The sequence below is a fragment of the Siniperca chuatsi genome, linkage group LG24, assembly GCF_020085105.1.
Source record: "Siniperca chuatsi isolate FFG_IHB_CAS linkage group LG24, ASM2008510v1, whole genome shotgun sequence".
Lineage (NCBI taxonomy): Eukaryota > Metazoa > Chordata > Actinopteri > Centrarchiformes > Sinipercidae > Siniperca > Siniperca chuatsi.
The window spans coordinates 14,465,643-14,609,821 of NC_058065.1; the positions used below are offsets into that span (position 1 = coordinate 14,465,643).

At 40.3% G+C, this 144,179-nt stretch overlaps 4 protein-coding genes across 18 annotated transcripts in view; 2 read left to right on the forward strand and 2 right to left on the reverse strand.

Moving 5' to 3' along the window:
• Positions 1 to 1,211: 1,211 nt before the first annotated feature.
• On the reverse strand, positions 1,212 to 60,700 carry xirp2a (xin actin binding repeat containing 2a). 4 transcript variants are annotated; one of them, XM_044188272.1, is made up of 10 exons: positions 60,100 to 60,700; positions 36,234 to 36,345; positions 23,618 to 23,775; positions 15,923 to 16,060; positions 13,717 to 13,803; positions 13,399 to 13,468; positions 12,950 to 13,053; positions 3,054 to 12,384; positions 1,313 to 1,446; positions 1,212 to 1,228 (listed from the first exon to the last, which is right to left on the reverse strand). In XM_044188272.1, exons 1-9 carry the CDS (start codon positions 60,310 to 60,312, stop codon positions 1,352 to 1,354), a joined length of 10,308 nt encoding a protein of 3,435 aa, XP_044044207.1. In that variant the 5' UTR covers positions 60,313 to 60,700; the 3' UTR covers positions 1,212 to 1,228; positions 1,313 to 1,351. The 4 variants fall into 4 exon arrangements, with proteins under 4 accessions (XP_044044207.1, XP_044044208.1, XP_044044209.1 ...); XM_044188273.1 differs by lacking the exon at positions 60,100 to 60,700 and adding an exon at positions 36,577 to 36,668; XM_044188274.1 differs by lacking the exons at positions 36,234 to 36,345; positions 60,100 to 60,700 and adding an exon at positions 28,061 to 28,260.
• A 15,394-nt stretch (positions 60,701 to 76,094) lies between these two features.
• LOC122872281 (cysteine/serine-rich nuclear protein 3-like) lies at positions 76,095 to 88,026 on the forward strand. 2 transcript variants are annotated; one of them, XM_044188287.1, is made up of 5 exons: positions 76,095 to 76,480; positions 78,709 to 78,882; positions 80,601 to 80,857; positions 81,000 to 81,311; positions 82,085 to 88,026. In XM_044188287.1, exons 2-5 carry the CDS (start codon positions 78,735 to 78,737, stop codon positions 83,198 to 83,200), a joined length of 1,833 nt encoding a protein of 610 aa, XP_044044222.1. In that variant the 5' UTR covers positions 76,095 to 76,480; positions 78,709 to 78,734; the 3' UTR covers positions 83,201 to 88,026. The 2 variants fall into 2 exon arrangements, with proteins under 2 accessions (XP_044044222.1, XP_044044223.1); XM_044188288.1 differs by having other exon boundaries at positions 81,000 to 81,296.
• A 1,956-nt stretch (positions 88,027 to 89,982) lies between these two features.
• Positions 89,983 to 130,985, reverse strand: scn1lab (sodium channel, voltage-gated, type I like, alpha b). Of its 8 annotated transcripts, none has more exons than XM_044188282.1 (27): positions 130,743 to 130,985; positions 124,599 to 124,918; positions 122,127 to 122,245; positions 121,744 to 121,833; positions 119,750 to 119,878; positions 118,790 to 118,881; positions 116,272 to 116,562; positions 115,375 to 115,438; positions 113,955 to 114,096; positions 113,246 to 113,452; positions 110,843 to 111,121; positions 109,615 to 109,935; positions 108,385 to 108,517; positions 107,949 to 108,187; positions 107,659 to 107,832; positions 106,548 to 106,904; positions 105,817 to 106,344; positions 102,063 to 102,246; positions 100,957 to 101,111; positions 100,421 to 100,594; positions 98,282 to 98,404; positions 96,494 to 96,769; positions 94,828 to 94,881; positions 94,519 to 94,656; positions 93,044 to 93,148; positions 92,657 to 92,927; positions 89,983 to 92,572 (listed from the first exon to the last, which is right to left on the reverse strand). In XM_044188282.1, the coding sequence occupies exons 2-27, from the start codon at positions 124,863 to 124,865 to the stop codon at positions 91,380 to 91,382; spliced, it is 6,105 nt and encodes a 2,034-aa protein (XP_044044217.1). In that variant the 5' UTR covers positions 124,866 to 124,918; positions 130,743 to 130,985; the 3' UTR covers positions 89,983 to 91,379. The 8 variants fall into 8 exon arrangements, with proteins under 8 accessions (XP_044044217.1, XP_044044218.1, XP_044044213.1 ...); XM_044188283.1 differs by having other exon boundaries at positions 102,063 to 102,198; positions 109,594 to 109,935; XM_044188278.1 differs by having other exon boundaries at positions 109,594 to 109,935.
• A 3,956-nt stretch (positions 130,986 to 134,941) lies between these two features.
• The window catches only part of LOC122872282 (cordon-bleu protein-like 1), a 12,344-nt gene continuing 3,106 nt past the window's right edge, over positions 134,942 to 144,179 (forward strand). For 2 of the 4 annotated variants that reach the window (XR_006377063.1, XM_044188289.1), the window contains exons 1-9: positions 135,915 to 136,328; positions 137,145 to 137,306; positions 137,845 to 138,046; positions 138,319 to 138,592; positions 139,496 to 139,537; positions 139,638 to 139,720; positions 139,851 to 140,045; positions 140,316 to 140,409; positions 142,567 to 143,913. Coding sequence is in view for 3 of the 4 variants with exons in the window: in XM_044188289.1 (XP_044044224.1) it covers positions 137,215 to 137,306; positions 137,845 to 138,046; positions 138,319 to 138,592; positions 139,496 to 139,537; positions 139,638 to 139,720; positions 139,851 to 140,045; positions 140,316 to 140,409; positions 142,567 to 143,913 (2,329 nt within the window). In the remaining variant the exon portion in view is untranslated. Of the gene's footprint in view, positions 135,091 to 135,913; positions 136,329 to 137,144; positions 137,307 to 137,844; positions 138,047 to 138,318; positions 138,593 to 139,495; positions 139,538 to 139,637; positions 139,721 to 139,850; positions 140,046 to 140,315; positions 140,410 to 142,566; positions 143,914 to 144,179 lie in introns of those variants that run through there. The other 2 variants (XM_044188290.1, XM_044188291.1) reach the window with 2 other exon arrangements.

A 144,179-nucleotide genomic window follows, 5' to 3' on the forward strand; every position in this document is an offset into this window, starting at 1 on the left:
TCCCTCGGCTGTCTCTGTAAAGAAATCTGTGTCTGAATAGCAGTCTGTGGCTTCAGTACATTTGGCACCCGCTGGCACAAAAGCATCATCCCTCTGTGCCAATTGCAGCACTTCACTTGGCATCCATTTTGATTCTTCACAGTGATCAGCTTGGAAGAAATCTGTTGCTCTGGTTGTATCTGTCAAAAAGAGTGACTGATTCTTCTTTCCCTCATCCTCATTAAGCCCTTGAAACCGGATTTCATGGTCAAGCAGTGTCTGGCCATTATTATTATTATTGTTGGAGTTAGCATTCAGTGCCTGTCCTGCTGTCGCCTCCTCATCTATTAACATGAACTTTACCGCCTCCCCATTGTTCATGCAGTCATTATTTCCTTTATCTATCTCCTCCTGGCTTTCCTTCTCACCTGCTGCACTTTCTTTCTGCCCGTCATGTCCATTTACTTTCACTTCCTCCACCCTTTCTACACTTTTCCTTTCATTCTTCTCCGGCACTTTCATGCTTTCCACAGCTCCACCATCATTCGCTTCGCTTTGTTCTTTCTCTTCCACCTCAGGGTGCACTTCAGAGTCCATTTCAGAAGCCACTTGTGCCACAGCCTCAGAGCCACTGTTTGACTCTTTAGTTTCTCGAGTGTCAGTAACACTCGCTGGTTCCTCAGCGACTGCTTCGGGGGAGGCCGGAGCCTCTGACTTTGTTGGAGTCTCTTCAGACTTTTTCACATTCTCTGTTAAACAGGTACCCTCTTGCACCTTATAATTTTCCTGGGGTCCATTTTGTACTTTAGCTGCGGGAATATCAGCCTCTTTTAATGGCTTCATAGGCTGATTTAGGTGTTCATTTTCCTTAGGGGGCCATGATGGCTTAACCAACTTCAACTCCTCCTCGACAGTGAAGGGTTTCTTTGGAGAATCTGATTGAGGAGGCCACATTACCGAAATCTTACTTGTGATCTTTTTGTTTTCTTCCACTGATTTGCTTATGTCATTATCCTGAGTAACTAATGTGCTCTGACCAGTGGAATATCTGGAATCCATGACTTTCTTTTCAGGTGATGGTGATTTTACTTTTGTCTTTTCAGCTAAATTCTCCTGGTTCTTATTATTCCATAGTTCTTTGTGTGGTTTCTGTCCAAATCCCTCATCATAATTTCCTTTGGACTTGAACAGTTGCTTGTAGTGTGGCTTGCAGTACATTTGTCCATGGAGAGAGGCATAGTTGCCGAGACTATCAAAAAAGGAAGACAACAAGAGGTTAAAGTAGTGCAAAGAAAAACAACAAAAATGCTTCTGATCTGTGAAATAGCTTCACCTTAGTTTGCCTCTGCAGTGTTCACAGCGAAAGCAGCTTTTATGGAAGTTTTGTTTGTCGGCAATCAGCGATTCCATGGGGTACACTCTCTTCCGACACACCCTGCACAGTTCGGACTCTGGAACTCGAATTTTCTGCAAAACATTTAGGTAACACTTTAATTTACAGGTTCATAATTTCCTTTAATTTCCTAGGAAGTTTCCTGGAAATAACCATGTAATTTGGTACAAATTATAGGCAAAATAACAACCTTTTTGACTTGTGACCACTTCAAATGAAGCAGAATGTGCTTGTGATGCCTCATCAGAAGTTATGGTCTTACAGTGTGGCCATAAGAGTGAGTTTCCCCTCATATATTGTATTATTTGATTTTTATGGGCCTAAAGAGATTGAAGTATCCAGTATTTAACAAGAGAATTATAACAAATAATTGTAGAAAAGAAAAAATAATAATACAGAATTTTGTACAACAGAAATTATATTTTGGCCTTTCTTATCCCTTTAACTATCTTGTGACAACAATGCAGTGTAAGAGTAGCCCAAGTACAAAAGTGACAAAAGTTACATTGCATCTATTGTAAAGTTAACATTAGCTACCATAAGCTACTGGTCATTCCAGACCATGTGAGGCTGTTCTGTAGCCACAAAACGTCTGAGCGTGTGGAACTGAGCAAGGGTGCTCCTTGTTGCTATTGAATTCTTTTTTCATTTTAGTAAGAGGAAGATTGTGATATTTATTCTTTAAAAGATTAGATAGTCTTAAGTCAGTGTACAGCAGGTCAGCTAAATAAGCAAAAGATATATGACTTTTTCTATAGGCATATTAATGTAAATTATTGCAAATGATCCCCAAAATTACAATTCAACATAGATGGATAACAAATGAATTAATATTTACTTTAAATAGAGTAATTCCTATTTTATCTATAATTACATATCAAATTGCATAGCTCTTTCCAGGAAATTGTTAAAACATTATTGGGAGATTCCCAAAAGGGTTACAAAAAGGACAAAACAAACTTTAATTTAACTGTGTTATAAGGGGTGACAAACAAAACAAAACTGCTATAACAGAGTGTATCAACACAGTGTGGATCCTTCTAGTTTCTAGGTGTTAGAAAATGCACTGTAGAAAAAGCTATTCTGTAATTAGTCAGCATTAGATTTGCAATTATTGTCTAAAATGGCTTGTCTTGAAGGATTGAGAGTGATTTTCCTAATTACTGCAAAAGCTTTGAAAATGTAATCACTTCAGTGTTTTCAAAAGTGACTTTTGGAATTCGCTTTATGAATATGGAATAAAAGGTTAAACCATATCTTCAACTGAAGAATAAAAATGAATTAAAAGTATTGTTTTCTTCTCGCTGGAGACATTTTAAGCAGTTCTCTGCTGTCTCACAGTGAAAACAGCATCACACACCCAGAAATATTAGTTCAATATGTTGCCGTCATTGCCAGCTTCACACTTCAGAGGCATGAATAAACACGACAAAGTGTAACCTGTGAATATTAAAATGTGTGAAACTGACAGCAAGCTGCTCCAAGCTTTAGTGTGAACGTTTCAAATAAAAGAAAACGCATCAAAGGAAATCACGTGACATAAATAACAGTGTCAAACCAATGTTAATGCTTCTTTTCTTTCCACACAATGCAGTAGATGCCTTAAACTTCTCACACACAAAGCATGTTAAACACACCGTCACGCCTGTTTAGTATCCTCATGCTGCACAGCTCGGTTTACCCGTCACGACAGTCTCCTGCTGGTGCGTTACAATCTGCGAAGTCCTCTGCTCCGTGACACTGAAACCCAGGTTCTGGAAAACTCCTTGGCTCTCAGCCCACGACTGCTGGAAGTTTCTCAGGAGTTCCTCGGTGGAGGCCTCAGGGGGCACGGCAACCGTTGGAACTGTGCCTCTCACCACGTCAGCGTAGGATGGAGGGTTACCACGGGTCAAGGATTCCCCAGAATGCATCTCACTCCTTGTCTCCCTTGTCATGTTTCCGAAGTCGTCAATGCTGCAGAATTGCTCAGTGACTGCTGTCATTTCAGAGTGACCCACCGCCTCAGAATAGGCTGATTCAGGTTCTCTTCTTTCTATTTGTTCTCTTAGCTCTCGGGCTGCCTGAGAACTATGCTCTCCTGTCTCAAACACATCCTTTATTGCTTTAACGTTGAATGTTGGGATTTCTTCAGTTCTTGGGGTATGTGGGTCAGCCTCTGCATCCTCTGTATCACTCTCCAGCCTCTCCGCGATGACAATAGGCTCTTTTCTGGTGTAGACTTTTGGTTGTGGAGATTCAAATCTGTTTACCAGCTTAGACAGGTCAACTCTTGGGAGATCCTCTTTCAGAAGGTCTATAGCCACAGCCTCTGTGCCTTCCTCAGTATCAGGTCCCAAACGTTCAGGGATATCGATGGGATCTCTCCGAATGTACGCCCTGGTCACCTCAGCCTTCTGCGCCTCCTCAAAGAAAGACTTTTTGTCCTTCACCGTCATCATGGAGTCCACCATTTCTGCGATATCCACCAATCCTTGCTGATTTCTCTCTATGAGGGTCTCCCTGTCGCTAAATGGGGATGATTGCTCTCTTTCAGCAGCAAAAAACTCTGGCACCGGCATGGGAGGCGGAGGGGTAATGCTGTGAGAAAGCTTCGAGGTGGTATCCCTCAGTTTCATCAGCTTCTCGGAGCGGCTCAGGGTGGGAGACGGTGTGGCCCTGCTGAAGGTAGATGTGGGTGTGTATGACTTGCGAGGAGGAGGCGGGGGTGTCCCGACTGATTTGTGAGGCGGAGGAGAAGGGGTCACTCTGAGTGGCGAGTCTATCCTCCTTGACTCAATACTAATAAAAGTGGGTGATGGAGTGCGGATGCTTGTTAACGGGGAGGACGCTTTCGGATTACCCACTTCACTCAGCTCCTGATGCACTTTGCTCTCTTGAAGTGACCTTTTCTCCTCCACCACCTTTTTTTCAGTTTTGGATGAGCCGATACTGATCTTTGATATCTTTGCAGTTGCTCCACTGAAGACTTTCTTGTCTGGTTTTGGAAACACCAGCGGTGGTGCCTGCGGTTCTTTTTCTTTTTCCTGCTTTTCCACGGCTGTCAACTTTTCCTCCAAAAATGTGAGCTTTGCTTGAAAAATATTTTTCACGTAGACCATCATCTCTTTCAACTTTTTCTTACTTTGCTGTTTAGCAATTTCACTTAAATTCTTTTTTTCATCCAAGCCCATCACCCAGTCGGGGAGTTCGCTTATAATCATCCTGACAGCGTTGGAGTCTATTTTACTTGGTGTGCCCTCAAGCTCTTTTATTTGAGCGAGCAGCTTCTGCATTACATTACATTTCTCTAAATCTGTGATTTTTTCTGAATTAGCTTCGTCTTTATGGGCAATTTTGCCTGTCCCTTTCACAGACACATCCTTAGACTCACCTTTTGACTTGGCTGCTTTTATCTGCATTTCATTTGTTTCTGCTGCTTGTAGCTTTATTTGCTGCTGATGCTTTTGCATCTGTGCAGCCTCTTGCCTCTGAAGGCTTTGCTGTACCACACTCTCAGTCACAACCACCTCCTCGTGTCTTTGAATGTGCTCTGCCTTCATGCTCTGCTGACTGTGGGAGACAGATACATGGCCTTGTCCTTGATGAGTTGCTGCAGATGTTATCTTAGCTACCTTAGGCATTAAAACAGTAACTGATGGTGACAGCTTTACTTCAGTGTCATTCTTTTGCACCTGCTTTCCCTTTTTCATATGAACCTCCACTTCAACTTCCTTTATAGGTGGGGTCACCTGACTTTTCTTCTCCTTTACTTTCATTTCGGTTTTCATCTCGGTTCTTGCTAACGTCAGCTGGTTGCTTTCCTGATTCACTTTTGTTTCACTTGTCTGTGACACGTTACATTTCTCTTGCTGTAAATGCATTTTACTTTTCATTGCTTCCTTTTGTCCCAAACTGTCACATTTCTCCTCTTTCTTCTCTGTTGGCATCTTAAAGGTTTTCACCTTGAAACTTGGAGTTGCCTTTGGAATTTTAGTGAGTTGAGAGGGACTCATTTTTCCATCCTGTGTCAGAGGCACATTAATATTCTTTATATCTTCAGCTTTCAATGTGACCGCAGTCTGGCTTTGAAGATTTACATTTTCCTGGACAGCACTCTGTGTGGCAGACCTGGTGCTGGATTTCTTAATAAACTGCTGCTGCTCCGTGACTGAAGAAGTGACCACATTTGAACATGACTGGACTTCAATATTTGAGGCCTCACAATGAGACTGAGAAACAGAAACAGTCTGATTCTTGGGTGCGGTTTGACTCTTTTTAATGACATCAGCTGAGGCAAGTATTTTTTCTGATGAGTGCTCACTGGCAACATGCTTTTTATCTAAGGACACATTTGAAGATCCAGGGGCTGATTTCTTATTTACCACTGAGATCAATGGCTTGCTCAAAGGGATCTGGGAATGGGCTTTCTTGGCAGGTGAATCTTGTGCCGATATTACTTCTTTGGAAACAGTCTTAGTTTCTTTGGTCTTTGCTTTTGTCGTTTCTGTGGCCACTTCTTTCTCAATGTTCTGTGCTGTAGAAAGCTCAGCACTGGCAGTAGAGGAGGATATATCAATTGGTGGCGAAATGGGAGTTGTGACTTTACTCCTCTCTGTTTCCTCTTTTTCCATCCTTTGTTGGCGAAACCTTTCCTCTGCAAGCATGAGAGGAGTTTTAAATTTGCGAACATAAGGTCTGGACTTTGACGCTGGAGTGGGTTCAGGAGGTGGAGGCAGTTTAATCGGAGGGACAGACACTTTTTTAGGTGGCTGTGGACTTTCTTTTTGCATTGGTTTCAGAGCTGGGATGCTTGATATTTTTGTTGTTGACACTGCTGTTAATTCAGACTGAATCTGCTTGCTTGTTTTAATCTGTTGGGTTGTTTCCTTTTTCACCTCCTGAACTTTAGCTTCTTTTTCAGAGTCTGTTGACACTGTTGTTTCTTGATCAGGAAGGAGCTGAGGTGGAGGTGGAGGTGGAGGTGGAGGTGGAGGCGTTGGAGAAGTTGGCTGCTTTTTCTGCCATTTGGGTTTAACATGTATGGGCTGCTTCTGTGTTTCTGGTTGCTTGGGCACTTTGAATAAAGGCTTGCCGATGGGTTTCCCCAGTTTTGCAGGGGGAGGCTGGGGCATTGCATTGAGCTCTTGCTGTGAGGGAGGTGGAGGAAGAAAATCTGGTCCACCCACAGAGGGCGGAGGTGGAGGAGGTGGAGGAGGAGGGAAAAATTCAGGCTCAGACTTTATGCATTCCATGGGAGGCGGAGGTGGTGGAGGTGGGAGGTCGCTGTCCTGCCTCATGATAGAAGGCTGGGATGTGGAGGATGCTGGGCTCTCCAGCACTGGCGATGGCGGTGGAGGGAGGGAGAGCTCAGACTCTGAGGGTGGAGGTGGTGAAGAGGGAGGAGGGGGGAAGTGAATCTCTGGCTTCATCTTTTTGATCACACCTTTCCCTCTCATGTCAAGGTTATGGTAATCACTCTTCATACTTTTGATGTTCTGCTTTTGTGTGAGAGCCTTATTCTCTGTTTGCTTTTGAGATGTTGACATTTGCTCTGATACCATTACATTTTGCTTATGCATGACAGTTTTCTGCATCATTGTAGTCTGCACCTGTTTGATTGTCTTTGTTTCACATATTTGCTTGTTTGAAATATTTGTCTGTGATGTGTTTTGCACCTCTTTCATCACATTCACATCAGTTGCTTTAGTCTCTGTTTGATCATTATTAGTCATTTGTTTATTCTTTATCATAATAGGCGTAGGAGCTTGTATTTTCTGTGGGGGGAGTGCTTTCTGTTTCTGTTCTTTTATGCTCTTCTGTTGAGAGGCCCCAGTAGTGTCTGTTTTGGCTACAGTAACAGAGTGGTCCTCTTGGGTTATTACCTGTGTTTTCACAGATTTGCTTTCGTGGTGCCTCTGTGTGTGCTTCTGTGACTCACCGCTCTGAGAAAGGTTTTTCACAGCGGGGGCTGGATTGACTGCTACACTCTCACTCTTAGCTTGTATGCATTCATGCTCCACTTGCTTTACAGTTAATGGATTTTTCACGGGCACTTTTGCTTTCTTGGGGGGATACATACGTTTTGGATTTGAATACTGTTTTCTTTGCATGAGACACTGAATTGCCCCTTGAACATCCCCTCTTACTACCTCCTCTTTTTCCACCAGTGTTGTCTCCTGTCCTTCATAAAGAGATTTTATGGATGTTTTCACATCTCCTTCAATGCTCCCCCTGCGCTGCATTCTAGGAGACGTTGTTGGCTCTAGCAAGAGCTGGATAGTGGCTTTAACATCCCCTTGTTCGCTCACTTGATGCTGGTATATCTTTTTCTCGCTCGATGCCTCGTGTAAACTTTGCATGGCAGTGTGGATGTCTCCTTTGACAATCTCCTCTTTTTCAACCTCTTTCATAGCTTGCTTTGCTTCCTCCAGGGACTTCAGGGTCCCTTTGATATCACCTGGCACTAAATCTTCAACAGTCGCTTCCGTATTGGTGGTTGCAGATTTCTCCAGTGACTCAAGAGCACCTCTGATGTCTCCCCGGACGATTTCGGGCTTTTCTATTTCTTTGGCTTGATGCTGGGCCTCCTCTAGAGACCTCAAAGTAGTGGTTATGTCTCCCTTTACCACCTCCTCTTTCTCGATTACCACTTTCTGATTGATGGCTTGGGTCAGTGAATCCAGTGCTGCACTAAGGTCACCTTTAACAATGTCCTTTTTCTCTAGGTTTCTGTAGCCAACAGTAGGCTCTGTCATAAAGACTTTAACAGTACTGTGTACGTCACCAGGAACTATATCATCCTCTGCCACTGTGCGACCAATCTGCTGCTGATTCTTCCGCAGCAAGATTTTGGTCTCTTCAATGTCACCACCTATGATACGCTCCTTTTCCACCTCTTCCTGGGCTTCATCAGGTTCGAACTGAAGCTGCTTCAGGTAATCCAAGGCTCCTGACTCAATGCATGTGGAGTAAAAGCTGACATTACCCCTTTCCGTGTCTCCGACCCTTATCTTTTTAGAGTCTTCTCCTCCTGAGTTGGAGAGAAGACGATGAAGGGTTCTGCTTACGTTACCTTGAATGACATCCTCTTTCTCCATGCTAGCCCTCTCCCCTTTATTCAAGAGGGAATAGATAGTCATCCTCACGTCTCCTTTCTCATCTTCTTGAATCAGAATGCCACGCTTGGAGGAGCCCTCGTTCTTGAGCAGATTGCTTATGGCCTCTTGAATGTCACCGCGGATAATTTCCTCTTTCTCAACATTGATTCCCCTTTCCTGGTTGAATAGCTGCTTCACTGTGGTGTTGATGTTGCCCCGCTCCTCCTTGTCAACAGTTATCCCTCTTTCAGTGGTCTCCCTGCGGTTCAGGAGGTTCATCATTATGTTGCTCAGATCCCCTCTGATAATCTCTTCTTTTTGGATTTGTGGAGCCTCCTGGTTCATGAGTTTATACTTTGCCATGCGGACATCACCGATTTCATCTGCCTCAATAAGGACACCTTGTGAGTCCACCATTTTCTGACAGTAAAGCTCCTCAAGTGTCTCTTTGATGCTTTTACCTATTATTTCTTTCTTTTCCATGCTGCTCTCGTTGAATTCATGGAATGGAGTGGTTTCAAATAGCCATGTTGTCGTCTTCACATCGGCCTGTGGGATTTCCTCCTTCGTGACAACAAGCTCTGTGCCATCAGTCTCTTTGATACTGTCAAGGGGCTGCTTCTCAAAGAGCCACACAGACTGTTTGACATCCCCTTTCATTACTTCTTCTTTTATCACTCTCTCCATGCCATCATACTCGGCGCCTTCTCCGCGGATCTCATCAATTGTGCGCGTTTCAAACATCCATGTGGCAGATCTGACATCGCCTTTTTGGATTTCACTCACGCTAACAGTTCTGATGTACTTTTGAGACAACTCGTCAGTCTCAAAACGCTGCATGTTTGTCTTCACATCACCGCCTTGGATATCTGCAACTGTTTTCGATCTTACTTTTATTTCCTCTGTAATTTCATCCAGAGGTTGCGTTTCAAACTTCCACCTTGCAGAGCTAACGTCTCCTTTGTTGATGCCTTCCTCAGTCACAGCTTTAATGACATAGACCTCCTCTGAATCTCTGATTGAATCCAGAGGCTTTGTCTCAAACAGCCATCGGGCCCCCACCACATCTCCTCTCATGATTTCTTCCTTGGTAACTGTAGTTACTTCATGGTAATGGCCCTCTTTGTCACAGATAGCATACAGTGGCTGAGTTTCAAACATCATGGTGTAATTTTTCACATCTCCCCTCTCTATTTCATCTCTAAAGATACTAGTGAGTTTTGAAATATCAGTCTCAGTGGATTCCTCTTTAATTTGATCCAGTGAGTATGTCTCAAAAATGAAGCGGCCTTTGTCAACGTCACCTCCCTGAACATCAGTCACAGTGCGAATTTCCCTCATCTCAGTGGAATCATCACGGATGACATCGATCGGCTGATTCTCAAACATCCAGGTACAGTTGACCACGTTTCCCCTCTGGATGTCCTCAGCCTGCTGCGTTTTCAACCTCTGCATTGTTTCCTCAGAGGTGGAGCTCATAATGTCAGAGGAGCGATTCTCAAAGATGTACTTCATCCTGGAAACATCGCCTGACTGGATGTCAATTTCCGTAACCCTCCTGAAAGAACTGCTGTCCTCACCTGTGATATTTTCGAGGTTCTCGGTTTCAAAGAGGAAGCGGGCCAGTCGCACATCTTTTCCTTGGATGTCCTCTTGCTTTACAGTACAGGTTTTCAGAATGGTCTCAGACTCAGACTCTGTATGATCGCGTATGTTGTCAAGTGTCTGGGTCTCAAAGAGCCAAGTGCATGTTTTGACATCACCTTTTTGCACTTCCTCAACATCAACCTCGCTTTTTTCCGCTTTTTCATACAGAACATCCATTGGTTGAGTCTCAAATAGCCACCTACAAGTCTTAACATCCCCTTTCTCAATTTCAATACCTTCCTTAGTTTTATGCTCTTCATCCTCAAAATTACTGAAAAATTTAATAGCATCAAGCTGTTGAGTTTCAAACAACCACTTGGCTGTTTTGACATCCCCTGACTCGATCTCCTGTTTGGATATACCTTTTATGATCTGAAACTTATTGATGCTTTCATCAAACTCATCAATAGGACGTGTTTCAAACATCCATCTGCAGCTGCGCACGTCTCCCTTCACAATCTCCTCACGTCTCACAGTCCTCACCTCATGATAATGGCCTGAGCTGTCTTGCATAGCATACATAGGGGTAGATTCAAAAAGAACTCTGTTGGATTTGACGGATCCACTTGTGACACCTTCAACTTGAATTTTCTGTGTTCCTTCACACTTACTTAAATCCATACTTTCAAACCTTTCTTTATAGTTTGTCACATCTCCTTTGTCAAGAGCTTCAATGTTCACAGTTCTTGTAATTTCCTTCTTCTCCTCCCTTATATTCTCCAATGGCTGGCTTTCAAAGAGCCACTTCTGATGCCTCACGTCACCCTTTTCTTCTTCAGATGCAACCATTTTCTTAAGTTTTCCCACTTCGAGCAATTCTTTCAGATTTTCCATGGGTACTGTTTCAAACAGATGTTTTGCTGATCGAACATCACCTCCTACAATCTCCTCTGAAGGTAAAGGTCTGGCATTGGCATTGTCTTTCAGAGTATCCATAGGCTGAGTTTCAAAAACCAAACAGTGCTTCCTCACATCAGCACCAATTATTTCTTCCTTTTGCATCCTGGAATTCTCCCATTCCTCATCCTTAATAGTGTCAAGAGTCTTTGTTTCAAAAAGCCATGTACCTTTGTTCACACCACCTTGAATGTTGTCCTCCATGGAAATACCACATATCAGCTTTACCTTTGCAGGGTCTTGATTTATCATATCCAGGGGCTGGGTTTCAAACATCCAGCGTGATGTCTTGACATCTCCTTTCTCAGTCTCCTCCCTGCGTATGGTGGTGATCTCCAGCATCTCTCCCAAATCTCCCCTGATCACACACATGGGCTGGGTCTCAAACATACGAGTGGTTGTCTTCACATCCCCTTTGATCTCTTCCAGTTCAGACTTCAGGTTCAGGAAGTGGCTCTCCGCAATGGTTTCTGTTTTACCCAGGGAATCCAGATGCTGGGTCTCAAAAAGATATCTAGCAGTTTTCACATCTCCGCCGCTGATGTCTTTGCTGACAGCATCTGTCTCCTGCTCATCTTCTTGGTAGATCTTATTCAGACAATCGAGTGGCTGTGTCTCAAAAAGCCATGTAGCAGTGCGGACATCTCCTCGTGCGAGATCGGTTGATTTTTGTGACCGCTCAGTTGAATCAGGAGTCTCTGTCCCCAGAGCATCCATGGGCTGAGTCTCAAACATCCAAGCTGTGTATCTGACATCTTTGCCAGCAATGATTTCCTGCTGGGCAATATTCCTCACCTCATTCTCATCTGGGGTTTCATCTTTGATCGTATCCAGTGGCTTGTTTTCGAACATCCAGCGCATGGACTGCACTTCGCCTTTAAGGATCTCATCCCATTCCAGGTCCTCTCCATCAGGGCTCGAACACTTACTCGGGCTGTTGCCGTCATTTTCAAACATATAGCATGCCTGTTGGACATCTCCCATCATTTCCTCGCTTTCCAATTTCTTCTTTTCTGCTTCAGTAAGCTGACTCAAGAAGTCTGCTTCCAGGTTCTTTCGGACCTCTGGATGAATGTGTTTGTAGAGGCGCTTCAGTTCAGCCATACTCTTGTGTTTAAAGTACTGCTCCTTACTAACAGTGTGCTTATTTTGGGAGGCTGGCTCTTGTTGCTGGGAAGAGATGTACTCAGGGATTTCCTGTAATACCGGCAGGTTCGAGGGCGGGGGAGGGAAATGGTCTGTCATCTCATAAGCCACTGACGAGGCAGACGCTACTGATGAGGCAGTGGCAGTCTTTAAGGTGGAGGAAGTGTCATAGCTTGTCATGGCTGAAGCTTTTGAAGACTGATTTACTGGTGCCCATTGAAAATGGTTGAAATCCACATCAACCTATAAGTGGTTTTGGTTAAGTAGAAAGGGACAGTGAGGGTTGTGTGGAAGTTAGAAAAGTAGTACAGAGTAATTTAGAAAATAAAGTATCAACTTTCAACCTAAAATAATGAATGAAATAACATTTCTACATTTCTTCATGGTATCTTTTATGATTTGTACAGCTAAATCAAATTCCTTTCCAAAGCTAGAAGCAAAAGCTCCAACCTTATTTGGAAATGCACAAATGCAGACACATCCCGAGTCTGTCAAACCTAGATATTTTCAGTTATGCATGTTCCTAATTACTGACTTGATTGAAATATTTATTGAAGATCACTTTAACATCAGACAGTAATGTGAGTTCTTGTTTTAGTCCGGGGTTTCCTTTTAACACTGTGAAAAAGTTTCAGACTTTGGCTGTGTAATGACATGAGTTCTTTTATCCAATCCAATTTATTCTCCATCAACTCATGGCATGCACAATTTCCTGTTGATGATTTCATGATGTGGCCGCATCTTCATACTGATACCTCATAAAAAACACAAACTATCATCTATTTAGATAAACAGACAGCATCATTACCTTAATTTCCTTGGCTGGTGCAGCTTCCTCAATCGTTTTTTCATACTGCTGCTTCAAAGCCTGAGTGGAAACCTTTGGTAGGTCCTCTCCTCCGACGAGCATAACTGAATTAGACACAAGAAGAAGGCTGCCTCATTAAGTCATTCGCAGTGAGGGAGCTCAGGGGGATTGGAAAGAGAAATAAATCATTTCATTAAAAACCTGAGTAGTTTTCATTTTCTGAAACCATGCAGCGGTGATTGCCCAATTTCCACTTTCCAATATTTTACCTTCCTGACTTTGCCCTGATTAGATTTGCTGCTATGCACTGAATAGAAAATCATCTGCAGTCATTTTCATAGCTCATCCCTTATTCAGCAGTAGTGGGAACAATCATTAATATACAGGACACAAGCAGTGCTGTGATAAAAACGTGCAAATTACAATATAAAAGGCATGAGCAGAATAACCTGTTTCATTGTAATGGTTCCCGTAACTGGCGGCCACATTGTTATGGTGGACTCTTTCATCATGGATCACCTGTGAAAAGATGGTGGCAAATCATTAGTATACTGGCAACTCCACTGTAGCCTCCTACTGTTTTCAATCAGTTTGAAGGGAAAGGCTTAGCATAAGGCAAATTTATATATAGGGCACATACAGTAAAGTGCAATTGAAAGAACTCAACTGAAATAACCAAAGAACTGACAGGCCGTTTATTGGCAGCCTGTCAGTGGTAAGATGCTACCATACAGCTGGTGACAAATGGTAAGTGTAACAGCCAGTACCTCTTGTTGACTGTGAGAGAGGGTTGTGGTGGGGACGACCTCTCTGGCACTGCTTCTCACTGTCACCTCTGAGGAACTCGACATCTCCTGTCAAACACAGAGAAATGGGAATGTGGAATCCCTCCCCTTACATTGACAACACATGCACACAACTCACACATATCCCCCCACCCAGGAATGCACGTACAGCGCACAAATGGCCGCACACACAAAGACAGACACAGACATGCCATGGTTTTATCACCTCATGACTGCGAGCTGTAAGAAACAGCGGGAGAGTAAGTAATTCTTATATTGTGAAACTTAATAAAAACCCCTTTGTGGCCAGTAACAAATGTTTCCCATTACAGAGCTGCTTCCTAGGGAACTACTAAGTTTAAATTCCACTAAAGGAGTTCAGTGTTGGAGAGAAAAAGCAATAGATTACAAAAACTGTGCAAAACTGCATCAGCCATTTCCTCCAGTGAGATTCATGCAACTTGAAAGAGGGGAAAGAGAAATATGATATTTGAGCTTGTATCCTCTGCCGTTAACATGAAAGATACATGGAGGGTGGGGGTGCTCTGTACTTCTGAAACCACTTATGTCAGAATAATAATATCTTTTCTGATGTACAACCAGTTTTTAAAAGAGAGCTTGGATATTTCACCTCCGAAGAAAACTTGAGCGGAAAGTGGTTTGCTGTTGCAGCACAGAAGCAATAACTCGATCAAACAGACTCTTCACAGACCCCTCACAAACCCCTATGTAAAATTTAGCATTCAGCAAGGTCCTTGTGTGCTCGATGAATCCACTCTGCTTCCCGCCTGAATGAGCAGATGGGGAGAATGCATGGAGCAGTGGAATTGACCTTACTTCACTGAGATCCGGCCCCGTCCCAGGCTGCTAACGTGTTCTGGCATTTTCCTCACGCATTGGATGACAGTGTCACATAGACAAGCAAAGTTCAGGGTGCGTTCTTTGATTTGACCTACAAGAATGCCTCGGAGACGCAGCCATAGCAGCCAAGTTTTTCCAATAAAGAGCTACAGTAGAATGTAAATCATTCAGTGGCATTCATATGTTTCTCACTTTACACAGAGCTTGTGAAAAGAAAGGACAGCAGTACTCTGTCTTCCAAGGTCAGTTGACTTCATAAAGGAGGAAGAAAAATGGCCCTTTCGTCTGTTATCATCACTATCTAACAATTCATTGTCTATGGAGAAGTTGCATATTCAATACCTGATGATATTCTCACATATATACTCCGACTTCAGTTCTTTCCATACTCTGGCTTTATATGAATGTTGTTAACAGTATGTGCAGATTTCTTTAACTATTGTTAAAGTTTTGATTTTAGCTAAAGGAGTCCTTATTTAACAATGAACTTGTGTTACAAGTGTAACCTTAACCCAAACCTTAAAGGGATAGTTTGACATTTTGGGAAATACACTTATTTGCTTTCTTGCCGAGAGTTAGATGAGAAGAGTGATACCACTCTCATGGCTGTATGCTAAATATGAAGCTACAGCTAGCAGACAATTAGCTTAGCTTAACACAAAGGCTGGAAGTAGGGAGAAACAGCTGACTAACTAGGAAAAAAATTGCCTACCAGCAACTCTAAAGCTCAATAATGAAGTTATATCTTGTGTATTATATCTTCTTTATGCTAAGCTAAGCTACCCGTCTCCTAGCTTTAGCTTCATATTTATTGTAAAGACATGTACTCATTCAGAGCCACATTTACTTTGCTGCGGACAAACAGCTTTTGGTGTTGGTATGTGGAGTCGCACTGACCTTTGGGGTCGAAGCCAATGGCGGGAAAACTACGATTGCACTACGATTAAAGATGGAGGACAAACTAAATACTAAGTACTACTTCTGAATGAAACTGTACAATAACAAATCATGATTAGATTAAGACCAAACTGAAAACATTTGCTGGGTGAAATATCAGCCTTTAGATTTATTTACAAGGTCTGTTACAAGTCTCTGTAGTGATCAAACTACTGTTAACAACGTTCGCATTCGTTCTCAAAATGTCAAGCTATTCCTTTAAAAGTTCTCACCATTTCATGTGACTAACATGTAGAAATACTATGTCCCATTCCAGCTATTGTCACATACATCAATCTACTTTAGGGTATAGAAATATACATCACTTCATGCTCATTGCAGAAGATGTTTAGAAAAACTTGTTTAGCAGTGACCATGATTACATCCTCACCTGGACAGATCTCTGCTCAAAATGGATCTGGGTGACGCTGGACTGAGAGGACGAAGAGGCAAACTCCTGTTTCTCAAACTGTCTCTTCACGCTGGCCAGGCCACCAGGCAGCGAACAAGCCTCCGACTCATCCATTATCTGTCAGCATAAAACAGATAACATAAAATACACCAGAAAACCCATCTGTATGCGTATTATATATTAAACACACTGTAAACCTACAGTTTATATTAGATTGGGATATGATATGGATATATATAGATATGAGATTGGATTTGACCTTGGTGAACCTGTTTCTGCTCTCATTGATTGTGTATACGTTATATATTCACATATGCTAATATGAAAGTGAATGCAAACACTTTAAGGCATTATGCTAATACTTTTAGAAGAATCAACAGTGTTGATGTTCTTTTAAACATGACATGATTGCTGTCATTTTAAAACATTAACAATGGAGACAAGATGGTTCCTATATGATTGTCTAGGTGGTGTAAAAAGCAAAAGGTAATTTGCTGCAGCTAATACCTTTAATAATACTGAGAGACAAGATATAAGTGAAACGCAAACAGGGCAAAGTTACATCTGTGTGATACAACTAGCTGAAAAGAAATAAAACCTAAATTAAAGTAACTGAGTTGTTTTTTGTGTTTATTTCTGGCAGAAATTTCAGAAATAACAAAGATGGCAGGCATCCAACTTTAATGGATTTACTTTTCCCATAACTATCCTGCAACAGAGAGTGAAGCATCAATAGAAAACTTAGTTTTTCAGATTAGTCAGTTTAATGGAACAAAAAAGCTTTTTAATACTCTTTACTGAGCTACGGAAGGAATTACTCTTCAAAGCTGGAAAATACAAAAGCCTGGTTTCTTTCCAAAGATGAGGAGGAGGAGAGAGGAAGACTTTCTAAATCTCATCAGTGAGGAGAATGCAATCCTCACCGTATGAGATCTGGGCAAGAATGCACATTGACTATTTGATACAATAAACTCCTTTTGGGGTTGTCAATTACTTTCCTAATAAAACATTTATATGTAGGCTTCTGCATATATAGCTTCTTGGAAACTGCAATATATATGAGAGTTTCCAAGCTTGTGTATGTGTTGATATGTGTGAGAGTTTATGTTGAACGCACACACCCGTCACCTTTCCTTTTTAATGTAAATGAGGGGTACAATGCAATTTGCAAGTTATTGCAGAGGCGTGTAGGTCAGTGACATTTTATGACGGCACCATGATATCAATATTTTACTACTTCAGGATACAATATCACCATTGATGTGGCATGAAATCAACATATCTCATTTAAAATGATTGTCATAGACATAATGTCCACTTGAACGTGCATTCAGGCAGGGAATCTAACCAGAATCCAAAATGACGATCTCTTTTTCATTTGTGTACAATAGAATCTCTTCTTTTGGTCTTACTCACTTGATTGTTTGCAATAATGTGAATAATTACAAGTTAGATGAGTTAGATGATAAAAAAATTAATACCCCTCTTATATCTGTACGGAGACAGTTATCTTAGATTAGCGATTAGATTAACCGAAACGTTAATCTATCTGTGAGGGCCTTAACATAACCATTAATCACCAAAAGTCTAATCATGCTTTAGTTGTGAATATTGTATTGCAAGAGCAGATATCATAGGTAAAACAAATTAAAAATATGTTCTTGCTGAATGTTTTGCTGATACGATCAGTATCAACATTTTGTGACTTTGCAGAAACGTTCATCTAACACATTTGCACAAAACGTTTTTGCTGTTGCAAATTAGTAGTATATACTGTATATGTCCAGTCATTTGTAGGAGACAGGGTTTCTGGATGATAGACTGGACTGAAAGGTGTCCATCAAGAGTTCTGCTATCTTGTCACGTGTGCGTCGACATGCAGATAACAGCTGCAAAGGTATAGAGGAAAAACAAGATTCCTAAGCACATTCCCTCTGGCAACGCGCACACACACACACACACACACACACACACACACACACACACACACACACACATCCACATTCAGCTGTCAGTATCAACTGAAGTTGGGGCGGTTGTAGCGCTGCCACACCGGCAATCACTGAAGTGAAGTGCAAGAGGATCATTCAGTGCTGTTTGAGGCTGCTGTTTGGGAACAGTTATCTCTTATCTATTGGTATTGTTATACTATCAATAAAAGAATATAGAGGATTTATTGAACTTGTCCCATGGTTGTAATTTTAATGAAAATTATGTGTTACAGCTATTTATAAAAAACAACAAGCCACTTGAGGCAGTGGTTTACTGTGGTGTTAGTGCAGCTAGAAAAGCACTCTGTGTTATGTTAACAACGCCTCTCATCTGTTCTGAAATGGCTGCAAAGCTTGGCCTCAAGTGGCTCGTTGCCATGTAGACCTGTGACCAGCTAACAGTTAATGCACTCGCTGAAAATCACCACTCATGCTGGGAAAATGAAGTAATGCATAGTGGAGGGCAACATTCACTTATTACTATTATTACTAGTAATTAGCTTTTGAATATATAAATTCTTCATCTTATGATTTTTTTATTTCTATTTCTATTAGTGTTTGTTTTATCACCACTGTTTTACAATTACTGTAAAACACAGCCTCTTGTGCCTTATTGCATACGGTAACTGTTCTGTCTCGTCATGTACAAAGACTCCAGAAGGTGGCAGATGGTCCTCTGTAAACATATCACAGTGTGGCCTGATGGATGACTTGTCTGGACATTGATTATTTATCACCTAACAGACCAACAGATTCAAGGATTGGACGTGAAGCTTGGATTACTGCAAAAACCAGAGGGTCCACTGATAATAAAAAATTAAGGAGTAAAGTTACTCCAAAAAAGGACACAGAGGTGTTGTTGCAGTTTAAAGCTTTTGGTTTTACTTTAAAAGGAAACAAAAGCTAATGGATAAAAAGTTAGTGTGCCAGCTGACTGCATCAAGTAGGCTGATGATGTCACAGTTGCATTGTGCCCCCCATCTCTCTCTCCCTCCCTCTCTCAAAACCTAACATGGCAGCGGCAGATGGCCGCCCACCATTGAGTCTGGTTCTGTCCAAGGTTTCTGCCTCTTAAAGGAAGTTTTTCCTTGCCACTGTCGCCAAATGCTTGCTCATGGTGGGATTTGTTGGGTCTCTGTAAATAATATTATAAAGAGTACGGTCTAGACCTATAGGAAAAGTGCAATGAGATAACGTCTGTTATGAATTGGCGCTATATAAATAAATAAATAAATAAAATCAAAAATAAAAAAAATTATTGGGTCAAATTGACCCAAACTAAAATATGGTTATTTTGACCCAGTGTTAGACACAAGAAGCTCAAGTTTTACCTTTAAACTGTAACAAATGTATTTTTAGTTGTACAAAGGAATGTGCATATGACATTCAAAACTGCAAAGAAAACATAAGAAACAAATACATGTATGTTTAAAAAGAACAGTTCGCAACCATACTACATATTTTAGTTTGGGTAAATAACCCAGCAGTAATATAAAAGGTAACACTATTGGGTCAAAACAGTGTCTTCGGTGGTTTTCCACCTATGGGTACTGGGTAAAGTTAACCCAGTATTGCGTTGATACTATTATGACCCAAATTGGGTCAATTTTGCCCCAGTAATTTTTTTGTGTGTGCTTCTAAGCATACCAGCACCCAATGCACTGGTCAGTTATTTCAGTGTTTTTGTACATTGTCCATAGATGTGATGAATGTCTTTTTCATTAGTATCTCCAACTTTGCTCCAGGTGTCAAGTCTAATTGAACAGGATGTTTCATAATATTAGTTTAAAATTCATTACATGATGTTAAATGACCATGCACTGCACTTTTAGGCCTTCTTGATACCATGTCATCAGCATTACAGCCAGGACATTTGAAATGATATGCAACAGAACAGCTAAATACTTAAGTTGTAGGATCTTTAGTGGATATGAAATATGAAGTTGCCTTGCAGTCCCATATTGTTATGAGCCTGACCTCTTCAGTTCTGTTAAGTGTCTTTCACTTCAAATGTCTTGTCTGTAATGCTGATTACAGGCAAAACGAGAACTTAAAATACTGGTTGAAGAGAAGACACTTTTGGAACTGCAAGCGTTTATTGCGAGGGAGTAAGAGTCAAGCTGCCTGATGTTGTCATCTCAACAAACAGTGCTGTAGATTCAACACCTGTTTTTCTCAGATGTTACATTTCAGACACAGTTTCCTCTGTCACAGTGGTGAGTCAGCAGTGATAAATTAGGTGCATCAGATATTTGGATAAATTCCCTCCTCCCATATTTGCCTCTCTGAACAGGAACGCCTTAAAATACATATTTCATGAGACCATTGAGATTAAATTTTACCTGCACAAAACCTCTGTGTGGTCCTTTAGTAAATAAGGACAATAAACTGTTATGGGCCTTTAAAAGGGCCAAAATTCTTAAAAAATAAATTAATTAATCTCCCCCTTAGTGGACACACATTACTGTGTGTCAACATTTCACATCACAAAATGAATTCAAACATCAGGCTGATATTATGAAACTTCCTGTTCAATCAGACGTGACACCTGGAACAAAGTTGGAGACAACTCATGAAAAAAGACACACATGAACAATACACAAACACAGAAAATTAATTTATCAAAGTAAATACTGGGACATCTTACTTTTTAGAAAAACAATTTCCATCAGCTGCCTCCAGTTTAGGCCTGTGACATCATCGGCCTCACTGATGCAACTGACCAATCAGCTGACACACCTGGTATCTATTAGCTGTTTCCCGACACCTCGACTTGCTCCTGATGATGGTTTTAAAAGAAAACAGAAAGTCTGAAACGGCAACAATTCATGTGTGCTTGTTTGATCAGTTTGTCAGAGTTTGCCAATTAGCCATAATATTAACTTTTCAAACTTCTCTGTCATTCTAAAACAGATAACAATAACATTGGTATGCTTGTGAGTGATATTTCCATTAAGTTGTTACATACTGCAGATGCAGACCACAGTTTATAAGGAAAGAATAGACATTTTCCAGTAGGTAGGGCTTTATTTTAGATACTGAGCTGACTTGTTGTAATGGCCTTGGCTGACTTACTGCTCACACAGTTGAATTATTGAGTTTATTAAGTGCATGCAGGCTCTTCAAAGCTGCTGAGGCTTTTGGTCCTTGGTAATGACTAATGACTCAGGGCTCAGATATTCAGAAATGGTTTTTTTGTGTTTAATCAAAGGAAGAATATTGCTGATGTGCTGCCTGTGTGTGTTCTTCTGAATTTGCAGTAAAATACACATTTTTGTTTTATACAGATGCAGTTAAAATGGCTCTAACATGGTTATTAAAGGGTTTGTGTGCGACCTCTTTGAAACAAGATGTGTGTGTGTGTGTGTGTTTGTGTGTGTGTGTGTGTGTGTAGCTATCCCTGCATGTGTGTTGCCATTGCATACATATGCCTGAGCACATTTTCACATTATGATTCTGACTTGACACAAAAAATCAGTGTGTACGATATAATCAGCTAATTCAAATATAGTTCATCTGATAAAAAAAAACAATTACATTTTACATTTAACATTGAAATTACATGAATCAAAATGTATGCTGCTGTGGATTTATAGTGGCCTTTTCATGAAATAATGATGAATACCTAGATATTTGTTGCCTTTGTTGGTAGAAGTTCTCATAATGTGTTCGAGATGTGTGTAGCGTGATAGACAATGCGCTTAAATTAACAGATAAACAAGCTAAAAAGTCATTTTAAAGCCCTGCTTAAGTTAAAGTACATAAGAATTCTCAGCTAAATGTACTTAAATTATCAAACGTAAAAGTACTGGTTCTGCAGAAAAATGGCCCCTGTGGGTGATGTATTTATTAAATATGACATTATTAGATTGGTATTACTGATACATCAGTACATATACCATTAGGTAGTTTAATCCAGTGGTTTCCAACCTAGGGGTCGGGCCGCTCCAAAGGGTCACAAGATAAATCTGAGAGGTCGTGAGATGATTAATGGGAGAGGAAAGAAGAAGTTTCGATACACAAATTTATATTCAGTTTTTGGACTTTTCTCCAATCTTTGCTGTTTGTGAAATATTGGATGATTTTACTCCTATGAGACTAGAGCTACAGTTTAGAGAGGAAATGTCTCTTTGGTGGAACTGTTAACAACTCATAGACATCTGAAACGTGACAAAGGGCCTCAACCAGACACACTGTTTGTAAGAGGTCACAAGCCAGAAAGGTTGGAAACCACAGGTTTAATCTTTTAATAAACTTATTATATGTTTTTTATGTAAAATCTTAATCTGAAAGTAACCAGTAACTGCAGCTTTCAGATAAATACAGTGGAGTAAAAAGTACAGTATTTCCCTCAGAAATGTAGTGGAGTGGAATTATAAAGTAAGTAAGTTCTGGGATTACAAGACACCACTATTTTACAAAACATGCATCTTTTAGTAATACATGTACAAAAACAGATAAAAACATAATCTATGTCATTATAAGGACTTCTACTTTCAAATAACATGTTTATGTGGAAAAATTCCAAATTAACTGTGCACTGAAAATAAATGCTACCAAGCCTAAATCTTGGGCTAAAAATGGGCTTTTTTTTAATCATCACCCAGGCTGTTTCCAAGTAACTGGCCAATCTACTGTAAATGTTTCATATGTGAACAGTCTTTGTGCATCATCCGCATTTACAGAATCAATTTCTGTTTTTAGCTTACTAAACAAAGCAGTTTCCAGTGAAAAGGACAATAGAAAATAAAATGGAATTTATTTTCTATATCCTCAGTGCACTGAATTAACGCTTTCTGACTAACATACTGTCAAGTTTAAAAATTAAAGGTCCAGTATGGAGGATTTAGTGGCATCTAGTGTTAAAACTGCAGTTTGCAACCATTTGAATTCTGCTCGCCTTCCAAGCATGCAGGAGAAACTATGGTGGCTGAGAAACTCGCTAAAAACGCGAAAGGCCCTATCTATAGACAGTGTTTGTTTTGTCCAGTCTGGGCTACTGTAGAAACATGGCGACCTCCGTGGAAGGACACCCGCTACCTATGTAGATAGAAACGGCTTATTCTAAGGCAATGAAAACACGATAAACGATTCTTACCTTTTCAGGTGATCATACACTAATGAAAACATACTAAATATTAGATTAAATTTCTGAAATTAATTTTCATTGGTAAAAACTTAAGCATTAAACCTGTCTTAGATCTATTGAACTGGTTCCAATTTCTGAAATTAAAGCTTATGATTTTCTAAAAGTATGTTTAGAAATGAATGATATGTCATGCTGAAACAGCAGCCATATACAGCATGAAATGACTGTTAGATGATTCCTCCTGACTCCCATTCACACTCTAGAGGTTTGGCTGTCCTGTCCAATACTGAGCCTTACGACACTTTGACAAATAAATCCTACCATCCCACCAGAGCCCCGTGGCACCCATCCCCCCTTTCCTGTTCAGCAAAGTAGCCTTTAAGCAGGACAGTGTTCAAGGACAGCAGATCTATACTTTTGGGTGAATTAAATGAGAGAAATTGGGTCATAAACATCAGCAATGTTACATTGTCAATTTAACAATTTAAACAAAACATTTCTCAGTCAATGTCTGTGACTGTCTGGCGTCTCCCTGGCTGCCTACATGTCCTCACTGCCATCTCTTGTTACATCCATGTGGAAGTATTGTCTTACCGCAGCAGAAGAGGAACTGCCGGCTTCTTTCTTGGACACGGCAGCCTGATACATCGCCAACCGCTCTTTCACCGACACCGTCTCTGCCTCCTGGTCCTCGGCGCTCGGGGCCCTGTACTCGGGACGGTCTGACCCGGATCTAGCTGCGCTGCCTGCAGCTACACACACACAAACACAAAGAAATGACCCTGTAAGATGTGAATGCCCTTCACCGATGCATGCAAACCAAACTCAACTTTATGTATTTGTTAAATATCTCTCCTCAAGAGGCAAGCCATGAAGACTGAGACAGAGCTTGCCCTTTTGTAACTGGACTAAGGGACAGTAATAATTGAGGTTTCTGTCATTACACTGGAACAGACTGAGGTGACTGTTTCAACCAGAATCAATGGAATGGATTTTCTTTTTAAGCTGTTCCAGAGAGAACAGCACTGTACAGCACTCTAAAAAATTATAGTCACCCTGTAGTTTCCTAAGTTACATGGGAAGGAAATAAAAGGATATAAACATATGTACACACTAAATGTTGCCAGGTGGTGTCTTTTGATGTCTAAAATATTAAAGCTTTAGTTTATTTTGCCTTTTTCTGATCATAACTGCTTAAAATCCCACCCTGAGTTTGATAAAGTCATCTGCATAGTTCCAGATACTGTAGATATTTCAACCAAGAAATGGCCAGAGGCAAACAACCCATAACAAATGTTGACACGAATCCAAAGTGGAATACTTATCAATCACAAAGCATTATGTTATACTTCATATTGCTCCACACATCCCTGCGGACAGCCAATTAGAGAAGACCACTGACCTAACATTTGACTTTTCTGTGCTACAAAGCATCATTAAGCAACAGAGAAGGCGCCATTAAGGCTCAGCATACACCCACACTGGACCTTTTAGCTCTTGGCATGTTCTCCCTCTCTGAGCAACAGCACCCTCTCTGAGCAACTGGGATTAAAGAAGACCCTAAATAGAAATGATTCCTTCTCATTATATGCACACGCTGTAACCTTTTGACATTTGAAATCATCCTCCTTTTTGTGTTTTCGCACTAGGCGCTTACATATTTTCTCCACATGTATGTGTACTCGTATAACTTTGGCTCAAAGTAAAAGTCAGTATGAGTTCTACTTCAAAACTGATTGATGTTTATTTGAAAAGTCTGATAACAGCTGCTTCTTAAATGCATATGGATCCAGTGAAGGTGCCTTTGGTCCTGTATCAGTATTGAAATTAGTAACAGATTCAGTGCTTAGTGGTATAGTACATTCCGTTCATGCTTGGCTGTGCATAGCAAGCTATCTTAACGCTTCTCTGAGCCCACTTATAGTATATCTATGACTACACTGGCTCGATATAGCCCACTCCTGGTATCCATTAAAATGAAGCGATAAAACACCCACTGGTTTGATCACTGTATAGTCTAGTAGGTAAAACTGCATGGTTTCCCACATAAATCCAGTCTAAATGTCTGGTCACAGCAGCATTAAAAACGGTGAAAGTTGATTCCAATCGAATTCATGCAGACTGGATGAGTGGATTTGGTCGCGGTGAGCAAAGTAAATCCACAAAAATGTAATAGAAAAATGGGACTGCTTTAATTATTTCAACTTTTTTCCGTCAATTTGGCGTGGTGGACAGCTACAATACACTACAATACCCACGAGCCCCAGCTGCCGTTGCTATAGAGGAGAAGCCAGTCAGAGGCGCGAATCAGAGCTATAATATTTCGTCATTAAAGTTGTGAACGAAACGTAGCGTCGTACGTGGCGAATTAGTCCAAAACTGAACCAGAATCCAAAAGTGAATTGATTTTAGATGCAGATTATAAATCAGTTTTCTCAACGCTGTTATCTTTGGTGTCCACCTGCTGCTAACGGCACACGTAACAGAATTTTAGCTTGGTGATCGGCCGCTTCTTGCTGAAATTTTATGTACTTGTTTTTAAAGAGCCAGATGTTTTCTAACACAGTTGTTCATCTTTTGTACTGCTGATTCAACAGAGAGCGTTTCGCGTCCATTCAAGCATTCAAGTCACACAACATTTTCTATGGGAAAAATTAACAGGACTTGACAGTACTAAAATCTGAGGGAACGGAGGGCCAGTGTCCAAAATGGAGGAGCTATCGTAGATTATTAGCTGGTTTGCATCATTTGATTATATTTAACCTGCTCTGTCATAGTATCAACTGCTCCACAAAGAGGAATGGATCACAGACAGTTGTGAGACAGAAGTTGATGATCCAAATACTTTTTCATTATCCCAGTAGCGACCAATCTAACAATCTTGTTAAATGTCAGTTAGCAAGTTCATTAGCTCCTTGTGAGAGCATTTTTTCCTTCTTCAATAGCTCTTTATTGAATGAAATGCTTTACAATCCTGAGAACAAAATGGCAGAGACAATAAAAAGTTCCCAGTTCCTGGGCGGTGTTAACAGTTAGCTCCCCAGCTACAGTTGTTTACCAACTAGCCCAGTGAATAGTTCCTACGTCACCAAGCTTCTATAACCAAATATTTTGTTGTGCACGGATGAATTTCGTTGTGCCGTTTAGTGATGTGAGCGGGCCTTAATACAGACGCCATGTGACAAGAGCATGCTCTCCTCATACCGCCAATTTTATCTTTCTGCTACGTCCTCTAAATATGGGTCAGAAATCCTACACCTGAGGCTGCGGTGTAACGTAACACCGGCTCCATGACAGAAACACAAGGATAATGCCCTCATTTATCATGTTCTCATGGTCTGGAGCTGTCAGAGAGGCAGAGACAAGGGGGTTTTGATGCCTTAGAGCGGTGACAACAGCACTTTGGATTTCTCAGGCTTCTGAAAAGGGTATGTCGTATGTAAAGCTGCCATAGCATGGAGGTGAGGTAACCAGGGCTCCGGGGGAGGGGGGAGGCTGAAAAAAATAAACCCAGCCTTTTTATAAACCGGCTCTGTCTGCAGCGTCATGTTCCCCTGTGACAGGGAGATTTGTGGAGTGGAAGTGCGTGTGAGAGAGAAACAAGAGGAAAGAAAACAAAGTAGAGGCAAAATTGAAGAACTTCTAATGAGATAAAATATTTAAAAAGATCTGAAAGTTGTTTCACCGTCTCCCTATGCTGTCACTAATTAGTACTGGCACCAACGGATGTTTAATTAGCATTAATAATAACTTTCACTGTTCACTTTCACTCTCATTGCTTAAGATGCCCCGATATAATGAGGGCCAAGTCTCTGTTTACAATGTGGTTTCACAGGCTTACACTTATAACCTGTGTCATTTCTGCTTTTGATGGAGAGCATATTGGACTGCTTAGAGGCATTTACCACAACACTGACTATTATTGTCTTCTCGGAGTATTAGCTTCTTATCTCTTCAATGCCACAGCGGCAGCACAAGTGGCGGCACCGGGCGGGGGGTAATGGAAGACAGGCCGGGAAAAGTCAACGGGGGAGACCATGCTGCTGCCGGTATGCACGACTATATCGAGTCGAGCCGAGGGCCATTGACCTCCCTGTCACTGCCTCCTCGCCGCTGCCTGCGCTAAAGCGATCAGAGGTGAGAAGTGAGGAGGTGAAAGGCAGCATGGGGCGTTAGAGCAAGAGACTGAGTCCAGGAAAGAGAGAGAGAGAGAACAAGAGAATAATTTCAGAGTTTAACGGTGCAATAGGAGGCAGCATGGCTTTGTAGCTCAAAGCTAAATCAAGGCCCATAGATCTGTGTCAAGCAGAGGCTGTCCGCTAATCACAGAGGTGTCACCCCCTTCTCTGCCCTCTCCTCACAACAGAAGCCTTAAGCAACCCAATTTTATGTTCATTACTTACTGACCAAAGCTTTTGGCTGGCGAGGTTTGACAGGAGAGCCAAATCGAGCTACACTAATTGAAATGTCAGCCATGGAGGGCGATTTCTTCCTTACAGACGAAAGCAAAACAGGCACAATAATTGAGCTGTCAAATTTATCAAAATAACTTCTTCACATGGAGACAGGATTGCCCTTGGGTGCTTCCTTATGCTAGGCTAAGCACTTTGTCTCCGATTTGCTATGCTTTCAGAATATTCCAGATCTGATTGCTGCTGGTTATGTCTGGTGGAAAGAAACAGGAAGGGCCCATGCATGTTTTATGACAATGCACAAATCCTAGTGGAATCACGGAAACGTACTGCAATATCGCATCTCATTCTTTATGAAGCTCCAGCACCTGATATTCCAACACAATACAGCCCCTCCACTTCCTCTTATTTCTGATTTTACACCAAAGATGACTCATGCCTGCGCAGCGTAGGCACATCAAACCAATTCATTATCGGCTAAAATGTCATGTACCATTTCCAATCTGTCTCCTTCCACTGCACTCCTTCAGTGGAAAATCACTTTAAAAAAGCTGTGCTGATAGTGGGGCTTATGTTGATATAAGAATCAGCCTTGAAATGCTGATAATCCACATACATTGCTTACCTTCTTTAACCGCGTAGATTGCTCTGTACGTCAAACAACAATAGAATCCAACAGAATAGAAAAGGGCCTTGGATCTCCAGTAAATGAAATGGGCTTAGTTGCCCAGCCTTAACCCAACACAGAAAGCAAATCCTGGGCAGAGACAAACAGCGAGGAGACCAGCTCCAGCAGTGCGCTCCACAGCTCAGTGAGGCCCAGGCATCCAGTGACAGCTGATTTTATTTTAGAAGTCCCCCTTTGTAAAAATAGGATGGACTTGGGGGAGAGGGTAGGTGGATGTGGGTTGGCTTTTTTTAGTATTAAGTATCAAGGTACCCAACATGCTCTTAACCTTATGTCACAGTAGTCTTATGGAGACTGACGTCCCGCACTGTGAGCTTGAAAACAGACACTTGGTACATCCTTCATTTACGCAGCAGAGAGGAGCGAGACATTTGGCATTTGAAATCACTGCTTGTTAGCATGGCAAATATCATGGCATTTCATGATTCAGCACACACAGTGGAGATAGATTTCATATTCACATTCCTTCACAGACAACACACGCACAAATACAAAATCACTTTCTTGCAAAGAGTTAGATGAGAAGAACGATACCACTCTCATGTCTGCATGTTAAAAATAGAGATAGAGCCAGGAAGTGATTAGTCTAGCTTAGCATACAGTCTGGAAGCAAAGTCTGGCTTTGTCCAATGTGCAAAAAAATACACCCAAAAACACATCTGAAGCTCACAAAATAAAACGTATCTCATTTGTTTAATCAGTACACAAACGGAAATATAAAAACAAGACACAAACAGAAAGTTGGTTTTACAGGAAGTCACAGCCGCTGTTTGCCAAGAAATAGTTCCAGCACATAACTCCAAAAAACCCCACAACTTTTCTGAGCATCAGAGGTGCTGGTAGGCATATTTTTGAACTTTGAAGATTTTCCATAAAAAACACTTTGATAGCATAGCTGCTAAACTAACTTCAGTGTGTTAAAAACCTGCTGTTGTATCGGCCTGAGATATACGCTCGCGATGCCCCTCGAGTTAAATATCACCTGTAAAAGCTGCTCAACTCTGGATGTTTTCAATATGGTGAATGATTTAAACCATTCTGCCAAGAGGAGTTGAGTGTACCTCTAGGTGAAACCTTTGCTCCCTCTAAAAACCCATCTCGTACACTTTATGCCTGCCATCAGGATGCCTTTGAACCTTTTTCAAAGAGAGCTCCTCAGACGGACAGTGAGGCACTTCAACCAATGGAAAGTGAGGACATTCAGTGCAGTGCCTGCTGTGCAGAGGCCCAAGAGAATTGAGCGAGAAACCTTTAACGTTCAAGACACACTCAAGTAGGTAATTAGTGGAATAGTGGGATAGAAAATCATATTGTTATCCTTTCTTTCTTTTTGCTTTCCTTCTATCTGTCTTTCTTTCTTTTCCTCCTACTTTTCCTTCTTTCTTGGACATACGTTGCCCTAAGGTCCTCTTTTAAACCAGTGACCTTATGTTCGTGTCTGATGAGCCTGAGGCCTTTCGTTCACTCTTTTTCAACCTACATCCTTCTTGACAGATAATCTAGTTTATATAACCCTGCAGTAATAATTTATGTCTATTCTCTCCATATTATTTGCAGTGAATTACCTCATATATGAAACACAAGGTGGGAGCCCACTCCATGAGGTGCCGTTGGCAGCACATCGACTGGAGAAAAGCATGGTTATCAGGCTTGCGGTAAAGCTGCACTCGGCTGATAATCCCACTGAAATTGCACATGGATTTCCTGTTCCTAAAGTGGAAAATAAACATACTCCTGTAGAATACCTAATAAAGGGCCCTGAGAATATCCACAAACTGAAGTCCAGAGCAAGTCTACATTCAAGTGAGTTTTAAACTAAAATAACTTTCAGAAAATAAAGTGCTGAATGCAATTAGTATCTTCAGTTTGTAAAAGTAAGTTGGCAATAAATAGATTTACCGTGAGTTTAGTATACTGTATCTGGGTTGGATAGGGATGTGCTAATCGATGCTAATGACTCAAAGAGTATTTCACCGGCCTTTGTCTGTGAGAACACAATGTCAAGACGTTCCCAATCCCAGCGCTACCACTGAGTAGACAAGGTTATAGGTTATATTTTATTCTCAGGCCCATAAATAAACACATGACTGAAGTAGTGGCCAGACATTATTGTATATAATGATAAATCACCTCTTCAGATGTTTCTCTTGGTCTTTTGATCTTTTGAACAAACCAGATATATTTTCTCTCTTATCAAAGTGAAATGTAATTACAATATTGTCCCGAATATAAGAAAAGATTTGTTTGTAGATATTATATAATACTTGTAATTCATGGACTAGACATTTAGGTAATTGCAACAGCAGATAGTCTCTTTAAATGAGGCAAGTACTGGTTGCTATGTTACATTGCATTATGGGTGTTTGGAGCCATAATGTTGCTAAGCTAGCAAGTTTCTTCATGTCAGTTTATAATGTGCCTTTTAGAGTTCAACAGCCCTTAAAGCGTTAAGGAGGCTCAGCTTAACTGGCTAATGGCTTGTGAAATGTGTTTTGCTTCCTGATGAATGAAAACAAGGTATTAGTTTAATATGAAAATGTACTTGGACAACTAAATGTGAAATTTGCCGTCTTATCCTTGGACTAATAGTATCTTGGGGGAAATCTCTGAACAGGACTGGTTTGATAAACTGCTTCTCATCTTCAAAAGTCAAAAACAGCTGTTGGAAAAGGGGGGTTCATCTATAATATGGGTCATCTTATAGTATATTCGGGCCAATACGGTCAGTTACTGGCTTCTGTCGGTCGGTTTCAAGTCAAGTTCATTTGTTTGGCCTTGTATGGCTACAGTCATTAAAGCATTCACAAAGGGTGATACTGTTAACTTTGAATGGAGAACAAGGAAAGATAAGGGGAAAAACTACAAACAAGGATATGATCTCACAGAAAGGGACTCCCCCTTAGATGGTTGGGTGAGCAATGGGAGTGAACTAAGTTTAGACAAAGAAGTTTTTTGATAGATTAAACAAGGAGACATAATGTGTTAATTATTGAGCTTTAGAGGTGCTGGTATGTGGATTTTTTCTTTTTTTAACTTTTATGCTTAGCTAAGCTTTTTGGCTGCTGGCTCTAACTTCATATTTAACATACAGACATGAGAGTGGTATCAATCTACTTATTTAACTATCAGCAAGAAACCCAGTAAGCATATTTCCCAAAATGTCAAACTATTCCTTTTACGCGAGAATACGTAGCTTCGTCTGATCAGCGGCCACTGTGGTCACAAGTAGCTATTGTAAGATAATGGCAAATTTCCCTTCATTTCCCATGAGTCAGTTGCTTTACAGACAGCAATGGTGCGTCCTGGTGACCTAGGATTTTTGGATAACTGCCATGTAGCTGGTCGGAGCCCGGCTGGGGAACTTTGTTGCATGTCATGCGCTGTCTCTCGCCTTATTCCCTGTCAGCTCTCTACTGTATATTATCTGATAAAGGCAGAGTTTGAAATAAAAAGACACCAGAATTAGAGTGCTATGAATGGGACCACAAGCAGAAAAAAAACAAACATGTCTCCTGTGAGGTATGTTTTGTTTAATTCCTTTTATATTAACGTGATATAACCATTGAAATATTTATTTGTGACTTGCTTACGTTGTAACAGTAACAAAAGTCATAAAGTCAGTGAACTGTAATGGTAATGTCAGTTACACTGCAGAAACATCTATCTAAAGTTTGCTAACTAAAGCTAGCTAACATTAGCTATCATAAGCTACTGGTCATACCAGACCAACTAAAGCTGAAGCAGCAAAACCCCTGAGTGTATCAAGGTGCGTCTTATTGCTCATGAATTCGACTTTTCATTTGTGAAAGGAAGATTATGTTTACTCCTCTTTTAAAAGCAGATTGTCCTCCCCAAAAATACAGCCGTATAGGTCTTGTATGCAAGCTGCTTATTAAGACCCATATTTATGTTTATTGTTAGGCGGCGACCTCTAGTGGTTGTAGTAATTATGACGGAGCAAAGCTGCAAATCATGATGAGGTAATATAAAGAGCGACAAAGTCCGTGGATAGGTCAAACACAGGACTTTCAGCGTGTGAAACCAAAAGTCAACGTTGACTTATTTTAACTTATGTTAAGTTACGTTAGTGACATACATCACATTAGTTTAACCGAAATCACGATCTTTTCCTAAATCTACCTAACCAAGTAGTTTTGGTACCTAAACCTAATCAAACTGTGACCATTTCACAACATTAACCACATGTTTATCATTGTTTACGTGTTTTTATTGTTACCATGACAACAAAGGTCCGGTACGCCTGTCACTGGTACTCTCCAACGGTCATATATGTCGTTTTGGGAGTCGTTGGCAAATTACCTATTCTGTCGTTTAGGTATGAAGACGTGTTGTTTAAAAGGTACATAGTCTCACTTTAAAGATTAAATGTAGGTTATATTAAAAACACAATAAACAGAAAAAAGAGCAATAAAAATTGCTTGGGTAAACAGTGCGTCCACCATTAGTCAAGGTGAAACCAAAGATATTAATATTGTTATCATGATAAAACACACAGATTATACAAACTTGCTCAGCAAGGTTAAGAAACCTTATGCTTAAATGTCAAGGATTTCAGAGAATAACCACTTTTTTCCATGCATACTAAACCTATACGGTTTATAGACATTGAGGAACCACGAACCAGCCTCCCATCAATACACAATATATTCAAAAACCTCTATTTTCAATTTACAAACATCAATCATGTCTTAAGGGCTAATTTGTGTCCCATAATAGCCACTAAGGGGATCAAATCTGAAACTGACAGGAAGAAAATCGTTGTTTTTCATAATTATTATAAAGACATCATCATTTGGCAGGCTAATATGGGAGGAGATTAATTAAAACAAAAACACTGTCTTTTGGCAAATCCAGTTCTAGTTGGCAGCATTTGAAAAAAATTCTCCCCGTCTGACAAGTTTAATCAACCACAGACTAATATAAATATATATACACGCAACTTTTAAATAATATAATAAAACACAATCCTATTACAGTATCCTACTTCCTCCCATTATTGTGTGTGCCACAAAGCCAGCCACAGTTTCATGGTGGTGATTCTGGTGTAATACGAGAGGAAACAAGTAAACAAGGATGCCTGTTTAAAAAGAGCAGCAGCATGGAGATTTAGAGGTGAGCTTTGCATCTGTTTTTAAAGCGCAGTTACTCCGCCGCCGTGCTTTATTTAAACGTTGTGGCTTTCCAGGGAACCGCTCCTGTAGCCCCCCTGCCACCACTGTCAGTCATTTGACCTGGCAAATTATGTGTTTGCGTGACAACTTGTCAGCAAAGACAAAAGCCATCGCTCAGACAGGACAACAGCCTTCTTCGTCAAGAAGCTCCAATTTTAGACACAGCACGGAGAGATTTAGAGACGTGTAGGGCGCCACGAAAGCCTGACTGATCTCAGGTGGAGATGGAGAGGCTCTCAGTCTGCATGTGTGAATATGTTGAGTGTGAGCATGCATGGTTGAGTTTATGAGTGTGTGTGTGAGTGTGTGAATGTGTGTTGAAACCACTTTGAGGCCTGTCAACACTTTCATCACTTCACTCTCTACCATCACCACCTCTCGCTTTGTCTTTTGTTTTCAATTTCCATTTGCAGTGGCATGACATGTAAAGACATGTGTGTTGCCAAAGCATAGAAAAGAAACTGGAGGACAAAAAAAAAGACAATAATGGATTATATAAAAAAAGAATTAGCAACAGTGAACATTAAAGCGGCTATACTTAATACTTATATAAAAACAATGTATCACATGACTACTTGTATGTGAAAGGGTTCGTAGTGACTAACCCACAGATAACTATTACCCAGCTGCAGTTCCCCTCAGCTCTATTCAGCTTTGTAGCGTCTTTCTAGCATCAGGAGTTGGTAGAGACCAAAAAAACGAGCTAAAAGAGAATGAATATTGGACTTAAATTCAGCAGAAACACAACTCCAAATAAATGCTAATGTTGCTCTGTATCTGCTGGTTGTGTAAATTGGTGGAAACTGTTTGCTAACATGTTAGCCATATCAACTAAAATGTGTTAATGTTGTGTTACAGCTCCTTTCCGCTGCACCCAAGTACATATGATGTACATCCAGTCTAATTTTACAAATACAGTCAGGTCAGAAGCTCCATATGTTAATTTCATACATTACACACATTATGTATATGTCATTAAAACAGATGCATGGTGACAGGTTATTTATATATTTATTTATATTTATACAGAGGAAATGTATGTCCAGGTGACAGTGGGGACACGTATGTTCCTCTGCTGGTTTCCATGATTTTATATAGAGACCTTTTTCATTTCAAAGGGCATGCTAGTTGCTTAGGAGTTAAAGCACTGACCATGAACCGCAACATTCCTGGTTTGTGCCCGGCCGGGGACCTTTGTTGCATGTAATTCAACATCTCTCTCTTCTCTCATTTATTGTCATCTCTCCATTGTAACTGTCCAATAAAGGCATAGAAATGCCCCAAAAATAACTACAAAGAGACCTCTTTCAATCTCCAGTTCATGGTCGATCACTCTGTATTTAGCTAAGATTTTGCATTTATTCAGATTCTTTATTTTTAGATGTCAGTTGCGTTTCACTGCTGGGGATTGGTAGCAGCTCAGTTCGCTGTGTGATTTGTTTTCTTCACTCCTTGGTTAACGAAACTCTTCCTTTATTTTTCAGAGGCTTTAATGGATGACACTGGTCTGTGGTTCTAAGGCCGACTGGTTGTACTGGTCAGTGTGGTGAAGGCCAGAGCCAACGGTTCCATATCCATACAGCATTGGTTACTCAGGAGAGCCTTGTATGCAATAGAGTTTGGTTCTGTTTGGTTTAGATGAAGCCAAAATGTAGCCATGCTAGCGGGGTGGCTCTAGGGATGACAATGTTGTTTGGTTGGTTCACCACTTTGTTCCAGACTGAAATATCTACCAACTATTTAATGGATTGGCATGAAATTGGGTACAAACATTCATTGTCACCAAAGGGTGAATCCTAATGATTTTGGTGATCCTCTGACTTTTCCTCTAGCACCACCATGGGGTTGACATTTGTGGTTTTGAGTGAAATGTCTTGATAATCATTGGATGGATTGCCATGAAATTTGGTACGGTCATTCATGTTCCTCCCCAAGATGAATTGTAATAAATTTGGTGATCCTTTGACTAGCGCCCTCATCAGGTGATTTTTTTTTAATTTGTCCAGTAATTTGGTTTATGACCAAATACCTGCAAAACTAATATTTCCATCAGTCTCAGCTGTATTTTGTCTTCAGTGCTAATTAGCAAATGCTAGCATGCTAACAAGCTAAACTAAGATGGTGAACATAGTAAACATTATACCTGCTAAACACTAGCATCTTAGCATTGTCAGCATATTGGGAGCATATTAGAATGCTAAAGCTAGCAGTACAGCCTCACAGAGCTAGCATGGCTCTAGACTCTTAGTTTTGTTTTAATTTGGACATGTAGGGAGAACATACCATGTTCTGCTCTACTATTTGGAGTACTTTGACAAATTTTTAATACAGTTTTACAGAATTCAAGTTTTGCTGGGGGTGTTTTATCCCAATTTTTGAATTATAAAAATCTTTCACTTTTTTTCACTTCCACAAAAGTAACTCATTTCATGATGACTATACTGTGAACTTGCTCTCTTTAGTTTATTTGTGATCTGCAGAGTTAAAAAAAACATGTATTGTACCTCACACTGTAAGCTTCATCTGTGTGTATACCGTTATCAGCATCAGTGGAAAACAAACTGGAGGTAGCCACCACAGCGCTGCTATCACAGTAATGGAAGCACAGTATCTAGCCAGCCCCTAGCTTCCCATTAAAAACCTGCCAGGGAGGCAGCCTTATCTGGCAATGAACAATCTAGTTTTCAAAAGCTGCTTTCTGCCAAATGTTTATCTTACAGAACAAATGGGACACCACATTGCATTAACCACCCCACAGCCTCGGTTGTTTGTTTGAGACTAGTGTAACCATGATGCAATCAGAGAGCTAGGCCTCCTGTCATATGTTATAACACATCTGATGTTGCATCAAAGCTTTCTGAAAAGTAACTTTGTTTTTAAAAATACAATTCCCAAATGAAAAACAAGAAAATACTCACAAAGAGTGGTGTCCTTAGATGTGGCCATGGTCTGATCTGTTGATGGGTCAGCCTGTGTGAGACTACTGGACGTCACTCTTTTGGACGGGGAGGTGTGGACGGTTGTCACTTCCTGGTTGAGAGAAAGAGAGAGAGAGCTATCAGAGAAAACACCTGTGCTTTTTCAACCGGGAGATGGAGAGGTGACGCTACGGGTCATCAAATCCAGCTGGCTGTGCCCAAATCGCCTAAACACACCCTGACATGGACACACATGTACACGCACCCTCTCACACACAGAAAAACCAAGGATACACATTCTACCACACCTATCTTGAGTATGAAAAATGATACAGTCAAGCACCTGGTGACATTTAAGCCCTGGATTCCAGTGAAACTTTGTTGCTGTCGTCTGGTCTGCACACAAAACACTTGTACACAAATACACCCACAACCACACACACACACACACGCTTCTGTGAGTGTAAAGACAGACAACCTTGAACACAATGTGAACAGTAGGCATTGACTGGAAAGTTAGTGCAAACAGCACTTGGTTGAATTTTAATAGAGCCACTCTAGCTGTAACTAAGGTGTTTTCACAGGCTTCTATTGATAAAAGGTACAACATTGGCAAATGGCATGTCCTTGGTGCATACAGGCTTGTTTTTCCCCTGGAAGCATTTTGTCAAAACTTAGAAGTCAGCCGGTGCAACATGCCTATTCAGTTGCAAATCATCCCCGTAGGGAACAAACACACCTGTGTTTGTGTGTGTGTGTGTGTGTGTGTGTGTGTGTGTGTGTGTAGGCGTGTGTCTTTGCAAATGTGAGGGTGTGTTTTTTTTTCATTTGCAAATCAGATGTATTCCCAATAGTGTTTTTTCGACAGCATCTTGCTGGGCGTCAACGCAGAGTGACAGCAAACACGCAACAACTCTGCACACTGCATGACCATGTGGCTCACACACAGACACACACACACACACACACACACACACACACACACACACACACACACACACATAAACCAGTATCTGTCTAGCCTGGCCTCCTCTCTGTTGAAGGTGTCAACCATAATTTCAGAAATGCACCACAGGACAAAACATTGTCCTCAGAAATCCCATTTAGCAAATCCCTGAAAGACATGCACGGCCATTTGCATACTTTCCTACAGTATTACACAAACACACACACACACACACACACACACACACACACACAAACTGTGGCAAAACAGGGATGTAAACATAATCTCTCCCTTTCTGTCTCTGTCATTCTCTCTCTCATGCTGAAGTAGCACTCACATCGAATGTAGCTCAAATCAGTGAGCTGCAAGGAACAAAAGCACACAGTCCAACTCGGCTGCTAACCACAGCTCCCTAGTGCTCTGTGTTTGACTGCTGATATTAAATAGAGTATTTTGTCTACAACAGGGTGTTACTCTGCTCAGGGGATGATTAAGTGCAAGAGCGGTAAGGATGTTTTACAGGCCAGTGTGTGAAAAATGTGCGTGTGTATGAGTTTGTGGTGGTTTGAGTTCATTACAGCTGTTTACAGAAGTGAAAGTCACTGAATGAGAGAATGAGAGATTCAAACGTTTTTCTCCCTTTGGTTGTCTGATAGGCTTGTTTACACTTCCCTTTAAGCCAACATTTGTAGTAAATTATGCATCTAGTACATGTGGTGTGTGGGTGTGAACACAATTGGAAAGATTTCCTCTGTACATTAATAGATATTTTTCAGTTGCATCACAGCAGATGAAACAACATTGAATCTCATTGAAGAATTGGTTGTGTGCACATACAGAACAAAAAGTACTGTATATCGTAACCAGGCTGAGCCGATGTTTCTAAATCTCTGCTTCTAAAATTGGAGCATCAAGGCTACGTCAGTTCAGGACATTGTTGAAATTAATTTACTGACCAGAAAAAAAGACCCAAATAGGTGTGGCAATTGAATAACAATCACTCACCACACTGGGGCTGCAATGTGATTATTTTCATCATTGATTAATCTGACAATTAATGTCTTACTTAATGGATTCATTGTTTGGTCTATAAAATACTAAAAATTCCCATCACAATTTTCTAAAGTCCAAGGTCTTCAAGTGTCTTGTTTTGTCCAACCTACAGTCCAAAAACCAAAAACTGTTGAAAAATAGCTTGAATTATTAACCGATAATCAAAAATGTATTTTCTCTGGATCAACTTATCAATTAATCAACAAAGCGTTTTTGCTTTACACACCATCATGTTTTAAGATCACAATTCACTGATGTCAGAAATGTTATAATCAAGGTTGTCAACAGGGCGAAGCAATAATGTAGAGCGATGTGTCATCTGCATAATAAGTGAACCAGATACCATATTTACTTATAATAGACCCTAAAAAGATCATGCATGCTTTTGTTATTATTATAATTATTTTGTTGTGCTTCAAATGATGTGCTTGTTGGGTCATTGAACAACGCATGAAACGACGTCGGACAGGTGTGGGGTGAGGGGGCTGCACCTGACAACTGATTTAACTTTTTCTGAAACTGACAATCTGACAATCACACCCACTTCACACAGTGATTGGTCAGGTGTGCAGAGATGAACTTCTCTATCAAGTTCTCTGTTTTATTCTTCACACAACAATCACTTTTTGGAAGTACAAACGAGTGAAACACCATAAATTCCTTGCAGGAGAGACTGTCCGAAAATGTACACTGTTTTCTCCATTTGTACAATTCATCAAATCTCAACCTTGTCCATGAAACAGGCTTTTCACTTAATGTGTAGTCGCCCAGAACAGTTATACACACTTTTGTCTTCAGACTTGGTTGGACTCCTCAGCCCTAAAGGCAGCATATACAATAAAAAGGACAGGACCCAGGTATGTCCCCTGGGACACACCACAAAAATATTTACTCTTTATGAACAGAACTCGAGTAGTGGACTGGAGGAGACTAGGAGACTACTCAAGTAGTTTCGACCCATATCTCAAAAACTGTGCTCAAGGGCCCAACCTGAGATTGCCACATCTTAATAAGGAGATTGTAATTGACTATATAAAATGCATAATAATTAACATCTTTGAGCAGAACCATCTCAGTGCTACATTTGGCACTGAAGCAAGACTGAAATTAGAATTGAAACTAGTAAAATTTGAGAGGTGAGAGTAAACAAGTTTCAAAAATACATTAAGTTGGAAATTGGTCCAAAGTTATTCATGTTATTGGCAAGAAAAACAGCCAGTCTGCAAGGAGAGATTAAATAATGTGCTGTAATTCTGCTGACAAAAACCAATGACCTCTTTACAAAGCTGGTCAAGGGCATAGAGAGAGCTTAGGATAACACAGTACTTCATTTAGAAAACATCACCAGGTTTAACACATTTAAACAGAATAGAGTATTAATTTTCAAATGAGTTATGTAGAAAAATACAGGTCACCAGGTATTTTGTGATATGATGCCACCAATCAGAAGTGAGGACTGCAGTTATCCATTTTATGAAATACAATAACCAGATGAACAGCAGCAGTGCCAAAGCTCAATGTCTTATGCAACCAAGTGCTATTTAGCTTTGAGTCCCTGCCATATGCTCTCTTTGGTGTAGGCTGCCACAGAGGAAGGAGGAAGAGGGACGGTGATAGTGGTGGTGGTGGTGGTGGGGGATGTCTCTTCATATCTCCAAAAGACTGACAGAGTTAATAAGGGACAGTGCTTTGTGAAATCTGTCTAAACGTTGCCAGCCTGTCACAAGAGATAATCCCTGTAAAAAAAAAAAAATCACTGGATCCTCAGCTAATGAAATCAATGCTAGCCATCTGGGACCATTTCATGTGTAACAGACGCCTACAAAGAGGCCAGTCGGACATGTGATGGTGAAACCATGGTAACAGGAAACAGTGATACACGTACTGCTAGTTTGGGGAGGTTACACTGTGACACCTTCCACATTTACATTGATGCCTATTAGAGGGGGACATCACCAGAGCATAGACCGATCCAGAAAACCTTGAGGTTGCCATCACACATGCAGGGACTTCGTCATTTTACGTTGATCGCCTTATGTCAGCTGATGACATTTCGTCCTCTAACAAGCGGTGAGCCTACTCGTAGGACTTTAATGACATGCCATGCTACATGGAGGGTCTCTGAGGAGAGCTGTCCGCCTCTCTCTGCTGAAATGTTCTCTATCCGTCCTCCCCCTCATCCACTGTTTAAAAAAGGTCAGTCTTAATAAGTCAATTAGTCAAGAAACCAAGAAAGGTTTTATTTTCTCAACCCATGAGAAAGAATGTGAGAGTTGGGTGAGATAATGTCAGTTGTAAGGATGTAACAGTTTCTTACATGGAGTGATATTTTGTTAACCTGAATCAAGTGAGTTTACCTCAGTCTCTTGCAGAGTCAAACCTGGACTTTTCCTGAACCAAAGATTAAACTAAAGGCCTCAGTATGTTTCAAACAAAGTGAGTGCAACACAATGAATGCTTTTAAGGAAAAACTTTCTGAAGGTTTGCTCCATATCCCGATTTCATGGTGGCAGGCCTTTGAGTGTGGCTATTTGGAACAGGATTAAAACATTTGCCTTTAGATATGGTTGGACAACACATTGTAAGGACTAGTTTGTTTCAAACATACCATTAAGGGAGCATATGAGAAGATCCATACTGCCCTCACATCCTTATATATGAAGCTACAGTCAGCAGCCAGTAAGTTTAGCTTATTTTTGAAAAGACTGGAAATGGGGAAACAGCTGGCCTAGCTCTGTCTAAACTAACAAAATCTGCAAATCAGCGGCTCTAAATCTCTACCAAAAAGTCTTGTTGTTACCGTGAGGTAGCCAGGCAACCAACCGGCCTGGTTAAACAAATGAGATATAATGTGTTAATGAGTAGTGGTAGGTGGAATTTGTTCCTTTGGATAGAGCCAGGATAGCTGTTTCCCTCTGTTTCCAGTCTTTATGCTAAGCTAAGCTAACTGGCTGCTGGCTGTAGCATTACATATAACAGACAGATATGAGAGTGGTATTGATTCGAGTGTATTTCCCAAAATGTCAAACTATTCCTGTAAAGAACTAGGTGATTTGCAATTCAACAAAAAAAGGAAAAAAATGTGCTTGTTTTTTTCCACACCTGTTGGATGAAGTTTAACACTTCTGGACTCCTGAGCTGATCCCAATTTGTAATGTCATATAAAAGGTTTTTGAGGTGCTTTTGCATTGCATACATAAAGTAAAAATCTGTTGTTTACCCCATTTAAAGATAATTGGATCCACCACTGCATAGACTACTGTATACCCCACTTTTTTCCATGTCAGTACTAGTTGGAATAAGCTGTTGAGAAGTGAGAATGCACTAAGGTTTTAGCAGTGTACAGTATTAGGGCACATTTAAACAGTGTCTGCTGATCATATTTAGTCATTTTGATGGCACATAATCCATCTGTAGTGTTTGAATCTAGTCATTCACTCACAGTTATGGCCATGACATGGAGTTTGAAAATGGATTATAATCAATAACATTTAGGGAAATTAATGTGGTTACGATGAATTTGAATAAAAGTTACTACTTTGCCAAAACTAAGAGCTAGCATCCTTCTCTCCTGCACCTGACTACTTTGGACTCAAATAGCTCAGAAATTGCTCCGAGTGCTTTTGCTGGAGTTGGTGAAGCTACAGTAGCAGTTCAAATCGATATGGTCCTCTGGTTCAGTATCAGATGTGACATTTTGGAGGAGAGAGGGCACCCACCTCAACGAGATGTGCTCCTTAAACACATTTAAGATCTTATTTTTGGATTGCTCTCTGTTCCTTTTCCCATCTATCAATTTTTCTTTCTTTTTCCTACCCTGTTTTCCCTATTATTCTCTATGCCTCTGTCTTTCTATCTTCCTTTCTCTTTCTTTTTTTTGTGTTGATACAACTCCCTATCCTGCTTGAGTGTGTCTTCAGCATGCTTGTTATTCTGATTGTCTTATATATATATATATATATATATATATATATATATATATATATGCATTTATAGTGCAGCAGAAGATAGACAGGAAAGGGGGAGAGAGAGGGGATGACATGCAGCAAAGGGCTCAAATCCCGGCTGCTGCGGTAAGGACTGAGCCTTGGTACATGGGGCACGTGTATCCTTATCCTGATGGTCTTGCAGGTGAATGGTGGGTTTGGTGGTGCCCCTGGGACCAATGCTCAGAAATCAATAAAAGCTTCCATTTAAACCAGCATGGGGAGACTCTCTCCATCTACTTTTTTTATGTTTGCTTCTTTGCACCTCTCTTTTTGAACCAACCAACCAAATTGCTCACAAGAGACTTCATCAATTAGCACACTCCGTGTCCTCTCGGCATTTGCAAAGTAGCACTGTAGTTCTGGCTGGTGTATGGCGAGTGACTGAAGGGGCCTGCCAAAAGAAGAAGTCACTCACACATGACTCACTGTTTGGGTACTTCATTTTAAATTACAGGATTCCTTTGTCAGCAAATGGCGCATACATGAGTGTACACATGCGTGGATTATGCAGACATTATATTTACAGCTCTTGGACTGATTACTTCTGGCTGTGAAAGCTGCGTTATGGATTTTCTGGCATAACATACAAGTGGCTGCTCTCAAAAATGACTCATGAGACTGTACAACAGTAAACAAATCACTGGGCTGACCAAGGCAACCAGTTGCTTTGGACTTGTTTCTCTAAACATGGCTGACCTTCTCCAACAATTCAAAGCAGTGAGCCAAAGGTCTTAGCAGTCAAACTGTTTAAACTGTTACTATGTAGGAAGAGCATCACAAAATGTAGTGTTTTGGGTTTGTTCCCCAGTTACTGGCCTGTATCACAAAGCAAGTTCAATTACTCTGGCTGTCTCAGACTTAGTGAAGCAGGGTAACCCAAACAAAATCAACTGGAGTGAAGTATTAGAGGTAAAAAAATATACAATATAATCATACACTCAAATAGCTCTTTTCCACTATATGAATGACCCCTAACAGAGTGCAGGTCAGTTGTGGGACAGACAACAATTGAAAACGTGGCGCTAATATAGATTTTCTTTTACATTTACACGTAATGACTTTTAAATGTCAGTATTGTTAACTTAATAATGTCAACAACAACAAAAAACACATCCTGCTGCTTGTTTCTCTCCACCTCACGTTATGAGTCGTTAAGTTCCTGTAGTGCAAAAGGCCCCAAAGACCTTCAAGGTAGAGTCAGGTTGTTTCTGCTGCCGACACAGAGAGGAAAAAGACAGCAAAGATGGCCTGAAGAAAAGCAATGAATCTACTGATCTAACTAATAGTGAGTGAATTTTTTCCTAATAAAATGTGTGGGTATACTTTTTCTATTTGCAATTTTCTCATCATTGAGTCTAAAGCTTAAATACTCACAAAGTTGCCTATGTTGTAACTGCAGAGATGGAATACAAATGCAAACACATCATTATCAGGAATGAAAGAAGCTGAATATTATTTAACACACAAGGTTCAGTTTACTAGTCATGGCTGATTCCTAATCAGTTTAAAACAGTTGTATAATGTGGGGAACTCTGATAAATGATCCTGATGATGTCATTGGGGTTACTTTGTCTTGGGGGCTACAAATTCATAATTGTTTGGATTCATTGAATATGAGGAATTCTTGTTGTCTAGTTTCCTTAATTAATTTGTGTTATTTTCAATTTTATGAGCTGGACTATCTATTTCAAGCAATACATTTCATGTATAGCTGAATGTACTAGCAAAACATATGTAGATATAACACCTGTAAGCTTTACAAGGTTTTTAGTTAATTGTTTTATCATATTATCTTATCGTATTTGTCCCCCTGGCACATATATTTATATACACAAATTGTATTGTTGCCTACTTGCTATATACTTGCTAGATCTGTTTCAATAAAGTTCATTGGAAAAAAACTAATTCATAACAGAAACCCTTTGTGGGGTTTGAAAGACATGGGCATTACCAAGCAGTGACGGACTAACACAAAAGCCTCACAGGTGTTAACACTTAGTAGCCTTTTTTCAGAGCTTCCAATCACATCTCATAGTCTTCAATCCACCGATGCAGTGCTGTTTTCTTTATTTTAATGTCAGACTATTTTTCCAAGGCTGAACTTTAACGCACATGCTATTGGTTGCATTATGGGAAATGTAGCATGGAAAAAGGACCCATACTAAGGGCTAAAAGTCAGGTTATCATCTTCTGCTGCATCGAGTCAATACAGTCTGAGGTTTTCGCAGCTTTTTAGAGGAACTGCATCTTAAGGCACTTCTACTTTGGCTTCAACATTCAGCTGTGGTGGTTGCAGCAGGCTGTAGACACTGCAGTGCCTCAACCTCTGGGGCTAAACCACTCACGCTGTGTGAATAAATAGACGAGTAAATGAATGCGTGAGTGCCTGAGTGAAAGGCTTTGTTAATTATGTGAGGAAACTGTCATCCTGAAAGAGTACAGAGTTTTCATCTAAATGTAGTTAACATTTACCCAAATAATTTAGATGTTTTCCAATGTAATTAGTTTTTTAAACATTCATTTTTTTCATATTGATGTTTTAATCTAAAGGGTGCTGTGTGAAGCCAAGCTTAAAATCAGCTACTACCTAACAACAACAACAACAAAAGATGGGTATGAAAATAAATTCTTTAAGGCAACATTTTCTTCAGGGATTATTTCCTGCGTGACCTAATTTCTTCTGCTGGGTGTCAAGTGATTGATGGTGATCAGAGGAAAATGAAAACATTCAATATGAGCACAATGAAATAATTTAATTTAAAAGTTTCTCTTTTAATCTCCATGCTTACTGTTTACTAAGTGAGTGGCAGCAAATTAAACCAAAGCCTTGTATCTCCAACTATACTGTGCAGACAAACCAGGAATAATATAAACCTCAGCAGGGCAAAAAAGGGACTGGAGCACTGATTGATTTGCAGCCTTTAATTGTGCAAACAGACTCACATGTTGGCACTGTCTCTTCATCAGAGTCCAAATGAACATACACCTTGTCCACTGAATATTCTCCTCTGGCAGGCAAAGTCAAGAACGTTATCCTCAAACACTGGAATGTCCTCAAAAGTCTTGCATCTTTTAAAAGATATCAGCTCAGTGACAGACAGCTTCATTCAGACTGCAATTGCTAGATCAGTCTGTAGGTTTTTTCTGCTGTGGCCACTGTGACACTCTACAGACACCAAATACTTTACACATCCACATCCTGCTAAGCAAGACTACAGCCATGCTAGCAGCTCTGTGAGGCTGTACTTAGAGTAGGCACAGTAGACCTTTGAGCTAAATGCTAACATCAGCATGCTAACACACTCACAATGACAATGCTAACATGCTGATGTTTAGCAGGTATAGTGTTTATCATATTCACCATCTTAGTTTAGTGTGTTAGCATGCTAACATTTGCTAATTAGCACTAAACACAAAGTTCAGCTGAGGTTGATGGGAATGCCATTAGTTTTGCAGGTATTTGGTCATAAACCAAAGTATTGGAAATTTTGATCTTGAAAACTTTTGACCAATTTTTGGGCCAATGCATCAAGTAGATGTTGAGATATTTCAGATCATTAAAGTCAGTAGGATTCATCCTCTGGGGACCATAGGTATCTTTTTCCTCTGATTGACTATACCAGTGTGCTGCTGTACCTGTACTTTTTGAACTTGATGTATGTAAATTTAAGATGTGCTTGTGTTCTCTTGATTCTGTTGTGATTATATCTTGGACATCTCCGGCAACCCCTGCCCTTGGATCCATTATCCAATCGATTTGAAATCCTGTTCAACCTACCATCCAATCACAAATGCACACCTATTCTATGGTGACTAAATAGCTGAGGTCCTTGTCCATTTGATGACACAGTAGTGTTGAAACAGCAGGCTGTTTCCACTATTAAAGGATGCAAATCAGACTATGTAGAATATTTCAAGATGCAAGATAGATACACGATAGATTTACTGATCATTTTACAACACAGGGTTGTATAACAAGATTTGAATTGTAGTTCCCTTCATGCTACTCAAAAACAAATGTTATGTAAAAAAAATTATATACAGTAGATTAATGAATATAGAATAAGTAATTGAAATAGAAATAAAAGCTATTTTACATGGTGGAGTGTTGAGGATGAGTTGAGGAGTCTCAGCCTGAGGAAAGAAGCTGCTCTGTAGTCTGGTGGTACGACAGCGGATTCTTCTGTATCTCTTGCCAGACGGCAGCAGGATGAACTGGCCGTGACTGGGGTGGGTATTGTCTTTAGTATTCTTTGGGCTCTGCGCAGGCATCTCACCTCACCGATATCACTGATACTCAGTAGGTTGGTACCAATGATCTTCTGAGCGGTTTTAATCACCTGCTGCAGAGCCCTCCTGGCCAGATTGTGTTTCCAGTCAGGATGCTTTCTATTGCTCCTCTGTAAAAGTTAATAAGAACTTGGCACGGGAATTTTGCCTTCTTAAGTTTCCTTAAGAAACATAGCTGTTTCAAATTACACTACTTTTCCACCGTCCCCACCGTCATTTTGCTTTTTTTTATAGAAAAAAAAATCCATTTAGTATATTTTCGCTTATCAGCGCCCACGTTCATCAAATAAAAATACTAAGCATGTTATCAATATTTAGTCGGACTACGCAGCTACAATTATAAACTAAAAGTGTCTGCTCCAGCAGCAACAGTTTAGTGTATGTCATGCAAGAGAGCCAATAAAAACAAATGGAATATGGTAAAAGTTGTCATATTGACATTTAAGGTGTGTTTATTGATTCATGATGTCAACTCATGCATTGAGTAACATGCAAAAAAACATTCCATCTTAACCCTCTGAGACCCACATTAAGACCTTTACGTTTTTGCATATCTTTGTGTTTTCTTTATAAAGTTGTTTTTTTTTTTACAGTATTCCCAGAATCAGCACAACCTCACATATTGTTATATATCACTCAATAAAGACTTCTATTCACTATAATAGGGGATATTAGCCCATAAAGCAAAAAAAAAAAAAAAAACAGAATTGAATTTTTACTTATTTTATTGAAAATAGCATTGCAAACCATAATAATGAAATAAAAACTCAACATAGAAAGTTGCAGACATTTGTTTGGGTTGTGCTAAAAGTGGTTTGAAGATTCTAGCTTCTTATGAGTTTTTCCCATTTTCTAAATAAATATAATATGCATCATGGGAGTTCCTGTCCACAATCACACACAGGGGCATCTGGCATACCTTGCACCAGAAGGGGGTATTCTTCCTGGTTGCCGGTAGCTGTCAGTAGCCTTTGAGCGGCAGTCTGTAGCTAGTTAACGTTAACTAGTAAAGATGAAAAGGCAACAAAACATCCTTTAATTTATCCTTCACTCTTGACAGTTTCTTTATTTGTGATGCATTTGCAAAAAATAAAAAAACCTTACAAAGCCAGCCTGTTAAACCTGGCAGCTTGTCCTGCATCCACAATGCTTGTAGGAAATTAAAGCTTGCTTAGCTACATTTTCATAGCCTAGCCTATTAGATGAGCTTGGCCTCTGCATGCACTGCAACTTTTCCTCAGAACGGATGTTTCGAATGCAGCTTCATTTGCTCGGCACAAGTAAGTAAATAACTTGTGTTCATTCGCCTATAAGTTATTGCTTAATGCCACGCTAATTACAACCTACTACATCAATTGTATCGCCTAATGCTACTTAGCTAGATGACTGCCGCGTAGTATTCTTAACATGAACCTATTTATAAAGTCAGTCTAACATTCGATGGTGTGGTCAGGTAATGTATGTACTTGCCACGTAGGAACAGTGGTTACATAAATGGGCCACAACCTAACCGTGCTTAGGTGCGCTCCGGTACTTAAACAAATAGCACTACACCTATCTGTAAACTTTGTCTGATGAAGGTGGCAGCATCTGGAGGCAACACCTCCTAATCTACACACACCTTCAAGCGCACCACAAGAGTGATGCTGCCAAAATGGGCGCCGCAGCACTACAGATATTGAGCGTCATTGACAAATATCTTTTCTTGCAAAATGTCTGGTGTAATCGGTAACACTGCTGTTGTCACAAGTTTATTAATCTTTGGGAAAACTTCATACATACAAGAAGTAAAAACACCAATAAAGCATTACGGACAAGACTTATAATGCCTGAATTTGGATCTCAAGGCTAATCTGTTGCTTTCTATCACCTCCTCCTTGTGTGTGTTATGCAACTGTGTGCATTGTTCATTTGAAGGTCATCCCAGCTTTCATGCCATCCTCCCTTCCACTTCCTCTCTCTCTGAGTCTACTCTTTGGCAGCTGCTTTCTTTTCGCCAGTGTTTTTGTTTGCGCCGGGTGCCATAAGCGTTCCCTTTTGCAATCCAGTAGAAGTATGAAAACATTTTTTGTTTTCAATCCTCTATCGACTGTCCTCATTATGACTAAACAGAGGCACATCAATATTTCAAGCACTCATGGGCAAACATGGGCACAAAAGAGACACGGTCCAGAAACAGAGAGGGAGTAGAGAAAGAGATGAGCCACAGGCCAAAAAAGAACGGAAAAAAGACAGAACAGAGTCTGGGTGAAAAAGCACATGGGCAGATAGATTGGCAGTCTATAGGGCATAAAAAAGTCAGACAGGAAAACAAACCTGATGAACAACACAAAGAGAGTGATAGAGAAGTAGAGAAGGCGATTGAAGTAGGTGGAGTCTGGTTTGTAATAGTGATTTGAGTTTTTCTACCAAGGCCAGCTGAGACAGAATGGATTAACTAAAGGCCAAACAACAAGACAGAGTCACAGTGAAAAGCAGACAGACATACAGCGAGCCAGAACAAAGCCCACAGAGACATATGATTCACATTTATAGTTACAGACAAATACAGTTGCAACAGATGGGATATTTTCCATTCTGAAGCTCTCCAGTACAAAAACCTGTCGTGATATATGAGCAATGGCCACATAGATTATTGCTCTGGTCACAGCTTGTGTTTCATTTTCCTCTCTGGCAGTTTTCTGAAACATAAAAACTTGGGTGATGTGTTTTCATGTGTTGGTGAAAAAGGCAGTTTGGTGTTTCTTCTTTGGTACATGATGCAACATTTAGTCAGAGTTTTCCCTCAGCGGTATTTGTGGTTCTGTTCTGTCAAAATCCTCCTCCCCTGTGTCTGCTTGACGAATAGTGCAGTGGTTTCTGCTCTTTATTTTTCATTCTTTTAAACCTTTTTGTTTCATGGAGTGTTGTAAAAACCTGGATTACATCAGAGAGTGGTACATAGAAATTAATCCATGCATCTCTGCAAAATATTTGGTTCTAGAAGCTTGGTAACGTAGTGACTATACTCAAGCTGGCAAGCTAACTGCTAACTCACTAGCCGGCAAGGCTAATGCTAGTCAGTCACAATAGCTCCTGGAGATTCTCTCTATATTCTCTCTACTGTTCTGTTTACTCCCCAAGATGATGAGCAAATTCATTAGCTCGTACTGTAAGCTTAGCTCGGTTGCTAACGGGACAATAAGTTCACACAGTTTATTCAAAAGACGTATTTGTGCCATTGACTAATGCCTCATTTCTCTTTTGTGGAAACTCTAACCCTAACTTGATGTGAAAAATTCTTGCAGATTTATTTCGCCCCTGTGGGTGGATGCACTAATCATGGCCATTCCACTGGAATAAACTGAAATTTCAGTCAAATTCCACCGCTGTAGTCCCTGAAATTTGACAAATACTTTTAGCTGGTTCTGTGACAAACATTTTCCAAAACTGGCATCTAAAACCAAACCTCACAGAGTCAAACTTCAAACAATCACAGATGTCTACTGCTGGCAACTGAGCTGCTTCACCGGAGCAGTTGGAGGTCATGACTAAACTAGTGATGTTACAATCACAGATGGTTTGTTACACAGGACCATCTGAGAAGTCATCCTTGGAAACTGTTTGGAAAATAATTTCAAAAAATACCTGGCAGGTGATGAACCATCTGTCTATCACAGGCTAACTTCAGCCAATCAGATCAATGAACCATACAACGTAGCAGAGCAGAGCCAGTTGGTAAATCAAACTCCTGCCAAAGCCAGTCGGGAGAAGAGCGAAAACATCTATTCCATCAAGAAAAGAACTTCAGTTAAGTGTTGCATGAATCGCATTCATGGCAAGGCAACTTTATTTACTTAACACATTTCATACAGAGGAAAAATTCAAAGTAGTAAATTAACTGACAAAGCAGAGGGATATGGCATCACCTTGTGTAATGTTTACAATGCAGATCAATGACATTAGGTCTGGCAATATAAGTAATTTAGTGCTGCTAAACCTAGTCCACACACGAGAAATGAAATGATATTGGTGGGATGTCTGAGTTGAATCTGATCCAAATCTTACCCCATCATTATCCTAGTGATTATCTTCAAAAATTCATTATCTAGCAGATAAACCTAGTAAATCCCGCCCCCTAAAAAAAAAAGATGTTCTTTTGAACAGCTCTCGGAACGGAACGGAACGGAGCCATAACATCTGGCTCCCTTCAAAGAGCCGTAATTCCCGTCACTAGACTAAAACTGCTGCTATTTCTAGCAATACTAGCACTCCTCATGGGGCAGTTTTGCTGCATGAAAGCCAGGGCTAGTCCAGTATAGTGGCAACAAGGATATTTTCTTTCCAATTTTCAATAAAGAGGATTTCAGTCAGAGACACCTACAGTACATCAAGGAGTTGACCATCTATAGCAAATGGCTATACAGTTAGATTTGGTAGAAAAGGATCTGCTCCTTGAGGGGGCTCTCAAAGTTTCAGAGCAGAAACAAAGATTCTGTTGGAGAACTCATCCTCCTCACATACAGGAACATAAAATCTTAGTTAGCAAAAACAATTCATTCCAACGAATCGCTGCGATTAGTGGATTCACTTACAGGGGGGCGAAGTAAATCTGTGCGAAGTTCAACATGGGTAAACTTTGACCAATAGCAAGCCATCTTAACAGTGCTGACATTTGAGGGAATAGAGGGCCAGAGAGTCCAAAACCAATTCGATAAAACTCTTTATTGAATGAAATGAAATACAGTCCTGGAAAGAAGCTCGGGGATCTATTGTGACTAGCATCTCCCAGCTGGCTAGCGTGTAAGCAGCAAAGCAGTGAGCTCACCAGTAGTTCAGCAGCTAGTCCTGCGAGTAGTCACTACATCCCCAAGCCTCTAGAACCAAAAAATTCACAATGATGTGCTGATTAATTTTGCTGTGCAACTCTCTGGTGTGACAGTTCCTTAACAGTAAAAAGGGAATATATGTCCTACTCACTCACCAACCCAACAAGGCACAGCATATTAATTTGGTGCTAAACTCCCACCAGTTTTAAGCCAGGGTTTGAGCGCTTCACACTGCATTTCTACAGGGTTAAGTGTCTTGCTCAGGGACATTCCGGGGTGGAAGCTGTTAAAGGAGAAGAGAGTCATTTAGTTTGCCCAACTGGGTCCATTTGCAAATGACAAATTTGACCCAGATCTAGCGAGAAGCTGATAAATTAAAGCTTGACAGACGTCCAACGATTTTGAGTTTCAAAGCTTGGCTGCAGAAACTGCCTGTGTGTATTTACTGCTGAAACTGACAGGGACATCAGCAGGCCATTAATGCTGGATGGAGGTGTGCTCGGCCCTTGCAGAAGAAGTGCATATTTAGGCAACAACCTTATAATTTCAGACATGTCTGTGTTCCACATACATCAGAGATATATAAATAAGACATTTGTTACATATTATATTGTACATATTGTATGTATATGGATTAATATGTGGTCATGTACAGTATTTAGTTTCTGTATCCTGTGGTAGAGCTCCTCATTCTGTATTCTGGGCCTTTCTACCCCGATAATCAGTGCTCTTAACCAGGGCTGAAACCTGACAGACGTGTGCTCGTCTCCAGGGAAAGAAAGTTGTAGGAAAAGAGAAAATTGAGAAAAGGGTAAAAAAAACCTGTCAGTGTCTGAGATTGTGCAGCCCTGAAGTGTGGCCTGATGAAGCTTATCATCATTGAAACATGAATAGAATTTGTTAATCAGACTGTGACCTGCTTTACCTGCTAAAATATGAACTTGCTCTTAATTTTGATTTTCTCTCTCTTAACGCCCCTGCTGATTCACTCTGACTCTCTATCACTCACTATCAATCTTCATCTTCCTTCCTCTCTGCCTTCCCCTCCCATCCACTCTCTCAGTCCTCTCTTTCACAATATGGCCCCATGCTCACTGAATGTAAATCATATTTCAGTCTCTTTCATCAGGCTCTGTGCTCTCTTAATGTTCGGTGAGCAATGCCAACATCACCAGGCACTATTTATACAAAGACGACTCTAAAGTGGCTTGGGATCCAGCTCTGTTTTCAGCCTTTCCAAATATACTCTGAACCATGGAACTCACATCGGCTGACTTAGTGCATGCCAAGTTGATATTCTGGGGATTTAAATCTATAATTGTGCAAATGCGTAATACAAGCTCATGCATGCGGACGAACTTCACATCACCTTAGCATACCGGCTCTTACATTCAATGTGACCTGAACAGTCGACCACTTTGTACCAGACTGAAATGTCTCAGCTATTGGATGGATGGCCAAAACATTTTGTACAGTCAGGCTCCTAGAGGATGAATCCAACTGACTTTGATAATCCCCTGACACCACCATAAGGTTGAGGTTTGTGGTTTTAAGTGAAATGTCTCAACAGCTGTTGTGGATGGATTGCCATGAAATTTGGGCTAACCCTGTATTTTACAGGTCTGTCATTTTTTAATAATTTCCCAGGGTGTTTTCTGGAAAGAACTATGTCATTTAGAAAATAGAGATGGTGTTCAATTATTACTTACAATTAATTAATTCCAATTATTTGGTAGTGTAACCTATCTTTCTGTCAGTGAACAGCAGGTCAGCTGAAGATGTTAAAATGTTACATTTGTCTACAGGCAAGCATTCAACATATACGGAAAATAAAGTTTCCATTAATGCATGAATAATGAATGAATATTTACTTGGAATTACATGACGGAACTCAACACTAAATAACTGAAATAACAGAACTTTGTCTTCCCTATACAGAAATACAGGAAAATTACAGGAAATTATGGACCTGTAAAATAAAGCGTTACCAGATTTGGTACAAACATTCATGTTCACCGCAGGATGACTAATAACTCTGGTGAACCCTTAGCTTTACATCCAGTGACATAAGTTAAAAATTTAAATGTGTCCAATACTTTGGTTTATAACCAAACACGTGCAAAACTAATGACATTCCCATCAGCCTCAGCTGTACTTTTTGTTTAGTGCTTATTGCCAAATGTTAGCATGCTAACATGCTAAACTAAGGTGGTGAACATGGTAAACATTATACCTGCTAATCATTAGCATGTAAACATTGTCATTGTGAGTTATTAGCTCTTTGAGTGTGATGATTCCTGTTTGATGTATAAAACCCACTAAAATGTTTTAAGATCCAGAAGCTTTTGGGACTAAAGCTTTTGGAATCTACTTATAGTGCAGAGCAAATGAGTACTGACTGCCAAAATGTTACTATTTAATGTGCTAAATTATGAGATGGTCAACAAAGGTACATAGCTTCTCAGTAAAACATTTTATAAAATATTTGTTAAGAGAAAAGGGCTGGATGAACAGAGAACTTAAAAGTAAGTACTTAGGCCTACTGAATTTAAATATGGCCTTTTCTTCAATAAATCTGTAAAAAATGACTTAGTGTTTAGTGCTAGTTAGCAAATGTTAGCATGGTAAACATGCAAAACTAACATGGTAAACATTTTACCTGCTAAACACCAGCGTGTTAGCATTGTCATTGTGAGCATGTTAGCATTTAGCTCAGAACACCTGCTGTGCTGAAGTATATCCTCACAGAGCTGCTAGCATGGCTATGGACTCTTAGTCTTGTTAAGCTGTAAACTCATTGTTCCTTGTGTCTCTATGTTCTGTTTTTCTCTGCTCTGGTCAAGGTTTAATTATTAAGCTTTTGTTCATGATACACAGTCAAAAAAATTAGCATTGGAAACCTTTTGTGAAGAGTGCTTCCTCTTTTTTGCTATGGCAACGATGAATGGCAGAGATGAGAGATGGCGTTGTGCTTCCCACACAATGACATAGAGCCATAATAAATGATTGAAAAAGGAAGCCTTGAGGTCTTTGGCTAATTGTTCAACACATATGCTTTTCTGGGGCTGTGGGTGTCAAACTGCGATAGAGAAAAGTAAATCTGAGTCACACAACAATCTCTATGGAAAAAGGCCCAGAGAAATGCATTCATTACCAGTAGCTGAGTAATGAATGCACCAACAGAGGTTATACCTCTGGTGGGGAGGGCTGTCTTAACAAGTATTGACAGCAATACAGAACAGACTTGTATGTATGTTTAAATTTGCCAAATCCACACATAAAACAAATGCCAGGTAGGCAAATGAGTTATCTGAGCGGGGGAGTTTCAGAGCTGTGTTTGACAGACCACGTAACTATTCTCAGAGCCAAGGCGGCGAGCAACAAGTCATCATCATCACACAACAGACTAGCAATGCGTCACACACACAGCTTCGCTGCCAGCCCCATTAAAAGATTTGAATCTGTGAAAATGAGACGAAAGAGATGCCTGGTAAAAAGTTAATGGAATTTTTACGAGCTCAATGGACTTGATGAGGACACCGGTGTCCTCATCAAGTCTGGATCAATTTCTTGCAGACACATTGTGGCTTTTAGTTTATTTAAAATTTAATTAAGTGCATTTAGGAACGGTGTATTGATAGGTTTTTATGGGGCGGGAGGGAGGGGGGTGTTTCACCATTTTCTTATTTGACACATCAGATTTTTCAACATGGCAGAGTGACAAAATTCAGCTGGAGACAGGTGACTTAAAAAAAGCTATAGAAACGATTTATATGAGCCTGATGAATTGCTCCATTTAGCGTCTTTTAAATTGAATATTGCCTTTTGAAAACAGGCTATTTATTGAGAGCATATTGTGAAAGCTCTATAGAGAAAACATGGTTACAGGAAGAAAATGACAAATGTATTTTCAGTCTATTCAGACACATAAAAAAACATGAAACACGAAAATAAACCAAGGCAACATTCCAGACCTCTAGTGCTACTGTCTGAATTTATGTAGACACCTCATCAGTAGAGCAGTAGCAGTCAGAGAGCACACGAGTCCTCCACCTAAAAAAGTTCCCCTTTTACTGACTTAACCATGTTATCCTGTTAACCAGGTGTGACTAGCTTTATCCCATAGTATGAAATCCTTTTAAATTCTTTTATGTTGTGTTAAATTTACCTAACACATCGTAATTAGATATTTCCCCAATTACGCAAATCCTAATAATCTGACTGCCTCAGACACAAGAGAAAAGCCATTTTAAGACACCTTCAGGCGTTAAGAATTAACTCCAATGAACACCAGGTGATTAGTAATTGTCTCAGTGTGATAAACCCCTGATTAAGAGCATATAATTTATCCTCCTGCTCATGGACTTTGATTTATACAGTGACTGTTTTTTACATCTGCTTACGCTCTCAGTCTTACAGATGCTACACTGCCACCCACTGGCCAACAGCGGCTTTCACAACATGAGTGAATGCCAAGTCGTGAGTATTAGAAACTAATTAATGCCCGAACATTTTAATGAGCTAGAACAGAATAATGGAAAGCTTTCTAAAGTGCAAATGTTCAACATTCTAGATTAGTGGCCTATTTTTGTGCATATTTGCATGCATGTCAATTACTGAGCAGTGTGTGTGTGTGTGAGATTCTGTGAATTCTAGGCCCTGTGCATAAGAGATGTAGCACAGTATCACCTCATCTGTCTCTTGCATGTGCATCAGCATGTGTGTATTCATCCCTGTGTGCACAGTCATGACCAGAAGGTCAGACAGATGTTGTAAACACAAGCCAGTGTCCCTCGAGGATCAGCCTGCTGCACAAGCGGAAAAACAGGCTCTTTGCGCTCAAGATAAACCGTTGCATCACTTCACATCTGTGGTTGTTGGAAACGCGGACTGTCCTCTCCCCCACTGAGGATTCTGGCCACAGCTGAGCGACCACCTGGGAATCCATCAGTCATTGTTATGGCTGGCCATCCAATGACATCACACCGTTTAAATAAAAGAAAGGGGGCAAAGAAAGAAAAATACAGAGCATCATCAAATATTAAGCTCAGCCTTACAGATGAATTGGAGACAAGGCCGTGTTTTATAACCAGCCGGCTGCAGAGCTCTAGTCCTCTCATCTCTCTGGGAATATGGGAACACTGCCCGTACGCTCTGTTAACACTGACTACAGGCTTTTTTTTTTCATGAAAAGACTATAAGCACTCATGACACAATGCCAAGATACAACATGTGTTGCAATGCCAGCATGTGACATGCAGACATTTTGACCCGCTGTACAGCTTGTTATTTATTTTTTTTCTCCCCTGGGTAAAAAAGGGAGGATTCAACTTGGTAGTACGAAGAAGAAAACAAATGCAAAACTTGAATTTGATGGAAATGATTGCAAAGTTGATTAGCTATGTAAAGCTCTGTCTGTCTGAAATAAAGGATGAAATAATGTGATGTTGATGTAGAGCCACAAAGTTCGCAGAAGGAAGTTGTTGGGGTGGATGAATGGGTCAGCAAAACATTGAACTTTGACTCAAGATTCAGGGGAATGTCACTGGGGAACGTTTTCTGTTCCCTACCAAAAGTCAATGTTCATTCCCTAACCTTAATCTTTCCCCACTCCTAGTGAGCTCAGATCTGAAAACAGTTTAATTTTTGCAACAGTGATTTGTAACGGTTTTGGAAGGCACTGACATTGACGTCGTCCTGCCAATGGGGGCATCAGTGTAGAAAACACGTATGTGTCGTTCTGGAGGGCAATTTTAAATGGCATATTTTGTCATCGTAACATATCTGATTGCTCCACTCCCAGTCTCTAACATAATCAGATAAGGTACTTAAACCTACCAATAATTAATTTTTTTGGCCACTTGGGGGCATCGGAAACGAGCTGAAAACGCAACACTGATATATTATCATCTTTTAAGTTGATATTATATATTTGTAGCTGCCGTCAGAGGCAACACTCATATATTGTAGTTCATAATATGCACTTTATAGTTAAAAGGTCAATAAATAGTTAAAATCAGCTAAAACTATAGAAAAAGGGGGAACCTATTTCCTTTTGTTCCGCTAGGGAATTATTTAATTGCTGCTATCAGGATATTCGTTCCGGTGCACTACATGTAGAAGAGCCAGAAGAGCACACGAGGTGCTGTACACACGACATGTCTGCAAGAGTTATGCCTATAAGAAGTGCTAAGAAGTTATATTGTCTTTTGTTTAAAGAAGAAGAAATTGTAACCCTCCAAGTTTATTCCTCTTGAGTTAGAGAGGCCAATGAGGTATGTATTTTATCGTGTTAATTGCTTTGCCGTATGTGAACGTGTGTTATGTGACCATGTGTTAACGTATAATTAGTCAATTAAGTGTATTTTCTTATGTGTTGAATGTGCATTTTATTTATTCATTTTGTATGTATTTTTCGTTTATTATTATGTGTAAAACACCACATTTAGAGGGTTAATTTAAGTTTTACTTATTTCCTTTCATAGTTCTGACGGCATTGTTGGGACATAAAAGGGCTGTAAGACTAACATGTACAAGACATGTTGAAGACTCGTGTCCGAATAAATGTCTGTTAAAAATCAAGAACGACCTGAGCCTTTACTTCAACTCGAGGGGAGTAATAATATTGTTAGCAAACAGGTAACAGTAAAGGTGACCAAAAAACCAAACCAGTGAGCTGAAAGATGCTAAAACACTCCGTAGAGCTTACACAAGGCTACGTTAATTATAGCTATATGTAACGGCTAATTAACAGCATAAATCAATGTGGTGGCTAGTTATGATGTCCCTAAGTTGGCTAGATTTTGTTCAAGATATTAACCAAAGAAAATAAAATGCTGCAGTCAATTTGTGAAGGCCTGAGCTTCATTCATGTTATTTATTATTATGATTGTCACAGTTCCTGTCCACTCGTTCTTGCCTCCTACAAATGCCACAAAGAAGACGGTAAAGGCTTATGTTATGCCTGAGCTGTAGTTAAGTTTCAGAACTAAAGTTTCTAACTTAAGTCTATATATACACCTTTTTTTTTAAAAAAGCAAAAGGTGTTTGTTTTTGCATTTCAGAAATGTTTTTCTTTAAAACCCAGAATGTATTTGGCACTTAAATGCACTAAATGGGTTTAGTTTTGACAGATAATATTATTGTATGCAATTCAAGCAATTCAAGTTGTTCATTTTAAGAGACCTGTTTTACTTTCTCTTTTGCATATTTACTATTGCTCTTTAATAAAGCATTTCTTATCCGATTACTCGATGGAATAATCAGTAGACTACTTGATTACTAAAATAAACGATAGCTGCAGCCCTAGTGAACCCCTTTCACATTACACAGTCTTTTGATCCATAATGTAAAAATATTTGCTATAGCAGCTTTAATGAGTCAAACACTATAAACAAAGAGAGACTGATAGCACACAAATGGCTCAGTGACCCTTTGTCTGAGAAAGTCTGAGAAAACTCTCCAAATGGTGAGCCAAAGATAGGAGAGTTTTACTCACCGCTTATGGTCAATGAGACACTGGAATGTAAAACAGTCCCAATAAGACCAAAGCGGAGCCCTTATCTCTTGAAACTATTATGGCTCATACCACAGTAGCCCAAACACACATGTCTGATGACAAAAATAAGTATATGTAAGTCTTAACAGCTGGACTGAGAAGCAAAGGAAAGATGCCATCTTTGACTCTTGGCTTTAGTGATATAGATCATTAACCACAGTAATCTGTAAAATGTTTTCATCTCAGGAGCCAGATGTGATTTGATTCTAATAGATCCACGTCTCTCTCTACTCTGACTCTGGACTGATGGAAAAGCTTCGCGGTGCTTCCAGCAGCAGCCGACATACCAATTACAGTGTTATTTTTAAAACCCTGCTTAACCATAAAGCTCCCAAAATAGGTCTTAAATAACAGGGTGTTGAATATCAGCAACCCAGTGGCACTGCACAGACGCAGCCGGTGTGCATCTGTGCTACCAATCGGCACTGACACACACTGAGAACTACATTCCCCATAATACATTAGCTCTAGCAGATTTTTGTTTTAAGAGTTTGGATCCTATGAAGAGAGATGTTTCCACGCACCATCACCAGCACCAGATTTGATGTCACAACCACATTAGGAGCAAAAAGTAGGTCATCTGGGCCTTTTGTCTCATCATCAGTCATTTGGTAAATGGGAGGTTCTCTCATAATGACTCGCTTCACTTCCAACAGACTTAGATTTTCCTCTCAGAGAAGCCAGCTAGGATGGAAAAACAAAGTGGGGGAGAGAAGGCCACCCTCCTCTCTGGCAAGGAGACGTGTACCGTAAGCGTTTTTCACCAGAGTCAACAAATTGACGGAAAACCGAATCACATCGAATGCAAATGGAGAAATAAGCAACATCCCGTTTTTGTCTTCAGTCTTTCCCATTATTACCAAAAATAATCAATCAATATCATCAAGTCATTACATAAAGAAGAAAACTACAGCTTACAAGAGTGAAATCTTCGTCGTGTACAGTTTCGCCACTCAGAAACTAGATCTGTTCTTTTGTCTGAGGCATGACCTCACAGTCATGTCACCACTACTGACTTTTCAAGTTTCTTTGAAGGTTGCAAAAGCTTTTCAATTTGTTGAAATGCAGGTTGCATCAAACCCATCCATCTATTTGACACATTGAGCACAAAGTGCAAGGCATGGCAGTTACTTAACACTCAATATACCTGGAGAAAAGTGGAATTTCATTGCACAAAAAAGTACAGTGCCAAAAAATAAAAATGCACAGTGATAGTACTTACTGTGTTTGCCACTGCAGGCTTCTCAAACATTCTCTTCAGGCTATCAAGTGGGATGTCAAACCTCTCAATCCTCTTAGCAGCCTGCAGGTCCTCTCTGCGAACTGGATTGTCTGATGCCTCTACCTGTGACCCAGAGGGACTACGGGAAACGAAGCCCGAGGTCGCCGACTCTGCACTCGCCGCCTCCTCTCCATTTCCTGATTGAATTTCCATTGTTGTAGAGAAACCGTATCTACCCCCCTTTTCCCTTCAGGCTGGTGCTTGGAGGGGAAGTCTATTGTGTGAGGTGAATCAGGAGGGGTGAGGAAGTGAGGGAGAGACAGAGGGAGTTATGAGAGGGTGAGAAATAAAGATGGAGATGCAGGAGTTGCTGGGGTCCCTCTCTGTCTGGGAGGCTCTCTGGGTTGTGCAGGCACACTGAGTGGCTGCAGGAAAGAGGAGGAGTAAAGAAAAAGTTCACAGGGGAAGTTTTTTCCATTCTCCCTTGCCCTGTAATTACTCATACATACACAGAAGCCTATGTAAACTCACTTGTGGGCTCAGAAAGGCAAATTGAGATATGAGTTGTAACAGCAGGCCAAAGGAGTGACGACAAAGGCAAGGAGAAAGAGAGTGGCTGCCAGAGGAAAAAAAGAGGAAAGAGGAGAGAGAAGTTTTACTGATTCTGTAAGGGTAACCTTAATGCTCCATTTCCTGGAGCGCTCAAAGACAGACTTAACATTGTTTTATCACCTTGATACTTAATGACTTTTCCTAATCTTATGATAATTGCTTATAACATGATTTTGAACTGATGACATTTTCAGAAGTCTGCACGAGTCTTGTTTCAGGACTAGTTCAGAACCTGTTTCATGATTTTCATACGCTCTATATCTGTGATTGGTGTTGACAGTACGTTTTTCACAGCGCCACCCCTTCCAAATCCCAAATAAGTGTGTACACACCAGTGGTGGGAAGTAACTTAGTACTTGTACTCAAGTACTGCACTTAAGTACACTTTTTAGGCAACTGTACTTTAGTGTCACGGAAATAGTAATAAAGCATTTGATTAATTCATTAATAATTGTACAATAAAAATAGGCATTACTAAATTTGTTTACAAATTAATTCATTAATCTATAAATAAATAAATAGACTAATTTACAAAGTAATTCATAATAAATATACTCCATGGTGTGAACCCTGTGGCTTCACTGTGAGGATGGGACGACTGGAGTGCTGCTGTGTTAAACTAACGTTAAGCAAGCTGTTGATGGTAAGAAAATACCTCCAAACTGTAGGCTGACTGCTTGTTAAACCATAATCTCATTTCTACACATGTTAAATACAGAATATGTGACTTGTGGGTATTGAGGCTTTGGAGTGGTTTATTTTGTCACCTTCGTTGAATGTGCAAGGCCAGTTTGTGGCGAAGGGGAAGATTACCACTTCAGTACTTTTCTACATATTGGGTATAATAAGGTCATAAGAAAAGAAAAAAATATCAGCAGGCGAAAAAAATGTTGATTTTTGCAATTATAATAATACAGCATTTAGGACTGTGGAATCCAAATAACTGAGGAAGTAAAGCCAGCATCAACAAAACATAAGGGTTAGAAGTTGGCAATAACCAGATCTGTTTTGCTTTTTGAACAACTGGTCATAAGTGAATCTTTACAGGCTTCAGGAAACAGATTAACAGCTTTTTGCCTCACCCATCCTCCCTTTAACACCAAGTTGGGGGTGGGTAGGAAAGCTCATTATTCCTGAACAAATCAAGGAAGGCCCATAAGAACTAACCCCGCTGGCCTGCCCCAGCCATGATGTTGGAAACATTGTTAATTTTTCACCAGCCACACCAACGCTTCCTAGGGAGTGTTTTCCTGCACTCGGTCCTGGCAAGAAAGGGGAAATCAACACGTTAACTCAGCTTCCTCTGTGCCTTGCATTTCAGCTGTTCCTGTCATCCTGTCATGTTTAAAGTGTGATTCTCACTATACTGTGCCATTGTGTCCTGGGGAAAGTGGGGCCATGTTAACTGGAGACAATATTTTCATCCTGTTATACTCACGTGGGTTGAGAAAGAGGAGCAGGGGTCAAATGATAGAGAGGAGAGTAAGATGGGCTGGCAGAGGAAGCCAAGAGAGATTGGCAGCTTAGTCACAGGATCAGGGTGAAACAAAGACAGCAGAGTTACAAGCCTGAAATAGTCAGTCAGAGCCATAATAGAAACATCAATACAGAGGGAGAGAGAGAGGAAAGGAGTTGAGAACCAATCCAGATAATCCAATCTTAATGAATGAACAGTCATGATATATGCATCTGATAGTACTTTGGAGGACAAAGTATCACTCCATTTAGACCAGCAGCAGATACATTATTCAGGGAGGGCCAAAGGTATGTGTGTCACTTTCAGCTGGATCCCGTGTCCATTGAGGCCACTCAGCTTACAGCAGTTACTCACATATATATGGAAGAAAAAAATACAAATGGAATTTTATGTCTTATTATGCCATTTTGAATTTCTTTTTTCCAATGTTATTTCATTTCAGCAGCTGAAAAAGGTCAATTGTGAGAGAAAATAGGACGCTGAGGACCTGTTCTGGACTAATGGAGTAGTGAAGGTTTTCTGTGATATGCATCTTGATTTGTTGCATAGTGAAAGTAGATACACACACATGCACGCATACACACGCACACACACTGTATTAAGTGCAGAGCTGAGTGGAATTCAGTGTGAGAGCAAACATAATGCCCCCTAACACAGAGCTCCAGAGCAGCTTTTCTTTAATACAACAAGACAATATTTCAGTCCTAGTGGGGCTTCAGAGAGACTTTCTGGTGAAGATTCGAGGGTAAAAACAGTCTGCTTCTATTAAATAAAATATGTAGCAGCTTCTCTGTTTGCTCCCATGTTGAATTCCTGGCCAAGGGCTCCAGACAACTTTACTTAGAGGACAGACTGAAATATGGTCCCTCTGATAAGATAAGAAGATTGAAGTAACAATTCTCATATTATTTTGTCTACAGTGTCAGTGCACAGAAGTATGCGCACACACAGATGTCGAATGTTCCAGTATGCTGTCACTAAATTCCCCCACTTTACGTAGTTTAACATGGTATCTACTTGCAGAGCCAAAAGGTCTTTCTGGTTTCCAAGAAAAAGTCTGGAAATACAGAAAATATGTATCAACATCTCACAGTACTGATATAGATTCAGCTAGAAAAACTATTCAAGACTCTAGCCAGGAAAATCTATCGCAGCTCACCACACATTATTCATTCTTGTTGGTTTGTTGATATTTTAGGGAATGCCATACTCAGAGAAATTCTCTGATTCCAACACACCTTTTTAGCCAAAGATGACATTTAGGCCTTTGGAGGCCTAGTTTTTCTAAGTACATCATTATACTCTTGACTCCAGAAGCAACAGGCAGCTGTTTTATACAACAAAAAAAAAAAAACTCACTGTACCTTATCTGCCTGGAGAGAGCAACTAGCTGGTGAACACAGAGTAAAAAAAAGGGGTGAATATTGGACTTACATTTTTCAGGTGACCAGAAACAAGTTAATGCTATGTCTGCTGGATGTGTTAATCCGCAACTGCTAACACGTTAGCCATAATGTCAAACCTGTGAGTGGATGAGTGGAGTTCTGCTTCATTGTGGAGTTCTGTGCCGAAGTGGCCAAAAAAACGTTACCTTTTAATTTGACTATAATTAAATTTAGAAGAAGGAAAACATGATATCAGCAGAGAAGCCCTAATTTTACATTTATGTATAAATTCAGCTAATTCTCCCCAGAAATGAGAACACAGTTATTGACGTGGTACAGAATGTGGAAAGCAAAAGAACAGATTACTAACCTAACAACCAGGCTCTGCCATCACATGGAGATGGGAAAAAAAATAGTTGCTAACTGTAATGTTGTCTAATTTGTAATAAAGAAACTTGGGTTTAACAAATGATATTTGTTGCTAACTCACAAACTCGGTGGACACACGTTACAGCAAGCATGGTGTTGTTTTTCTTCTTCTAATCCAACTTTTACAAATAAAATGTTGAATTCATTAGCAATAATATAATATTTAATAATGATATTGCTCTGTTCAATACACCAGAAACATTAGCTTATGGCTGCTAAATTTAGCAACATTAGTGAACTTCAGATAGATATTGTTGTGTACTGAGCAATTTTGCTGACTGTCTCTTCTTCACATGTGCTTCTGTACATAGTTTAGCATGACACAGATAAATACTTCAGTGGTTTTATCACAGAAGTAAAACAAGGGGTAAACACACCCTGCTCATTTGTGTGCTGTAATTGCTGTTTGGTGGCCACAGGGGCTGCTGTTCAGCAAAAGTTACATATCGTCGTCTTGCTTTAACTAAATGAATAAGATCATCTGCCAGGCCATCCCATATTTTTATAATGGTTCCACCGCACCCTACATAATTTCTCTGATAATTGACAAAAACATAGGTTAACCGCACCCAATATTTGTTAACATTGTATTTTATTGTCTAATTGTTCAGTATTTTAATGGTTAATGATTTTCTTTGTTGGGTTTTTATATTACTCTATTTGTCTTGTCTTTTCCCTGTTAATTTGATGCTTCAGTGACCTAATTTTTCATCGGGGATCAATAAAGTTTCATCTTATTATCTCATCTTAAACGAAAAAGCTCCCCACAGACACTCTTACAATGTTTATTATGAGGAGCTGCAATTTGCTTTTTTGGCGTAACAATTTGTCCAGCACCCCTTCTCTACTTCAACTTCAGGCACTTATTTATTTCGTTTACCAGAACACCTTTTGACAGCTCTCAGAGAAGTGTGTAGTTGGTTGAGTTTCTTTATCTATCCTCCCTACATGATTATTATAGCCTTATGCCTAGCAGGCAAAGTCAAACCAGGCATTAAGGATAGACTCATGACTCTAACTGAAGCAAAAGGTTTCCAGTTATAGAATGATGTCATTGAGCAACAGCTCTCCTATTGGCCATTTGTACTCTGATCTTCTAACTCTGGCCGCAGTTATCCAGATAAATAAGAAAAGACCAATCACCAAACACACAAAATGGGCCCAGAAAAGCTAAATATATCTGTTTTAGTATTGACCCAGGTTCATGTCCAATGTCCATGACAAGAATTTTCTAGTAACTTACATTTTAATAAGTTGCACTATTTCAAAAACAAGATGGACAGCTGAGTTTAAATGGGTTTATATTGCACTACTAAGAAACATTCATAGGTCAAACAACCAGCATACAAGAGCAACACGTATACAGTTAAGTCAGACAACCACCAATCAAGATACTATAAAATCCCCAAGGGGAATTAAAGAATCTCAATTGAGGAGAGTTTGCAGTTTATTCCATTAGTACCTGAAACTAGTTCTCCCAAGATTAGTGCATACATATGGGATATCTAAGGTTAAGAAATTGCTGGATAGGTAGTTTGGAAGCTTTGATAGTACAACTTTATATTTGAATATCAGGAGATGATTATTCCTTCTTCTTCAACAAGGAAGTCCATCCAACTTTGTGATACAGAGAGCAGTGATGAGTATAATTTGCCATTAGTGATTAAGTGCAATTCTCTGTGATGGGCAGCATGACAGTACAGAATGTCTCTAATCAAGTACATACATAACAGTAGTTTTACAATTTAGAAAACAAGAGCACAGCCTTTAATGCTATACAGAAAGCCTATTATATATTTTTGTGTTAAATGAACATAAATCTTGAATGTCTGCTGTCAAGCCAAATTCCTAAGTATTTTGTATGACTCAGCAAGAGTGGTATGAGTAAAGTTTTATTGACTAGATACTCAGGTAGGTGTAGATAATATGATGTACTTGGTCTTATTTAAATCAAGTCTATGATTGGAAAGGGATATCTGGAAAGCATTAAAGGCAGACTGAAGATGGGTAAGAGCCTGGGTTGAAGTGGAACCAGAGGCATATAAAATTGTCTCATCTGCATACAGATGGACATTAAAGTACTGATTATAGAGAAATAAAATTCGTCTTCTTAATGTAAATTAGAGCTGAACCAATTATTCAATTAGTTGATTGACAGAAAATGAATCTGCAATATATTTGAAAAATCTATTAATCATTGAAGTCATTTTAAAGCAAAAATGCCAAAAATCCACTGGTTCAAGCTTCTCAAATGTGAATATTTGCTTGTTTTTTCAGGCTTACATGATCATAAACCAATTTTTTGTTATTGAACTGTTGGTCTGAAAAAACAAACAAACAACTTAAATGTGTTTGATTAGGCTTTGGGAAATAGTAATTGTGTGGATGTCACGCAAGGGAGCAGGGAACACAAGGAATAGGACCCAAATGCAGACTTTGAGGCAGAGAAGATGCAGTTCATTAATTTATTATAGGGAAAGGCTTACACATATAGTCAGGCAGGCAGAAGTCCAGATTGGGAGGGCAGTCCAAGACAGGAAAAAAATAAATAAATAAATAAAAAATAATCAGACAAGGAGCAAGCAATAAATGAATCCAAAAAAATCCAGGCACAGTCCAAAGAAATGCAGAAATAAATCCTCAGACTCAGGAGAAGCACAGGAAACAAGGCTGGGACAACTGACATTCTAATTTGGAGGGAAAGCAAAGAAAGACAGGAAGTAAAACCACAAGACACACGAGGAGAGGAGAACACTACAAAATAAAACAGGAAACAGGACAAAACCCCAAAACTATGACAGTAATAGACATTTCTGAACATTTTCTGACATTTTAAATATCTGAAAAAGTAACCAGCAGATTAATTGATAATGAAAATGATCAGTAGTTTCAGCCCTAATTTAAATACTAATGCACCCGATTAATGATGGCAAGAGGGCTTGATTGTGCTGAATCAACCCTTATTAATTACCATAACATAACATTAATCTTCACATCAAATACCACAGTATGCGGATTAATCGTGGTTCTACAATTATGTCCACATACTCCAGAACAGCTTAAATTTACCACATTTCAGTGCTAAATTATTTTGCGTTTACCTCCAGACAGAAATCCTTGAAATTACTAGTGTACTTCCCATTGGAATTTACTATACACACACTATGGTACTTCCTGCTCACTTAATAGGCACACAGGTAGACACAGCAGTCAGTAAGGATGACAGCTACACTACACCAATTACTGAGGTTTTACTTCCTACTTCGCCTTCATAACACAGGTCATCTGAGAGGGCCAGAGGATAGTAATGCAGAGCAGTAACGGTCTGGTTTACCAATAGTGTAAACACAGCATTGCATGCACAGGAGTCTTTTAAGGTGAAGCTGTGGTTAATGCATGGAAATAAAAATTTAACTTTGTTAATAGCTGCACTTAATCTCCTAATTTTGGATACATGAGTGCAGCTGGGTTGTATACTGGGTAACAATCACTTTATGCACACTTTTGTGGAAATGTAATATTCTCTCTACTGTGAGAAAAATCAAAATAACAAATCAGTTAATTCCAGGAAAAGTCTTTAGAGTGGGTTACACTGCACTGTGCAATGATTTGAAGTTCAGAGAAGAGATTAAATCTCGATGTCTTCAGGGTGGAAAGCAAGAGTGGAAGCTCTGAGATCATCCCGGGCCGTGAAGTTGGCTTGTTTGACTTGGGGCTTCGCCTGCAGTGTTCTTTAAACAGATCAGACAGACGGGGATGCCATCTGCTCTCCTGACCGGTTCTCCGTCACCTCCTCCTTTTCTGAGTAGGAAAAAATGACTATCTCGTCTTTTTCACATTCATCACAGCTGGCTGCAACATTATACCCTAATTTAAAGGGAGCAATAAAGCATGGTAAAAGATGGAACTGCTGTGTATTGGAAAGAGAGATCATCTGTTGAGAAATTGCAGGGTTGCTTAGGTCTTTCAATGGGCCACTAGGTCAACACGCTTAAAAAAAATCTCATTTACCTTGTGGTTTTATAGAGAAAATATCCTATTCAATCTAACAATGAAGCCCAGTATACGCAGCAGGCTTAAATGGGGTTTCCTCTGTATGGGCTCCTGTTAGTCTCTAGCAAAACAGAAAAAAATAAGTAAATTCTTCTATCATAGGTTTCACTAACCCATTTCCACATATTTTGTGGACAGTAAGTAAAATTAATCATTTAATAAAATTTAAATTAAAACATTCTATTTTATATGACTGTTTGGGCATTAATCTTGAAAAAAGAGTCTTTACATATCTATTTGAAGGTCTCAGGTTCCCCTGCTTTTATTCCACCAGCACATGCCTATAATCTGTTTTCAATGCCAAGTCTGCCCTCTGGTGTACAGTAACCAGAAACACAATATAGGATTATTAAAATAATGCTGATGTCATGTATATTTAATGGGATCAGGCTGTTGATAAGTGAAAATGGATAGACATTTGTTAATCAAGTTTTTATTTATGAATTTCATGCTAATTATTGAAGCATTTCTCACTGACAGCAGCACTGGAAGTCATTATTCTTAGTAACAAACAATTGAAAAGGAATTGAGAATGACTTCCGGATGGGAGCCGAAACGTCTTGATTCTGAAAACAGTGTCCAGATGACTACGACTGAAACCTTTTCTACGATAGAACACTCCTAGACGAATGAGGGACTATACCGTCTTAATTAAAAAGGAAATTAGGAGCTAAGTGGCATTAGTGTTGGCCACAGTTTTTCAATCAAGGAACCGATGTTCTGTTGATTTTCCTTTTAGCCATTTAAGGAGGATCTGACTTACACCTGCGACACCATGTGAATGCAATTGCTGTAATTGAGTAGCTGCTGTGATAGAAAACCAGTACCCTGGATCTAGGGGGCCAGGATTCAAAATAACTGCTGTTGTAAAGGCCATACACACTTGGTCCACCCATACAGGTGTTTTCCACTACTGAATTTGGCCTATGGCTGATTAGACCTCTTCTCAGGACTGTGTATTAGACTGTGCTTGATGAATGTCTTGCTCACTCTCCTATAGGCCCTTTTCATACATACATACATTTCGACTTATGTAGGAAAAGCACAAGTGTAATTAATAACATTAACAATGGCTCTGTTCTATTGAAGTGCCTCACTAAGTCATGACCCTGAAACTGAAGCAGCTAAATTAAATTCAACCATCATTAAACTTTAATATTTGCACCAGTGCTTTTCCTACTGCAACATGTCAAAATGTCTTAAGTGAAAAAGGTGTATTAAGGACCGGTGACACCAGAGGTTCATCTGAGCATCCTCGTGAAATAAGCTATGCTAGAAGTGGTGAAAGGCTGTAGCTACCAAGCTAATGCGCTAGTCAGCGCATGCTACATGCTAGTGCTAATTAGTCACAATCATGGTCACAAGCTCTCCAAACTAGCTAGCTTGCTAACTGACAGTTAGACCTTAGGTCACTTGCTACGGGGACTATAAGTTCACACAGTTTATTCAAGAGACATATTTGTGGAGCAGTTTATAAAAGTAGATGGCGAAACACAGCAAATAAGCTACATTAGCTTCCTTCATTTTGGACTCTTCGGCTCTCAGTTTCTTCAAAGGTCAGCACTGTCAAGAAGGTTTGCTATTGGTCAACATGTAAATTTATGTGCCACAGTTCACCAAAGTTGACCTCGACCCAAAAAATTGTGTAGATTTACTTAACCGCAAGTAAATCTACATTGGTGACCTCATGTAATTGCTAGCATAGCTTTGCCCAAAGTCAACCTGAGCAGAAGTTTTACACCTGTTTGGGCATGCAGGGATACATTTCCGATGCATATTTTATATACCATGGTGCAAAAGCCATATGTTTTCATAGCAGTTAATACAATACTTTCTATATTTGCTTAGATATGATATTCCCATTTGAAGATGATGTTTACAGCCTTAAAAATAAAAACACCAATCTAATAAATGTTACATTTAATCCCACCAACATCCCTCTAAACAGTTTTGTACAGTTTTGTTTGGCTTTACATCCAATTTTTGTGTCAAAATGTTCCCCAAGTGATGCCAGGAGGACAACCAATCATTGATGTGTTAATTACAGCTGAATGGAATAACATGAGTGGAAATATGCATGGCAGAAAGTCTTAGTGAGGGATACAAGTGGGAAAATAAACGTGCCAAGTAAGTAATCTGCTTTATGTACTTGGAAGAGTAAATTGATTTTACAGTTTTTCAGTTCAAATAAAGTGACATTTATGACTCCCTAGAAAAAAACGCTTTGGTGGCTATTTTTATCTCTCCCTGCCATCGTTCTTGTAAGAACTGAACCGCATGTTAGGTATCATAGAAACCTCTATTTTTTATGTTAACTACTAGTTGTATACATACATAGTTGTATTTATAATTTTAAAAATGTTATGTCAGCTGTAAAAAAAAGAATAAAAAGCTTGTTTTGGTAAATATTGAAATACAACAAATAGGTTATACTGAAGTGATGTAATACAGACCATTTATTTGTTCCCTTGAGTTAAAGAAACCCCCTCAACCCATCCTTTTCGCTCTCTCTTTCTCTCTCTCTTACACACACACACACACACTCACTCACAAACACACATACACACACACTACACACACACATAAGACCACACCACACACACATGGGTCTATGGGTCACGGAGCAGCTGACAGCTGAGCCATTTATCTGGGTCCCTGGGGAAACAATTACACCCGACCAGGCAGCAGAGCTGGACAGGGGCTGGGAATTAATGATGGGCTTATGACTCAAGTTGAAGCAAAAACTTACTGTGAAAGGATAGTGTCACTGACCAAGACCGCCTACCCCCCAACATTAGCATTCATTTTGAGTAGAGTTTCTGGCGACTCTGCTCTTCTTTAGCTGCTAAATACGCCACTATGTTCACTAGGAAGTCGATAACTTTGTCTGTCTAACATTTGGTCCTGGACAGTTGGTGCACATTGGGTTCATCAGGGCTTTTTCACTGAAAACTATAGCCTGTGGATGGAAGCGACGCTGAGCGAACCTAAATAGTAAAGCCAGAAACCCGAAACAATTAGCTGAAAGACGCTAAAGCGTGCCGCTGAATGGAACAGCAGAGTCAGGTGACAATTCTTCGTGAGTTTGTCACAATAATAGACTGTTTAAAAGAAGTGGACGTAACCACTGTGACATCACCCATTGGTTTGGCATTTTGGCCGTCGCCATCTTAGCTTTTTGGAGCCAGAAGCGACCATGTTCGGACAAGAGGGTGGAGCTACCTAGCTTGGTTAGCAAGGTGCATCCGTAATTCACGTTAACTGTGATATTAATTGGGATGCAAATTTTGGCAAATGAAAAAAGTTCACGGCTAGTTAAATGTACACAGTGCGGTCGCCTCTGTCCTTATTGACGTCAACGTGGTAGCGACTTCCCAATCACAAGGTAGCCACGCCCCAAAGCATACCCTACTCTATTTTACTCTAAAAGGGACCATAATTTACTAAATGTACATCATGCTGTATTGAAGAAAACTTGAAACTAGCGATTGAGGCCATAAACTCAATGGGAAACCGTTTATAGAGGTAATAAATCAAATGAGAAGTTCGTTTCTCATGGACTTCTACATATTCGGACTTCTTTTTGCAACTAGTGGAGTCGCCCCCTGCTGGCCATTAGAAAGAATGCAGGTTTAAGGCACTTCCACAATGGCTTCACTTTTCAGACCCAGAGATTGCTGCTTGGTCAGTGAGTGACCCCTTTCACATTACACATAGTCATTTGATCAATTTTTATAAAAACGTTTATACTTTTTATTCAACCACATTTATTTAACAGCTATAGTTACTTGTTACTTTGCAGATTAAGACCATACCCAATATTTGATTTTCTTACAAAATATGATGCATTGATATATATTGAACTACCCTGCAGTGTATATAAATCAGTTAAAACAGCTCCCCCTTGACCAGCTACATCATTAAAATGCTGCTTACATGTTAATCATCATCAATAATAATAAAAAACTTTATATTTTTCTGATAATGTCTCGGTACTTTTACTTAATTACATTTTTTAATGTAAGACTATTATTTTTACATTGTGGTACATGTGTGGCTACTTTGGTACTTGTGGTTACTTTTCGGTTGCTTTTTAATGATCTGTGTACTTCTTCCCCCACTGGTTGGAATTAGGAATACCCCTAAATAATGTCACTACAAACTCACTAATAATATTGTAGTAAAGTTGTCGTTATGCAGCAGATGGTCAGTAAGGTCACTATAAACTCATTTAGTAGCTACAAATGACACACTGCTGCTCCCTTTAAGGGAGTAATACAAGATAATTACAGTGATTACTTTGTTTGGTACTATTTAGTTCTTTTTTCCTGCAGACATGAAACACAATAGCAACAATGGGAGTGGATCTTAGCATGTTTTGTTCATTATTTATTATAGGAAACTGTGTGTAGAGATGTGCAGTCTTTATAGCCCTAGCCACATTCACATGTACAGATGGTTGCAGTGTCCTCTAGTGACCTTAAGAGCTACATCAGCACAGACTTTGAAAGGATGGAAATAAGAGAGAATCCCCATTATATGTGGATAGAAGGGAATAGCCATTAGGATGTTATTTATACTTAATGTTTTCCATCTCATAATACATAGAATGACACAGTCAAATCATAATCCCGTGCCAGTTATTTTAATGTCTAATTTTCCTTAACCGTACCCATTGTTCAGATTTCTGAGCACACACACCGTGTTCTTTCTCTCGCAGTGAAAAAGCAGACCTCTTTCAGTTTTCCCCTTATGCTTCAGCGTTAGGAGCTGCCACATCCCAGCCCCCACCTCCCCACAACCCCTCTAGCTGCCTCCTCCTCCTTCGACTCCTACCCCCCCTCCACCCTCCCTCCCTCCCTCTAGTGGCCCGTTGCCATGGAAGCTGATTGGAAGGATCACTCTGCCTCTCCAGCACATTGCCACTCCATCTTTGCCAGGAGAAAACAAGGCGATTCAGAGCACAGTACAAACCCAAAAAATGTCCTTCTCCAACAGCAAGTGGAGGTCAGGTATTAGTTACTGACAATAATAATAAACTACATATAAAAAAACCTGAATATTCTGTTTTCATCATATCGTTTCTTTTTAAAAATGCTGTAACTTTTCGTTGTTGTCCTTAAATTTTCAATTCTCATCAGTGCCGACTTCTAAAACACCCATGATCACATACTGTATGGAAATTTAAAAAAAGATCAAAATTTGGAATCTGTGGCTTTTCTGAAATGATGTGAGAATATTTATTCATACCAAACACTTGATTTATGTTGTGATGTGTAGTTTGCCCTTATGTTCAAGGACATTTTATTCCCTGCACCAGTAGTTTCATCCAACAGCAAACAGCACCCTGACAGAACACCAGCTTCAGTTTTTTTAATTAATAATTTAATTTTAAACTAATAATTTCCTCACTGCAGAGAGAGTGGAGAATAATCAGCTGTTGCAGATCTTAATGCAGTACAACTACGTTCCACCTGACAGATATGTTTATTTAGCAATTTCAAACTATTATATTTTGGCCTCTTCAGTTAAATGTTATCACAACATAATAACTAGGTTGATTATGAATATGTCCTTAAGTAGTATCTACCATAAATGCACCAATTACAAATATATTTTCAACATGAATTATTCAATTTGGAGTAGGTCACAAAGCTGTAAAACGAATTCAAGAAATAAGGTGCTTCTTGTGAGTCCATACTGTTTCCCACTTCCTCTGTGCTGCATTGGAAAAAGAAAAAAGAAAATGGCAGATGAAGCTGAATCATTTTAACACTCTCTTTTTCTGTGTGTGTGTGTGTGTGTGTACAGTACATACAAACTCAAGGTTAAGGCTCTCAGTAGCTTTATTTCTGATATTTTCCATCCAAGCACTACTATAATGGGAAGACAGAACATTCAGAGTCTAGCATTGCTATAGCAACAATGTTTAGGGGCTCGTGGATGGGGGTTGGGTGGTTAATCACATATTTTTGAAAGAAATGTTGTTTATATTGGTATTAATCTTCCAATGCACTTTCTGAAATATAATTATAAGTAACAATTGATCTTTGTAGACTCTAGGGCTTACATTTACTTCTGAATAAATTAAGCGAGGATTTTGTTTTTACAAAAAGAAAAGTGTTAAATCTTTCAAATAGGTCATTTTCATGGAAGACATTTTGACATGTCACAGAAAAGCACAAGTGTAAATAATAAAATGAATGATGGCTGAATTCCATTTACCTCTTCAGTTTCCGGGTCCTGGTATAGTGCATGCTGACTCACTGTCAAATTGTCATGGCTTACTGGGATACTTGAACTGAACAGAGCCATTGTTAATGTTATTAGTAACACTTGTGCTTATGACAAGTCAAAATGACTGCTGTGAAAAAGTCTAATGATGATTTATATTGGAACAAATCTACTCATGGCCCTAGCTGTGTTACAGAAACTGTCATGTCTTCAGTAATATGTCTGTAAATTAACACATTATAACACAATTTAATCACTGACTCAGATTTTTAGACCAAATTTGATTGTTTTTTATCAAACAAGACTAAGTGTCTACAGCCATGCGAGCGGCTTTGGGCTAATTGCTAACATCAGAGTGCTAATATGCTGATGTTTAGCAGGTATAATGTTTACTATGTTCACTATAGTTTAGTGAGTTAGCATGCTAACATTTAATTAGCACTGAACACAAAGTACAGCTGAGGCTGATGGGAATGTTGTTAGTTTGTATTAGTATTGGACAAATTAAAAATCTGACCTGGTGATGGCAGTATAGCCTTCTAGAAGTTAAAGGATCACCAAAGTTATTACAATTCATCCTGAGGGGAATGTGGATGTCTGTACCAAATATCATGGCAATCCATTCAATACTGTAGTTGTTGAGATATTTCAGCCTGGTCCAAAGTGGTGGACTGACCAGTATTTCTAAAATCCTGGCCCTGAATCTACTTCATTCAGGTCAATTTTGAGTTTTATTATTATTGCCTGTTTGCTGCTTTGAGCTGTACATATGAACAGTGGCAGTGAGTCATCATCCATGGGCAACAGCTTTTTCATATTTTAGTCAATTGCACGGCTCATGCTGCCTCAAAATTGTTGACTGAGAGATTTAAGCTGAAAACAAAGTCAAACAGTTAGCATCACCCACTGTGGCACATGAGCATGGAACAACTGAAGTGGCTGTGGCTTTAATGATGGTGGTTGCGGATTGTGTTGATTGTGACAGTTTGGAACACGATGTGACTCCCGTGCCTGCACAGCTGGTCCACTCCTGTTGTGCATGTCTTGCTTCCTATTGTGTTTTTAATTTACATCTGTCTGTATGCATGTCAGCATGCCGGGTTTGTAGGTACATGTGTATATGATCAGAATGTGAATTTTCCCACACCTCACAATTACTATTTAACAACCTTACAGTCCTTGTGTGAAGCAGCAGACACAGGAATTAACTTTGATTAACTTGATTTCAATATTTTAGCATACATAGTATATATTGTAAACATACAGACAGACCCTAGATGAATGTCAGTGACCCTTACTACTTTCAGAATATTTTCCTGCATAAATGCACAGTGAAAATTATTGATTTCCCAGTCATTGTCAGTGTTTCCTCTTGTTTCCTCTGATCTATTTGTCCCCGCTATCAATTTAAATTTCAAATCAGCTGTATGGAAACAAAAAGAAGGAACGTCACAAAGCAAAAAGGACATTACATTTGCATTATAAACACCCTGCAAAGTAATAAATGTGAGATAAAATATTGTAGGGAGTGGGAAAAAACTGATATCACCTTTGATGTCAGAGTGTGAAAAGGTGGGGAAACTCACTGTTTTCACTTATTTGTCTTTGTTGTAATTGTGGGAAATATTGCTTATATATTAGTGTCAATAATTCTCCTGAAGACTGTGGAAAAGAGGTACTTCACCCCCCCCCCCTTGCTTCACCTCAGCCAAGCTCCAGCGCTCCAGCCGGCAGCAGCATCGAACTAACAAGTCTTTGTGAGGAGAGAGAGAGAGAGAGAGAGAGAGAGAGAGAGAGAGAGAGAGAGAGAGAGGGAGAGAGAGACAGGGAGAAAGGAAGGGGGGTGCAGAGCAGGAGAGAATCAGAATCAGACCGTGAGAGAGCTGACAATATAAGCATAGGATGAGGGTGCAGAGAGAGAACGCATAAGATAGTAGATAGATACAGAGGCAGAGGTGTTCAGTGCTGCACAATAGTGCCGGAGGCTGCTGGAAAGAGAGAGAGAGAGAGAGAGAGAGAGAGAGAGAGAGAGAGAGAGAGAGAGAGAGAGAGAGAGAAAGCAGGCATCATGGCAGCGCTCACTGCATCATCACGACACATGGGGATGTTTGGCTGCTGCTGGTGAACACTGTGTGATGCAGAGGAGAGAGTCGAGGACTTCCTGGAAACCAAAAGCAAGCCAAGGAAACAGGTCAGTGACGGTCAAACAGACTCACAGAGAGCCTTTATGCATGCAGCAACACAGGTACTGTGAGATTTAATCACGTCACAGGATGATGCTGATTTATCAGTAAGAATTCCCCTGTTAGTGTATGGGATGTGGACATGTATGGGGAGGTTGCGCATGCATGCAGACATGTGAGCAGGCTTGTAGATGTGTGTGTAGTGTGTGTGTGTGTGTGTGTGTCTAAATGGCACCGGTTAAGAGCTCAACCAGGGATGTTTAGGTTAAAGAGGCATGGGCAGGCAGCACAAGGGAACCCTCCTGGATCCAAGAAAAATACCTTCTGTGACATCAAATATATAGAGAGATGTTACGTAGTATGATGTGTTCAGTGTCTCTTCTAATACAGATCTTTCTGATTTTACAGTTTTTTTTTCCAGAAAAGCAGTGAGCTGGAGTATAGGACTAAATACCAGGGAGTCTGGAGATAGAGAAGAGAAAGGGAAATAATAAGAAATCATTTTTAAAAAATGTAAGAAACAAAAAAAAAAAAAAACAAGCAATGGAAATGAAGATCAGGCAGCAAAGGACATGGCACAGAGGAATAATTGTATTGCAGTAGGTAGTAAGAGAAAGGAGACAAAGCCTGTGAGAGAGGAAAAGCTTGGCCCAGTATTCAGCTCTGCTGCATATGATGTAATCCTCTACCAGTCCAACAGTCAGCTCAACAGTTTTTACAAATTTGAAATGTAAGTATCAACAAAGTGCAGAGGGCTGACTAAAGGCACACTTCCCGTTATCAGCAGTGCTTTTGAAGTGTGGGAGAGAACCTACCTTGTGTGCAAATCATCTCCTATCTGAAGTGTCACCGTACTTTCAATTTTCCACAAAAGCAACCAATAGGAAAACAACATATCAGTTAATGAAAATTTTAATGAGCACAACACTTCATTTGACATGAGTTCTCTAATTTTGAAGCATCACAAAGTTTGGCAAGGTTACCTAACATCACATAATGGTGTGGTGCCAAGTTTAGCATAAAACGTCCTTAATTAACCCAGATTTCTTACAAAAAGACATGGTTTTGAGGTGTTTACTGAGTAGTACTTTTGTAAAATGTGTTATGTTTGACATTCCATACATAACAGTACAAATAAGGTTTTCCAAAAACATAAAATTAAATATTCCAGTAGTTTGTATTCAATTCTGCGTAACTGAGTGATAGTTCGGTTTATGGAGTTGGTTAGCCAGTGTATTGGATGAAATGGGCTGAAGATAAACAAATGGGGGAAATGGGTAAATGCCTTGTCCAGTCTAGTCAGAATAGCAACATGCTTGAGTATGACAGGGTCGGTTTCACTGCCAAACATTTTTTAAGTGGTTTGAGAATCCATTACAAATAGAATAGATTATTATTCTTGAGCTTAAAAAAAGAGTACTTCGGACTGACCTGACTGCATTGGTGTGATAATTTAATAAAAACCCATAATTTGTGTCACCACATCAAGGTTTTTCTTTCTAAATATATGAAGTTCACTTTTGTGGCTACACAGTTACAAGCACTGCTCTTCTATCAAATTTTGATAATTGTTGTATTATGTATTAAACCGAAATTATGTGGTGACTTGATTATTCTACATATACCCAACTTTATGATGCATGTGTCTCCCTTATACCGAACTATACTACATGGATATTGGGCTTTAAAGAATTTAAATTGCAGACTCTAAACATAATCTTATTCATCTTTGAAGAAAAATGGTTTGAAAATATCTTTTCAAAAACAAAATGAAACCTGCAATAACATTTTCTTTTGGCAACTTGGGGGCAGCAGAAACAAGTTGTGAATGCAGCATTGCATCATCACGTTTTAAGTTGATATGGAGAACATGTTTGCAAACCATTTCCCATTTACACATCCAGCAGTTACAGAGAAACATTAGCGTTTATTTGGAGTTGTGTTTCTGTTCACCTGATGAATGTAAGTCCAATATTCACTGTCTTTTAGCTCTGTTTGTGTAGTAAAATTGTTGGGCAGTAAAACCAAAATTAGCTGAAAGACACTGAAATTGTGTTATGGTTGTTCATTTCTGATGTGTTTAAGTTTGATTATTTTGTTTCAAAAGAAGGAAAAGAAGGAAAGATGGATTATTATCAATATTATTATTATTATCATTATTATTATCAGTATTCTGATTATTCTGGCTTGTATACATTTGTGGTCAGCAATAAACTTTACCCTTGTTTTTCTGCAGGTGCGACCAGTGGGAGGAGCCACACAATGAGTGGGATCCTGAAGAGGAAGCTTGAAGAGGGCCCGTCCCCTTACCTGTCCCTACAGGGGTCTGATGATGATGAGGTTTCCTGCAGCGACAGTGGCAACAGCAGTGATAGTCTCAACCATCCCGTCCCCTCTGGACTGCTGGACTGTAAGATCACATTCCCACACTGCTATACTGTCAGCAGCTCCAGCTCGTATGTTTTGGTACAATGTGAAGCACTGGAAACACTGGAGGTCACATATAAACAGCATTTCTATGGTGTCATTTTAACCAGGACATTGAGATGGAAAAATTTCAGATTCAGACAACTTTATTGATCCCAAGAAGGGCAATTCATTTGCAGCTTACCCATACACACAAACTATTAAACATTTGGCTGTATCAACTAAAATATACAGAAAAGGTGCAACTACTGTGTCTCAGAGAAAGAAAACATGGCTACTATAGGAATCATTTTGGGATTTTTATGTATAACAATATGCTGTTTAAATCAAAAATCAATAAGTCAAAAATCTTTTCACCTGCAGTATTAGTGGCCCTAGAGCAAATGTTCCAATAGGGCTGAGTATAAAGAATACAAAGGTTTCTATGAAGTGATCACCCTAATTCAACAGCAACAGGGATACCAATAAGAATCAAGTTTCATCTGTTATTATATTATTATACAATTCCAATCAACAGCAAAAGAGCAAAAGCTTTTGCTTGTTTTATAGTACCAAAACTGCCGTTATTATGGTCACCAATGATTTACACCTTGCATCTGACTCTGGTTGCTGCTCCATTTTAATCTTCACTTCAGCACAGTTTTATTGGAATTAGAACAACAGGAAAATTGGGTTGGCACTGAGGACATGGCTCTCAACTGGTCTTGTTCCTACCTTACCAGGAGAAGTTTCTCTGTCATCGTTAGAGGGCGTCTTCCACACCTCCCTTGGAGGATCTGTTTTGTGACCACTTTTGTTGTCTATATACAGTATACTGTAGGTTGCCATTGAGACACACATTATGGAGATTTCACATTAAACTCCACCTCTACGCTGATGACACACAGCTGTGTCACCCAAAGACCCTGTGACACCATTAATGTAGCCCAATTCTTGTAATGTCTGTCAGAAATGAAGAGCTGGTGGGGGCTCCTGGCTGTTCCCAGTATGCACTTTTTCTTTTCAGTCCGGCAAGCCAAATTAGTAGCATCTTTTGAAATCACGTCACTTAAAACTCACTTTTACTGGACTTTTTTTTTACTGTGTCAATTTGAACTATGTTGTACTTTCTTTTAAGTTATTTATCTTTCATTTTTCTTGGAATTTCTATTATGTTGATTTTTATTAATATCTCCAGCCTTGTTATGTCATTACTTTAGCAGATTTTACATTTTCTCTATTTTGATTTGTTGTTTTTACTGTATTTTTAACTCAGAAAAGTGCTATATAATAAATAGTTTATTATTTATCATTTCACACACATTAAAGAGTACATGAAATTAGACTAGGTAAAGAAGAAATAACACATTCTTCTTCTTACACAAAAAAAGTTGAATTGATAAGAAATAACACACACCTTTTTTCAATCCAATACACTCAGCCTCACTTGGTCTGGTATGACCAGCAGCTTATGGAGGCTCATGTTAACTAACTTAAGATATGTATTGCTGTATACCAGATATTGTCAGATATTAGTCAGTTTATTGACTCTTCCTGCTACTGTTACACTATGTTTTAACATTTACCATTATCCAGTAATTTTACTCATGAACGATCTTGAGCAAAAGTTATAGACTGGCTTTAGCATTTAGTAGCATTTCTAAGCAGACTGAGTTCTTTTTTTCACTAAGTATGTTTCCCACCTCCATGTCTCGATCTCAGCCACTCTCCAGCAGCAGTCGAAGCGACTGCGGGGCCGAAACGTGCACTTTGAGAGCGTGACAGTCTACTACTTCAACCGTCGGCAGGGCTTCACTAGTGTGCCCACACAGGGTGGCAGCACCCTGGGGATGTCACCACGTCACAGCGGCGTGAAGCGCTTCACCCTCAGGGAGTTCGCCATGGAGCAGAAACGGAGCCACCGGAACATGCTGAGGGATCATCTTAAAGAGGAGAAACTCAATGCCATCAAACTCAAAGTCAGTGGGACGACTCAAAATGTTTTGTAGCCAGTCTTCAGCTGACAGTTTCTCACATATAATTATCCTGAGGGTCTAAATGTATGTGTAGGCGGACATTCATGGTCCAATCTTAATTCAACTTTCTTTTTCTGTCCTCCAGCTGACTAAGAATGGAACCGTGTCATCCGTGGAGGCGGATACCCTGACGCTCGATGACATCTCCGAAGATGACCTGGATGTGGACAACACGGAGGTGGACGACTACTTCTTCCTCCAGCCTCTGACTACCAGGCGGCGCCGCGCCCTTCTCCGCGCCTCCGGGGTCAGACGCATCGACGTGGAGGAGAAGCACGAGCTGCGTTCCCTGCGCATGTCCCGAGAAGAGTGTGGGTGTCGCTGCCGGGGGGTATGCGACCCGGAGACCTGTGCTTGCAGCCTGGCCGGCATTAAGTGCCAGGTAAATGGAACTGTGGTGAGGCCCATCTATAATACTCAAGTGTTGTTCATGTCTGTCTGTGCGGTAGAACTTATATCTAGCACCACAAACACGTCTCCGATCAACATTCGTAGGGTACAGGGCTGTGACGTGCTCCACTCAGTAGCACTCTGTGTCTCACAAATATTTCCCAAAACATGCTCTTTTGAAAAATGGAAGAAAAAAAATCTCCACAATAGCCGCAGTATCATTATAGTTTATATTTCCTTACACAAAAAGTGAGGGGCATTCAATTTTCACTTGTACTTTAAAGCTTTTAAGAATTCAGTTCCGTTTTATTTATAAAAGGCCAAATCATAACAGACGCTATCTCAGAGCACGTTTCATATAGAGCAGGTCTAGACTCTTTATAATATTCGACAATACAGCAAGCAGTGCCATCTACCATTTTCCAGGGGCCCTCACCTTAGAAAAGCGGCCCTGTTTTTAGCTTCATGCATTATTTAATTCATCCTCAAGGTTTAGGAAGATTTTTTTAAACCAAAAGAATTTTTTTCTGAGCATAGAAAATAATGCAACCCTTTAATTGAACTTAAACCGTGGAAATCAAGCGAGTTAATATTTTCAGGGTATTTAGCACATGAAATTCTACTGCATTAAGGTGTGGAATTTTATACATCATAACACCCACAGTGGATTCTGCAGTTTCTCTTCAAGCATGACCAGCTATGACGGGCAGCTGAGTTGACCTTTTCTGTTACTGCTGTTCGACACTGGTGGATTTAAAGTGTTTGTTTTTTTGTCCACAGGTGGACCGCATGTCCTTCCCTTGTGGCTGCGCCAAAGAAGGCTGCAGCAACACCACGGGACGCCTGGAGTTCAACCCGGTCCGGGTGCGCACCCACTTCCTGCACACCATCATGAAGCTGGAGCTGGAGAAGAGCCGCGAGGAGCAGCAGCAGCAGCCGGAGCAGCAGCTTGTAACCAATGGCAACGGTTACCATGGCGACTCCTCCTTGGTCCAGCAGCAGCAGCAGCCGAACCTGCAGTTTCCACTGATGAATGGCACGCCGCATATTCCCATCATGCACCTCCAGAACACAGGCGACGCGGATTCACATCTAGATGAAGAGGAGGAAGAGGAAGAAGAAGAGGAGGAGGAGGAGGAGGAGGAGGAGGAGGAAGACGAAGAGGATGAGGATGATGAAGCTTATGAGGAAGATGAAGATGGAAGCAGTGTTTGCAGTGGGCTGTCGGACTGCAGCACGCACAGCTTAGAAACAATCGATCCAGAGGAAGGAGAAGAAGACGAGGAGGATGAAGAAGACGATGATGATGAGGAGGAAGAAGAGGAAGAGCAGGAAGACTGGGATTGCTCGTTGCACGGGACAAGTCCTCCGCCCTACTCAGTTCCACTTCCTTCTGTGCTGAGTTACTCTAATAACACGCTCATGAGCCTCAGTAACCCCTTCCACAACCCTCCCTCCATGCAGCATTATCAAATAGACAGTTCTGTAAATGACACGCCTGCTTTTCTCAGTGAAAATATCACCGTCGCCCCCACACTGCCCACAGTAGAAACTGCATTAGAGTCTGAAATCAACACAAAACTCCACTGCCAAACAGAGCAGCAGAGCATTCCCTGCCATTTCCCTGACCCCAAAGAGTCCCTGACTCTCCAAACTTGCTCACATGTAGACACCCGTGAGAGCAACACTGCCCCTGCTGGTGCAGCCGACGAACAGCCGCTCTTGACGGACCTCCAGAACAATCCAGGCCATCATGACTCACAGACTGAGGCTGAGGCTGGGTCTGTGGAGCAGACACAGGAGAAAACAAGGGAGCTGATACAGGAGCAACCTGGACTGCTAATGCAGGGAGACACCGATCAAATAACAAGCATGTCACGCTCAGAGAGTACCTGATGATTCAAATGCTTTAGAGAGGGATCAGTTAATATTTGGAAATCTTTATTCAAGAATTGTGACCTTCAACCATCAGAGTTTGATTTATTCTCGATAAGTGCACTTTCAAAGAGAGAATATGTCGGCTCAAAGAGGTGATCTAATTTTAGCTCAATTTGTCTCTAAACCTTTCTAAGATTGTTGGTTTAACACTATAAAACTCTAATGCTAAAGCTCAATAAAACAGTGTTTCTGTACGTTACTTGTATAATTTATGCCCTGTTATAAAGTCTTTGATCATTACAGCATGTTTCGTGGTTGTGACTGGCATCTATGACAAATCAAGATTTTGAGGTGCTTGTATTGTTTCACTATTTTCCATTGTGGTGGTGTCTCATCATTGCTGCTAATCGTTCTTAAATGCCTGTCTGTAAAGCATGTGTTCAGTTTACCTAAGATGTTTCAAGGCTTAACACCAACTGTAAAATGATAAAACACATAAATCCGTTATAATTCATACTAACGGTCTTTTTTGTTCCTTTTTGTGCTCAGATTTTAGCCTGGCTAGCAGCGTGGCTAGGTCTTTGGCCTAGACTTGAATATCGCAACAATTATTGGATGATTTGCCATGAAATTTTGTACAGACAAGCAACTATAATCAATATTCTTATATTACCAATGGATCACATGACTACACAGGAGTGTAGTGTTTTAGCTTCTTTCAGCTCATTGTATTGGTTGTCCTGCCTGCAACTTTACTATTTTGATCCATTCGTACTGCTCTCACAGCGTAGTTTTTAGCCACAGGAGGCAGCTGTTTTCTCAGCTGTACACTAGCTGTCCCTCACCAAACGTTTAAAGACTAGCTGGTGAACATAGTGGAGCATTTAGCAGCTAAAGAGCCAGACATTTCCCTCAGGAGTTGGTAGAGACCAAAAACAGAGCTAAAAGAGAGTGAATATTGGACTTACATTCATCAGGTTGACACAAACATAACTCCAAATAAATGCTAATGTAGCTTTTCATCTCCTAAGCAACGTTTGGCTAACAAATTTGTTATATCAACTTAAAAAGCGATAATATGTCTTATTGCATTTACAGCTTTATTCCGATGCCTCCAAGTAGCCAAAAATCACTTACTGCAAGTTTAACTTAGCGCCATACTTTATTTTATGACCAAATACCTGCAAAACGAATGGCATTCCCATCAACCATAGCTGTACATCGTGTTAAGTGCTCATTAGGAAATGTTACACGCTATGTTACGATAGTGAACATTAACACCAGCATGTTAGCATTGCCACTGTGAACATCTTAGCATGCTGACATTAGCATTTAGCTCAAAGCACCGCTGTCCCTAAGTACAGCTTCACAGAGCTGCTAGCATGACTGTAGACTCTCAGTGTCGTTTGAGCTTACAGAAAAAAACAACCATTTTATTTTTACACACATACATGTGTCAGAGCATTTAGTAAGATTACAGAAACGTTCCTCTGTGCATGTCATTTATCATTTTGTGAACAACTGCACTTTTTTCAGTTTTCAGATAAGTTAAGGCTTGTGTCGACAAGGCTTGTGAGTAATGAACTTTGTTTCTCAATACTGCCAAAACTGAGGGCCAAATATATCTTGTGTTCTTTTTTCAAACAACTGTACATTTCCATGAGTTGGATTAAAAAACATTCCATCATCTACATCCATCTCAGTTTAAAGGTGGTTAATTAACTGTGTTGGTGGCTACTGATTTGAGTTGAAGATACAGTTTTTACTCTTGTAAACCCAAAAAAAAATTTCATAAAATGGACAAGATGCAGATAAATAAAACAATAATTTCTTCACCATGGACAGACAAAATCCACAAACACTGAGTATTCCATTTTTCTACCAGCAGATGGCATCTGTTGCTTAACAACTGACTTCATCTTGTTGGCCAACATGAGGGGGTTAAATAATTTTTTTTTTTTTTTGACGTCAGTGAATTTGTTCATTGCATGTTTTCTGCCTCAGGACAATCTGTGACACTGGTTTTGCTCAGAACATCGGTCTTTTCACACTGAAAATATAAGAAAATGTGCATACAAGTCAGGCTTCGGGGACATTTTGACATCAACTAAAACCTTTCAAGTCACAGGATGATCTGTCTTACTGCTGTGTCACCCTGCTGTCCCATTCTCATTTATATACTCCACCAGTGCTTCCAGTTTGAATTGGTTGCACCTTGCAGCCTCTAGAGGGCACTGCTGAGTTAACTTTCTTTGGGGTGAGGCAGCCATCAGACACGGGCAAGAGGAAGCTGTGTGTTCCCACCTCATTGGCCAGGCTATTCATGTATAGACATATTTTCATGGCTCGTTGCATAACCACACAACAGACTCTGCAGCAGGTGCTGGGCACAATAGAAAGTAAATGTACATTCAGCTGTCCTTTATGATCCTCCTACAATGACGTGTACACTATAGGCTGTACCTTGGGTTTTGTTAGGTCATCACTTGACCTCTCCCATTTCTTATATAATTAAACCGGTAAGGTGTGTGTCCACTCTGTTGGGGGTTGGTTGCTTTTAGCCAGCAAGGTATTGTGGGTAAGCAAGCTCAGAGACGCTGCTGATCAATCACAGGCAGAGGAGCTGTAATGTTAGGTTGCTAAGCAACAGGAAGGGAGAAGCAGCATAGCATTTGGAGGGGGACTGCTGGGTGGGGGTAGTCTCAGCTTTTCACCTCCGTCTCCCCCTCCTGTCTATCCCAACACCACCTTCTCCTTCTCCCTGTACGTGTCTGCCTGGCTCTTGTGGTCGACGGAACTTGATCCTGCATAATTTGGAGAAGACACTGACACTAAACACTAAGTGACTGTGATGTGTGACCGTCATCTTGAACAAACACTAAACATGCTGAATACTGAAAATGCCACATATACAGCACCTTTAAAATTCCTTTAGCAAATTCTAACAGCACATGCCATTCAGTCATTCAGCCATTTCCCCTCATTGCTATTGTCCCATTCTCTCCAACTATCTGATCCAACTAAGGATTTTTAGCCCTAACACACCACACTTTCGGCTTGCTGGATTTCAAAACACAAATCTGTCTTTGAGCTTGAAGGTTTATTGTTCGACAAAAATGTTTTAACTCTTTTAACTCACTTTCTTCCAGACTTTTCAGCCACATCTTGTGGCCTTCATGAGCAAATGAAGCTTGCTCAGTTGTCATGGAAACTATTTGGTTTGTAACTTTCGTCATGCGATAATAGATGGTCATATGTGGGATGATGAAGACCAGGAGATGTGGCTGAAAGCTGCGGAAGAAATCCCGTAAGAGAATCTTGAGTTACATTTTTTTGCCGAACAAATCTATAAATTCTGTTATGAAACAAATGCAGTGAAAATGTTTTTGGAATTTGTAGTCACTTTAGAAATATATTATTATGGGCTTTTCAGCTTTTATTTGATAGTGATTTAATATTAATCTACATTGACTAATTATATCATTATATTTATTAATAATTAAGTATTGATTTATCCTTCTTCACTTTCATGACAACTGAGCAAACACCATCGTCTGATGAAGGCCATGAGATGCAGCTAAAAGCCCTGAAAGAAATCTAGTAAGTGGACCTTGAGTTAAGAATTTTTTTTTGTCAACATACCATTTCCAAGGTCAAGAATAAATGTTGAAGCTCAACCTGTGTTTATGAGTTTTGAACCCGTCTGTGAATGATTAGTACATGTGTGCTAACAGTTAATAAATGTTCTATAACACACTGAAAGCTTTGCTCATGAGTGTAATCGTATATCATTAGATATGATTAGATATTACAGCCATGCTATACTCTGTTACCAATCATTCATTAACTGTTTATACACCAGTTACAGATGCTTCACAGGAGGATTTATAGTTTTTGAAAACATGAACACATTAATAAACACTTAGGAAAATGCTTATATCTGCCTATAAGCACATTACAGTGTGTTACAAACCATTTATTAAGTATCTGTATACTGCTTATAAATGCTTAATATCAGAAGGTTGAATAAACTGAATAGACTGAAAAGTCTCGGTAGCTAAGTATCTGTTTTAACCTCATTGAATATGCAGAGCCTCTCACCTCCTTCCATCATGTCTCCAGCAACATGAGCTCTCACCTCACAATGAATGCATCCTGCATGCAAAATATGCTTCCCAAAATAGGTTTTATTTTGGAAATCTAGATTTTGTGTTTTGTTGCCACATCTTTGGTTATAACAAAAAAAAAATGTCACTTGTCACATTTTGCAAATTGACACATAGTTAAGTGTAACATGTACTTGAACCACATGAATGATCCTGTTCAACCATAGTTCCCGCCGTGTTAAGCACTCATATTTCAGGTTCAGATCACAGATCAAAGAGCAGAACCAACGAACAAAGAAAAGGCTGGAAAGGAAATGGAGAAATTAAACAAGCATTTACAAAAAATATGTCCTTTATTCTTTTGGCTTTAAAATTATATTACCATATGGGCGGACAGTAGTCACTTCTTGCATGCAGTTCACTAAAACACTACAAGCGTAATGAGAGATGGCTACTGATTGCTTCATGGTTTCTATCTATAGATATGGGGACCATACATGTGTTTCATCATGTGTTACAGTGCAGAAAGGACAAAACGAGTTCTAGAAAAAATGTAAATCAAATCCGAAGACTGGAAAAATGCACTCATATCTACAGTAAAAATGTTATTTATAATCGGTAGAACATAAGCAACCCGCCGACCCCAGTTGCACACAAACACACTTGCTCACACACAGAAATAGATGCTTACATTCTCGCAGTCTCCATTTCTCACAAATATACACAGACATACAAATACAGACACAATCGAACTTTCCCTCACACACACACACACACACACTTACATGTATGACGTCACACGTGGTATTACATAGCAGTGGGAATAAAAAGTGCTCTTACATCAAATGTAAGTGTGATGCATACTGTGGGCCCAAATAGCTATATTATTTACAAACCAAACCACTACATTAAAACCACTCGCTTCTCAGTTTAAACAACATGAATGTCATACAAACATTTGTGATATTATAACCTCTAAATGTGATATATCATGTTCTAGCTTGAGAGCAGTCAGAAAGATCAACATTTTCTTTTTAGTATATTTCATTACTTAAGATATTTTCTTTACAAGAGCTCAGGGAGATGTGGGGAAGAGGTGGGATGAAGGGGGGGGGGCAACAAATGCATTACAGGAGACACTGCAATACAATAGCAAATGAATGAGTAGATATGAGTGTCACCCTAAAGGAATAGTTTTGACATTTTGGGGAAAAAGCTCATTTGCTTTCTTGCCGCGAGGTAGACGAGAAGTTGATACCATTCCTATATTTGTGTGTTAGCTAACTATGGAGCTACAGTTGGGAGGTGATTAGCTTAGCTTAGCCTGAGACTGGGAGCAGGGGGAAACAGCTAGCCTGGTTCACTCCAAAGTTCAAAAATATGCCTACCAGCACCTTTTAAACCTCACCGATAATCATGTTATATTTCATTTGTTTAATAAACACAAAAATCTAGATGTAAAAACAGCAAGGTGGGGTTTTCAGAATCAGAATCAGAATCAGAAATACTTTATTGATCCCCGTAGGGAAACTCTTTGTTCCAGTAGCTCTTCTTTACGTCAGTGCACACAGGAGAAAACGATAATTTAAACTATAAACAGGTCAGAAATAAATTAAGTAACATGTTGGTATAAGTATAAGATAAACTAAGTGTCGAGTGTCGAGTGTCGAGATAAACTAAGTGTCGAGTTTTATGAGCAGTTAAGTGCTGGAACTATTTCTTAGTGACTTCACCTGCAGAGAAATAGTTCCACTTAACCAGGGATGCACTTGCCAATAAGGACTTATTAAGTGGATCAGGTATCGACCAAAAATTAACAATCCACAGTATAAATACAGTTTTCTGTTCCTCTCCATTTATTTGCAGCAGTAAGCTAATTTGTGTAAAGGTACCGCTGATACTTTCGAAGTAAGCTAATGTTACCAAAAATGTACTCCACGTAGTTTCTCTAACTGTAGATTCAGATATTTTCTGAACTTTTTGTCGGGAGGACATTGTGGAACTTTGCATGGACATGTTTACAAAGCTTGATTAGGGAGAACAGGTTTATCATCTTACTAAGAATTCACTTTTGGCAACTGGAGTTAAAAAAGGAGCTACATTGTGTGAGCCGTGCAGAGGTGAAGTGGTTTGGTCAAGAGATGTAGAAGCATGTAATGAACCTTTTTCACAGCAGACATTTTGACTTGTCAATTACAAAACTTCTGAGCAATATAGATAGAAAAATCTTGGTGTATGAATGTCTTCACTTACTGTTAAGAAGTGATCTGTAGTTACAGCCTAGTGTTAGCTTACACATATCTTGAGTTCCACACAGAGGTTAAAGCCCCCCTTCACTCAAAAATATGCTTTTCTTCTTGTTACGACAGTAGGATGTTTGAGCTTCACTGTGCAGAATGATGTATGAGCAGAGTTTGATACTAGAAGGCTGTTTTTTACATCAACCTGCTGAAAGTGGAAAGTTTCTCTGTGCTCATTGAAAATCTGATTTTAAGGGGTGGGCCTATGAGCATGATTTGTGACATCACAAATAGTTTGGAAGTGTGATGTAGAAACTTGAAGCCGCCAGTGCACATACACTGAGAATGGACAAAATTTGCATATTTTTTATGAGCTAGAAGGAGTTGATGCCTTTTTAAGGATTTTAATGTGGAAATTATACTTTCTTTGTGGAAAAAACATATCAGACACACATTACTGTTCCAAGTAGGACTACTTGTATTTTTTAATACATGTCTGGAGGGGATCTTTAACAGATTTTTAAGGTTGGGTTCCATTTTGGATCCAGTTCCCAGTCAACAAAAAAAACCAAACAGATCCGGTAAGCTAACGTTTAGCAGGTTTTTCATTTATAGGCACTGACCGTTGCTTTTGCCCGGTGGTAGATTATATCAGCTGTAGCTAATTAATGTTATTTCTGTAACAGCTACACTGAAACTTTTGTTTGTTGGTTAATGTGCTCTCTACGAGCCGCTGACTCCGACAACGATTGTGAGTGAAATGTGGTTTTGTAGTTCAACAGAGCGGCGACTCTTCTCTGGAGAAATTATATAGCTGGAATAGGCTGGTAGGCAGACCGTTGAGCTTTGGAGTGAGCCAGGGTTGTTGTTGTTTTCCCATGTCCCAGTCTTTATGCTAAGTTAAGCTAACGGTCTCCTGGTTCTAGCTTCATTTTATAAAAGGACATAAAAGGACAGACATTAGAGTGGTATCAATCTGCGCATGTAACTCTAGGCAAAAAAGCAACTAAGAATATTTCCCAAAATGTCAGACGATTTCTTTAAATGTGTCTCATTCCTTGCATACATTCAGCTTCTCTGTAATTAGAGACTTGTATGTTCTATTGAAATGGGGATATGGCAGTCCAGATAGAAGCACAATACAGATTTAAACAATCACTGATAGCACACCAGTGAGTACAATGTATTTGTCCATTGCGCTTCAGCTGTATGCTTTTTGTTTCAGCTTCGTATACTGTATGAACCAAGAGCATTCTGGCACTGACCCTGCATTGTACGAGTTTCAGATGGTTGTTGTAGTTTCCAGCATTGACTTTATCTGCCCTTGGTGATTTTACAACAGTGAAAGCACACAGTGAAAGCACACATTCTCACAATAACAAAAAAAAGTAGAAAACATTCTTTCTCATTAAAAAAGAAACCTTGTAACCAAAAAATGAACAAGAAAATGCAGAGTACTTGTTAAGTGATACAGCGATTGTTAAATTCAAGACACTGGATTTATAGTAGTAGCAGCAGCACTAGCTACAGACAACTTAACAGTACACTCAAGTGTGTCAGATAGTAACAACAACCAATAGGAAAATCACAAGCGTTTTGCAGAGAGGCTTTTCCATGTTCCAGTAAATCTCTGGCAGTGTCTGCTGGATAATTTGTTTCCGTATTTCCCCTCTGAGAAGACCCCATGTATTCATATGTGACATAACCGCACTCCCACTTTAGACCTACCTGACATTCCTCATCTCTAACAATCAGCACACAAGCGTACATTTATCTACCCCCTTTAGAAGCTGTAAACAAATTTCCCTCATGTCTCTGATACATTTTTATTTTTGTTCCTTTTTAAAAAGTCTATTTCTTTCGGTCTTTCAAGTCTTTCCCTTTGTTTTCTTTTTCCCTATTTTCTTTCTCGTATTTGTCCTTGTCCGACTTTGTCACACTGTTGTAGGAGGGCGGGGAGGCTGTGGAGGGGGTCATGTCCGTTTTGTCCGAGGTGGAGTTCTCATTGAACTTGCTGATGACCATCACGTCCTTGTCAGGGTCGCGGATGCCCTCCTTCAGCTTCTCCTTGTAGAGGGCAGAGGCCTTCTTCATGGCCAGGCGCATCATGTAGCGGCGGAAAGCTCTCTGGATGATTACGGCCGACATGTCCTCCTGTTTGCGGCGGAGGGTGGTGGTGATGGGCTCGTAAGACACCTTAGAGGGGTTAGAGGCCATGAAGCGCTCCTCCATCTGCCCGCGTAAAACATCCATCTCGCCACCCTCACCCAACACTCGCTTGGTGAAGGCGAACAAGATGTCGAGGCAGTGGATGCGCTCGCCACTCACCATTGGCAGGTCCATGGAGATGAGGTGGGTCATATTAGGCTTGGGCATGCGCAGCGGTGGATCTAGAGCATCTGCAAAGTCAGAGAGCTTGCTGTACTCCATGAACTGAGTGGCATCAGGATCAAAGCGCTCCCACACTTCATAGAACATCTCAAAGTCATCCTCGCTCAGCGGTTCGGCGCTCTCCTCTGTGGCCACGCTGAAGTTCTCCAGGATGACGGCAATGTACATGTTGACCACAATGAGGAAGCAGATGATGATGTAGCTGACGAAGAAAAAGATGCCCACTGATGGGTTGCCACAGTTGCCTTTGTAATAGTTGCCCGGGTGCTCCATCTGGCTGTCACAGTCAGGCTCCCTCTTGTTCAGTATGGGCGCCAGCAGGCTGTCCCACCCGGCTGAGGTGGTAATCTGAAACAAACAGATCATACTGTTCCCGAAGGTTTCAAAATTGAACATGTCATCGATTCCTGCCTCTCGCTTGACGTAGGCAAAGTTGGACATGCCAAAGATCGCGTAGATGAACATGACCAGGAAGAGGAGAAGGCCGATGTTGAACAGGGCAGGGAGTGACATCATCAAGGCAAAGAGAAGCGTCCGGATGCCTTTGGCACCTTTGATAAGGCGAAGGATGCGGCCTATCCTGGCCAGACGGATCACTCGGAACAGTGTCGGGGACACAAAGTACTTCTCGATAACTTCAGATAAAAACATACCTGCGAAAGCAAAAAACATTGCATTCAGCACACAATTTTACTCACATCTACTGGAAAGCTGAGGCACCTTAAACATCTCCTTACCTACGATGGACAGGATCACCACCACAAAGTCAAATATATTCCAACCAATGGTAAAGTAATAGTGACGCAGAGAGATCATCTTAAGCACACACTCCCCAGTGAAGAGCACGATGAAGACCAGGTTGATCCAGTAGAGGATTTTGTCCATCTCCGGTGTCTGGTCGTCCGTCTCCACCATCATGGTCACCATGTTAAGGCAGATGAGGATCATGATCACGATGTCGAAGGCCTGCTTTGTGATGCAGTCAAACACGCAGCCTTGAAATGTATTCTGAGGACGGCGGAGGATAAGGAACAGGAGAGCATTAGTCATTTTACACCTCTAGTTGTAATCCATTTGTAAGAATGGACAGTAGAGCCCACAATCTGAGCACTTAAGAGTCTTACTGTTGGCCGAGGTATAGGTTTTTGTGGTTTCTTGGAACCCAGCTTCTTCATGGCATTGTAGTATTTCTTCTGTTCTTCTGTCATGAAGATGTCCTGACCTCCAAAGTAAAGAGAGCACAACACAACCTGGTTATAACCACATACTTTTTTTGTGGGGTTGGGGGGTGGAGGATCTTCCTGCAGGTGTACAGGTGTAACTGTTTTCTGTGGATTGGTGATCACATGATGTGTCCTTTACAAAGAGAGCTGGCTCACTACAATCAGTCTTCACAGGGAAGATTTCTCATGATTAGTCGTATTTTTATTTGATCTGAGGTTAAATATATTTAGGTTTAAATCTAGAGCAGACTTTCTGTATCAAGGTTCCATCAAAATTAAACACAAACCACAGAAATGAAATCCCCCTTCCCATTATCATACACGAGGCACATATCACACACTCAGTGCTGCTCACTGAGTGTGTGATGCATGTCTGGAGGGAGGACTGGTGTCAGCACTGAACAACCATCTGTGTGACGCTGTGGCTGTGGGGCTGCTGAACCACACCAACTGATACAGTGTCTCAGTCAGTCAGTCAAGGCAGACCTGCCAGCACGCAGCAAACACAGTGCAACCCCCCCCGTCCATCTCTGGGCGTTGCCAATCCTACTTGTTAGCGCTTGGTTGAATGGAGGGCACATTTGCAGACTACATTCACTGTGACACTGCATGTGTGTGTGTATGTGTGTGTGTGTGCAGGCAGGGTGTTTCTCAGTGACTCATGCACCCTCAGTAATCCTTGGCAGCGGCAGGTCCGCACCATGCTACAGATAATCATTATTCCGTAGCTCAGTTCTTTGTTTAACACAGCCGTGGGTCTGCTTTGGCTAATCCTGTGCGTCAGTCGCTTTGTACCCAGGCTATGCATGTAGTTGGCACAGTGTGGCACAGGACTAGTACCTGTTGGTGTTCTATTGCAACAACGCAGCGCAGAAAGCTGTGAGTGTCAACATTAATAACAGCTAGCACGGTGAACCAACAATCTGGGATTGCCTGGGATTTCATCTTCACTTTGAAATATTATTGCATCTACAAAAGCTAGGGCTACAGCTAGGACTGGGCAATACATCGATTCAATTCATTCAAACTTTTGTCTTTGCCGATGTGCAAAACGTCTACATCGTGAGAATCGAGTTATTACAACGTGCACAAAAATGATGTTTCAGTCAAAAAGTAGATGATAATTGGCTACATTAGTTACATTAGTTGTCACGACAAACAAACGTGAATAGTACAATCCAACTCCATACTACATACTCATTGTATACAGTATGCTATATTATACTGATCTTCATAGTATGGATTGTGGACACAGCTTTGAGACACGCGTACGGGACTGTCATGACTCCAGGTGGCTAGCTGGCTCTTGCTATCTACCATCTAACCTAATCTAAGTTTACATTATCTGATAGAGACTGTTGCTAAAAGCAACTTATCTTCTTCTTCTGCTGGTTGAAATTGTCGATGATGACACCGATGAACAGGTTGAGGGTGAAGAAGGAGCCGAAGATGATGAAGATGACAAAGTAGAGGTACATGTACAAGTTCACTTCATAATTAGGCTGGTCTTCCACCTAGAACAAGCAAGATACAACAAATTCAAAATGTTACTGGCTTTCATAATGTGTGTATGTCAATACCTAGATACAGAAAAGAAACGAGCTGATAAAAGCTAAGTAAATGGGTATTTTTCACTTTGTGAAAGCAAACTTACAAATCCCTCCGTTAAACACCAAGACACTTACATTTCGTGAGTCCACAGCTGCATACATGATGTCCATCCAACCCTTAAATGTTGCCTAAAAGCAGATGAGGGAAGAGTCAGTGTTTTAGTCTGGATGTTTGCAGTGGGGTCATCTGATTCTCCCAACAGTCAAGCTCTGCTGTCATTTAGAATTTTTTTTGTGATTTCGGATCAACATTTAGGTCTCACTATTCCGTTATCACCTAAACTTTTTCTACTTGGGGTTAGAACAAAATGACCTCATATATATTACATAACCAGCTGTCTTTAATAATGGTGAGCATCATTACAGCTGCAAGATTTATTTTACACCACTGGAGAAATGCCAAGTAGTGAATAAGTTTATCTTATCTTGTACTTTCTTAACCTGTGAATTACTCCCATCTGGCCTGATATTTGGGAGAGCTCCAGAGGCGTCCTAACCTATTAGGAGCTAAAGGAGATGGTGTTCAGGCAGAAACATTTGATAGGAGGAGAGATGACTTGGGAACGCTTGATGACAATGACCCACATGCTCTGCAGAAAACACTCTGCAACAACCAATATTTTGTATTGTAATAAGTCACACTTCACTCTTCCCAGCACCTCAGATATTGCGACATCCTGTTCCCGGGATGTCAACATCAGTGGTGATAAAGGCTGTATCTGCAATGTCATGGGTGATGACCCATTTTCCCAGACCACATGCTTAATTACAGGTAACATCTCATATTAGGTACTTATTATACTCAATCACATTGCTTTATAATATCTATAATATATTAGAAAAAATTTGATAAAGTAGAGCTGACTTGGGTAATTTTAGAAAGGCTGAGTTAAATGATCTACTATTTTAATTTGTATATATATTTACAGCTTACTATGCAGGTAAATACGCTGAGATTTAAGTTACAGTGATTTAATTTTTGCATATATGTCAGTTCCCTACGTCATTTGCCTATACACATAAATCCTACAGTCATTACCCGCAACTGTCAAAAAAAACACGTCATCAAAATGTCTACTTTGCAGCTCTCAATGTTGTAGAACAGCAACGTCACACTTCTCCTGCTGACAGGCAGTGTAGGAAGCTTCTTAAACAACGCTCAGTCCTGCTCTGAGGGAGGAGTGTTTTTACTCCTAGGTTATGTTTCAGCGATTCCTAAGAGGGATTCTGAGACACTAAATACAGGCCCTGGTACCATTTTTTGGATAATATTAAAATGGGGTATTCAAGTTGATTTGTTTTGACCACAGTCATTAGAGCTGAATATCTTAAAGTTATGGACAGTTAGTTGGACAAACTGAAGACATCATCGTGGCATTTTTTCACTATAAACATTCCACAGACTAAATGATTAATCAAGAAAATAAACGGTAGATTAATCGATAAAGAAAATAATCGGTAGTTGCAGTCTAATGTGTATATCTTTCAGTTTCATATGGCTGTATATGAATATTGATTTTGGGTTGATGATCTGATGTTTTCTTCTCTCTCTGCTGTGTCAAATTGTACATTTGTAAATTGTAAACCTTACAGAAAATGTCTAATCAGCGATTAGGTCAACTGCATGACAAAACTAGAAGCCACAGAGTTCCGTCCTAAATACTTCTGAACACATATGCATACTTTGACATTTTTGCTTTTGTCTTCATAATGCCACCTGTGTCGCCAATTCTAAACTCACCACTTGCAACAGAGCCAGATAGCCGGCCCCGACATTGTCAAAGTTGATTTTGACATTCTTCCAGCGGGCGCTGTCGTTGACCAAATTCAGGCACTCAGTCTTGTTGTTGACAACGTCGATGGGGAAGATATCGCCTGTGGTGGTGTTGACGCAGTAATAGTACTTCCCTGCAAACAGGTTGACGCCCATGATGCTGAAGATGAGCCAGAAGATGAGGCAGACCAACAGCACGTTCATGATGGAGGGGATGGCCCCCAGCAACGCGTTCACCACAACCTGGAGAGGTTGAAGCACACAGACAAACTCAGCCATCTCCTGCCGGTCAACCGGAGGTCTCTGCTTGTCAAAACAGAGAGGCTGTTTGATTTTAGATAAGTGGCCATTACAATCATCTAATCACTTAACTGTTCTTAAATATTTGATTATCTGATTTGACTGACCTGTAAAGCTGATGCTATGGTTTTCAGAAGAGCTAAGACTAATTTAAAAATGCATAGTGTTCCTATATTATTCAAAGCTGTATTTAATATGTAATGTCCGCACACATAAAGCTCTTAACACCATACATATCTACAAAGACAATTTAACAACATGACAGTTGGAAAAAAGGTGGATAGATGAAAAAGTTAACATTTCATAGGTAAAAAAGCAAAACAGAAAAAAACCTTAGAGAAGCGGGATGAAGTCACAACATTTTGTTTGACTGTAAATGAAAAAAGACACACAACAAAGAAAAAAATTACAGGTCAAAGGCACCACACAAGCAACATCAGAAAACAATGCCTGAGAACAGCTATATACAGTAATCCATTGACACAATGTGAAGAAAGTCATGCAGATAGAAGAAGTACAGTGTTGAATTGCAAGGAAAAGATAACTACAGAAGTTGTAATAAGCATGCAGTCTTACAGTCAGGCCCCCTAACGAGCTAAAACCATTTAACTGACATCAAACGTAAACCCAGAAGAATTTGACATTCTAAAAATGAAAAGATACTGTAAATTATACTGTAACATTTTTCTTCAGCACCACTAAGCAGAGGACAAGCAGATCATATGTCAAATATAAATAGGTAATGTCACAATAAAACCACATTTTATGAAAAATAGCTATGGGCTAGCTGAAAGCAGCTGGAAGTGGCCTAGCTTCAAAAATTATTGGTACAAAAATTGGTTATATTTAAATGTTCTGAAAAAGTCATTTACATTTTTACAATAATAATTTGACATTTTGGGAAAAAAATGTTTTGCTTTATTGCAGAGAGTTTGATGAGAAGATTGATGCCACTCTCATATCTGTCCGTTAAATATGTGCTACAGCCAGGAGACGGTTAGCTAAGCATAGAATATATCTGTAAGCAAGGGGAAATAGCTAGCGTGACTCTGTCGAAAGTTTTTAAAAAATCTGGCTACCAGCACCTCTAAAGCTCACTATCTAGCTGGCTACCCTGCTCCTAATTTTAAGGCTAAGCTAAGCTAACCATCTCCTGGCTCTAGCTTCATACTATATTTAGCGTACAGACATGAGAGTGGTATCTAGTTTCTAATCTAACTCTAGGCAAGAAAGCAAATAAGGGTAAAAACGTATCTTATATATTTTACAATTTTACTTGGACATTTTAAACCTGAACCATTACAGACGTTTAAAGAATGTAGAAACAGTTAAAGGTTTAAAGTGAGAATAAGGTTAATCTAAGAAATTGCACAGGTATGCTGGCTTTCAGCTTGCCCACAAACAATCATAATTTTCAAGTGGGGTTTGTGTCACTGTCATTACAGATGTCCTTACCCTCATGCCCTCAAACCGAGACAGGGCCCTCAGGGGCCGGAGGGCTCGCAGTGTCCTCAGAGATTTTATGGCGGTAAGCTCAGAGTAGCCCAGAGCATTGGCTACAAGGCTGACCAGGGACACCTGAGAGAAGACAGTGACAGAGACAAGCAGGGTGAAAGGTGAGAAATGAAAAAGGTTCCTCTGCACAGTGCCAGCCAGAGTGTTTGAACAAGATGGTTAATTAGGCATTAAAGATTAGTATGCACACAATTAAAGGGATCATAAAGAATTAGTTCTCCAAAAACTGTGAAGAGATGTGACAACAATGAACAATGACTTTAGTGGTTAAGTGGTATTTATATCTGTATGGTAACCATTTAAGGAATGGTTACTAATAATAGCTAATAGTTAATGATGTGCTTATTTTCTTTCTTGCCACAAGTTAGATGAGAAGAATGATGCCAAACTCATATCTGTACGCTAAATATGAAGCTACAGCCAAGAGACTATTAGCTTAGCTTAGCATAAAGACTGATAACAGAGGAATACAGCTTGCCTGAATCTGTCAAAAGCTCAAAACAACACCAACACCTCTAAAGCTCACTGATTAACACGTTGTATCTTGATTCTTTAATTTATACACAAAATAGTGCTGAAACTATCTCACTGAGAACTAGAATTACTGCCCCACGGTTGTATGCCTCCGCCAACCAGTCAAGTTAACATATGTAGTGAACCCTGAATAAAAAGGTATAAAGTGTATTTTTTGGCTAAATGGAAGTTATCATTATATTGATGATACATAGGTATGATTCCAGTGAATATACATTGTTGAACTGATTAATGAAGGATTATCATAGATGCATTGGCTAACAACACATGTACTTGATTACTATGTAAAGATGGAATCTTATACAGTACAGCTACACAAAATGTGGTGGTTTTGTTTCCTCCTGGCAGTTTTAGATGTGAAGCCTCTCTAAGAGCTGCAGGTGAAACTCACTCACTCACAGGATCACGATTAGCTAGCCGCGCTCCAATACGTTGTTTGTCATGTGATTCCGATGAAGCTCGAAATTCAGAATGAGGCAGGAACTGAAAAGCAGAATGGGCGAGATGGTCGAAAGCCTGTACTGTGCTAGTTATTGTTAACTCATTGTGTCGTCCCCGTCAACATTTGTGTGGAAACTGGAATCACCCAATTCATTTTTTAATTACGGCTAAAAATCTAGTTTGAGGTCACAGTGACCTTTGACCACTGAGTCAAAAGTGTCTCCTATTTAGTGTCCGACCAACTGTGAAATATGGTCACAGTCTCCCCTTCTGTTCCTGAGTTATGGTGTTAAATAATGGCCAAAGTGTTTTTCCAGGATATTATGATGTCAGTGAAGCTGAACTTTGACCTTTCGGGTAAAAGTGATCACATCATCGTTGTATCCGTTTAAACATCTGTGTAACATTTTGGCATAATTACCACATCCATTTTTGAGTTATGGCAAAAATGGATGTGGTAATTGTCAAGGTCATTTTGATGTCACAGTGACCTTGACCTTTGAGTCCAATTCATTGTCCGACCAACTGTAAAATATGGTCATCAGTTCTTGAGTTATGGCCAAAATCGTGTTTTGTGAGGTTACAGTGACCTTGACCTTTGACCACTACATTCTAATCAGTTGAGTCCAAGTGGACATTTGTGCCAAATTAGAAGAAATTCCCTCAAGGCGTTCCTAAGATATTGCGTTCACAAGAATGGGATGGACAACCCGAAAACAGGCGGAGGCATAAAAATACTTCCAGCACGTCATTTTTACATTTCGGTTTTTACACGGATTAAACACGGGCATGGATACAACGTGTTAATTCATGAATTTAAGAGATGCTGGTTGCCAGATTTTTGAGCTTTCGTGTCAGTCAGGCTAGCTGTTTCCCCCTGCTTCCAGTCTTCATGCTTAGCTAATCTAATTGCATCCTGGCTCTATCTCCATAATTAGCATGCACATATGTGGGTGTGGTATTGATCTTTTCATCGAACTCTCAGCAAAAAAACATGTATTTTCCAAAATGTTGAACTATTCCTTAAAAGTCTAAATTGTCTTTGATTTAATGCCAGATTGTAAGCTTTATTTTTATAACGGTGTAGGGACTGAATATACATACATCTACAATGAGGAAGTCGAGCCAGCACCAGGCGTTGGTGAAGTACTTGACAAAGCCGTATGCTACCCACTTCAACAGCATTTCTAGGATGAAGATGTAAGTGAAGACCTTGTCTGCGTACTCCAGCATTGTTTTGATGGTCCTCCGCTGCTCGATGTAAATGTCCTCAAACGCCTAGACAGAATGGAATAAATAATAAAGACTGCTGGTAGAAACAATTAGATATTTTGAAGTTAAAGGTTAGATTAGGGGGGGGGAAATTAACACTAGCCATAAACTAAGGCTGGTAAATCCTATAGACCGACTGTGAAGTCTAATTACAGAGTCTTAGAATAAGGCAACACAGCAAAGCATACATCTTATACGGACTAAGATTCAAATACAGGAGATTCTTGCTGTGATGTGTCAGTGCTAACCACTTACCCAACATGCTGTTAATAATGCAAGCAATGTTTATCAGAGTTTGTTAGAAAGCATTATTGATTTTAGTTCACAAAGGGAGGTAAGTGCACATACATACAAAAACACCCACTTACCAGTGCTCCACTGCTGAGCAGGATCATGAATATGATGAAGGATTCAAACCAGTTGTGCTCCACTATGATAAAGCAGGTTTTCCTGAGTGTCCACCAGGTCTTATATTTGCCTCCCTCCTCGTTGATCTGGCAACACTGGAACCTACTCACACAGCCTGTAGGCATGGGGGAAATGTGGGGAGAGAGGCATAAGAAATGGCCATAGAAATGAATATTGGACTTGTAGGCATGTTCACTAAAGGTGATTGTATGATTAAATCACAACAAACATCTCTTCTTTTCTCCATCAATCAGTTTTCATTACTTGGCTTTTCTAAAGCCAAGTTTCCATCCAAATGTAGCACAAATTTTAACCACATTTCCAAAAAAATGGCAAAAGACTGCACGTCCCCATCTTGTATTATCAGTAAGAAGAAGGTGTAAAGGGATGAAGTAATTAAAAGAGCGCCAGTCAAACCTCAAATGATGGAAAACCAATATGGCATTTATGTTTGTTTCATTTATTCATTTGTGGAAGGTTACAGTCTCATGGCTCCACACAGATCTGATGTTTTTGTCTGCTGCCATTTTTTTGCCTCTTCAGTGGAGTGCTTGAGTGACATTTAAATCACATGCTTCATTATTTATTCACTAAGTTTGTTTCCATTGCACTTTGTCGCATTTTCTTTTTGTTGATTTACGTACTTTTCCACCTCTGCCAAGTGAAAAAACTTTTTGTGATATTTATTTGATATTATTTATGCTACACCACCTGTCTCCGATCCTCAATCATCATCTTTCATTTCTGTATTCCACACTCATGAAAGACTGAGGAGGTATTTGAAGATTCAGAATTGTACTGGAGGTATGTCAGACTAAATGTCAGGTTACATTACAAACCAAGACAATCCAACAGACTACTTTACTTTCTGTCCTGCTGAGCATTTGTATTCACTGTCACTCTGCAGTGAGTATAACACACTGGTGCTAAGCACAAGCAGTTAATGCGATTTACTCTACGTCTTGAAATGTGCTGTGGAAGCATTTCATCTCCCACCTTTCTCGCTCTGTCCCACTTTCCCATTACCCATCATCCTCCCTGCCTATCACCCTCACATCCCTCTCACCCTCTGTGAAGCAGGCCTCTGGGTCCAGTGACTCCTCTGGCTCCAGCTCCACTGAATCCACCCCATCTCCTGGGGGGCGAATATCGACTGTGCTCCCCTCCGATGAGCTCAGAGGCTGGGGCTCTGCATCGAGCTTCTGCATCGTCGAAGAAGAAGATGAGAGTACAAAGTTACACTGCAGTACCTGAAACAACAGAGGTTCAGTGGTTATAGGAGCCAACCTTCTGAGCTGGTTATCATTGTAATTGTCCATTCACATGTACTCCAGTGCCACAACTGTATACCTTAGTGTGGAGACTAGGCACTGTAATAGCTCAGAGTTGGGCTCTTTAAAGTCATCGTCATTCTATTATCATCATCACATGCAGCATCGATCAAATGTACCTACAGGCTTTGATATTAGTTTTATCCGATGGCTCAAATCAGATTATGTGGCAACACATGGCATGGGGAGGTTGGCGTTAGAGAAATACACTGTGGGTACGTTTGATGTGACCTCAGTTCGAGGAAGAGTGCATGCAGTATTCCAGTGCATTATCAATCCAAGCCTGAAATATTACCAAGCAGAACGTGTGCTTAAGTATTTTCATGTCCACTGAAAAATGACCCCAAATCAAGTCTATAATTTATCCCATTTCCAAAATTGCTTCTATGAATAATAATTTCCCCACCCTCAAAGCTAGAGTCCACCCACAGAAGGACTGCTGAACATTTTCCTCAGTGACATGAAAACACGTTATTTCCAGTCCTTGAAAGCAGTGTACAAGCTTCTTCTGTTTGTGTTGAAGTAGACGGATAACCACATTAGCTTACCAGCAAAAACCAGTACTGTGCACTGTTTATAAGACAGCATGTGGTCTGGCAGTTTTTTTTTGTTCCCATTTGTAAAACATGTTGAATTAGCACCCATGCATACCCAGAAAACATACAGGACTAAGTATGGTAGTCATTACCTTCTTCTCAGCAATATGCAAAACACATGTAAGGACAAGTGTTGCTGCTGTTGTCAAGTTCATTTTACTCTGTCTTTCTTACTAACTCCCCCTAGCAACACTCCTCTGAAACCCTAAAATGCAGTGATCTTTGTTTTATCAGCAATGCACATCATAACATCATCTGCATATAGTGAGACTTTTTAGTGTTGTGAGGCTTCCTGTCTGATTTTCTTTGGGCAGACATGGTGTTGTGTGGCCTCATGTCTGATCTGTCTGGCATGTGAAGTACAGGAACATGTCATCCTAGACAGTGCAGCAGCTCTGATTGCCGTGGGACCCAGCTAATACGGCATGGGAATGATGGAAGCATGCTGCTCACAAGTGCATCGTTTTCTGGAGGGGTGTTTCCCTCCGGTTTCTCTTTCTCTCCCTCAGCAAGAGACCCATTTTACCTCTTCTGGATGTGGAATATATAAGGCTTTTACTCTTAACCTAACATGCTTTTATTTGGCAGATTTTGTTGGCAAGTTTTACTATATTTGAACAAGTTGGGTGATGAGATAGTTGCAGTGTAACTAAAGTGGATAACACAGGCATAGAAGTACATAGAACAGGGGCGACTAAACCACAATAATTGTGTACATGTACCACATCTGGTAGGATTCAATGTAATCTGGGATGGAGTTTCTTCAATTTTATATTTGAGGAGGATAAAAAAATGAAGAAATTACCCTCATTTAGTACATCATCTGTTTCAATATAAAATGCCATATGTTATCTGTTTTACCACCCAGCAAAAATCAGCATTGATTCATTTGTGTTTCAAAATTATCTCCTTGGAAAGAATTCTGTAAAGAATCTTTCATCATTCCACTATTATTTGAATATCAAGAAACAAGTACATACAAGTATTTCATGTGTGTATGCATGGGTTATGAACCAGACAAATGAATTTTGTCAAACTACAGCAAAATTCATTCCTCCATTCCATCTCTCTTTTTTCCCTCATTCTCCTCCACCTTCTCTCTTCCTTCATTCTCAAGCTCAGAGTGTTGGATGCCAATCAAGTCCAGAAACCAAGTCAAAATCAAGCAATGAAATCAAAAGCAAAGATCATGATAGATGAGTTTGTCTATCAATGGAAAAAAGGTGGTGTTGCTCATTCCTAATGGTTTGTAACTGCAATACAGCCTGATGCTTGGAGATAAATTATGAAAGGGGGGGAGGGGGTTAAGGGAAAACTTAAAGATTACAGCATTGAGTGTGCTGCTGTATGGGGAAGGGGGTGTATAAAGCAAAGAGGGTAGGGTGGGGGTAGGGGACGGAGGGCAGACCAGGCAAAGAACGAAAATGGGCAATCCATTGAAGGTATGAGAAAAAATATGTTGTTTGTCTGTAAATGGCAAAGGCAGTCCTCATGGTTAGTGCTATGGTACAATAAAGTGGTCTTACAATTCTCCTCTCACTGAAAACCTTGAGAGCGTCTGTGACACAGCTGCAATAACAAACGGGGGGTTAAACAAAGTAAGTCAAACACACCAAAAGCCAGCATACAACCTCAAGTCTGCTTTCACTGGTCAGCCACAAGGCACAGTGGGGGAACACGTTAGCCACTGCGAACAACAATTTAGATTTCCCTGAAAGCATATTCCTTATAGATGCAATGCAGAAGAGTGGGTTTCTGTTTTTATACTGGCAATGACACTTGACATCTCACACAACAGAACAGACACCAAATGTTCATAGTGTAACTCTAAATGTATAAATTAATATTTACTATCTCTAATTTGACCAAACTCTGTGACACAGTGGGTAAGAAATGTCCAAATATCTTTTAACCGGTGCTTAATTATCACAATTCACCAACCCCTGGCTACAGAGTGTTAATATCAGCAGTGACAGGAGAAAGCGATGCCTGATCCATATATGGAGCATGTGGTGCCATAGCTAGAAATAGTCTCCTGGGTTGTTTTGAATCACAGGGAATTGGCACCACACCCACAGTGGCAGGTTGACATCACCAGGGAGCACAGTTCCAATGCTCTGTCAGCCTCGCAACACTTAACAGCAAACCTGGCATTTGCTCTATTAGAATAGGCAATGAATTACAAAAAAAAAAGACTTCAATGCAAATTATGTGCCAATGGTGAAGTATTTGTTTTTGTTTAAATTGTAGAATATTTGATTTAGATTTTGACATACACAGATAATCCATTTTGGTACACTATCACTCAGCAACATATGGAGCAGGCTTAAATCACCTCTTTAAATTTTGACAAAACAGTTTGCTGCTTCATTAATTTCATCTTAACACATGCACACATATGCACGTTGCTTCCCCTGAAGCAAGGAACGATGTATTATGGAGTCTCTTTAGCAGGTGTGTATAATGAATAGTGAACTCCATTTGCTGGCAAGTCAACCATGTAACACTGTACACAAACACACTGACACGTACACTTTAATGAGTGCATCAAGAAAGTGAACCTGGTACATAGGTCAAAGGCAAATTTGAGTCATTATTTGTCATTGCTCTTTCTTCTGCTGCCAAGGGCTTTAGAACTGAATAAAATTCCACAAGATTCCGTCAGTAGCACAGCATGATGAATGTAAATGAGTCAGCAGGTGTGTTATTTTCAAACTGCTTGACTGTTGGAAAATTTTCTGAAAAGGCCTTCTCTGTGCAAATCTTGACATATTCATACATCGACTGATTTGCATTATATAAGGGAGCTAATCAAATACAAAATCTGTGTGACGCGAGATTTCCTACAAACTGACAGAGACTTCAGTCATGTAATCAAAGTCTTTCATCTTACCTCTTTGCTGCCCTCCACATCTGACGAGTCACTGCTGAAATCTTCTGTGTTTAGGTTCTCAAAGTCTGACTCGCCCACAGCGATGGGCACTGTGACTGTCAGGCTGGGGTTATGAATAAATGACATGTAGTCACATTCCTCCATTGGGTACTTCCCTGTAGTGTCCCCACCAACCCCAAGCCCAACCTCCAGCCCTCCTCCTGGCCGTCCATTGCCCTCTGTCGTGTACACCCCACTGGGGTCTTTGGTGATCTCCACTGAAGTGTGGTTGGAGATGCAGTTGCCCTTGCCATTGCTGTGCAGTTCATCAAGAGGTTTGCTCTCCTCAGCCAGACCAGAGCCCTTACCGGCCCCGCCAAAGCAGAGGCTCTGAAGGAACCGTCGCACCGCAGCTTTGACAAATGCGATGCCCCGCTGGATCCGGCCCACAGCAATCTGCAGGTTGTTCATCTCACTGTCATCGTCAGTTGCTGCAAGGTTGTCAGCGCTGAATGAGCTCAGGAGGAGAGCCAGGAACAGGTTTAGAACCTGGGAAGAAGTAGACATTAGGCAGGGAAAGTGAATTCCACTTGACCTTTATTACTTGTAAACGGAGCGTCTGCATCTTAGAGACTTGACTTTAATTTAATTTAAAAAACTTCAAATCCAAGCTAAATTAAAGAAAACAATTGTCATAGTCTTAACAGTGTTACCCAGATTATATAAAGGACATAAACAAGAAGAACCCCTACCACCAGGTTTCCAATGACCATGACCATCATGAAGACGATCAGGCACATGGTCTGTCCAGCCACCTCCATGCAGTCCCACATGGTCTCTATCCACTCTCCGCACAGCACCCGGAACACGATGAGGAAGGAGTGGAAGAAATCATGCATGTGCCAGCGGGGCAGTTGACAGTCATTAGAAATCTTACACACGCACTCCTTGTAGCTCTTGCCAAACAGCTGCATGCCCACCACGGCAAAGATGAAGACGATGATGGCCAGCACCAGTGTCAAGTTCCCCAGAGCACCCACTGAGTTACCAATGATCTTGATCAGCATATTCAAAGTGGGCCATGACTTGGCCAGCTTGAAGACTCTCAGCTGTTTTAAAAGAAAATTAAAAGCTGTGTGTGATTTTCTTGATTTTTTCTGGAGGATTAACATTCAATAGATGAATAAATGTATAACTATATAATAAGTTTCACCATCCCATCGATGGTGGAACTGTTTGATTTCAGTTGCTACTCTAAAGACATATTTACCTTATGGATGTTTGAAAGAATAGTCGGACATTTTGGGAAATATGCTTATTCGCTTTTTTGCCTGGAGATGGTTGAGAAGATCGATACCACTCTCATGCGTGTACGCTAAATATGTAGCTAGAACCAGGAGATGGTTAGCTTAGCTTAGCTTAGCACAAGAACTAGAATAAGCTCATTTCCCAAAATGTCAAACTATTGTTTTAAAAGCAGACCAAAATTTTATTATACTTCAGTATTGTTTATCGGTGTTTCAAATAGTTTAGTCTGTGTGAGTATACGTTCAATCTCAATGCGTAAACAAAAAGATCACTGACTGTGACCTCAAAGAGTCTAGCAGCACAGCAACAGTCATAGAAAGCTAAAAAAAACACACTGTGCCCCAAAGGCCACAACAACTCTCAGTGGGGCCTTTCATGTGCTGCACAAAAGCTCTCATTACATCATTACCTCATTAATAACATGAATGTTATTGAGAGAGCCATTGTGACCTGACCCTAGAAGTACAGATGCGTCTTAACTTTTCTCATCTAATGAGATGAAAAATCATGTAATTCAGCTTTTCTAATAAAATATTACTCCGCCAGTGCTCTTACCAATCTAAAGGACCTGAGAACAGACAGGCCTTCTACGTTGGCCAAGCCAAGCTCCATCAGACTCAGGCTAACAATGATGCCGTCAAAGATGTTCCAACCCTCCTGGAAGTAATAGTAGGGATCCAGGGCGATGATCTTGAAGCACATCTCTGCTGTGAAGATGCCTGTGAACACCTAATGACAAAAGGGGCAAAATTCTAGTTTTACACCTGAATCTGCATCATGAGAGATATTTATGTTTTTCTAGTTTTGTCCAGTCAGAGTTTATAAGCATATCACACAATACTTGCCAGGTTTCCAACAGAGAGGACATTATCGAATTCTTTAGTCATGGGGTAATGCTCCATGGCCATGAAAAGGGTGTTGAGGACAATGCAAATTGTGATGGCCAGATCCACAAATGGGTCCATGACCACCGTGCTGACGACTGCCTTGATTTTCAGCCATGCGGGGCAACAATCCCAGATCAGACCGATGTTGGCAAATCTGTACCAGCAGGGGGGGCATTTCTGTCTTGACTCTTCAAGCTCTGGAAAAGGAGAAATGGCCACATTTCATTTTGATGAAATGCAGTTAAATTTATTTCTGTAAGATTATTCCTTTATACTGTATATACTGTCCTACTTTATATTTTCTCCAGAACTGGGAGGTCAGGCATGGAGTTCAAGACAGGAAGAAAATATGACAAGAAAAACTAAGGCCAAAAATATATGGCCTGACCCTTACCTTCCATGGTGTTGGTGAGGATACTGGCCACACTCATGGCTCTCTGCCTGCCCCCTGGTTCATCTAAATAATCCATGGATGGCTGGTGAAAACCTGACCGGCGTTTCTTAAGCTCAGTATCTGTAGTTGTCCCCTAGAATAAAAAACAATTAAAAAAACAGATTCATGCCAAGATATTTAAGCAATATTTATCTGAGATATGTACAGAATGTGAGTCAAGCAGGTTATTGGTGTTGAGCTCATATGAACAAACATTGCAAGTATTTTATCATTTTATAATTTATGAAAATTTTGGCTCAGTCTATTGCCTCCTGATTTAGTATGTGGTTATTTCATAACTTGTATTTTAAAGGCCCTACACACCCGTGATTCACCTACACAGGTGTTTTCACTTATTTGACCTCATGTGATTCCAGCATAGCTCCACCCAACTTCCACCTGAGCAGAAGTCTATTAGCCAGAATAAGTGAAAACACCTATGAGGTTGTGCAGGGCCTTTAAATGATGAGTCTGGTGATTTTCTAGATTTTTCTTAAATTAAGGGATCACCAAAGTGATAACAATTCATCCTGTGGAGAACATGAATGTCTGTACCAAATGTCACTGCAATCCATCTAATAGTTATCAAGACATTTCACTGTAACACAAAAATGTCAACCTCATGGTGGTGCTAGACAGTCAGGGGATCACCAAAGTCATTAGAATTCCTCTGGGGACCATCAATGTCAAATTCTAATGGCAGTCCATCAAACAGCTAATAAAAAGTGAAAGTGTATATTCGTGAGCTGTTTTTAACAATTTAAGTCTTCAGTAGGAACCATTGGGCTTGGGCTGAGAACCTCAGATGGGCTAGGGAGATGAGAAAGTATTGAGAGATGGACTAAATAATTTTTTAGTTTTAGTCTTTTCATGAGATTTGTTGACAATAACAAAAATATAGAATATTACCATCCTTATCCTTTAAGGATCAAATATTATCTACAACTATAGACTTTGGTTGGAAACACCAAAGCAAGTATTTGCTTCAGTTGGGAAAAATGGAGATTTCCTCTTAACCGTTTGATGATGGACTATACACCCAAATAACTCATATATCATTAATTTATCAACAATATCAGAACAAAGGGATGGGAATAAAAGGAACTAGGAGGTATAACCTTGAAGAAGGTCAATGTGAACATTTAAGCATGAAACAACCAGTAGAGTCACCTCAGGCAGCAGGAGACCTACAGGGGAGGTTGTTACAGAAGTTCCACCAACCAGCGACACCACACCATTACAGTCTACTGTGCAGTGCATCTTGCCGTTGGCGGGCAGCATGATCCGGGGCGCCCCAAGGCTGGTCTGGCTGATAGCGCTGCAACGGCGCTCGAGGCGGCGCGGCAGGAACAGGGAACCCCGACGGCTGTCGCTCTCCTCGAAGGTGCTGTGCTCGTCATCAGCAAAGTCATTCTCGGAGCCCATGTCGCGGGCCCGGCCACGGAAGCTGAACAGGCTGGCACGGCTGTTCCTCCGAGGTGAGAAGAGGGATCCACGAATACTGAGGAGAGACTGATAGAGAGAGAGAGAGAGAGAGAGAGAGAGAGAGAGAGAGAGAGAGAGAGGCAGAGAGAAAAAGAAAAAGGGAAAATGGGGTTAGAGGGTGGAGGGAGGCAGAGCCCTGGAATACTTGGGGAAGACTGGCAGGATAGAGGAGAGACACCAAAATGCCACGTTTGGTGCTAGGTGGTCCTGTGAAATGAGGGAAGGACAGGTATATAGTTAGACGGGGCAGGAAGGAATGAGACAGTAGCAGAGGAAACAATGGGGTGATGGAAAACAGGTATAAGATAAATGATGAAAAAGATAAAAGATAAAAAAATGATGAATATGCCACAAAAAGGACACGATTGTCAACCAATGGCCATAATTTTTAGAATGCAGTCGCCAGTAGAGACTAATATTCAACATTAATTTATCACCAAAGAATATTCACAGAATGTAATGGTGAATGTAGCTTGATTTTGATTTTTAATTGTGGCTTTTTTAAAGGAATAGCTTGACATTTTGTTAGATGATTGATACCACTTTAATGTCTGTACGCTAAATATGAAGCCGGCTGGCTGCTGGCTCCAGCTTCATAGTTAATGGACAATTATGAAAGTGGTATCTATCTTCTCATCTATCTATCAGCAAGAAAACGAATAAGCGTATTTCGAAAAATGCTGAACTATTCCTTTAATTTACAAAACTTTGAATGAATATATACTGTAATAGAGGCAAATACTGTAATAGCTACAATTAAATTTCAGCCCTGGTTTTACATATTTGTTTTAAGTAGCTTTAATTATATCACTGGTATGATGTGACATGTCTGAAATTTTGTAAAAGACAATATCAGTCTAATGTGAGCCCCTAAAAAGCTCCATTTATCAGGTAACAACCACTGACAAATCTAATTTGTCAAGGAAGTATTTACCTGGTTGGGTGAGGAGCATCTCTTCTCATAAGAAAGTCTGTTGGCATCAATGGAGAAACGGAAGCTGGATCTCTTGATGCTGTCCTCGGACTCAGACTTGTGGAACTTGTCACGGGCCCCCCTCTCCTCCTCCTCCTCCCTCTGCTTCCTCTTCTTCCGCCTGTTGCGTCGCTCCTTGGCACTTTTCGAGCTGAGCTTAGATGTCCCTGAGGAGGACTCAGAGGTGGGGCCCCCTCTCCCGCTGTACTCTCCACTCTCCGTGGCTGCTGCCGCGGCAACCTGCCAGCCAATCAGAGCACAAACACAGTTGTCATGGCGACCCAGTGCCTGTCTCAAAGGCTCTCGCAGACTGGAGCGGAGGAGAGAGCCTGGCAGCTGAGAGCAGCACCAGCAGCATGAAGAGCCAAATAAGCCTCAGACACCTCTAAAAATGGAAGCCTGAATGTTTTCATGCAAACCAAAACAGTTCTGTATTCTTGCATTAAGAGAGTAAGAGAAAGAGAAACATTGTGTGGATACTGGGTTAGGTAATAGCCTTTTTGTTTTATAAAACAAGTGGGAAATTCTACTCTTTGAAGCCAAGCAACATTGATCAAATCAGTGTATACAACATCAGAAGCACAGAAATGGGTTGTGTTATCTTCATGAAATGCTTTTGGGAAGCTTGGTTGGGGGATGTGAATGGGTAATATCTGGTGCTTTAGAAGGAAAGATTTTCCGTACAGTTACGGCAATGCCAAAAATATCAAGTCAAACATCAAATAAATAATATCAAATATCTGTATATCCAATAATTAAGCAATCAAAGAATAGAGTGTGTCACTTAATTTAGATTTTTATACTTCCTCTTTTTCATCTTTAATCTTTGTTTTAATGGAGGGAAATGCCCCTTTGTCCCACAAAACATACAGCACCATAGTACGAGGATTTCAGAGTCTGTCATGGCAACTACAGCACAACTAAAAACAACAATCTGAATGTGCACAAGCCTGATAAGACACTGTTGAGCTTGGCAGAATAGCCATTGAAGCTAGCAGAGGTGGAAACAATATAGAAAACAATGGCCTTCCACATATTAGGGTGAGATAAGAAGGATACCATGTGGTACTGTACAATATGAAATGCAGAAAGTAAAAGGGAAAGAATGCTTTTGAATTATCTTATACTATTATACACACACTGTATATTAGTGGTTTCCAACCGACGATTGGAACGATTCTAACCATTTATCCACAACCTTTAGCTAACTATTTTGTTTATCCACTACTTTTCAGAAATGAATCTGTTTAGCCATTACTCCCTTACTTTTAGCTAACTATTTTGACATCTCTGCTTGCTTACTAATTAGTTTTCGTGCACTTTCAATGGCAACATGTGGCTTTAAGATGTTACTCAGGTTGGTGGGAAGTGTGTACTGTGCTGTCAGCTTATTGTCGCTGGTTATTGTGACAACTAAATTTACTAAAGATCAGCTTCACACCAATGTGTAATCCTACTTGGGTGTTTGTTTTCCTCCTAAACATACATATATGGATATATTTTTTAACCAAATCATAATTTCTATTTTTTCAAATCAGTTGAGTTGTTTCCACGTATCCCCTGGAAACTGCAGAAGTACCCCCTGAATTAGCCCTGGTTGGGAATCATTGTTTTATATCCATAATCTATGACATTAAATGCCTTCTAGGACTGATTTACTCAACCTATTTTCCCTCTTCCCTATATTGGTAAGTCTAAATTTCCACTTTCCTACTGTAGATTTACCAGATGCAGTCTGTGACAGTGAACAGGAACTCGTTGCATTCCGCTGTGTGATACACGTGTAGCAGAACAGAAATAGACTGTCTGGCTTTTGTCGTCACAAGCTTCAAAGGCACACACAAGGTATGGTTCTCCCTTTGATAATGAGCCTCTCATACAGATGACATACAGATTATTGAACCAACAGTCAGAGCTACAATAAGTATATTTCCATTATCCAGCACTTCACTGGCAATCCATGTCCATCTGCTAATTTGTCTTTCTTGAGGTCAACAAAGGACTCCATATCCCTGAGGGAGCAGCAGAGGGGTGTCAGTCATCCAGAACATTGACTCCATCAGTCCCCTGGGGCAACGCTGCTTTTGGCAGCTGGCTCAAGACTTTAAGCCCAAGAATCAATAGAGATTCTCACAGCCACAGTCTTTGTTATGAAATACTCAGACTTTCCTACGTGCTCAACACAAAATTCAAAGGTCCTAAAATGTCCCTGTCGCTTTACCAGTTTAAATGCTCAATGAACCCTTTTTTCAAACAAATTATTTTCAAATAAAATGTTTGAGATGAAATGGACATTAGATACAGGCTGGTAGCCTGTAGCTCAATTCTAACTTAAATTTGAGCAGACAAAGATGAATATCCTGCCTGTGCCTCCTCCTGCTGTCTCTTGAGCTGCTCCAGCATGGCCTGGAACTCCTCCTCCTTCTGCTGAGCCTCCTCGATGGTTGCCTGGTTTTGCTCGTCATAAGCCATGGCCACCACGGCCAAGATCAGGTTGACCAGGTAAAAGGAGCCCAGGAAGATCACCAGCACGAAGAAGATCATGTAGGGTTTTCCCGCCGCACGCAAAGTCTGATGGAGAAGAGGTTGTTAGGGAAAGAAGGATGCCATAGGTTTTTGTTTTGTTTGATTTTTGTTTGCAGTTGAGGTAGCACAATAGTATTCAGTTGGGGTCATCCCATTGTTTGGTGACTTTTCAAATGTCAAGTTGCTACATTGTACTGCTGCAGTACAAAACAGAAGACAAAACACAAAAAACCTTACATAACAGGCCTAGTCTATATTTGCTGAGTGACACACCCATTTGAAAAAGCTTTTATCAAACTAACTGGATATGTTTGCTCAGATATTTACTTTTATTATGAAATTAACTGCTTTCTTTTCATGTTTTTGTTGTTTTGCATTTTTAACAATACAACACAGCAGACATATTTTACAATGTGTTGTGTTAACAACGTTCTATTCAGTTCACTGTCACCAGCCTTTGCAGATAAATATATCCAAGGGACAAGCAAATTCTGTACACTATAATGATCATAACTGAGTAACAGGAATCCTGCAGAGTTCTACCAACCTGCTGGTAGAGGTTTTCCCAGTAGTCCTGGGTCATGAGTCGGAACAGGGAGAGGAACGCCCAGCTGAAGGTGTCGAAGCTGGTGTAGCCATAGTCTGGATTACGACCAGCTTTTATACATGTAAAGCCCTCTGGGCAGAGCCTGTCAAGGCACACAAGTGTTATTAACAACATTTTGCATTAGAGGTACCATGTGTAGTATTTTAACATTAAAACGTTTGAGAAATCAGTATAATTACCATAAAATTCACATTTCTGTATGGCACAAAAATATATTGCTTATTGGCACAAAGCAGGAGGGCCTGTGTCTCCACAAATAGAAGAAATACATGTTAATGTACACTAGAACTAGGGAAACCATAACTCCGTCTATTGCCATGAATTTTTAGCCATACAGTTTTTGTGCATAACTGACAGATAAGGGCAGATTACTCTCCCGCTTCTTTTAGTATAACTCTATGATCGAGTAACAATGTTCTAAGGGCAACATGGTTTACATGAAAGCTTAATTAATATATAGTATTCTGAAGTTTCATAATATTACTTCGTGACCCAATGCAATATATGAACAGTTAACATCATGTAACAAATTCAAACATCTATTATGATGACGTGATGATGGAAATAAACACTGAAAAAATTGATCAAATTAAATACTGGGACATCCTACTTCTTAAAGAAGCATTTGCCATCAGCAGATATAAAGCTGTTCTTGAACAGTGCTTTAAAAGCTTCTCAGGAACTGAAGTAGTGTACATGATATTGACAGCAATGCCTCTTGATGTGTTAATGTCTGTGAAGACATTTCGCCTCTCTTCCAAAAGGCTTCTTTAGGGCAAAAGGCTACTATATAACTACCAGCCACCAGTGGCAGCACTGAGTGCTCTGCTGCTGAGCAATGCTCGAGTTGGTGAGCAAGGAAGGAGTCTCGCATCATTTTTAATTTTACACGGTTTGTATTGACTGTAATGAAAAAGACCATTCTCTGTCACAATAAATCGTGTCTTTTGTTTACAGCCACCTGATGTCAGCTTGTAATAGTCTTCCTGTAACAAACTTTATGAGCTAATCTTGTCCAAGTACTTGGAGATAGGTGTGTAGGACCGTGATATGTAGTATACAGTCCTGAATCAGGGCTAAAGCAGGTCCAGTTGCCTCTGACTTAGCACTTCTGATATGGGTTGATGTTGTATCTTACATTTTAGCAACTTAAATCAATAAGCTTCCCTTAGCAACATAAACAAAAAGGAAGGAGTTTGAACATTTGCCAAAACACATTAAATGAAATGCACCCATTGTTAACCAGCAGCTTAGATTCCTGTGATGCCTCAGCGCGGTGGCGAGTGTTGACACTAATTGTGTACGCTCAGCTTTGTGGTGCATCTAATTGGCCATATAAATAAAACATGTCAAGCCTTACCCAGTGCCACTGCCATTCCCGCAGAGCAGAGCATCCCTACGGCCAGGGAGGTAATAGTAATTACCTAGAGGAGAGGGGAGACAGAGGGACGGTCAGTCAGAGCCACACCACAGGAGCGAAGCAGCGGATATGAAAAAACAGAAAAGATCGACGAGGGAACAGAAAGAAAATATGCACCCTGTGGGTTTCAGTTTTTGTGTGGCGTACAGTGGCTAGAGAGAAAGGTGGTGATTTGTACCACATTAGTCATCCCGTTTTGTTTGCGTGTGTGTGACATAAGCACGTGACTTTCGAAGCTGTCACGGCTACTCTGTCCTCATCTACCACTTAACTGTCACGAAATCACAGTCACGTCAGACTATTTTAGGGGCAAACATAGTCATTGATGCAATTAAGATTCTAGACGTTAAAACAATTTGAATCAGTCTCTCTGTTCTTCTCATCTTGCTCTGGCATCAGCTTGTCATGTAGCTGGTGCACGTCTCCTCGATATCCTGCTGGCGGTCAGTGACTCACCCTCCTCTAGCACTTTAGACTGCTCATGCCACACAGATGGGCTATGGGAGAATGATGAAGGGTAGTGAGGGAGTGAAAGTAGAGGGTTTTATTGTTGTGGCGATTATCCGCCACATTTGCTGCATTCTCCCACTAGCCCTTGTTAGAGAGTGCAGCCACTGCTTCCAGCCATTGCTGTCACTCCTTATCACGGCAGCAGGCCAGCGTGCCTGACCTCCCCCACACAGCTACCACCACCACCACCCTGACCCATCTCTGCATATGAAGTAGCCAGTATCTGACTCGGGCCGTCTGGGGCGGATGCTAACTTGACCCCGGTTAACCCCTATGTGTGCCTGGCAGACATGTAACAGTACTTTCACACCGCCTCACTTGGCTTACTCTCATCACTGATGTACTCTGTCCAGTTGAAAGAGTTCTCCGTGGTGTTCTGCACAAACGTGGTGTTGATATCCAGCAGGGTGTTGTTGAAAAACATAGTGTCATCAGCGGTGATGTTGCTGCTGTTGGTGGCGTTGACGATTGGCAAACGCACACACTTCTGCCTCAGGTTGCCCATAAAGAGCTGCAGGCCGATGAGGGCGAAGACGCTGAGGCAGAACACGGTCAGGATCATGACATCCGACAGCTTTTTTACCGACTGGATCAGTGCGCCAACGATGGTCTTCAATCCTAAATGGGAGAGAGGGCAAGGGGGCGGGAGGGGGACATCGCAGAATGATTACTGCCTACTAATTACAGCCACAAGCTTGTATAGAGAAGAAGCTGCTAATAAGAGCTTACAGTACAAAGCAGCCAGGGGGATCTGCAGTGGAGGTTCCTGTATGAACTGTTATCATAGAGGAACCAGGCTGACACAGATCACTACTAACAATGGATAAACCACTAGAGAAAGTTATGTTTCGCATGCCCATTATAGTGCTATGGTATTGGACTCTGCTGTTGTTTTTCCATATTTTTACAGGGCCTTATTAGGAATTACAAATATAATATTCTATGCATGTGCTGTTGTCGCCTGGTTAGAATGCAGCTGAAACAGTTAAACTGAGCTCTTTTTTAGTGCAGTCGCAAAGACCAGCACACAGTACTAAGTAATGTGCACGACGTCGATGAGCACGTGTCCAAGCGCACATGCTGTTTTTATTCATATAGGCACAGCATTATGCGCAAGAGGGTTGAGTGAAGTGGTATATACAGTGGAAGGTGATTGTGGTGATCAGGCATCCATCATTATCCTCTCAGCATGTCACATTACTGGTCTCATACCTTTCTCATGCAGCTGGTGGTGGAACATGAGGAAAATGGGTGACCAAATATAGACGAAAGTCCACATTAGCTTCTTCAAGTCAGAAAATAATGTTGTTTGGAAGGTTCAGACGGGCAACATGTGAACAATTTTGATGTGTTATGTGTTATTTGTAGCATATTGCTGTTTTGAAACTGCAGCACTTTTCATCAAGTATTTAGTTTGTTCTTGTTGATGGAACCAACAACTTAATAAAGGAATAGTTCAACATTTTGGGAAATACGCTTTTTTGCTTGCCTTTTAGATGAGAAGATCGATACTACTTTTATGTCTGTACAAGCGAGCAGGTGTTTATCTTAGCTTATTTTAGCATTAAGGCTGCAAAGAGGGGGATACAGCTAGCCTGGCTCTGTTTATAGTTTAAAAATCAGCCTACTAGTACATCTAAAGCTCATTAGTATTTTGTTTGTTTAATCTGTACAAAAACTGAAATGTAAAAAGGGCAAGTTGTGGTTTTCTGGAGAGGAAGTCACTGATCCTGGCTAAGAAAAAGCTCCAGCACATAACTCCTTATAAAACCACAACTTGTCATCTTTACGTTGTGGTTTTTATACAGATTAAATAAATTAGATACATGTTAATTTGTCAGCTTTAGAGGTGCTGGAGGGTGTATTTTTTAACTTTGGACAGATGCTATGCTAAGCTAAGCTAATGGCTTGCTATCTCTAGCTTCATACTTAGCGTGCAGACATGAGAGTGGTATCAATCTTCGCATCTAACTTTCCACAATAAAGCCGGTAAGCCTATTTCCCAAAATGTCGAACTATTCCTTTACCAACGTGATGCAGCGCAGAAAACAGACATAGTCTTTAGATGTCAATTCTCACCATTAAAGACCCAATTTTCACCAACGCATCACTCTCAATCTTACTGCACCACTTCTCCCACCTTTGCGCCAATTGCACTATGCTCTGCATATAAATATCACAAAGTGACAAGCAAAATGCATTTCAAGGTCAGGAAAATACCCACATGTGCTAGCACTGCTTGTACTAGGCTGTACACTGCCACAAAACCAGATAATGCCCAAAATGTTTAAACTGGGTCCGTATGTCGATGTGACAGCTAGAATAAGTAATGTATGTTGTGACCTTTTTGTTAGTTTGTGATGTGAATAGTGTTAGTGTTTGGAATACCATTACCCAACCACCACTCACCATATCACAATTTCTCCAAAAACACACAACATTGAACAAGACATGCACAGGAAAACAAGGTAAGGAGGAACCCTACACACACAAGTGCTTGCCACCAGAAAATCGGCTTTTGCAATGTCTCATGCAAAAAGGAAAAACAAATAAGTAAGTCTCCCAAGGCAAGAATAGATTTCAACCAAAAAGAATTCTGCCTTAAAGGATGTATCTAAAAGCTAAGAATCCTGTCAATCTGTGCAGATTGGAGCCAGATTCCAGCTTTTACTGGCCTTGGGACGAAGGCAGCATGAGGGACGGCGACGAGCATCATTAGGCTTAGCTAGAGTGAGATGAGCTGAGAGGGGGCGAGGGGGCGGGAGGGCAGGGGTGCTTGGATGTTAGCGAAACGCCAGTTAGCCGTTAGCATTTCATTAACCCTATGGGCCTTGATGGCTCTCACCTGGGATGACTGATATAGTTTTCAGGGCTCGCAGAACCCTGAAGGTTCGCAGTGCTGAGACATTGCCCAGGTCCACAAACTCTGTGACATATCTGTAAGGGAATGGAAGGGAGGGAGGGGTGGGAGTTGGGTAGAGGGGCATTTCGGAAAAGGTGTGGGACACACACGCACATACGCACGCACACACAAATCAGGCACCCACACATGGCATGACAAGACAAAAGAAGGGTCATGGGGAGGGGAGGGGAAAGGGGGGGAACGGCAAACGGTCACGCACAGAGGACAAATGGCAGGAGTGCTGGCAGGAGGCGTGGGCAGCCTTACCTGGTATTACTGAGATAGTTTTCAAAGCTCGCAATACTCTGAACGTGCGCAGAGCTGAAACATTGCCTAGGTTTACAAACTCTGTTATATACCTGCAGGATCAAATGCACAGTTACTACACAGCATTACATAGTCAGAAACCAGACTACACAACCCACTGTGTACAAACACAAACATCTGAGAAATAAAACCACCCCTCATAACAGCATAATGAATTACAGGAATCTTTTAGACAAAACAAGATCACAGTCTTATTATATTATGTGATCAGTGATTAACTGTTCCAAAGTCAATTGACATTCACTATGTAACCTAATGCTGACAGCTTTATTTTGTAGTCTCAAGACAAGTAGCTGAAGTTATTGAAGCGTGGGACAAATATGGGCCAAGATACTCCATGCTTTGGGGGCTCACATCCATTATAACGGAGTAGAGTTGATATTTCTGGCCATGCTCTCAAAACGTACACGAATAAGCTGCAGATTATCATGCCCCTCTTCATTCTCTCCGTTCTTCTCCTCACATTCAGTGGGACTTAATAGGCTGCTGGGCTGATTAGCATTAAAAGCATTTGGCCTCTTAATTTATGCCAGATCATGTTAAGCTGATCCTAACTATGCTTGTCAGAATACTTACGCCATGAGAATAACACTGAAATCCAGCCAGTTCCACGGATCCCGCAGAAAGGTGAACTTCCCCACACAGAAGCCCCTGGCCAGGATCTTGATAAGGGACTCGAAGGTGTAAATCCCTGTGAATGTGTACCTGGTAAACAAGGTGAGGAAGAGAGGAAGTATAGGGAGAGAGGAGGAAAAGACACGCAGTGAGAGATAATGATGTTGGTCAACAGCTCCATTGATCAGAGGCAAGGTGACAGACACACTGTATGCAGTTTTACATTACCTGTATGACTGCGTCCTCAAATCTCATTAGTCAACCATTTTCATAATGGGATTCTTCATTATTATATTATCTCCAAATGTCGCTGCAGTGTGTACTGATCTACTTTGACAGACAGTTGATCTGTGGATCAGTTTGCTTCACTGCACCCATTTTCACTGGAGGCAAGTACTTATGTAAAGCTAACATTAAATTTGAGATAGCATAGTAGTTGACCATTGTAGTATTCAGAAAGTTTCCAGATCTCTTCTATGATTATTTATTGTTCCATAATATAATGTAAAAATGTGTTGCTTGGTTAGATTGACACTGGCCTTGGTCACCTCCTGCACACCACTAATCTGTCAAATGCTTGCTGAGCATCCTAATTTATCAAATTTGTCATTAGTTATTGCTATTAACCTTTTGAACCCTTGGCTTTCTTTTTGCTTGGCTTTCACTCAGGCATAGTCAGTAAATGTTTTAGCTAGCTATGCAATATATTGTTATTTTTATAAAAATGTTTTTCAATAGCCTTACACCTATAAGTGTTCATAACGGCATTCCTTCTAAAATCAAGTTTTATGCTATCTGAAATCGTTTGTTTTGGGGTTTTTTTTGCCAGTCTTTCCACATGTTTCATCACAGGGCAAATATCCGTATATGAATCTATAAGAGGAGAGTGATTTTGTCACTCTCATTGTTTCTGTTTTTCCTTTTTGTTTTTGGGATAAACATGCTGAGTTTTGGAACTACACTTCCCATCATGCTTTGGGGGGTTGGCTATTGCCGCTTTCATGTCATATTATTATTATAATCACGAATTTCCAACTTGTAAATAGCGCTCACATCAACGTTCAAGTTGAACTGAATAAAAGGTATAGTAAGTATATTTTTTGGCTAAATGGAAGTTATCATTATATCGATGATACATATGTATGATTTCAGTGAATATGGATTGTTGAACTGATTAATGAAGGATTATCATTATTATGCATTGGCTAAACAGGTACACGTGTACTTGATTACTATGTAAAGATGGAATCTTATACAGTACAGCTACACAAAATGTGGTGCTTTTGTTTCCTCCTGGCAGTTTTAGATGTGAAGCATCTCTATGAGCTGCAGGTGAAACTCACTCACTCACAGGATCACGATTAGCTAGCCGCGCTCCAATACGTTGTTTGCAGTCACGTGATTCCGATGAAGCTCGAAAGTCAGAATGAGGCAGGAAGTGAAAGGTAGAATGGGCGAGATGGAGGAAAGCCCGTACTGTGCTAGTTATTGTTTACTCATTGTGTCGTCCCAGTCAACATGTGTGTGGAAACTGGAATCACCCAATTCATTCTTAAATTACGGCTAAAAATCTATTTTGAGGTCACAGTGACCTTTGACCTTTGAGTCAAAAGTGTCTCCTATTCAGTGTCCGACCAACTGTGAAAATAGTCACAGTCTCCCCTTCTGTTCCTGAGTTATGGTGTTAAATAATGGCCAAAGTGTTTTTCCAGGATATTATGATGTCAGTGAAGCTGACCTTTGACCTTTTGAGTAAAAAAGTGTGATCACTTCATTGTTGTACCCCATTAAACATCTGTGTGAAATGTTGTCATAATTACCTCGTCGACTCTTGAGTTATGTCCAAAAACGTGTTTGTTAAGGTCATTTTGAGGTCACAGTGAAAGGGTAAATCGATGTGTATGTCAGTGTAAAACCAAAAGATACCTTGTTTTACAGAGAAAAGAGGTACTTACTCTACATTCTTGGCCCATTCCGGGGGATTACTGAGCGTCATGAAAGCACAGTTGGTCAGGATGGTGAACATGATCAACATGCTGAACATCGTAGAGACTAAGTCAAGGAACACAATGGAACATTGCACTCATGCATGCTATGTATGATACAAATAACCAAACCGGACAGCAAAACAGTCAAAACATTTCCCCAACCATAAATGTTACAGTACGTATAAGTAGGTATGTTTCTTCAGCTACTCAATAGCAGTAAAGACTGATGTATGCCTACATAGAAATCATGACATTTAGTCTCCATCATCAGCACATTTAAATCCCTCTTTTGTCTGATAAACCCTTTAATCCAAATCAAGCTGTGTGCGTAGCAAACTCTGAAAGGATATGAGTGTACTAAAATTCTAATAGCTATCCTCCTTAGAGGGTTGAAGGAGCTTAAGATGTACAAGGCAGGAGTGGCGTTGAAACGGAAGATTGCCTTCCCGCGATTCAATACTATGAAGGTCTGAAAGAGAGACAGACCAAAATAAGTTAAAATCTGTATCATACAAAACCTTGTCTTGCCCCTGCTCACCTTCTTTGTTATATGTGAGCGATGCAGGACCCAGGGGAGACATAAAACAGTACTGAACTGACATTTCGTAAATCTGCATGTGTTAGTATATGTGTTGTCATATAGTATCTGCTCGTCATGCCTGCGTTTGTGTATGTGTGATTAGTCATAACAGCAGAGAGGACTAAGCTGGCCTCTCTGTCCAGCCTCTGCTCAGGGTGTGTGGTTGTTATTATAATGAAGCTGGATGAGTCCACTTCAGGCAGGACATGTTGGCACTGCAGTTCAACTGGATTAGCATTTAGCACCTCTGTTGGCCCATGCCTGAAAGGCTTTGACTTGGCTGAGCACATGCTGAAATGGGTTTTGCATCTCATCTGTTGAAATACCAAATGCTAATGTTGCCAATTTGTTTGAATTTAATGTAGTAAAGAATTTGCCATTTCACTATAACGTTGTTGCCAGTGGTGGAAGAAATATTCAGATCCTTTAGTTAGGTAAAAGTAGCAATACAACAATGTAAACGTACTCTCTTCCAAGTTCTTAATTCAAAATGCTACTTAGAGGAATAGTTCAACATTTTGAGAAATATGCTTATTCGCTTTGTTGCCCAAAGTTAGATAAGAAGATTGATAGCACTTTCATGTCTGTGCGCTAAATATGAAGCTACAGCCAGCATTTTTTTACCTTTGGGTTTTTCCCTGCTTCCAGTCTTTATGCTAAGCTAAGCTAACCAGCTGTTGACTCTAGCCTCATACATTATTTAGCGTACAGACATGAGAGTGGTATTGACGTTCTCATCTAACTAGCAAGACAGTAAATAAGCATATTTAATGTTCAATAAATGTTGAAATATTACATTAAGTAAAACTGCAGAAGTGTTATCAGTAAAATGATCTTCAAGTGTCAAAAGTAAAAGTACTCGTAACAAAAAATGTCTCCTTTTTGTAAGTAGCATTTTACTGTTGTAAAACCCCCAGTCTTAAGAAGACATTTCTGTCTATAATTGATACCTAAGAACTTTATTTTGTGCAGTAAGAATATTACATTTTTTATTTAAATAAACCTGTTTAAAAATGTTCTAAAAATGAATGTCTATATAGAAAATATTTGAAACAAGTTGATTTGCATTTAAAACAGGCTGGAATATTCTTACTGCACTTAAGAAAATAAGACCTTAAGGACATTACAGACTAAAACAACTTTACAAGAGGGAGATTTTTTTCACAATTAATCATATTTTAGAAACTGATCATATGGTTTGTATGAAAAATCTTAGTCTGCAAAGTAACTATAGCTGATGTATGTTGTAGTGGAGTAAAGACTACAATATTTCCCTCTGAAATGTAGTGGAGCAGAAGTCTGAAAAAGCATTCAATAAAAATACTCAAGTAAAGTACAACTATCTCAAAATTGTACTTAAGTCCAGAACTTGAGTAATTACATCTATGAAACACATGAATCCTAGTGACCATGATTACAAAAGACTTCTTTTAAAATTAGGTGCGCTTTACCCTTTGATAAAAAATGATCTGCCCACACTGAAAGATAGGAAGTTAATGTATTCTTATCTTTCTTCAGCAGAAGTTTCTCTTACGTGGGAGGAAATTGCTACATATGCCCATGTGTATCCTCAAAATAGTTTGTTGAGAGCATCTGGCAATTACCTTCAAGCTTTTAGGGGCTAAAAAGCTTGGACTAAAAAGTACAGACCTGTGATATATCGCAACTCAGTGCTTGAGTCATACCATAATTGAAAGCTAAATCAGTATACATAATGATGCTTTAAAGGGACAGTTCACCCCAAAATCAAAAATACATATTTCCCCTCTTACCTGTAGTGCTATTTATCCTTCTAGATTGTTTTAGTGTGAGTTGCTGAGTTTTGGAGACATCGGCCGTAGAGATGTCTGCATTTTTGTTTTATATAATGGGACTATATGGCACTGAGCTTGTGGTGCTCAAAGGGCCAAAAAAATACATTTGAAAAACTCAAGAGCAATGTCTCTTTGCAGAAATCATGACCTCAAGATAATCCACAGACCTTGTTGTGAGCAGTTTCATGTAGGAACTATCAGTAGAAAGAAAATAGTCCCTACATGAAACCGCTCACAACACATCTGTGGATTATCTTGAGTAACCGGGTCATTTCTGGAAAGAGACATTGCTGTTGAGTTTTTCAGATGTATTTTTTTGGCTGTCCCTTTAAGGCCAGCACAGTCAAGAGCTTGTCTTAAAAGTATCCATTCACATTTGTTTTAATATTTTCCTTTGAAATGATTACTTTCATAACTTTGAAACAGACCTTCTGATTGCTGTAGTAGGGGTCAATGTCCTCCAGAGGGGTGGACACCAAGTCGGGGGGGGTCTCCCCATAGATGAAGGGGAGAGATTTCCCCGCCTCCAGGTCACTGTTGGGCTTGGGCCCATTTTCATCGTTGCTGTCGCTGCGGCGCTCCGCCCGTGGTCTCCGGGCCTCCTCCTCGGCGATGCGCCTCTCGATGGCGGCCAGCGACTCGGGGACGAAGGGCACGAAGCTTTCAGGTCCGGGCGGTACAAGCAGCTGTGCCATCTTGTCATCCTGCTCCTTCAGAGGGCAGCGAGGGGCTCAGTTGGGGCAGGGAGCTGCAACGAGAAGGGAATGAGGGGGAAATGGGTCACGAGTCATGGCCAGGCTTCTGAAAATAGCTGGTACATTCACCTGTGGAGGTTAGCTTCCTGGATCATGCTGTAATTAAGTTGGAAACTTTACCTGGATACATGAGATGTAATATAATTAAGACTAAGTTAGGTTTGGGGTGTTTTTTACGTATCCCCACTCCAAAACCCTTTTCAGGACTAACTCTGCTGGCTTCATCCAGCCCGTTTGTGCCTCTCATCCATAACATTTCTGTAAACGTGCTGTCACGTCTGAGGCTGCATCAGTGATGGATTTGAAAATGTATTTTGTTTTTATTGTACATAGATGATACTTAAATGAGAAATTCATTTCAGTGATGTTAATAACTGAAATCAGTGATGTTAATCAATATTAATCATTTATTTAACCTGGTGCTGCTGCAGACTTTACGTTAATCTGATGTTATTCAATTCAGACTTGTGCCGTGTTGAAAGGCTTACAGAATTGTTAGTAGATCCAACCTAGTAAGATTGCCGGTGTGACTTACATAAAAGTGACTCAGGCACTTATTCAGACATCAGACCAACATGTTAAATTGCCATTACATTTACATAAAGAGGCGAATGTCTGAAAGTGGCTAAAAAGAAATATGACCATCATATTTTGACCATAACTATCTACTTACTGTATAATGATGGAATTTCTTTCTATAGGACACTATATGAGCATACAGATATTAAGGAGGTAATATAGAGGAGGAAAAAAACATAAAAGACAGAACATTTCACATGCAAATGTTTCTGAGTGACTACTACCAATTTGAGTGTCTTGACTGTATTATGTGTTAACACAATAGCGTGACGTTTCCAGTTGCATAACCGATGACTGATGACAAGAATTTAAATCAGAATCATCATGTGGACAAATCACAAACCTATATATTAATATGCCTTCATTTTGCTTTGAAGCAAACCAACTGTCTGCTAAAAGGCACATTAATGTTTCTTTTTTTTTTTTAGAGGAGAATAAGCATTGTGTCGTGTGTCTCACTGATGTCTGGGTGGAACGTTTTAATGAAAGCAGGGAGAGGTCACAGGTAGAAGGAGGCTTTAGAGAGGCAGTAAATATGGAGTCTGACGTTGGTGGCACGCCTTCAGCTGATTCAGAGGGACACAGAAATAGCCAGCACCAACTGAGGTGGACAGCATGAGAAAAAGACAAGCAAAAGACTCTCTTATAAGAGAACATAATTTTGCCACTTTTCCCCATTTATCGCTCTGTCTAAATCTATTTATTGCTGCATTTTGCTTCAGAGTTAGAGGCAGTGCTGTCCTTTTATCGCATAATTAATTGGTGTAAAAAATTAACTGTTTTCACAATAGCTTTCAGTAGAAACAAATGTAGTTTAGAGCAATTCTTTCCTTTTTTCTGCACCAATCAGCAGCAACACCAGATTCCCCCCTGTGAGCCATCTATCCCCCTTCACACCCAGAAGCCCATCATGTTACCGCAGGAAATAGTGGGAAGCCACACAAACAAGAACCCTGGTGAGCCATTATCAGTGCATGCTCGGTGCCTCCCAGTCTCTGCAGTCTCACAGGTGGGTCTTGTTCCTCGTGGGACACTGTACTGGCCCAGAAAACAAGAACAGAATCTCAAAAGTGATGTCTCCTTGAGTCATCAGCTTTTCTACCTTTTTCCAAATGGAAATGGAGGAACAGAGACCTCCTCAGCCCACTACAGCCTATTTTTCTTTGCATTAAAAAAAAGCAGGGGTAGAGCAAGACACAGTTTTAAGCTATTTTGACATTCAACCCACGTCTGAGTAGCAGGCAACTCAAGGGAATGTCTGGAATATAGTGTCATCCCCCAAGCATAGTAAAGCTTAGCCATGATCTAAATAGGAATTTTACCAGTTTTAGACTTTATGTGTCATGTCTAACAATGTCACACCATACCTAAACTAATTCACAAACTCTCATTTTACACACCTCTGAAACTAAACTTCCTTTCCTGGCCACATGTAACTGGGAAATCAAAAAATGTGACCTCACTGCTGACAGTGGACGAAATTCATTCTTATTTTCATCTTAAAATCAACTTCTCTGAATGAAAATATTAAACACCCGGTGATATAAAAGCAGGTTGTCACCCATAGAATCCTTCTGTAGAATATCTTGTGTCTACAAATACACAGCAATATTACGCAGAGCAATATCAATTGACAAGATGCCTTATTCCTTTAAAGACATAGTTCAACATTTTGGGAAATCCACTTATTCTCTGTCTAACCGAGAGTTAGAGGAGATCAATACCACTCTCATGTCTGTAGGATAAATATGAAGTGTTAAAGCCAGCTCCCGGTTAGCCTTGATTAGCATAAAGACTGGAAAAAGGGGGAAACTGCTAGCATGGCTCTGTCTGAACATAAAACAATCCTCCTACTACCACCTCTACAACTCAGTAATTTACAGTTAGGCCTACATCTCGTTTTTTACACTCACAGAGCCAGGCTAGCTGTTTACCCCTGTTTCCAGTCTTTATGCTAAGCTAAGCTAACCACCACCTGGCTGTAGCTTCATATCGAACTGACAAATATGAGAGTGGTATCGACCTTCTCATCTAACTCTCGGAGAGAAAGAGTATAAGCAAATTCCAACTGATCCAAAATGTCACACTTTTCCTTTAAGTTCACTCTTGTCAGAGTTGAATTTAGATTTTAACATTTGCATTAACAATGGTCACTTACTTGTTGCTGTTTTTACGCTAAAATGGATGAGAAGTGCTGCTCAGAATAATGGAAAGTTTGAACATCTGAGCAAACTCCATCTGCTGATGAGGACTGTGCCATATGGTCCAGAGCTAGTAAGGAAGATGGAATGAAAGCTGGGGACTTGACACTGTTTTGTCAAAAATTTGGGCACAAACAATTCAGATTTAAACACTATCACAAGCCTTTTGCCCTAAAAAACAACCATGTATTTTTATGCCATGACACACATGATAAAACATTACATTTGAACAATTTCTTGATGAGAGTACAAAATTGGAAGAAAACAGAAGAGATACGTGATATGGCTCATAAACTCCGGTCAGCCAGGCGCATTACTTGAGTGGAGGCTTATTAGAAAGCCACAGTGGCCAGCAAATGTGTTTCTAAGAATTTGTCAGGCATAAACTGTGAATTAATTGCAGCTTCTCCCATAGGGGCATCTCATACAACACATCTGCTTGTGTCCCAAAGACTGCCGAGGGACCCAGTGTTGTTGTGATGTGTGGCCTGACAACTTGTCTAGTATGAGCGGCTGGGGGGGGGGTTGTGAGGCCAGATCAACCCCGTAGGCCCAATATCCACACCAACCTCAGCTCAGCTATCAGCGTGGTCATCCCCGGAGTCAAATATAACATGACAGACTGAAAACAACGTAGGGATGGCCGACATTTCCGCACTTATGTGTCCTGGCACTGAAAGGGATCCCAGTATCTATGAAATCACAAGCAATCTGGTTCACACGTAGCCAGCCTTCAGTGTTCCACATGGATACGGCACAAAATTATTTAGATATTTCAATGGTTATCTGTGAATTTCACATGCGTCTGCACATTGACACTGTTGCTAAACGATCAAAAGCCTTTGGAAAATGCAGAATAATTGATCTCTAATGGCCACAAAATATGATAACATTCGTAAATGATGAAATGAAACCTTGATGCAAGGCGTCCGTCGTGCTTTAAATCTTGCTGGCAGTTTCAGTAGGGCGCCCTAGCATTTTTTCAAGTCCATCTTAATACAACACTCACATGTCCATATGTGCATTTAAACAGTTTATGGTTGATGTGATTGTTCGTCCATGAAGAGATCACCTCCAATTCCAGTGCCACTACAGTACTATAAGCCGCCATGAGGCTTGAGCAGTCTGATTTTGACAAATAAAGTGTGTATGTTCCAAAGTTAGTGCCTTTTTGGCACAAAAGACAGATGTTTCACTGTCCACGGTGCTAAAGAGGGAGAGCAGCTGCCTCAGATTACAAACAAGGGGGAAACCGCCTCAGTGTATCAGACACTGTGTTAAACAACAAATACAGTAGCCTATCTCTAGTGTTCTTGAGCTAGACATTTGCCCTCTGCTGGCTAAATCTACCTGAGTTACCCACATTTCATGTGAATGACTAAAATTTGAGCTGACATGGTGTCAAAGTGGCGCTGCTGTCCATGGTGCTTAAAGAAAGAGGAGCACTGACAAAAAACTACCTGATATCTGAGACATTTTGAATGTGTTTAACTACAATTGCACCAAGGTATCTGTAATATTCATATACATTGGCGTCTCTATGGCCAATTTGAGGACGTTTTTCATCTCCTATGGTACCTGTAGAAGGCTAAAGGTAGTGGACATTTGTATGGTATTTTATTTTAGGACTGCTGTATTGATTTTCTTAACAACTTAGAGATACAGATAGAGACTAGCATAAAAGTATGTGGATAGAAGTAGCTTGTAAGGCTAATTAGAAATCAGAAATGAAGAGACGGCTGGTGTCAGACGATACCTTAACTGTCGCGGTTTCAAAAGGAGCCGAGGGGGCCGCAGCAGCTGTCGCCATGTTGATGAAGTCTCCGCGTTGTCTCCATCACTCCGAAAAACGACACTTTTCGCATTTGCCACAGACGAGAGCTTGTCGAATTAGCCGCGACCATCATGTCTTCCCTCCTCCAGACACACCAGCAGCAGCACGACGACACCCAGGAGCAAGAAGTAACGAGAAAGAGGCACGTAGCCTACACACCGGTGAGCGACCGACCGAGGTTGAGGCTTTCAGTCGCTTCAGCGGCAGCAGCCACCCATTAACGTCCCCTGGAAACCAGTGGTGCCCAAGCTAGGGTGCGGGAGCCACCTGGGGTCCTTGAACTGTGCTGGAAATGGCTTCAAGCTAAACCAGGAGTGCTTTAATTGAACTAATTAAATTATTTTCTAAGGTTATTATACTTGTTTCCTCCTCACTTCCATATTCCCTATACTATTACCCAATTAAATACCGAACCAACAACTTAAGTGCCCGGATATTAGGGTCAAAAGCTTATCAAATATATAAAATTAGAAGTGTATTGGGCTCACTGATGTAACAGGTTTACAAGAAGACATGAGTCTGGGCGTGCCCTTGCCAGATGTGTTTATTGCTTGAAATCAGTCCCCTATAGAGAGAGCAACTGATTTACCAAAACTAGACAAAGACTGTTGTTTTTTCTGTCACCTCGGTCGGTGGCTTATATGAAACCTCTTTAAATGTTGGCCCTTCTTGCATCACATGTTATGAATATGAAACATTGTCACACCTAACGGGCCCGTAGATATGAGGGCTATTCCCTCCCAGCACGTCGGGGGTTGCTTACAGCCAATTTGAAGGCTGTTTGTCACGACGTGGAGGTTATTTTCCTTCATTTTCTTAGTCTGGAAATTAAGGGAAATGTGCTCAGACAGGCCATAACTAGGCTATAATAAGCCAGTTAAAAACACCATCAGTGAAATGGTAGCCTGTGAAGTGAAGGCTAAATATCTGCGTAATTAACTATGTCTTCTGGAGGGAAAACCTTTAAAATATGTTACACTGTGGTTGATTAGGCCTGTCACGCGCGCAATTAGCGGAGGAAAATCAAAGAGAAAATAGGTGATTAAATCGTCAAACGTTGTTCGTGTTGCGTTCATTTCACACAAAAGACATCATAATGATTAAGTCTCGCCAAAGAAATAAAATCCTTTTATCTTTAAGTGAAAGTAAACTGTCACACCTAAAAGGCTTGAGAGACCCTTCTGCAAAGATGTGGATACTCACCACCATTACGGTGCCCAGCAGGTGGGGACCCTGAAGGTAGATCCCATATCCGAAAGAATAATCCTTAATTTAAACGGATAGCCTGTCAATTTCAGATTTAAACGCTTAGCTCCTTTTGTGAAATCCGATGGTTGATGGATTATCATTTAATAAGCGCTGCTTTGATTTTGTTTTTAGCCGTCCTTGCTTGCAATGGAGAAATCAATGCGCGCTTCCGGTTGGTTGGGCATCGCAGGCTGGGAATGAATGTCCTTAAAGCTGTGACTGTCGAAAGATGGCCTGGTTGAACGTACACTTCTAGAAAATATCAAAGTCACAAGTGAAGGAGAGCAACCTGTTGTCAGCTGTAAGACAACCAAAAATACATGAAATCGTTATATTATTTTAAGTACAAGGCAGACTGGATATATTCATATTTTATTTGTATTGTAATTTTAGTTTGGTAGCTGCTTGTTATATTTAAAACATCCTTAAGGTTATTTACCATAAAATCATTGTTCAATTTTTTTTTTAAAAGTTGCCGAATTTCTAATGAAGCCATATAGCTGTGCTATTTTACAGTTGTTTTGTTAGAGAGAGACTTTTTTCAAGCTTTTTCAGCAGTGGTTATATGTGAAATAATAGAAACACAACTTAAAGTAGGTGGCAGCACAACAGTCATAATCACAGGCTACTGTATATTTCAGAAGTTAAATGTACTCTTTTTGTCTTTACTTATTACAGTAAAGACCATAATATAGTTTATTAACATGTTGCATATTGTTCCACGCCACATCTATAGTCACTGATATTATATTGATGGGGTCAGACTACTAACGATTTGTCTGACATGGAGGTGGAGACTGAGGTGTCAGGAAGGAAGCAGGCATGTGCGTGCTAACGTGGAGACCACATTGGAGTGCAGACATTAGGGTCCCTCTGCATTTTTCTTGTAAATTCATGCCATCTGCTGGACAGTCGGTAAAATTACCCCCAAACCCGGTTACATAACCCCTGCAGTATGGGATAAAGTTGGTTCTCTTCTGTAGTTGGGAGTAAAATGGAGCTTTTGTGAAACTATTGTAGTCACAGTAGTTTATTGAAAGCACAAAGGTGGACAAACTGTGACTGGATCCACGATGGGGAACACAGCCACCAATATAATCAACTTTAATGCTAAAACCGACATTAAACAATAGATGCATTACATGAAATGATTGCATAGTTGTGTGATAGGTAGGCAAACTCCATTTTGGAAACGAAAAAGAAGGTAAACTCCATCCCTCACAGTCGATGAGGAGTCACAGTCAGTGGAGGTGGACACACCCTTAAGCTCCATGTAGCGTGTCACTCTCACATGGGTGCAGCAGTTTCACTTCACCATGCGAACATAACTGAAAACACCTAATCCTCTTTTGCTCATGCATAGTGAATGTCTGTTGTTTATCTTCTTTTTATATCAGGACTCTATGTCTTACTACAGCCAAGGGTTTCCACAGGGGAATGGAGGGTATGCCCCTTACGCCATGCCCCTCACGCCATGCCCCCAATCAGAATGTCTGACATTCCTCGCAGAGGTGGGAGCATGTCACTCTCTCTCTCTCACATGGGTGCACGCAGTTTCACTTCACCACAACATGTGAACACACCGCATAACACATAACATGTGAACATAAATGCAAACTCCTTTAAACACACTTTTACAAGCATCTCATGAAATCAGACTGTCTGACAAAACTCAGGGCAAGTCCACCAAGCATTTGACACCACTCATGAAGCGTAATAGTGCTGTGAGCACACAGTAGAAGGCATGTACGCGGGTTAACATGAAGACCTGTAGACGCAACTCAGGACTGAGAAAAACTACTCACCCTCTGTGTGTGTTTTGAGGGTCGGAAAAATAACTACATTTACACTTTGATTCACATTTCAAAATGTGTAATTTTATGAATCTGCTATCATGCTTATAAAATAGCATTCATAATAATATTAGTACGAATAAAACAGGTTTAATGGGTCTATGACAACTTTACAGAGCATTTTAACTATACATAACGCTTTGAAATTGGTCCTTGTAATCTTACAGTAGCAAATGAAGCCTTCAAACGCAGTGGTGTTGGTAGTCAGTGTACTTGCAATCATGTAGTCGACGCAGATCAGACAAATTTGACTGTGTGTGTACAGAGCACTCCCAACTCTTTCAAATGTATAACAGATATTTATGGGTTATACACAGTGTTTCTCTGGTGCAAACCATGTTTCCAAAGCTGAGTTAGTTGGCAGTTTCCCTTCTTGGCAACTCTCTGTGACTTTGCTGCATGTTTCATTAGAAGCAAAGTGATGAATTTGGAACCCGATGTTCAAACAGTGGGATGTCAGAATTAGGCTTCCATTTGGCTTTGTCGCTTTGCGTAACACTCCAATTTAGCCCTCTGTTTCTAGCTGTGCCCCCGTTAGATGCCTGTGTTACAGTAAAACAGCGAGAACAAAGACAGTGCACATGAGTTTGTGTACTCATACAGACGGACTTGCATACATGTACGCACATTTTGACACTTTCTATAAATGTTCAGACTGAAAAACCGAACATAATTCGAGCAGTACACATTCTGTACACTGCTGGATAAAAACTTCCTGAGTTTACATGAATCTATTCAAGAATAGAGTTTATGTGAGCCTACACATGAATGTTCACATTGGATGTTGAGTAGAGGATAACGCGGGGGAAAGGAATTCATATTGTTGCCATTTTGATTTCCTTTGACAGGAAAAATAAATCTTGTCACTTATTTCATCACACATAGGAAATGATGCTACTGGCCTGAGCTAAATCTATATCTGTCCTCAAGTGGATACATTTAAGGTGGCAAGATGGAAACAAACTGCCAGTTTAACACCTTCTACCTGTTTATCTCACAGTGGAGTTAAAGCTCCGCAGTGCAACGTACGTGTGTGTGTGTGTGTGTGTGTGTCTGGGCCGTCTTCCATTTCACAACATGATAAGTGATGATACAGAAAGACGGACTGGATAGTGCGACTAACAGACTTTCTGTTCATCTGTTAGTCATCAAAAAGAGTTCATTAAGCTAGACAGACGCACAGTGATCTGTTTAATGCAGCCAGCTAATGTAGAAGCCCATTGAGACTCCACTGGCAGACTTCACAATGAGATTACAAGATTACAGTCAGTGTGGACATGTGTTCCCTGTGCTTAATTTGATTAAAACTTAACTGCCTGCTACTGCTCACACACTGTATGCAGATGAATCAAGACTACTGCAGTTTGCCTCACAGTCATTTGGGTTTCTGTAATTCATTAGTGTGTTACAAAACATTTTCCCTGTAAGGAAGGCTTGACACACATTATCTAGAAATATAAAAGCCAGGAAATCCTTCTCCGAATCAAAGCCGTGGATAATTAACTGTCCTATAATTACTACACCTACAGTACAAGTGAGTACTGTAAAAATAAACCAGAGTGATACTCCAAAGCAGAGACTTGATGGGGGAAACTTGATGATTGTGTTTTTTATTAATTTCAATTTCTAACCCGACCCCCAGGCTGGGAACCACTTACATTACAGGAGTTATTTTTGGTCTACTTTCCTGCACTGCTTCTACTCAGTTAGTGATTTACTACGTTTCCCAGAAGACCTTAACAGCCCTGAGAGGACTGACGTGGACTTGTTTCATTCAGCTGGGTTATGCTGTACAAGGAGGTGGAGAGAGACCTAGTGACAGAGATAGCTGAGCAGGTGTAAGAGAGTGGGATTATTATTATTCAATATTATTATTGAACTGACCTAGCAATAATTTACGTATACTTTGAAATACTATTATCTACTTCCACCGACAAGCTTTTTCTATTAGGTAAGGGGATTGAGTTTGAAATCAGAGCAGCATTGCTTGGAGCAGAAGCTCAGTGTGTCTGCATGACATACAGTATGATGGACTACAGTATAGCTGATCAGCAGTAATTTTGCCAGATCCTATAGAGAGGATCAGTAGCTTACGTGGATTAGAGGCCTTTTTACAAATGGAGTGGTATACTCTTAACATGTTGATGTTAGGGAAGAGCTTTCACATTGCAGACTGGTTCACCAGGTTACCATGTGCATGCCCAAGATACTCTCCCTCACCACCACCAGCACCACCACCACCACCCACACAGCATGCACACAAACCCAGGCATGCAAAGTGATGTCACATGACTGGGCAGGGCCTGTAGGTGTGGCGGGCTAGTTTGCTAAACAGGGATTACAGGGGAAGGAACCCTTGCTCCCTCGCTCTTCCTCCACCTCTCTCCTCCTACCACTCAATAATACAGAAGAGAAAGTTGGAAGAAAATGGAAGGAATCTGTGGACACAGGTGAGCGTAATTAAGGCTATGGATGTATATGTAATCGATTAAGTGCTTCTGAATGTGGTAGCATGGAAAGCCTTTTAAAAGCACTAATCCCTCTTACTCAAGATTTGGAACTCAGGATTACTGCTTGAACAACATGGCTGAAGACAGACAGTGGCTGAATGGATCTTGTCATGTTTGAGTTACTAAGTTACATTGTCGAAAAAGATGACTTTGTATTGTGTCATTGTAGTATTAATCTAATAGATGCCAACTATATAGGCTACAGCAGGCTCAGTTTCTCAGAAAAATAGCAAGATTAAAGAATAGAAGATTATTTGGCTCTTTCTACCAACAGATCAATGATCCTAGTGTTAATATACTGTACTTTTGGAAGAAATTATGTATTTATTCAGCTTACTTTATATACTTTTAGCAGCAGTATTTAGCAGAACTAGCAGGAATAAGGACAGAAACAAATACATAAATGTAAAAAATGAGGCTGTGTTTCAGTATAAATACATAAATAACTAAATGAGTCAACTAACAGCTAAATAAATAATGAATTAATTCAGTTTTGTGCATTTAATAGTCCTGACAAATGTTACAGGCTATATACAGTATATATATATAAGTTTTAAACGTAGCTGGGGCAAAATGTTAACTATGTTTGAATGTATGTAAATCAACAAGCGACTACATTATTTCATTTGTACGCTGAATTTTGTTTAATTCTGTTTCTTTGCACGCGCGCGTGCCACTGTTCCCTCACCCTCACTCAGAATGAGAGTGAGGCACGCGCTTCTTTGCACGCGCGCGTGCAAAGAAACAGAATGAGAGTGAGGGAACAGTGGCACGCGCGCGCGTGTTGATGAAGAAATACACACAGCAGTTTGGTTGGCACGCTCCAGTGAACTACTAGCTTAAAATACACCGAGGGCGTTGACTTTAATCAAAAGCTGCTAAAAGAGGCTGTTCCTCTGTGATGGTAAAGAACCACACAAGGTCAAAGGTGAAGACAGAGAGAGGTTAAATTCCTGGAGGGAGGCGGGTGTGTCTTTAATTTACCTAAACACTGTCAGTTACCGTTGGAAGTTGCTCCGTAATTTGAAGGAAAACACAGCAAAGTTGCAAACGTTGACGTTCGTGGTTATAAATCAGATTTCACCGAGGTTTTGGATCACTTGTCGTTGTTTTCATGTGGAAATAGATCGGTTGTTGGATTCGGACGGTCACGTTTGACGTTTGAAGAGGATTTTCAGGTAACCGTTGACACTTGACACTATTTATTTAGCCTACCGTGTTCATAATTCCTAGTTCGTAGGCTTGGAACGTGAATAAATGTAGGCTAGCCTATAATATTTAAGATAAATTTAAGAGTTTATTTGTACCAAAACTAAAAACAAAGATGTAGTTAGCACTGTGTTCAGCAGAGCATTGGTGTTGAGTAGATTAATGTATTTGATGTACTTTACAGTGAATTAGAGCTTAAACGATTTGTCAGTTAGGCTACTCGATTAATCAATGGGCAGCAAATTAAATAACAACAATTTTGATAATCGTTAGCTAATCATAAAAGTATTTTTTTTTAAAGCAACAACCAGCAAATGTTGGGCATCCGCAAATGTGAATATTTGCTGGTTTTCCTGATCTTCTATTATAGTAACCTATTTGGGTTTTGAACTGTTGGTTGGACAAAACAAACAAAACAAAATGTCAGCTTGGTCTCAGGAAAGTTCTGCTGGGCATTTAGCACTATTTTCTGACATTTTATAGACCAAACGATTAATCGAGAAAACTCAAATTAATTGATAAGGAAGATAACCGTTAGTTGCAGCCCTACAGTGAATAATATATTTTAGGGGTACCTACGGGAACCTTAAAATCTCATTCTTTAAATATTGTAGAGCAGCTGTAAGACATTTCACACTGGCACCAACAGTCAGGCAAGAGGGGAAACCCTGTCATTGACTGTATAGTGTTCCAGCAAGGGCTTGAAAAGCCATTTGGGTGTGTGAGGTTATGTTTTTTTTCTAACACTCATCAATTTAATTACTGAAATATTTCTTATCTTTCAGGAGATTTACCTGACACTGGGAACAGCATCAGATCTGGAGAGGTTTTTGAGGTTCCCTGAGGTCCCTTGAGATGGAAGAGCAGGTGAATCCATTGGAGAAAGACCACGCTCTGTCTGTGGTTCTGCCGGGGGGGCTGGAGCAGAATGCCACAGTGCATGGAAGGTAGGCCATATTACATGCTGTTTTTCTAGGGTGTGGAGAGAGCTTGTGCAATTTCAAGAGCTAAATTTTCATGACCATAAGCAGTATGGCATACTAATTCTTGAACTGGATGTTTTTTGATGCCCTGGACCTGTCCTGGTCCCATGCTAGTTTGGACTGCATTGTGGGAAATGTAGGATCCAGTGTTTTTGGAGCACACTAGGGCCTAAAAGCAGGATATCTTGGCCTCAGCTGCACTGATTTTAAATGTTCTTTTCTCATCTTTCTCTCAAAAATCCCCCAACTTTATAGAAATGCAACACTGAATTGCTGGAGTGCCCCTTTTAACATTGTCTTGGTCTCGCCTGCTATTGGATATTGAGTCAAGTTTGCAGATTGACAGATCTGTTGTTCTTAAAGAAACTCCTGTGTCTTTATTTAGATCTAGAAAAAGATCTAGTTTTATAATCAACTTGTACCTGCGTACTATAATTTGAGAACCCTGATCATAGGATTATTTACAGTCATTTGTTTTTTTTTAATTTTCTCCTCTTAATAGTAAACCAGTAATGGACTTACTGGTGACCCTTTGTGCAAGTTACCACCTGAATCCGTCAGACTACACTGTTGAGGTTCTCTCAACCAACAAGAACAACATCAGCTTCAAACCAAACTCTCCCATTGGCTCACTAGAAGCGGACACTATTGTGCTGAAGCCCAAAGGGTTGGAGGAAAAGATCAGGAGGCCGTACATGCCAGAGGTAAAAAAACAAACCAAAAAAAAGACAAATGTGTTTCTGTCATAGTAAATGGACCATTACTAAAAGAAATAGGACATAATGTCGAAATGATTCAACATCCTTTCACTGGACAGTTTATACTTGACTATACTACTACCTATTGGCCAATTATACAGAGTAAACACCATTTAAGCCATAACTAATGGGAAATCAACATTTATCTTGGTGTATTTTAAGTAGACTTTCATTCCAAGTTGCATAAAATAAATCAAAAATGTAATTTCTCTTTGCAGGCATCTGTACGTCTGTTGATCAACTACAATAAGTCCCATAAGGCCGTGGTGCGAGTGAATCCCCGAGTGCCACTTGAGATGCTGCTGCCAGTGGTGTGTGACAAGTGCGAGTTCAAAGTAGAAACAACCATCTTACTGAGAGACTCTGAGTCCAAAGAGCCGCTGGACCTGACCAAGACCTTAAATGACCACGGACTGAGGGAAGTGTTTGCGAAAGACACAGCTGGTAAGGAGCGTATTGACCATCAACAACAACCCAAGACACCTGAAGCAGGTATTTTAGAGAACACATTGATATGGAAGCTTCTATTCCAGTACACAATACATTACATGCCCTTCTGAATATTTCAAGATTAAATCCAAACTCTTGCCCTTATTCTTTTTTTTCTGATGTCACATTAGCACTTACCACTTCACTGTACCTATGGACAGACAGAGCTTTTGAAAAAAAAACCTTCAACATCATTCAGGCGAAGTGCTTTTCATACTAGGGCTTTACATGCTACGTTCTTTAAATCTTAATCGATAGATCAAACCTAAAAATACCATATTGGATACATTTTCTAGCTGGTGTTTTGTAGCTGAGGTTGTAGCTTTACTATGGTGGCCCTGAGAGGTCAACGCACTGCAAATAAAAACACATGCTTTCTTCATTTGCTTGTGTATTTTGTGTGTGTTTTCTAAAGATGTAGTGCGTTGAGCTCTCAGGGCCACCGTACTTTGAGTTGAATTTTTTCCTACCTTCCTCCCTCTAATGAATTCCCCCCCGTAGCCTGCTCCCAGCAAAACATATACTACACATTTTATTTCAAATGAACTCTGGAATATATATTAAGAAAATGTAGATTTAACCACCAGTAACCACATGTCTCAGCAAAATGGACAGTCTTCAGGATTATTACTTTAATGAGACCTCTGGGACCTTTTCTGCTTACATTGTTGCTATAAGCACTGTGTGTACCCAAGGTTTGCAAAGTTTTCAGTTTTTAACTTAATTTTGTAGTTTTGGTGCTCTGACAAAACCATGCAGTCGACAAAGCCTAACTAAAAGAATGTTTTGAAGACCTTTCATTCCTACAATATACCTATAATGTTTCTATATATATATATATATATACGTGTGTGTTCATACTGTACAATCTGACCTGATAATGGCATTGTTTTCTGTCTGGAACAGCTGTCACGCCAACAGAGGTCATCTCACCACCTCCACTACAAGGTAACACACAAACGCATTCATGCACAGTATCAGTATTATCTGCTACACACTGTATTCTGCTACATATCATTTACTGATCAAGATCATTTACATTATATAGGCCTGCCAAAGAAGGACAAGAACCAGAAGGAGAACACAGGGTTTCTCAGCTTATTCAGAAGAAGGAAGAAAAAACCTGAAATGGTACAGTATGTTGTCAGCTTGTGTGAGATATGATATGAATTAATGTACTGTTTGCAGTGGCTTAACTTGAATGTAGATTTTATTAAACCTTCTCTGCTTGTGACCAAAATGTACATTTCTCTCTTTGTAGGAAGGGGCAGTGAGTGCCCCAGCTTCTCCTGGTTTCAACAAACAAGTGGGAGTCAGTATGAATGCGCAGGGCGTTTCCTCCTCTAACACCCTGCCAGCAGATACGCCCAAGAAGAGACGAGCCCCTCAGCCACCCATGGGTGCATCACAGAGCGTCCCCAACAACCTCAGCGCCTGTCATCTAAGAGGATCGCAGGTGGGTCTTCCTTTTTCTACTTCCACCAAGCCAAGGAAGTGTGTGTATTTGTTGGTGTGTTAGTTAGCAGAATATCTCAATAACTACAATTAGATTTAATTAAAATCAGGTGGAAAATTAGAGCATGGGTCAATGAAGAACTGATTTTAAATTTTTGGTCATAATTTTTGGTATGAATAACTCTTGTCTATCAATGTCTCTCAAACAATACAGAAACATTGATATAAATGGGAAAATAATTCCTCCAATAATGTCATTGTCTCTCTGTAGAGGTCTGCAGAATTAAGGAGTACCAAGAGGAGGGCCCCACCCCCTCCCTGTGCAAACACCAACCAGAAGCTGCAGGCTGACACAGAGGTTAAAGGTAAAATCTTCATTGATGATTGGTGACCTTTGAGCTTTGGGATGGAGATTGTTCTAAAAGGGCTACAAGCTCCAGTGCTGAACACATTTTAATGATAATGATTGAGAGCTTAGCCTGCCAACACTTGAAATACAATGGCTGTTAATTGTTGCTATTTAAAAGGTATAAATTAGGGTCCGTACCATTACATAATAATCAAATGCAGACTTAATATTGACTGTCCCATTGCAGCCTGATCCCACTGTTAAGCTTTCTGTTTATTTTGCCATCTAGTGGTGATTGTTGAGGCAGCATCATTGAAACGGCACAAGATATGAAATATGCTTGTAGAATAATCCCAATTGACTTTTTACTGTATTTCAGTGGAAATCAAATGGGTTTAGAGTGGGGTGAATTCTTGTATCTGCCAAATCCTTACGGCTTCAGTCAGTGCCACACAAGGTCAAGAGAGATTGAAGTTAAATCAAGATTAAAATGTCAAAGCGAATACCATCAAATAGAAGATTTAGCAGTTAATTCCGGCGCAAAACGCAGCTTTTGTCAGTCAGAACAATTTAACCCTGTTCAGGGCAATTAAAGTGACCCAGAGTGCCTTGTTCATAGAACATATTGGCTTCAGTCTGTTCCAAGATAAATCCCTCTATTGTCCAAGCTTTCATTCCCCTGTATTAGTCTGTCTGATATGCCTCCCTGCCTGGGTTCAGGTTCTCTTAGTGCATGGCTCTTTTCTACTTATCTGCTATCTCAGACTTGAATGGACAATGATCATTCTTTTATAAGACATAGGTTATTAGGGATCTGTAATTATGTGAGAAGCACTTCATTGTGCGCTTGAAAAAAGTGTTCTAAACTTTTTGTGTTCTAATTAGCTGACTAAATTGCCTTCAGCAGTGTTGGTGTCTTGGTTCACTCCCTTGTTTCCTGCTGAGTTGGTACCAACACTAGGCTGAAAAAACAACTCCCAGCCAAGAGCTGATGATCACATTCTTGAGCCTGTCCTCCTACACTTCCATAATCATGGTCTGTGAAAGTTCAAAATCACATTTTCACGTAAGACATTTTTTTCATCATTGGGAGACTCCTACTGACCAAACTGGGCTTTGCGTCTGGGTTTGGACTTGACCAAAACGTCTTGGAGTCGTGTTTGTTTTGTTTTGGAAACCTTTTAGAGTGAAGAACGCTGCCCTAAAGCCAAGCTCTTTCTCCTCCCTGCTTACAGGCTCTGTGTTAGCTGAAGGGGGTGACTGAGGGCTGCTGCTGCTGCTGTCTCCTTTTCCTCTCCTCCTTCCACCATCCTTATTCCTCCTCTCCGTCCTCTTCCTGCGTTGGCCACTTCTTCCTCCTTCCCATCTTAGTGGCTTTTATGGATGTGTGTCACTGTTGCCTGCTGCACTTAAATGCTATTTATTTGTCCTATTTTTTTTTTTTTTTTTTTTTAGTTTGTCTGCTTATTTTGCTTTTCTGTCAGTTATTTTTTGTGAAAATTCTGTAACTTTCTTTATTTGTCTTAGGTTTTTGTCCTTTTGTGTGTGTTTTCCTTTAAATGGATTAGATTTAGTAAACTAATTGTTGTGCCTTTAATTCAAAACTGAAGCCAGATCAATAGTAGTATTTGGTTTGTGGTACATCTATAAGCAATTATTATTTTTCCAGACCCTTTTGTAAAATGACACATGCTCTCTTTCTCCAAATCATGTTTTTTTTTTTTTTTATGTTACATGCTTATTTATTTCTCTACTATATAGTTCAGCCTATTGTATATTAATGTTTTTAATATTTATGTTTGATTATGATTCTTTGATCTTGATTCCTCTGCTGATTCATTTAGACATTATGCTTTTTCAGAAAAATGTAACATTTTACAATTTTATATGCAGGGTTTTTTTTTTCTCCCATTTCTCGTATTACAATAAAAGTGTGAATAATTCATTTAACTTTAATACTTGATTTCATTTTTAAAATGTGTTAATGTCTCTGTTTCTTATGTGTTTGGGATATTTACATGATAATCTTTAATGCCAAACACACAGTTGCATTTTGTGTGTTTACTGTGCAGACTTTCCATTGGCTATATAGCCATTTCTTTAAAGTGACATTTCTTAAAGTTTGCTTTGTGGTTTCTATATTGTAAGACCCTTAACTTTCCTGTTTCTGCAGGGACTGTAGGCTCCCTGAACACTGTGGAGGAGCTCAGAGAAAGTGATGAGTCAGACTCTGTAAACCCATCACTATCCTCATCTTCATCACCACATCCATCACAACCGCAGTCGTCATCCTCCTCACGTCCATCATTTGCTTATCTCCATGAAGTGGCTGATCCATATCTGCCTTCGTTTCGAGGGAAAGACTTATCTGACGCCCGCTGTGCTCTTGCCAAAGTCTTGACCTCCTCTATTTCCAAAGGAACACTGCTCAAGCGTTTGAGGAATTCTGCCACCTTCCCAAAACTCTACAACAGCTCCTTCTCCATGTCCATGACTCCGAGGTGTTCAGATAATGGGGTTTTCTGCGCAGAACTTGAATCTGTTTTAACACCCAACCTCCCCGCTGAGCCTGACTGGGAGGATCCCTTACAGAGGAAAGGAATGACCACGTTTAAAGTGGTTCCCTTGAAGAAACAGAAGTCCGATGATCCAGAAGTCACCCAGGATGTTCCAGATCAGATAACAGTAGAAGATAACCCTGAAAGTGAAGCGTCTCCTGAGGTCTGGAAAAATCAAACTGAGACTGAGGAGGATCCATGTTCTCCTGACAGATCAGAGGCCGAATCACCTTTGCAGAGTCCAGAACCCTCTTCTCAGGAGATTCAGGCTTCTGACAGGCCAGCTTCTCTTCCACCTCCACTTGATTTAGACAATCAGGATTGTCCGGGCTCACCTCTTTCTGAGGTTGAAAAGCAGAAGGAAGAGGAAGAACCTGAAGCCACATCTGAGGTGATACTAGCAGCACCGTCCTACTGCAGTGATGGAGAACTTCCCAGTGATAGTCAGATCGACTCAGAGGATCAGAGTGAATTTCTTCAAAGCCCCAATGGACAGTCTGTAAATACAGACATGGACCATTGTGGTTCATACGCTGATGAGAATGGAGTTGAGGAGGAAGTGGTGGTGGTAGAAGAAGAAGAGGAGGAGGAGGAAGAAGAAGAAGACAGTTTCCCTCCCCCTCCTCCACCTGTCTTCTTTAACGAAGATATAGAAGTTATGGAGGAGGGGAGAGAAGATACTACAGCTTCCTCTCAGCCACAAAGTCCTACCTCCAATGGGCAAACTATTGCATTCAGCGAGGACCATCAAAATGAGCCTACTACAGCCGTGCCTGACCAGTCTGCAGCTGCACCAAAACCTCTGGACGACATGAGTGTGGCCCCATCCAGATTTGCACAGGCAGTAGCGTTGGCCGTGCAGAGGTCCCACCTCCAGAGTCGTGGGAAAGGTTTAGGCCCTCAGGCCCCCAGTGGTCCACACAGTGCACTTCCCTCACCACCCAGGTCTACATACCAGTACGGTGAGTACCACTGAGCAGTTTTAATCATATAGCTCTAGAGTTTAGTGTCCACCAAAGCCTCCCAAGAGAATGTGATCATCTAAAAATTGTTGTTTTATGGAGAGCTTAAAGGCCCTGGGGAAAAACAGCTTCTTACTAGAAGTTGTGGGTCCTATATGAACACACAATTTTCTGCCAACGTTACAACCGTTTTTGGTATTTTACATGAGCGATTTGTATATTTTTTCCGTTTGCCTGTGCTCTTCCCACTAGTTTGAATTGTATGG

Bases quoted from the DNA above. Each gene is read 5' to 3' on its own strand.
- xirp2a (XM_044188272.1), bottom strand. From the start codon at position 60,312: ATGGAAATTCAATCAGGAAATGGAGAGGAGGCGGCGAGTGCAGAGTCG. The intron at 13,804-15,922 runs GTGAGGATGTAA...TGTGTTTGACAG, and splicing joins TTGAGCAGAGATCTGTCCAG to GAGATGTCGAGTTCCTCAGA. The intron at 1,447-3,053 runs GTAAACCGAGCT...AATGTTTTGCAG, and splicing joins GCAGGAGACTGTCGTGACGG to AAAATTCGAGTTCCAGAGTC.
- LOC122872281 (XM_044188287.1), top strand. From the start codon at position 78,735: ATGAGTGGGATCCTGAAGAGGAAGCTTGAAGAGGGCCCGTCCCCTTAC. The intron at 78,883-80,600 runs GTAAGATCACAT...TCTCGATCTCAG, and splicing joins CCCCTCTGGACTGCTGGACT to CCACTCTCCAGCAGCAGTCG. The intron at 80,858-80,999 runs GTCAGTGGGACG...TCTGTCCTCCAG, and splicing joins TCAATGCCATCAAACTCAAA to CTGACTAAGAATGGAACCGT.
- scn1lab (XM_044188278.1), bottom strand. From the start codon at position 124,865: ATGGCACAGCTGCTTGTACCGCCCGGACCTGAAAGCTTCGTGCCCTTC. The intron at 118,882-119,749 runs GTAAGTATTCTG...ATTCCCTTACAG, and splicing joins TTCAGTGTTATTCTCATGGC to ATATGTCACAGAGTTTGTGG. The intron at 109,936-110,842 runs GTAAATACTTCC...TCTCTCTATCAG, and splicing joins GATGCTCCTCACCCAACCAG to TCTCTCCTCAGTATTCGTGG.